Source organism: Protomyctophum bolini (genome assembly GCF_963924005.1).
Source record: "Protomyctophum bolini genome assembly, chromosome: 8".
Classification (NCBI taxonomy): Eukaryota; Metazoa; Chordata; class Actinopteri; order Myctophiformes; family Myctophidae; genus Protomyctophum; species Protomyctophum bolini.
This window is the reverse complement of record NC_137869.1, coordinates 30401953-30524201: the sequence shown is the minus strand read 5'-3', so window position 1 is coordinate 30524201 and position 122249 is coordinate 30401953. Positions and strand designations below refer to the sequence as shown.

The 122249-nt window shown below is 42.1% G+C and overlaps 4 protein-coding genes across 8 annotated transcripts in view; 2 read left to right on the top strand and 2 right to left on the bottom strand.

Moving 5' to 3' along the window:
- Positions 1-743: 743 nt before the first annotated feature.
- Positions 744-75103, bottom strand: sbno2b (strawberry notch homolog 2b). 4 transcript variants are annotated; one of them, XM_080771320.1, is made up of 32 exons: positions 74970-75103; positions 56714-56938; positions 54129-54220; positions 46655-46781; positions 26365-26544; positions 24460-24546; positions 23736-23841; positions 22753-22913; positions 22488-22621; positions 21724-21814; positions 21227-21370; positions 20685-20802; positions 20422-20527; positions 20099-20252; positions 19075-19251; positions 18089-18186; positions 16877-16959; positions 16171-16353; positions 15754-15875; positions 15379-15510; positions 14992-15127; positions 14116-14228; positions 11360-11431; positions 10335-10443; positions 10132-10203; positions 9523-9666; positions 8830-8924; positions 7708-7800; positions 7135-7266; positions 6393-6469; positions 5878-6068; positions 744-5416 (listed from the first exon to the last, which is right to left on the bottom strand). In XM_080771320.1, the coding sequence occupies exons 2-32, from the start codon at positions 56819-56821 to the stop codon at positions 4305-4307; spliced, it is 4749 nt and encodes a 1582-aa protein (XP_080627446.1). In that variant the 5' UTR covers positions 56822-56938; positions 74970-75103; the 3' UTR covers positions 744-4304. The 4 variants fall into 4 exon arrangements, with proteins under 4 accessions (XP_080627446.1, XP_080627447.1, XP_080627448.1 ...); XM_080771321.1 differs by lacking the exon at positions 24460-24546; XM_080771322.1 differs by lacking the exons at positions 54129-54220; positions 56714-56938; positions 74970-75103 and adding an exon at positions 53850-53878.
- A 5061-nt stretch (positions 75104-80164) lies between these two features.
- On the top strand, positions 80165-94153 carry tm6sf2b (transmembrane 6 superfamily member 2b; the record flags this gene model as incomplete). The annotated part of the gene is made up of 10 exons (XM_080770199.1): positions 80165-80244; positions 82243-82346; positions 85065-85162; positions 85460-85563; positions 87151-87233; positions 87618-87742; positions 88488-88589; positions 89012-89104; positions 91031-91150; positions 93914-94153. The coding sequence occupies 10 exons, from the start codon at positions 80165-80167 to the stop codon at positions 94151-94153; spliced, it is 1149 nt and encodes a 382-aa protein (XP_080626325.1).
- Positions 94154-98951: 4798 nt separating this feature from the next.
- hapln4 (hyaluronan and proteoglycan link protein 4) lies at positions 98952-107713 on the top strand. Of its 2 annotated transcripts, XM_080770185.1 has the most exons (8): positions 98952-99500; positions 100527-100665; positions 101817-102006; positions 102109-102281; positions 103298-103413; positions 103844-104030; positions 106366-106776; positions 106883-107713. In XM_080770185.1, the coding sequence occupies exons 1-7, from the start codon at positions 99492-99494 to the stop codon at positions 106752-106754; spliced, it is 1203 nt and encodes a 400-aa protein (XP_080626311.1). In that variant the 5' UTR covers positions 98952-99491; the 3' UTR covers positions 106755-106776; positions 106883-107713. The 2 variants fall into 2 exon arrangements, with proteins under 2 accessions (XP_080626311.1, XP_080626310.1); XM_080770184.1 differs by having other exon boundaries at positions 106366-107713.
- Positions 107714-120438: 12725 nt separating this feature from the next.
- Positions 120439-122249, bottom strand: part of ncanb (neurocan b) — a 133576-nt gene continuing 131765 nt past the window's right edge. Inside the window, exon 15 of the mRNA XM_080770516.1 lies at positions 120439-121579. Within this exon, the coding sequence (XP_080626642.1) occupies positions 121449-121579 (131 nt within the window). The 3' untranslated portion in view covers positions 120439-121448. The remainder of the gene's footprint in view (positions 121580-122249) is intronic.

Genomic DNA, 122249 nt, shown 5'->3' with positions numbered 1-122249 from the left:
ACAGCAAAAGGTTGCAGCACAGAATGAAGAAATAAAATCGCAATCAAATGTACTGGTTAGTCTCTCCGCTGTCATAAGGGAAAACCATATTATAACATGTCTTATAACTCTTCGACCAATACATTTCTTAAAGGTTTCTTCCTGAGATTGATAAAAAAGATCTGATATCTTTAGAGCCAGTAACTTCAGGAGTGTCTGTCTGTGGAATACTTTGGTATGTCTGCCAACTAAAGCCCTGGCATAATATGTAGAAGTTGGAAAAAATAAAATAAAACAAATTATACTTGAGAGAAGCAAAATCAAAATGAGTAGAAACTAAACCCAGACACTGTACAGCAGTACAGAACAGTGCAATATTATTTGGTGGCAGGTTATAATAGACTTTTCTTGCTTTTTTGTTTTATAGTAATCTTGAAAACTAGAAACTTCCCTGACCAAACGTTTTGATAACTAACATAATAATCAGGATAACATTATATCTAAAATCTAAATATCCCTTAAATATAAATATCAACAATGATAAATTTCATAATAACTATGATGACAAAAACACCAAGACCACATTGCTTTCATCCCAGTACAATGTTCTATACAAAGGTCACATACATAGTATTTCAGCTGTTTGACTACTAGAATACGGAGCGGAACAGAAATAAGATTTCAATTCATACCATGCACAGGTATTCACAAACCATTGCTTGCTTTTCAACGTAAACAGTACTGAGACTTTTCAAAAATCTGGGTTGGTTTGTTTTTCCTTTTATTGCTTTTGGATTGGTTGATCTTGCCCAGGCATTTTGTCGTGAACCAACTACAGTGCATTCATTTCACGCAAAGACAGTTGGATCTTACAGGTTTCCATATACAATATATATAAACCCCCCAAAAATATTGAAAATGTGTCTTTTTTTCGTTCCGTTTTGACTGTACTAGTACAGTAGCATTGTATCTTATATAACTGGAAAACTGTCCATTTCCTTTTACAATAATGTCCAATGTTATGACTGGCCGATTGTGTGAAATGTGCCAAACCTGTATACTTTGTTATTGACTAGATTGGCACTTTATTGGCAACACTTGGAGCATGGTGCTGACTATACTTTATGTGCTTAAACGGGGCCTGTTGTGTATTGCTCTCTGTCTTACAAGCATGCACAGGTGGTTGACTGAACAAAATGCAGTGAGAGTCCTTGATACTGCTCATTTGACCAAACTGGTCATTTGGTGTCTGCTACATCAATTGGCAACACTGATAATGGAACCTGAATGGCAGGTTCTACATATGGAGACAACATGGAGAATGTTGTTTGTTGCATTGATCCAGTAACAGTTTTTGGTGGGGGCAGTATTTGCATCACTGGTATAACGAGGCTTGTCACCAGACTCGTGAGTCGCCACTGAAGGTGATCTTAATGCACTAAGATATCAGGACGAGATTCTGCAGCCATTGCCGATCCCATATCTTCACAATCTAGGACCTAACAATATCCTTCATGATGACAACACTCGCCCAGACAGAGGCAGGGTTATCACAGAAGTACCTCCATAATGTGGAAGTAGAGAGGATGGAATGACCTGCCAACAGCCCAGATCTCAATCTAGTTGAAACACTAGCACGATCAGCTCAGTCATTACTCTGTACCTGACAGTGTAAAGAAGCTGACCTGCAACAAATCCTTGAGGAATGGAATGCCACCCCACAGCAACGCATGACCAGGCTGGTGACAAGCATGAGTTGGTGGTGCACTGTGAGGCTGTCCTTGTATGGTTCTTCCACCCACAACTAAGGCCCCTGGCTGTTTGTTCAGTGAACAAACCATACAATTGCCAATATGTTGCGTTTATTCCTTGTTGCTGATGTCAATTTTGGCACATTTTACTTGGGATTCCCCAACATAATCAGCAATGCCTTATCGCACAAATCATTAATAAAGGGAAATGGTCAGATTTTCCCAATAACATGAGATACAGCTAATACAGTAAAAGAGAGATTATTGACCAAACACATTTCCAAACATCTTTCAGTGGTTTATACATATGCTAATTTCTCTTCTTCTCCATATCAACATTGGTCAAAAATTATTAAAAAAACCAAACACAAACAAAAAGCACTCGAGTCAAGACTTTCCTGAGAACTTCAAATCAAAGCAAACCAGGAGTCACATCACTAGATGTAGTCACCATTTGTTTTTGGAGGGGGGGGGGGGGGGGTAGGTAAGTGGGTAATAATTTCTTTGACACAATTTCAACTCATTCTCCGCTTAATAGAGTTATCCTTGTAGCATCCGTCTCATATAGACTACCAAGTACACCGCCCTACGAGTTGGGGAAAACAAGAGGGGTCGGGGAAGAGGTCTGCTGCTATGGGTTCCACAGATAAACATAAAAACACATAGGCAAATGGAGATGGGAGCTTTAATCCAGAAGTCCACCACCAACATTTTGTAACACCAACGACGACTGACTTAGGGGCTAATAGTTAAATACAAATATATCACAATAAATTAAGATTAAAACCAACAAATCCTTATGAAGTACAAATCTATACATCAGGCCTATACGGGTTCATTTTTAAAGACTGCATTTTTAGTAGATTTCTCCAAAGGCACTGTTTGCAACTGCAGACTGACCTCCCTCTCCCTTCTTCATCACGCTAGACACAGACAAGTGTTCACACAAGCAGGGAGAGAAACAAGAGCGGGCAAGTAGAGGCAGATTAAAACCGAGGCAGCTCATAGCTCACTGGCCAATTGATCTGATCCGGGTTTTTTTGTTGTCACTTTGTTTCCAGTTCAACTATTTATCTTCGCTGAAATTACAGCCAAGCCTGGCATAAAGCTGTGTCCCATTTGGAGCTGTATAGTTACAGATAAAAAAGTTTATACCTCAATGAATAAACCCAATTCGTACGGTATGTATATATATATATATATATATTTTTTTTTTTAACATACACATTTACCACAATATTTGTTTTCCAAATATCAAAAGACAAAATTCTTACTTTGTTACAGCTGCCGTAGACTGTTTGAGGGAACAATTTGGTACAAGGTATTACACTCTTATCAGTAGCCCCTTTTATACAGAGATCCTGCAACATAGCTGAAAAGAAGATCCGTCATCACGCAGGCTTTGCTTTTTTATACAGAACCAGAAAGCCAGTGAAATGCTTGCCGAGTGTGCTTATCCATGGCAATGCCAGCGTTCCGGAATCAGAGGTGTGACGTGTAACACAAAACAGCATAAGTGTCTATTTCAACGTTTAACATGCACGTCTGTCAGGCAGCAACGTTGCTTTCTAATCAATAATGGCAGGTGCTTTTGCTAACTGTACAAATGTGTACGAGTCATTTAGCGCCAAGTTATTCACAAACATGAGTGAGCATCCAGAGGGTGGTAGCCATCATCTGGCTACCCCCCCCAGACCATCACAGTCACAAAAGAGCCTCTACACTGGGCAGACATCTGGCAAAGTCAGGCCAGCTGAGAGACCTTGGCGCCCATATAATGCTACTTTTCCGTCTAGGCAGGATTCTGACTTTGAGGCGTTCAGTCTGCAGATGGTAGCATCACCCCAGTGGCTCCTAAACCAAGCACATGCACCAAATATCTGAACCTGCGGTTCCTCTCGTACTGAGCAGGATTACTATTGCAAAACATCCTCAGTAGAGTAAAACTAACATGTCTCATGACGGTTTAAAAATGCCTTCAGAGATTTTTCTTTAATCCTCTAGTGGCAGGTCGCACACAATTTTCAATGTAGGCCTTTAGCAGGGCGACTCAACACACAACACATAATCAAAATGTCACACCCCTGTCCCCACCATGTTGGCTATCCCTATTACAAGAACATCGAGTCGGCTGTGTGACCACATCCGCTGCTGGTTTAACGGCAGATCGACAATGAACACGCCTCCATTTAATCTCTAAACCTTTATAAACAGCGAGGTGGAATAACAGAATTCCACCTTGCACACACTGTGTAAAAGGGGCTAGTGACTCTACCAATTAAAAATACAATAGATTAGATAATACAAGTCTCCCAACATTTATCAGGTGGTCAGATTATAAAAAAATGTAGCAACCTAGCGAATGTGACCCAAGCAGTTGAATGTCAACTTTGGATGAGATATGGGTGAGCTGAGCACGGGACAGGACAGGCAGTGATGTGACTATAGGCCCTGAGGGGGGGGGGGGGGGTTTGGGGGGGTCGGAGCAGGATCAAGGGGTACGTTCACAGACAGCAGCTAACAACAAGACACAATCTGCTAAAACAAAAATAAAATAGTCCAGATGAGTTGCCGTTAAGCAGTGTCCCATTCTTGTCCATACTGTATGACAGACTTACGATCCAATCCGGCCTGTAGCATGCTGTTCAGAACCTCGCGCACATTGAGAGCATCGGAACTGCAGTGGCCATTGGGTAAAGAGTCCGACGGAGATGGGAGGACAGAGGGGGACGAAGAGGAGAAGAGAGAGGAGGGGGAGGAGTTTGTGTTGGAGAAAAGAGAGGATGAGGAAGACGAGGGGAGGAGGGTGGACGTGGAAAGGAGCCCGGTGCTGATGTGAGACACTGTGTTTGAGATGGACGAGCTGGCAGGAGACGAGGAAGGGTTGGACGTCTGTGTGGACAGTGGGTAAGGCGGCGGGGGCAAGTCTAAGAAGTCCATAAAGTCTGGTGGGACGTTGTTGACCAGTAAACCATGGTTGCCCTGCTGCTGCTGCTGCTGCTGTCTGGCCTGCAGATGCGGCTGCTGCTGTATTTGTGCGTTCTGAGTGTTCCGAGCAAACAGAGACTCAAGACTAAAGTCATCCGAGAAGCTTCCAAGACTCAGCATACCCTCTGTGCTGTCTGGGGAGGGCGACGGTGAGCTGACTGTCAGGTCCAAGATGTCCTCCAGAGGGCTCTTGGAGGACGACGGGGCCTGCGAAGGGGGCAGGGAGGGGTTCTTGAGCTGCGCAAAAGGGGATAAGAAGGACTGCTGATAGTGGGAGAAGTGGGAGCTGAGGCTCGCCATACTGGGCAGAGTGCCCTGCGTTGGGCCGGCGCCATGGGTGGTCCGGCTGAGCATGGTCCTTTGAGGAATTTGGCGTGAGTTCCTCTGTAACGACGAGAGGGTCAAGTTTTGGGCGGCTTGCAGACTGGACTGGATGTGTAGTGGGATGTGGTTCAGTTTCTGGTTCAGGGACGGGAGTGGGGTCAGGGACTGGTTCCGAATGTGATTCTGATTGATCAGCTTGGCCAGGAGGTGTTTGTTCTGCTCCAGCTTGCGCTCTTCCGCCAGCTTGCGCTTCTCAGCCAGCTGTTGCTGCACAGCCTGCTGATCCCTCTCTTTTCGCCTCCTCTTCACCTCCTCGTCCATCGACACGAGCTCCTCGCGCACACGGGCTATGCAGTTCTCTGGGATCTTAATGCCTGGAGAAGATGTAATGCATTATTACTTTTTAAATAAACTCAGTATTCAGAGTTAACGATATATCTGCCGTGTTGTGTAGGAACTAATTTGTTACTCTTTTAACAGTGTTACTTTGTGCCCCATCTGGCAGCGCTGTAGGGAAAACCTTCTTTGTTGTTGACAACAAGCAACATGTCAAAACAACGAGGTCAGCATCATGACCTGAATTTTTGACATCTTGAGATCATGTTTTAAAGGACCATGCCATTTTCTTACACCAAAACATTTTTATATAGACAAATGTGCATTAATTTTCTAATGTATGCATGTTTTTAATAATATAGATGGATGCAAATGTATTTCTTTGGCTTAGAGTGAGTAATTTTACTCTACACAGCGCAGGTTCCAATGCCATGAAAAGACATTCCACAAGTCTGAGCCAACGGCGCAAGGTGTAATGGTCTAAGAGGGCGATACTGACCAACTTGCTTATTGTGATTTTTCGTTTTGAGGCGAACTATCTGCAGGATGCTGGAGCTGGTGATGTCAGAGACCAAGTCAGCGACACGTTTCCACACGCGCAGCAGAGCGCCGCACAGCATGTGGTACTGACGAATGCGCATGCCCTGCAGACACTCCTGACCCTCTTCAATCTTCTTACATTTCCCATTCCTGGAGATGGTAGAGAGAGGTAGAGAGAGAAAATCCCATTAATGCTCATATGACCCTTTTCAAATTGTATCACATTTGTGTCGCTTTTAAAAGCCAACCCCCATTGTATAACAAAAAAGAAAAAATAACAAACTCTACAAACAAAAAACAAAACATACAGTACATATATTCCCACCCTACAACCCAACCATCCCACCAATCAACAAAGGCCATGTGAGAGTAAGGGAGAAAGAAATAAAATAATAAAGGGGGGAGTCATCATCTTTAGGTTGCATTGAGACAGTTGCGCCATCAATCCTACAAGGACTTTGTTACTATACTCACCAGTTGGCATGGCTACACTTCCTGAAGGAGAAGGTGAACTGGGTCTCCCAGCTCGCCTTTGCCTCGTCTGAAGTCACCTGGAGGGAAGGAGCACATAGCATGGCCATCAGTATGGTGCGTAGTACCACCATCAGTATGGAACGGACAACAGGTGGAAAAAGGAGGAATCACACTCGATATAAAAACATTGGTGTGATCCCAGTCATACTAGGTGGCAGATTGTGGTCGCATCACATTCACATCACAATCCTTCACTGTGTTCAGTAAGCGCATGGTGAGGGGGGGGATCATTAATCATCAGCCACTTAAGTCATGTGGGAAAGTGAACGAGGCACGGCTTATTTCAACAGCAGCAACGTACCGGTATACAAGTGGGATTTGCAACAACCTCTTGAGCCATACGTTTAATCCTGCATTAGGTTGCTCATGCATTCGCTAATGAGTTTAGTAGTCTATGCAATATTGCAACACATACGTTCTACAAATGCCAATTGCATTTGTATAGCATAACCTCTAAGTCACTACTCCTTTTCGTCCACAAGGTGGCAGTTGACTCCATGAAACAGTGATGCACCATGCTTTACAATACCTTCCCAGTTCCCACAGCCTTTTTATTACATTCAACTCGCAATTTCCTTGCTAGTGGAACATGATAGACAAATCACCACCAGACAGATACGTAATACATAAGCCAACTGACATTTTGACCAGACGACTGACGGACAGAGAAACAGGCTCTCACCTTGCGATAGCGTTGCAGCAGGTTGTCCAGGCTCTCAGGGTGCTGCTGCTTGCCAATGTTGGGCTTGTACACAACAAAGTTCTTGCCTCGTCCCTGCTCAGCTAACAGTACACATGGATTGTTACCTCGCAGCTGTGAGGAGGAAGCAAACGTTAGTACTATGTAGGTAGGTAATCACGTGGTTGCTGTTTTTTAGTCATGCAATGTCCTTCCTTAGGCCAAACATTGTAACATGGAAATATTTTATCATGTACAAACTTAAATAATGCCTATTTTCCACACAGCTGTGTGTGATGCGCAATATTATTTCCAGCTACTGTATGCAGAAGGAAAATGCAAGCAACTAAAATGAATAAATTAGCATATTCTGCTTATTTCCTGGTACATCCGTGAAAATCTGAGTTTCGCACATATCGGGGAAAGGGGTTACAGACTTACGAACAGAACACAGCTGTGTGGAAACGAGGCACCTGGACCGCATAAATATCCTCCGGACTTAGCGACATTTAACAGTACTGCCCACATTTGGTTTGTTTGTTGTGACATACAGTATACTGTTGTATATATATTCACCTTATGAGATAAGTAGAATCCCTCATCAGTGCGGCTGAGTTTCAGTGCCTTTTCACAGGCCTCTTCCCAGGGCATACCTCTGTCCACACTGATCTATAGGGGGGAGAAGTACAGGGGAAGAGAATAAGAATAAATGACTCATTAAGAGAGGAAAACTAGGCAGCCACATAACCTATTGTAAGGGAGCTGATGGAGAGAGAAACGCCTGTGAAGAAATACAAGATCAAAATGACTGGTGTAGTGATTTATGCATGCAGATTTGAACCAAAGACTATACCGCCACGCACAGTATGTCCATATGCACCCACTCTTTCTATACTTGCTAAACCAGTCCTGATTGTGCAGCACACTGCTTTCTACTGAGGTTTAAAATGTCAGCGTAGGTTAGCCTGCAGCAACGGCACAAAAAGCCAGATACGATTAATCATCTTTTTCGCAAGTCCTACCGGTGGCTCCACAGACTCCTCTGCCTTGGGCTCACAGACTGATTTGAATCAAAGCTTTCATACAAAGCCACTATCTCTAAAACTCAGAGTTTGTTTTATTATAATAACTCATAGCTAGCTGGAGCCAGATTCATGGTTCAATCCGTTGCATGGAAGAAATGTCATGTTTCGGGCAAACCTTGTCTAAAGGCAATCTATAGTTAATTAAGAGTTATTTAATCTGGGGATAGAGCTCTACGGACATAAAATACATGCGTTTGTGATGTTCCTGGTTTGGACCCTATTGCCTAGTAAGCCTACTCTGAACAACTGAGAAAGAGGAGACAGACACACACAATATGTAACAACAAGTGGTAAAAGGGGAATACTATCACACATCTGGAGTGAGGTTCATGCTATTGTCTTTTATAGGTCAACAGAGCCTCTGCTTCAGTTCCAACACAACGTACTGTATAGTAAGTATAAGGGTATATCTCACTACAAGAACATTATGTAAACTAAAGGTTAAAAAATAACGTAAATCTTGTAAATGTCCATGGCTGTCTGACTGCACCCATTACCTACAAAGCAGGTACAGCAGTTCAACAGGTCTATACAGGTCTAGAACTCATTTGTAGTGCTATATGAGATAGTGCCCACATTACAGCGTTATGTAAGATGATAGGAGTGTGCCTACCTTATACAAAACAACCTGTCCATCCTGAGGGTTTCCTGCCGTCAGGAAATTCTCCTGTTTCTCTTCGTAGATCTCATCATTACCTGGGGCAAGGTCTGAGAGAGACACAGCAGAATATCAGAGGAGAACACGACTGATTGGTACTGGTGATACATTGGGAGCAGAATAGTCAGAACAGTTGTAGCAGTCAGAGACAGAATAGCCTGCAAGCATGACAGAGTAGAACAGAAAAGAATAGTCCAAAAATATTAAGTATCTTAAGACAAAAGTCTAATTTATGCTTTGCAAATATCTTTGTACGAGTGAAAGTTTTTATTTGCTAGAATATTAGTTTTCTTCTCTTTTTTCACAGAATAATAGGCTGAAGCCATTGAACCAACAGAGTTCAATGTAAGTGGTGGTGAGCTATTTGGATAAATGGCATTGAAGAAAACAGACAGTGAGTGATGTTTGCAGGCCTACCACTTGTTCCAGTGCCTTTCATAAGTAAATATGTAGTCTTGGGAATGTGGCCCATAGGTCAGGTTAATATCACCCGTTTATCCTGTTTTTCAGGTTGCATATTATCAATTGTTTAACTATTTAAGCCCCAATGTCAGACTATGAATAGTTTTAGAAAAATGCACTGATACAGAGTTGTGCTAAGCAGATTTGCCCAGCACCTCCAATAGTGATGTTGAGTGAGCTTCATACCTAGGATTCCCATGTCGTATTTTCCCTCCTTCTTGTCCTTCTCGATTAGGTAGTCAAAGTTGTCAGTAAAGTACTGGAAGAGATAGTTCTGCTTGTGGACCTCCAGGCCCAGGATGCGGTTCAGGAACTTTGTGATGCTGCAGTCTGAGATGGGGGCGAAATTCATGAGGGTTCAGCAAAATGTTATGCAAGATCCTAAATGCAATGAGGCCTGGTCCAGGTCCTCCACGGAGACCATTAAAGTGTGACCATGGACCCCGCCCCCTCACAGTGCACGACCATGGACTGCTATCATATTATTACACCACTACACTATATCCTAATATTATCATACCTTATATATTATTATTATCCGACAACATTGCTATACCATATTATATTATCTTACACTATTTCATTAATTATATTATCCTACTCCATTTCATTCATTATTATTGTTATTGCTACTACTTATTTGCCTGTAAGTCTTTCCCTGTCTATCTCTCTTCTCTTTCTTCCTATTCCCTATTCATTGAATTTCATCTATTCATTCAATGAATGTATTCATCAGTTTCTGTGGATCTACATGTTTTTAAATCTGTTTGTGCCTCTCCTCTAGCAGTGTTTTACCTTTCTCAGTGTTGATCCCAAATCGAGACTCCCTACAAAAGATGCCCACATCCATCATACCAATCTTCATGTCTGGAACAAAATAAATTAGTTTTTTAGAGCTGCAAATATCTGAATGAGAACCTTCTTTATTGTCACATCAAGTTCAAGCAAGTAACAAGTTATCTTATTCAAACTATCCTGAGAGTAACAGGAGAACATACCTCTGAAGAACATGCCATCTCCCCCGGGGTAGCCTTTGGGTGAGGGAACCTTGTTCTCTATATGACCCAGGATCGCTTTGGTTATTTTATCCAGAGCCTTGGTACCATACTGCAGAGTTACAGAGAATACATCAGGTATAAAAAACATTGTCAACGCTCTATTTCAAACAACAGCTTCAAGCATAGATCCCTGCGGAACCTCTGTCACTCAAATGAGGTGCAAGTAATTTAGTCAAGGTAATTCACAGGGCCTTATCACAACCCCTTTGCAGCGTTTATGGTAAATGACACAAACATCATTAGGGAATCCTACGTCACAGCCTCACAGGTGACCTCAGAGCTGTCTGATGCCCTTGGCTTCGGTATTGCAGCCTCACCCACCGCATTCCTTTTAAATGTTTTTTGTTGCAGCTATGAGAAACAAAACTTTATAGAATGAATGCATCATGTCTAATTTGCTGCCGTTTTATACTTCAGCACTTGTAAAAAAATAAATTGTAAAATAAAGTGCGCAGTACTAAGTTCCAACACGTGTTTCGGTCTGACGGTCATTAGACCGACAACCTACCTAACCTACCCATAACCGCAAGCAAGGGAGCAGCACTTGTTTGAGCGGTAGTCCGACCGTTGTTCCCGCATGTCGGACTAATGCTCCGTCAGAATTGTGTCCGGATCCCAAAATAAATACAATTTACTATTATTAGATGTAGATGATTGTGTAGGACTACAGTACATGGAGTGATGGCTAAAACGAGTAAGGAATATACAAGTAATATTGATGTTGTAAGAGAATGTCTTTAAAGGTTTCTTGCATCTGAAACATTTTGTCTTCTGCTCATCGTTTGATTGTGTATAATGTATTTTGCTTTGTGCCATATTTTGACATCTGTCCCACTGTAAAAAATATGTCCATAAAATAATTTCTCAAGGTTTAATTGAAAGCTTAAAAAGCAAAGCAACAATCCATAACTTGTGGGTATTGTCAGACTTGCAGGCCTGGTCCAGAGTTTTCTGCATCGACCTACCTTGTTCTCAAAGTTGTATTTACTTAGATCTCTGGACTCAGTGGCTCTTCGATCCCCATGGGTTAACGCACCCTGAAAAGTAGAGCAGAGCCAACATTAGCATTATAGCCTTCTGAAAATCTCACACACACACACACACACACACACACAATAAAGTGGTACTATTGGCAAAGGTGACTTTCATATTACAGCCCAAAGTCTTCCAGATTGAAACATTGATGCTCATTAAGCCTCATTTTAATTTATACTTTCTGGCGCCATTTGCGGGAAATATCAGATTTTTTAATTAAAAACAGTACGCAGAGTATATACCGGTACAGAGTATATACCGGTACAGAGTATATACCGGTACAGAGTATATACCGGTACAGAGTATATACCGGTACAGAGTATATACCGGTACAGAGTATATACCGGTACAGAGTATATACCGGTACACACATAGATAGAGACAGAGTATATACTGGTACAGAGTATATACCGGTACAGAGTATATACCGGTACACACATAGTACAGAGTATATACCGGTACAGAGTATATACCGGTACAGAGTATATACCGGTACACACATAGTACAGAGTATATACCGGTACAGAGTATATACCGGTACAGAGTATATACCGGTACAGAGTATATACCGGTACAGAGTATATACCGGTACACACATAGATAGAGACAGAGTATATACCGGTACACACATAGATAGGAATCTAAAGCCAGAGTATATACCGGTACACACATAGATAGGAATCTAAAACAGTACGCAGAGTATATACCGGTACACACTACACACAGATAGGAATCTAAAACAGTACGCAGAGTATATACCGGTACACACATAGATAGGAATCTAAAACAGTACGCAGAGTATATACCGGTACACACATAGATAGGAATCTAAAACAGTACGCAGAGTATATACCGGTACACACATAGATAGGAATCTAAAACAGTACGCAGAGTATATACCGGTACACACATAGATAGGATAGAGTATATACCGGTACACACATAGATAGGAATCTAAAACAGTACGCAGAGTATATACCGGTACACACATAGATAGAGTATATACCGGTACACACATAGATAGGAATCTAAAACAGTACGCAGAGTATATACCGGTACACACATAGATAGGAATCTAAAACAGTACGCAGAGTATATACCGGTACACACATAGATAGGAATCTAAAACAGTACGCAGAGTATATACCGGTACACACATAGATAGGATAGAGTATATACCGGTACACACATAGATAGGAATCTAAAACAGTACGCAGAGTATATACCGGTACACACATAGATAGAGTATATACCGGTACACACATAGATAGAGTATATACCGGTACACACATAGATAGGAATCTAAAACAGTACGCAGAGTATATACCGGTACACACATAGATAGAGTATATACCGGTACACACATAGATAGAGTATATACCGGTACACACATAGATAGAGTATATACCGGTACACACATAGATAGGAATCTAAATTAAAAACAGTACGCAGAGTATATACCGGTACACACATAGATAGGAATCTAAAGCCAAATTCAAGAACAAACAAATGCACTATAAAACAATAACAAAACTGCCCTTTAATATAATTACTTTACATTGACCTTTCGGGTAAACTTTGTGCCTGCGGTGGTCATGAATGGTTTTGAGGGAACGGGGTGACGTTAATGAGCTACTGGCACTGCTGCCCACACACAGGAATGTCTGGAAACACCAAATCAAACGGGATGTCTGAGCCAAATATGACATCACTGCTCATCTGGAGACAGACAGTCACACAAGTATTTGGCCCTCTGGTGCAAGAGCATGTGCACGCACCCATGTTCGTGCGTTTTGGTGTATCAAATTCAGCCAGGACTCAGGAGGATACGATGTGACCTATTCTCAAGGCGAATGAACAAACACAGCTGGCAAAGACGGGAAGGACTTTCTGGAACTGCTAGCCACCCCCCTCCCCACTCGCAAAAAAAGCTCCCCCTACTCCTCCTCCTCCTATTCTCTCCCAATAGAAATAAGGAGGAAAAAATAGAACAGGGGGGGGGGGGAGATTAGGAAAATAAATGGCTGGTGGTTCTGAAACGCAATAATAAATATGGAAAAGCGTGGTAGGCTCATAAAATTAACCATGCGTCTTCCCTTTCTTCTGCTAACTTAGTTTTTCCATTATTAAGACGGAGAGGGAAAGAACCTCCGAGAATCTCCTGAGGGTTTGCGATGTGGTGAGAAATTGTTTATGTGACCTTGAATGAACCAGCCAGAGGAGGGTCTTACATGCCAGGGAATGCCCCAGAACACGAGGAGGACAAAGGGTGAGAGAACAAATGGAGGAGTTTGGGAAGTTAGAAAACAGGCAGACAGGTCGGTTTTGGTTAACAGTGCAACTGGTTTCCTCAGTATGCAGGTTTCACATGACAAATAAGGGTGATTTATGTCTTGCACTGAGAATAGCCATTCTACAAGCTCACAACAAGTTTGTAGATCGACTATTTTAAGTCTAAGTCACGCCGAACTTGAACTCTGCGGCGGATTCTGCCAATGCTTTTCAATGGGAGTGGAGCGATTTATCACCATTAGTGGATTTCAGCAAAACAAAGCGCTCCGTTACTATTGACAAGGCAGAATCAAAGTTCAGTGTGACTGCACCCTAAAAGTCAAAAATATATGGAATCCAGATGAAACAAGACAAAAGAACATCACTGAGAATAGCTTTAGAATATGAGACATACCAGGCTCTCCAATCTCTTGGCCACAATGGACGCAAAGCGTCTCTCCCCAGCCAGCTCAGAGATGAGGAAGATGTACTCTGGGGCCGTCACCTGATTGGATCGATGTGTGCGACCTGCAATGTCAGTGAGAAGAGCGAGTCAGGATTAGGAACTGGATGGACATGGAAACCATTTGCAGAACAAAAACACCCTCTCTACGGAAATGGCATAAAAATATAGCTCATGATGGTGTAAAAGCAGGATGTTTACTTCAAAACACTTGATATAAAATATCCTATTTGACATATCACAAAGCAGCTATGTTAACTGGTTCAGAGTAAAAGCGGCCATATCTTCACGGCACCCCGAGCTTCTATTTTGAAGAAATCCCAATAATAATTAATTTAGGTACACCCCTGGAGAATGCTCTAGCAAGCAATGTACTCATTGTACTGTTAAACTGCTTAGTAGTTACAGAATATAAATATAATAGGATAATAATAACACGAAAACAACATGACAGATGATTTTAAAGTGTAAGTGTATTATATTTTTTGATTTACTGGCTAGCTGATTAATTTTGTTTCCATTAGCATTGCTACAGAATAGTAACAAGCTTCCATGTGGACATTGCTCAATAACTGTAAGGCCAATTTAAAATGTTTCTCAATAAATAAATAAATCAACAATTGGCAAGAACATTAAAATAAAATAAACTAAAAAAACAACGTTGGCTTACATGAAGATAAAGGCAAAGAACGAACGATACTTGACACAATCCCTCCGGATTAAAACCTTCTCCTTCAAGACTCCATACATTATTTTGACCCCAGGCAGACTCATTCAGGACTCATTCACTGTAACCTTTTAGCCCATGGTTTCCAGCTCAAGACTCACCAAACTGCTGTATGGCTCTATCTGCACTCCAGGGCAGCTCCAAGGTCATGTGGACCCTGCGGCACTGGTTCTTTATCCTCTTATCTGCCTGCAGGGAGATGCCAGAGCTGGCCGCCTCAGAGATGATGGCCACCAACTGGAGGAGAGGGAAGACGTTGAGTTGCTGGAAAACAGCGCTTAAGGAATAGCTAGTTTTAGTTGCATAACTCTTTGAGAAAGCTACAAGATGATGATGAACCACTGGATCTCAAACAGTGTAATACAGATTTAGTTTTAGCTGTGATAAGGGACCTAACATTATACTATTGAATAGTCATTGTTTATATTTGATTGTGTATCTTCAAGGATAGTTCAATTAGATATGTCTAATGCCCTCCTATGTCTGACCTTCTCTCCGCCCATGAAGCGGTCTTTCTCCTTGACGTTGATGTGGTCAATGGTGTGGCCCTGTTCAGCCCGTGACTCGTAGCGGACGGTGCCATCAGGCCGTCGCACCACGCGGCCCTTACGACCCGTCATCTAAAAAAAAAAAACACACACTTAACTCGTTTGACAAAAACATGAAAACTACAGCATTGGTGTCTCAACTTTCATTTGGAGACAAGATTAGAGGAAGTGTACACAATAGCAATGAACAGGAAGTGGAAAACCCTGCCTCTACACATCACTTTTCCAGCTTAACGGATTCTTCTGCACTTGAACTCATTAAACTGAAAATTTTAATGAGTAAAGCCAGTATGACTGGCTTCACGCAGCACGTACCTCCGAGACTTTCTCTGGCCCTCCGAACTTGTCGATGAGCTCGTCTAGCGTGTTGAGAGGTAGTTCTTTTCCCAGTACGGATATCTTGCAGAGAAGGGCCTGCTTCATCTCCTCTATCCTGGCTGTGAAAACATCAAGAAGACCAAGGAACATTAAATGGAGTAACACTAGCTAGCAGAGCATAAAATCATGAACCCCAACAGGACACAGCAGACTACAGTGTCATGCTAGTGTCAAGAGGGTCAACAGGGACAGAATACAACAGCATGACAGAATAAAAAAATTAATCATTCTGCTGCTTATCATTAATTCCTTCATTAAGTGCCGGCAGCATGAGCCAACTTGCAGGAGTGCAACTGTCATTATTTGCAATCAGTAATACAGCTTGGGTAAAAGAGGTCAGACCAGCTTGCCTACCTGTGTGGAGGCTAGTTTGGTTGACGAAGATGACGTCATCGTTATCTAGCAGGGAGTCCGGGGAGGAGTTGGAGTCTGTGTCCATGCCATCCGAGTCACTGCTACTGTCGTCACTGATGTTGATGACACCAATGTGCTCCATCATGTGCTTAGCCAGCTTGGTCTGACGGCCCCGTGGCTTACCTATTCAATAGTGACATGTTTTAGAACCAGTCTTTAAAAAAAAAACTACAATATTTTTCCCTTTCAACAAATTCTGCTAGATGAAAAGTATTCTATTTAAACTCAATACATTGTTGCCAGGACACCTTCTTGTCCAGCTGTAAATATGTAATTTGTCATGCGATGCGACAGTATAAATTAGCCTTAAGCAACACTGGACAGAGACCAATTCATTGAAATGTCAGCATTATAAATTATAATATAATGCTGACATTTCAATGAATTGGTCTCTGTCCAGTATTATCAGCCTCTAAAGTAATTAGGGAGCAGATAAGACATGAATGGTAACAGAACAGAGCGTCAGTATCCGGCAATAAAAAAACAAAACAAAGCTAGAGCGGGGTGGAGTTGTCTGCCACCTCAGTTCACATATACCATGGCTGTTATAGTAAAATAAAACAGCAAGGCTTCGGTACAGTATTGTGCTAGGGTGGTGCTGTTCACCCAGTGTGAGATGCGTGTCTCAAAAGCTCAGTTGACTTACGTTTTCTTTTGTTTCCTGGGCCCTTCTCTCTCCTCTGTTTCTCTGAGGGAAAATGTTTCATGACCAGGGAATGGAAAACACCCCTTTAAGTTAAAAAGAGAGGGAGACAGGGAGAAGGTAGTCATTACTCTGACAGGGGCCTGCATTCCCGACACCCAGCAGTCGCAGCATTGATGGGCCTCATTACAGCTGCCATGTCTCAGCACATATGACAGCTAAATACCTCCCAGACACATTGACACTTTGTCTTCCACCTGGGTGACCCAGGCATTCCGGTATGTTTGAGCACAAAATAGTCAGAAAGATGAAGCTTCAATTCTTTATGGAAACCCTTTCTTGCCCTATTAACTTCTTTTAGGCAACTATAAGGAATGAAAATACACTCGCACACTGTATCTGCTTGGTACATGAGTATTTTCTTTTAATAAGGCAACGTTTCTACTCATGTACCGAGCAGAAACACAGTGTGCGGGTGTATTTTCATTCCTTTCATTGATGTCCACTGGCCTATGCACCTGTGCATACACCTGATTTCTAGGTGTGCGAAAGCTTTTTCCTACAGGCAACTATTAAACAAATGCTTATAAATAAAGACAGACGACCTCTTGGGGTTACGGATGAATGGAACTGCTTGAAATGTTATCTGAAGAGGTGGAAGGAGAGAGGTAAGGAAGACGGGAAGGAAAGCTCGAGGGGAAAGGATACATTCTGCAATGAAAAACATAAATACAAAAATATGGTTTTGTCTGGGCTTGGCAGAACATTTGTCTGTCTGCTGAAGGTAAGAAAATTGAATGTGTGACAACCACAGACGGCTCCAAGTAACAAGCGAATAATTAATCCTCAACGTCAGGCGAGGACGAGGACGACGACGACAATGGATATTCCAGATACAAGTTGTGATGCTGCAACGTGGTGTGCGCCATAGCTATGCACATACAGTACATGTACTGTATAAGGGCTGCTATAGTCAATCTGCTTATTACCCCTCATCAGCTAATATTCCACATATCAGACATCAGTAATCGGCCCACCCTTCGTTTGTCTAATGTGAGAGTTCAATATGTTACGTGAAGCGGAAATATGATCTGTTATATGATCTGTTCAGCAAACTGCAGGAGAGGTACATTTCCATTAAACAATTTCAGCAATAAACGCACCTAGTGTTACACACACACACACACACACACACACACACACAGTTCCACTCACTCTGCAGCTGAAACAAATCTGTCGAGATGGCCGTCATTCTCATCTAGGACTTCTCTGGTGCGGGCCTCCCCTGTGGACTGCAGTCCAACGACAATGCACTGAGCAGGAGATGGGGGTACAGAGCAGAACAGTTAAACACAGTCCAATGACAATGCACTGAGCAGGAGATGGGGGTACAGAGCAGAACAGTTAAACACAGTCCAATGACAATGCACTGAGCAGGAGATGGGGTACAGAGCAGAACAGTTAAACACAGTCCAACGACAATGCACTGAGCAGGAGATGGGGGTACAGACTAGAGCAGAACAGTTAAACACAGTCCAATGACAATGCACTGAGCAGGAGATGGGGGTACAGACTAGAGCAGAACAGTTAAACAGAACATCCAAACAGAAATTATCTGGGTCAATCAAACCAATACCCTCAGCTGATTATCAACTAAAAAGGTAGATAATTAACCCTAGTATTCTTGACAAATGTGCCACATTTTTGAAAACACTGAAAATGGCAGATTTACATAAAAAAGCAGAACTACGATGTGTTGTGACTCGGGAGGTGGCACGTTGTGAGCTTGCTTTTCTGCTATTTCCGCCATCAGTCGTATGATAACGTTTTATGTTCCGACAACTCTCCACTTAAAAATGTACTAGGACAATGTATTAAGAATGAATCAAGGTGATACCTCTAAAACTCTGCTGTGCTCCAATTTAATGCACAGAAAAGTATGCATAACCCATAATGGCCTGCTCCAAAAATGCCTTTCAACTGATGCAATGTTTCTGCTCCACAAACCAAGTAGGCAGAGCTCTGAGTCCTACTTGGATCCAAATCAAGCCATTTTTAGTCCTCCAGTGTGAACTGCAGTGGATTAGTGTGTGTGTGTGTGTGTGTGTGTGTGTGTGTGTGTGTGTGTGTGTGTGTGTGTGTGTGTGTGTGTGTGTGTGTGTGTGTGTGTGTGTGTGTGCACGTGTGTGTGTTGCGCTGACCTTCCCAGCCGCCAGCTCTTTCTGGGCCAGTTCCACCAGACAGCGAACCTTCGCTGCGATGCAGAGGTATTTGAAGAAGCGTTGGTGGGACGACCAGAACTGTCCCCAGAGGGACTTCCTGCTCACCAGACCCAGCTCGTCTGCAGCACGCATGAACACCTGCAGAGCCTCCGCCCACTGGAGAGAAGTGACAACGAGGAAGGACGGTTAGGAGGGAGGAAGGAGGGTTTAGACGAGAACAGCATTTTCGGGGGGTGAAACTTCAGTCCGGTACCCTCATATATATATATTATATATATCTTTACAGATATTTGTGATTGTGATTTACAGATAATTGTGATTATTAACCACTTAAACCATTGGCTCAAGCTGCCCAACTGTACTTGGCACTCTCTTTTTCCCCCCCACTTATTATCTTTGTGCTGTAACGTTCCCCTCAGAATCGGGAAAGTAGCCTTTCTGAGCCATGAGGCCCATAGGGCAGGAGCCTATCTCCTGTTTCTGTAGCATGAGGCAGCTTGATGTACAAGTACACACCCTGGACATGATGCTAGTACGTCACAGGGACTTACACCCAATCCAACCCTTGATGCAGAGTGCCAGGGAGGCACTGGGTATGTAAGAGTCTTTGGTATGACCCGGCTGGGGATTGAACCCCAGCACCTTAAAGGTAGCGCAAGTGATATTTTTGGTTGAAACAGGTTTAAGTTCTAAGCCAAGTCTCCTGAGGAGGCGCGTCTGAAACCTGTCCTGGACGGGGTATCCGGATGTAAAAACAAATCCATTTTAATAGTCATCATTGCTAGAGTGTTCAGTAACGGGGTCTCCCCATCTCTTCAATAAAGAGAAAATGCATTTTCAGGTTGGTTGCCAATTTCATCCTATCAGGAGAGAGTACCAGACAAAAATGTATCTGCTTACGTATTAACGCACCTGAAAAAAGTTACAGTGCAAATATGTTCTGCCACTGACTCCATCACACACACCAGATAGCTAAACCTTATTTTTGACAGACGAGATTTACCAATTTGGCAGCTTTGTTGTAGACCAGTTTAAAGTCATTGTCCAGGCCGATCTCCTCGATGCGGAACGACACCCCTGAGAAGCTCAGCTGCCTGGCGATGTACATCCCACTCACTTTCATATCCATGGCAACAATCTCCATAGCACCGACACCTCTGTATGGAAATGGCAAATCAATTATTCAACATCATTCAATCAAGGGTCAACCGGCGTTAACCACAGGCGGATAGCAACTTGGAACATCACTGAAAACACAGCAGTGTCCAGATATGTATCTACGGGTAGAAATAGCTGAGGGGAGACTTTCCCAGTGAGATTACACACCTCTTCTCGATGGCGTGCAGGAAGTCATCAAAGGTTTTGAAGGGCGTGCCCTCTCCCCAGATCCCCAGGCGGCTCATATAGATCATGTTCTTTGGCTCAGAGGCACCTGGGACAGACAGGGAGAAGTGCAGAGGGCTTGTTAAGGTGGGGAATTCAAGAGTGACATAGTGTTCAATGTCCTTACATTGTGTGTGTGTGTGTGTGTGTGTGTGTGTGTGTGTGTGTGTGTGTGTGTGTGTGTGTGTGTGTGTGTGTGTATATACCTGTGGCACTGGCATAGACCACTCTGGCCCGTGGCAGTTTGTTCTGCAGGTCCAGCACAGCCTTGCCCATCTTAGTGGACGTGGCATTCTTGGCTTTGTGGCATTCATCAAAAACAATCTGCAGGAGGCATAGGGTCAAGGGCAAACACAGCAAACATGGTATGACGTCTATCATGTTATCCAATTGATCCGGAGTGCCTAATTTGGTACAATGCAGAATATAAGCGATTGGGAGAAAAGCTTAATAAGGGATTTGTTTGGTGCATGTTTTTTTGTTTCTGTGACTGAAACAATGATGACAGAATTGGGTGTTTTTATCTCCCTACCAATCTGAGGTACTATTTGACATTACACAGTAAAGTCCTCAGTTAATTTATCCATTTGTAACTCTGAGCATTTGCAAATGTAACCAAATGGATCCTTACGAGTCCAATCTGAATTAACACATTTGTACACACTCAGAGTTACATGATCACCGTTCATTTTACTGTGTACATCCTGCACGGGACTGTGAGGTAGTGAGGCAGCAAATCAAAGGATACAACTCCATCAAAATCCGCCTTGCACCAGTCCAGGATCTGTTTGATTCTGGTCCGGTGCTGTCCTCCTGCCTGGCTCTCTCCAATCAGCGCAGAGTAGGTTGCAAACAGGACTCCTTCTGAGGTAGCTGTGTCTCCATACTTAATCTACAAAGAGAAAAAAGAACCACCACACAAACACACATTGGGTAGAAAGACAGGGGGAAGCATTGACTGTCGGTATTCATTTTTTGTGTATAGAAATATACAGAACAACGGAAGCGACCAATAGTCTGTTTTATATTTCTCGCGGATCCCAAAGAAAACAATGCAAATTATGCTTTCATTTATACTAAGTTTTAAGACGGTGTTGCATGCCAGAAATTGCTGATTTAACAGCTCACTTAGATTGGTAATTTTTGTCACATGTCACCATCATACAATGAAATATCAGGTTGCAGGCAAACGGCAGCCAATATGAAACTTAATTTCCACCTGTGATGTCTTCCTTTCGGACTCACCTTGTTTAAGGCGTGCACAGGAATATTGGGTGAGTCTATGTCTTTGAGATCTCTCTCTGCGTCAAATTTCAGGTCATTGGATATGCTGAACCTGAGGATGGGAAACAGAATCAATCTCATTAAACCACAACTAACCTCTTGGTACAAACTAGTTCGAACATGCACACTATATCCTGACAAACAATGAGAGACATTGAGAGACATCCTTTCGTTACAATCAAATCAATCAATCACACAGGCATCACACGTTAACCGTGTAGCTTTAAGCCCAGCCCCACCAATGATTTGCAATGCAAATGGTTACAACTGCAACCACTTGCAACATTATCCCAAAATAGCGGGTCAATTCAGACCGGGCCAATTCAAATGGTTGCAAGTTGCAAGTAGTTGCATTGCGAACCATTGGTGTTGAGGCTTAGGGTGGAACTTTAAATCGGTTATTGCACACCTCCCGTCTTTCACTAAAGCATATTGGTATCCATAATGTATGCCCAGCTGCCCAAAGTTATACTGCTCAATCCCTGCTTGGCCTAGGGAAATATGCTTTATGAGCTTCAGGTAGTACAGGTAGTAGTAATTAGCAACCAGTAAAATAGAGTCCACTTCCAACCACTACAAGATGTGCTCGTTATATTGTATTAACATACTCTACTGGCTGCAATCCAGAAAGGTTTAAAGTTTTTCCCTGTATTAATGTATGCCTGGCCAGAGAAATATGAGACTTGCAGATTTGGATGGACTGGCTGTGATGATAATAGTCTTACCATAATGCCTTCTTCCTTCCCTTCAGGTAGTTTTCCAGGATTATTCCGGCCACGGTGCGTCCTTTACCCACTCCCGCCCCGTCTCCGATTAGGAAGCCGGCTCTCTGGTTATTCTGGAGGATCACCTCGTGTTGCTGAGAACGCAGAGAGTGTGAACATTGGTATGAGAGTGCACATGGATGGATTATGAATAACTCAAGTGAATTTCTTTTTATACACACACTCAGAGTTAAACTAGCACACAGGATTTTATTTCGCAGTGTACCTGGCAGGCATAGATGATGGCTTCAAGCTGCAGTGCTGATAGCAGGCCAAGGTTGATGATGTTCTCTGGGATGGAGAGAGTGTAGGTGATGTCCGGTGGAGGGACACTGGACAGGGTGTTGGTCTCTACTACTATGTCTGGATGGGAGATTCCTATGGTGGCTGTTAAAAAAATGCAACATTCTTCAATCAATAACATATTTTGGATTCAAAACTCTTTTCTCAAAAAACAAGACAGAGGGGCCCTATCTTGCGTAGCACCAGTGGTGTTTTCCACCATTATGCGCTATATGGTAGTATGCTGTGCCGACGTTTTGGAAAAAGCATATACCGTCTGCTAATCATTTCATCCATTGACCACGCACAAGTGTATACGTGCGCATGTCGCGCAGGGAATACTGTAATTATCGTATACCATCTGAAAAAACCTAGGCAAGAGCACTGCGTGGCACCATATACATTATGCCTAATTAATTAGGTATTTTTTGTTATTTGTTAAAATGTTAAAAAGAAAAAGCAGCGTGACCCCCATGTACAATTTTTAGCTAGTAGGTTACTATATATATACTGTACAGCTTTTGAATGAAGCCGATCTACACAAGCTGGGTACTTGTGGCATGTCCTGTGGTGACGGTCTCATTTGACCAAACAAAAATATCTATCTTTAAATACCATATTAATAACAAAAGTTCTTCAAAAGAACAATGTTCAAAATGGTTTTTTTTTTTAAGTTTTTTTTACATGAATTGCATAGCTATTCGATTATCTATTGTACACACCAACATGAACCCAACATAACTGTCACTTCACCAGGCATTTTAGGCCATCATGGTCAAAGGTGGTTGCACATAGCAGCTTGACTTGTTATTCACCGACAGATATACATCCTGTACACACTACACAGCATTAAACACGCATACAGACCAAATGTAGGTCTATGGATGGCATGTCACCCTGTAGAGAGTACAGAGTCAAGTGGCTTACATTTAGAAGGCTTGTAGTCTGCATACGTTTCTACATGTCCCAGCTCCTCCGTCTCCTCTTCGTCTGCATCTTCTTCCTCCTCGGGCGGCGACTGCGTTCTCTGAGCCTGGCAACAGCAAAGACGTGTGTGTAAATATAATTCCCCTCATTACCAGGCGTTTGGCGGCATAGCCCAGGTGTGTAGCATGGAGATAAGTAGGAGAGAGACCGGAACCAAGAGTCAGAAGTGGATGAGTTAAATGAAGCCCCAAGAGCAGATCTACGGCAGCAGCTTAATGTCCAGAAATATGTATTTCCCCCGCAGGAAAGTAGAAAGAAATGTGATACCAGTGAAATGATGTACCAAACCAAGCAGACGGATAATGATTCTGGAAATAAGGTGTTAAATTGCAGATAGAATCATCATTAGCATCAGCAGTAATTACGAGCCAGGATTTCACTCCTCCACAGTGTCATACAGGAATACGTATATCAGCGACAAAGCATCTTATTAACCATTTCATGGTCAATGTGTGACTGGATTTGGAATGCATCCAAGCCGTTAGAAACAATGGCCAGTTGCCACTCATGCCGCATCAGAGACGTACATGTTGAACACAAACTGCCATTTCCCCTGTGTACAGCCAAGTATATTTAGCGGAGGATTGCATGATGATTAGGCTCGTGTTACATTTGGGAGCTCGGTTCCCTTCCTGCCTCGCACTGAGGAGGTTAGTGTGGCTACCTGGAATCCTGCTAGAGGTGGGGTGCTGATAATGGCAGATATATCCTCCAAACTCGCCAAACCCTGAAACCTGCTGCCGCCATTTAGCTGCAAACAAACAAAAACATACAAAGAAATGCAAACTGAAAAAAAGAAATCAGAAAACAAAAGCATGGGGGCATTGGAGGGTGGGTGGGATGACAGAATGTATTATAATTGTGTGTGCGTGTGTGTGCGCGCGTGTGTGTGTGTGTGTGTGTGTGCTGTGTGGTATGTGCATATGTAGGCACACAAGTGTGCCTGTGCACTGTGGATATCTGATTGAGCAGCACTCAAACAAAATGCAATTTGTCTTCTGGTGGTGAAATGCCAGCAACAACAAAGGGCAGATAAAGCTAGCATGTGTCTTGGCAATATAATGGATGAAATGATAACAGAATGAAGAGGAAAACATTAAAAGGCTTTCAAAAAGGAAGCGGAAGAAAATGTACCCTCTTTGGGTCATATGGGGAGGATGCATGCTTGGGCAAACCATAACAACAGCAATTGATGCGAATGAGGATGCATTTCTTAAGCATCTAGCTTTGCAGCCAGTCACCATCTATGTATGCCTTTGAATTTCTCTTTTACCTAAACCACAGTTGACCTCACACCCGTTTTGAAAAGACTTCATACATACAGTATGGCTTCGTCGTGGACTCGTGGTATACGAGCACACACCAGGTCACATCTCGTCACAGAACATCAATAGAGCCGAACCATACATTTCAAACTCGGCTTCAGTTCAGTTTTGTGTATTTGGATGGAATATATAATCCATGAATCAAACACATTGGTTGGAAGCAATGAATAGAGGATAAAACACAATTAAATTGAGCATAAAAAAAAGAGCACCAGATATGATTGGGTGAGAATCTGAATCTGTATTACGTTTGACTACTCTTTTTTTGTAGGGGAGGGGGCTTTCATTGATAGTCAAAGGGTACTCCCAGGAATCTAACCAGGGACTTGCAGTTAGGCATCGGAGCCTATGCGATATGCGCCTTAACCACCAGTGGGCTATCAGAGCTCCCTTGATGAATCAAGTTGCTTGTGCGCGTCTGTTTGAGTTCCCTTCATTTGTTCCAATTTACAATTTGTTTTGCTTGCAGCATAGTACAACAATCAATCACAAGACAAAGACAAGATAATTGCGACTGAAGGTCGCAGTTAACTATGAAATTGCGCATTTCCCGTCAGAGAGTGTGTGTGTGTGTGTGTGTGTGTGTGTGTGTGTTTTTGTCACACCTCCATATATGGTCACGTCTCCTGACATCGCACCTCCATATATGGTCACACCTCATGACATCATGCCTCCATATGGTCACGCCTTGTGACATCACACCTACATTTATGGTCACGACTCATGACATGTCACGCCATCATATATGGCCATCTCCATATATGAAGATCACGACACTAACCTCATCTAAGCCTAAATAACCATACATGGAGAAGACTGGATCATCACCTAGATCTCCATATATGGAGCCAGCCAGCAACTCTATATCTGACCTCAAACCCTTAGATCTCCATATATGGCGTTTACCCGTTTTGACATTCCATTATGTTGATCCCTCCCCACCCCTCCTTCCTGTTCTGACATTCCATATGTTGATCTGACCTCACCAAACCCTGTACACTCAAGACACGTTCCATTTATGGCCAGTACAGAATTCACTCCATATCTGTTCTGACCCCGCATGCCAAAGCGCCAGTGTTCACCCAGCAGTCTACCGTCATTCAGGTGGCTGCGTGGCTTCTCGCCCTCAGGTCACCTTACTGGTAAATACACACAATGTGTGTGTGTGTGTGTGTGTGTGTGTGTGTGTGTGTGTGTGTGCGTGCGTGTAAGAGAGTTTGTGAGTGCGTGTGTGCTCTTCTAACCTCTAGCTGGCTCTGTGCTGGTGGTGTGCTGGTGGTACTAGTGTTTACATCCCAGAGGGTGGGCACCGTGGCCAGGCTGTCTGTGCTGATGAAGGCCTGGGCATCCGCGTACTCCGACAGGGAGTCGGCCGGAGACGAGAACAGAGAGTTGTTGGAGAGGTCATCGATGCAGGACAGGTCCTGTTGGGGGGAGGCACAGAGAGAGAGGGGGGGGGGGATGTGTCAATTGTCTCTGTTTCGGTGGAGTGACGGTGGATTCTGCAGATAGCACATTGAGTCACCGTTTAAATTGCACAGTTTTAGTTTCCGACGCTTTATTTACCACATGCAAAGCGAAGTGAGTGAACTTTGTATAGTCTTTCCAAATACTCCCCTTAACCACTTGCAAAGAAAAATATGGAATAGGAGCACAACATATTCCATCAGCGGGATGTAGTATAGAGCTAGCCTGAATTATACAGTAGATGCTATCATGAACAGTAAGAGGACGAAGGAAATGTCACAAACTCAAGATGACACACAGACCTAGTATAAGGTCCTGAGACGATACTGCACGCTCTCTGGGTAACGGCGAAACAACACACAGAGGAGTGTGAGAACACATGAAAAAAGACAGGGTGAAAAGGGCATGAAGAGAGAGAACGTGCGGTACTGTGTGCATGTGTACGCGAATTTCAGGCATGGCTGCCTTCCAGTCGCCTCTCCATTCATATCCTCTCCATCCCATTTGCATGCCATGTTCTTTAACTAGCCTCCCACAGGCAGTCATGTTCCCCTGAGACTTATAAACATGGATGTAGGGAGAGAGGTGGTGACGGGTGGGGGGCGCTGAGAGAGAGGAAGAACATGGTCAAGAAAGACAGGGTTGTTTGTGTGTGTGTGTGTGTGTGTGTGTGTGTACACTCCTTAGGACATGTGTGTCGATTCACACACCCCCGATTGCAGCTGAACAGGGTGGGGGACCATGAATCAGCATTAATGAATACCAAGGGCGTACTGACTAAACAAAAGCAAATACACCACAAGCATTTTACTCAACGTCAACACTATACTACTTCTCATTTTAATGCCGTCTACAAAACAAATGTTTTCAGTAGGCAATACAGTGTTTATTCATTATTGTAGTGACCTTATGGTAGTAGTAAGTAAGTAAATAGCCTTGGGAAACAACGGTTCAAGAGCCATGTGGCCCATCAGCCTATCTCCTGTTTTCGTAGCATGAGTTAGCTTGATGTACAAGTACTCTTGACATGATGCAAGGGACATGTATCCCCAACCCAACCCTTAAAGCAGACAGGCATTGGGAAGAATGGGTACCATAATTGTAGTCTTTTGTATGACTCGGCCAGGGTTAGAACCCCGACCTCCCAATCTCAGGGCGGATACTAGACTAACCACAAACCTGTGGCATCACAAGGTGGTGACTTTTCTTGTGACCACCACGCTCTGACTTATGGTCCGTGCGTTATCCACTCAAAATAACATCATGAAAAACTGAGGTTTTTCACACGCAGTGGCAATTATTTTTTTATTATCTACATAGCAGAGACGGACGTTTCGGCTATCCAGCATTCAGTGTATCACAAGGTACTAACCATATGAGCCCATTTATTTTTTGTTATAAAGATTTTCCCTTACGCCCCACCCCAAAGATTGAACTGCATAGACAGGAAGGATAAGCAAGCAAATAAATACAAAGTGATAATACAGCAAAGGACCAAATCAAATACAGGTAAAATACCGTTGAACCATATGAGCCTATTTCAATTTAAAAAATGTATGTATCACACTTACATTTCTATAGGAAAGAATAGCAAGAAAGTAAAGCAAATGAACGGAATACTGAAATGAAGGAAAACAGACTGGTGTTCTGTTGTGAAAGGTACAAGATTCACTGTCTGATCAAAAGGATGAATACAGTTGAAGCCAGATGAGATATAAATTATGATGCTGCTGCTTCTGATTCAACCAACCAGATGCCATTAAGTGATTCATGATTTGAAGCCAAATTACGCTGGCTTCTGTCACAGTGACCTGCTGGAAAGTAACACTGGAATGCTTCCCAGAAGAACTACAAGTAGTAGGGCCTATTCATAGTCCAGTTTTCGGTGAAGATGACCACCAAAAACTACAACATGACGTCACGCCATTGTGGTTTTTACTAACCACCGTTTCAGTGGTCACCTCTTCACCGAAAACTGGACTATGAATAGGCCTTTAGTACGGTAGTAGTCTGAAGTGAGAACATGTCTACGGGATTCACACGCAGATTAGACACACCAACGGACAGACTTGACGTGCTTGCGGTTAGGGTTTGTGGTAGGTTGGAACAATACTATGTTGTCTAAACGAGCAAACGGATAGACAGACAGTTAGGACTACTTGTGCTTGGGGGGGGACACATGCGCAGCTCTTTGCTCACAGACTAGAGAAAACACAGAAACGCACTCACCCAAGTGTGTGAAGCTGCAGCACGGTGCTTGTTCAAGGGCAAAGCACTTAGCTAATCAGTGTTTGCTGTAAAATCTGATTATGCTCCTGTGCATATGATATACACAGGATATATCATGTATAATACATATCATTCTGTATAATATATATTTTTAATTTTAATATCCGACCAACGCCTTCTGAGAAGTATGTACCTTATATACACACACACATGCGATGTGTATATATATTGCGATGTGTGCATCACATACGTGACATCCCAACGTTTTGATTGACGAAACTAGGTGACAATTTGGTCACAAGCGTGACATCCAGGATGGGCTGTGATGTTACTTGGTGCAACAAATGGCACAAACGGATCATCATCATCCTGATTTGATTAATCAAGCGTCACGTGACGTAATGCTCTGATCAGCGATTGGGCGTTACTGGATTTTACGTGGCCTTGAAATCTAGTATATATTCCCTATATCTCACTCACTCTCTAAAGGAAAAACCTGTTGTTAAGAAGCCACCACAAACAACCAGAACATATTCAATGCACCTTGGCACAGATTGTAAAAGTCTCTCTGGAACTCTACTGGAAGGATGGAACACTGTTCCAAAATAAATCATAAAAACTCCCCTCATTCAGTGTTTGATGAGGGTGGTGGAGAGTGCAGTTCAGAATCTCCTGTAGGTGTACCACTGGGTTGAGATGTGGTGACTGTGAGGATAGCTTATGACTCACATCATTTTCCTACTCAAACAATTCAGTGAACCCTAGTGCCTTGTGGATGGGGGCATTGTCGTCCAGGAAGAGACAGACCACTCTCGTAAAGGACAGAAATGTTTGTTTCATCATGGAATAAAGGCGATTACTACTCAACATAACTTTATATTGATTTACAATGTCCCTTCCCTTAATTATACACCAGGAGCGACAAAAATGATGATTATTTGACATCAACCATTTGTTTTGGTGAATACCTCATTCATACAGGTTGATGATTGTATTCTCAATGAAGATTCGACCTAGTTTAAAACAGTATTTACGTTGCATCATCGCCTCATAATCGTGCTCAGTGTGCAAACCGCAGTTTAAACTTGCCCACCTGGATGACTCATCTGACCATATCACTTTATTCCCACAGTTCTGTACACCAGTGCCTATGGGTCTAACTAACACCATTGAACTCTCAAATGTGCATTAGTCTTTGAAATAAGAAGCATTATGCACTGAAACTACTATTATTGTTAATGCTGAGTGACGGACTGATATTAACGACAGTGGGATCACATTCACATTATCTTCCGTTTTAGTTTGACCATATCACACCTATATATATGTAAACTAAACTGAAGTATTTATTCATGGTATGGTAAAGCACCAAAATAATCCATTCACTAAATGCTTCATGCCGGTCATTGAATGTATCCCATTTACTAATGGCTTTCCCATGGATCAAAATGCAGATGTCACTTCGACTTTAGTTACTGTTCCTATTGAAACAATATCCAGTTAAGCAGTTGCTGTAACTCAAGCTCCTGCCACCCTTGTCCCAATATTGAACCACCTTTCATAGTCAATTAGATATCTTGCCATATCGATTCAAAATCGAGCTGAACTGGGCCTGCTCAGAATTTTCATACGCATTCCACAGAATAGGATGTCAATTATTTAATGTTACGCAGACCACCTGTACGGAAGCAAATGCATGTTCCTCCAGTAACTTATTCAGGTTTTGATTAAATTTGTTACACATCTGTGTGTGTGTGTGTGTGTGTGTGTGTGTGTGTGTGTGTGTGTGTGTGTGTGTGTGTGTGTGTGTGTGTGTGTGTGTGTGAGTATGAAGACAAAGACAAACTTCTATTGATTCTGAGGTAAATTCAGGCTATGTGTATCTTTCTGTACGTGTGTTTGTTCTACAAGGGCAGGACCAGACATGAGCTCTGAAAGCAGGCTCTCCCAGTTGCATGCCCTGCAGAAAGATGTGTGACTGCCTTTTATAATGTGGTGACAAAGTGGGAGAAATACATGAACACAGTCCCTCCCACACTCTCCCCCTCTCTCTTTTGTAAGTCCTCTGTTTCCACTTTCCTGTCTTGGTCTGTCTGCTTCTCCTCCATGCCCTCCTTCCTTCCTTTCTCTCTCCTCCCTGTTAAGAATCTTGACTGTTCTGGCTGAGGGGCGATGAGAAACAAGAGGGCCAGGGAAAGGGACGTTGTGTAACCAGAGGCTCCATTCCACACAAGCACAGCACACAAGCCCGCATTCACACAGACATGCACGCACACAGAAAACAGAGTCAACTGTTCTGTGCTGCCAACAGCGGAACTATTAAAATGGCTTTTCCGTCACACCTCAGAGTGGCAGGACCAAAAGCATTCTTCATTCTTCAACGACGCATACACAAATTACCAAGTATTTCGCTTTGGTACTGCTGAGCTAATGACAATTATGGTTCTTGGAGAAAACAATGGCTTATCAGCAACGCCATGGAAATTCAAGCTGAGTCTGGGGGAGCATCACATTCTGTGGACCAGTATTCATGGTTTTCTCATTAAATATGTGGAATAAAAGGCATGGGGAACAGAGCGTAACAGAGGCTGTGGCTTTTGTACCCTAAGCTAGTTCTGCTGTTCCTGCTAAGACGGGTTCTGCTAGGCAGAGATAAGGCCTGAATTCAGACCGCTCTGATGGTAATCAGGGTCCTTCCACAGCGAAGAACTGCATTGCCTCCTAATCCTGCCTCCCCCACTCTCCCCTAACACACAAGACGACAAAAGCACAATGTTGTATCTTGTATGTGTGTATTTTCTAATTACTTTCAGGGAACAAAATCCAAGAGGGAGCCTACAATTGTTTTTGTTTTCTTTTACAAATCTAGAATAGATGAAAATGTGACTGAGTGAGAATAAGCAAACATATTTTCCTGTAATTTGAGCACCGTCCCGTTTTTAAACAAGGCAGCCTTTCACATGTTCATCTTCTACTTTTCAGTTTGTCCTGTTTGTACTGCTGACGCTGGCAGTTTATCGTTACTTTCATTGCATGCACCAAACGTAGGGCCCCTTTTAACAACCCTGCTATGACCTGGTATCATCCGAGACCTCCCCCCCACCCCTTGCACTCAACCAAGCCTACTATGCTTTACCCCCCTGCTCCCCCCCATTCACACATAGGTAGATAGATACACATGCATGCAGACACTGCACCACAAATCCAAAGGAGTGTTAAACTGGCACAAAGGCAATTGTCTGCCTAATGGTGAGTAAATATAAACAATGCGGTGAGAACTCCATCTCCATGTTGGCCTGTAGGGGTACTTGATGGCTCTGAAGTTGTTCAGGGTTGTCGGTTCTGAGAAATACAGTTCCGAGAAGAGAGCCACATCTCTACACAAACCACCCACAAACAGCTAGGCTCTGTTATTGTTGATGTATTTACAAGGCCATTAGTCTTTGGAAACACAGTGTCAGAAAATTCAGGAAATGCCTAAGCTGACTGGGAGAATTTGGCCCACACCGTGGCCAAATTCTCCCAGAGTGAAACTGCGGCCACAGAGAGATACCCCTTAAAATAACTATACAAATAAATGAAATAAAACTATGAAATCATGAATCTAGGATTTATCTGCTTTAGCTGTGCACATCAGCCAACTAGAAGCTTAGGGAGGAGAGAGAACAGTCTGTCCTGACATAAGGAAAATAAGTTAACAGTTAAGATAACAGTTATGACACAGGTCCCAGTGATAAGCTTGGCCATTGCCATAGAAGGAAGTGTAGCATGTCTATCTTCTACTTGGCTTTACGGACCATTACTTCCACAGACCTGTGTGAGTCTTCATCATTACAGACTGCCAGCATCCCATTCAGGGAAAAAGCTGTTTGTAAATACAAATGTAATCTTCATCTTCTAGGGAGGAGGTATGCTGATCAGAGGAGTGGGGACAGACTACTGATATGAATTATTATTTCTGATGTCTTTAAAATGTCTGGTGTGTTTAGCTCATCGAACTAATAGGGGCAATACAGGGCTGATGTCGCTCTAAAGGTTTCAGTGAGCATTTCCTCTGCTTGAAAATGTGTACACACAAGACTACATTGATGTTTGCATTCTATCCAAACAGCAGTTATGGGGAATGCGCAACATAGTCCTGGGCTACATCCTGTTAAACTCAATAACCTCTTCTCTCTTCATTTCCTGCATCAGAGAGGCTAACTGTGCGCCCGCACACACACACACACACACACACACGGCCAGGGCGGCATGGCAGCAGGGATTCCCCCTCCTACAGACCGATTGGCTTGGCTGCTTCTCCAAGGCCAGGAAGCAAAGTCACTTTCCCCACCTCAACCCACGCAGACACAAAATGACCCCCGCACCCAATACAGTTTGCATCTCTATTCTCATACCGTCTCCATCCTTTAACATCCCTCTCCCATTTCTCTCTCTTCTCTCCTCCCACCAGTCTCTCATTGTGTGTTTACCCAAGTTTGCTTTCCCACAGACATCTGCAGCAGGAAGAGGCTCTGTTTAACGTAACACTCAGTCATTCCTCACTGAGGTTAGTCTCCTTTTGGCTAAAAAAGCCCCATCTTCGTCAAGGGACCTGGTGCCCCCAGACGTCAGCATATTAGCAAACAGTAGAACGTACGTACACCAGTAAAATGTGGCGCTAGAAAAAAGGGAGACTAAACCTTGATTAATAGCAAACATGCTGCATATAGAGTAGCACTTAAAATAACTAAAATCCACGAGTGTTTTAACACAAGTCCTCTGTGTCCTCTTTATTACTACTTTTTGGTCGCAGAAATACATCCAAGCATTTTTTCCCCCCTCATTAGGCAGTAAGGGGGGTGTTAAAAGCAATAAAACACCCAGGCAAGGGAATCCATTTATTTCTGATACAGTAAAGTAAAATAGCATAGGCTCATCCTGTGAAGAGCTCCAGGCCAGAGACTGCAACTGCACGCGCGTGTGTGTGTGTGTGTGCGCATGTGTGCGTGCACCAAAACACACAGCTGCAGTCAGCTGACAGAGGAAGCCCTACAACAGCCCTTCCAAAAGCAGGGTCAGATGGTGACCCTGCCTTACGGTCACCAGAGCGTGACTGACACTGTGTGTGTGTGTGTGTGTGTGTGTGTGTGTGTGTGTGTGTGTAGCGGAGGTCAGGGTCTGGACGGCCAGTCAGTGGTGTCTGTCTTTCTGTCTGGATTGTGTTCTCCCATGCTGCCTACATTGCCCACATCCCTGACATGTCCACATGTGCTTTGTATAGCTTGTACAGCTTTGACCCCTGTTGTTTGACTACAACTACTAGTCTGATAGACTGATAGCAGTGCCTGCGCTGTCCTGTTATGTTAGAACAGAAAGTCTGCTTAATACACCATAGAAGCAAAGTCACAGCAACTACTCCTCTTGCACAATAAGGTGGAGGTGGATAGATCAAAGAGGACATTTTCCACAAAACCACAGTCTGAATTCCTTTTCAAATCATGAAAGTGCTCTCTGCCTTTATCTTGGCCAACAGAACAGTCAAGCTACACAGCCCCCCCAATCTACACACCATTAGTATGATTAATACTACAACTACAATTTCAAAGAGACTCTCAGTAGGAGAAAGGTCTCCATGCAACAGCTCAGCTGCAAGTCTTCAGCCTGCGCCACAGTCTGGCCAATGCTAATGCAGTGCTGCCTTAGGCTGCAAAGCATCTCTCCTGATCTGGTCTGACCTACAGTTTGCTCGGCAGAGTCCAAAAGACGTGTGCTTACGGTTTGCCCAGGCAGGGGACCTCCTCAAAGGTCCTTCATGTCCTGCCCAAACATGGCAGACCAGGCCAGGAGCAGGGACAACTAGCAAGCTGTTCCGAAGGCCTGGAACTTTCCAGTGTTTTCACATCATATTCTGGAAAATAAAAGGATGCTGTGTGATGTGTCTCTGCTCACAAGAACAGAATAACAAGTCTTCATTTCTAGAGAGCTGCTTGGCTAGTTGTCCGCATATAAAGGCTCCATTAACACTTCAACAGTCAGTCACTTCAACATAGACCAGACTTAAGACTCAAGCGAGGACATAATAGCAATGTCCCCAGATCAATTCCGACTGGAGACTCATATCCTTCCCCCTTTCTGCCCAATGTAAAAACGGAAGGCACACTTAAACGAGTGCTTGGAATTAAGGAACAAGCTAAAAGGAAAGCAAGTAAAACACAAGGAGATGTAACAAAGAGAGCGAAAGAGTGGAGAGACAAAGACAGCAAGTGAGAGAGAGATAAATTGAATTGGAAGAGAGAGAAAGAGATAGGAGAGATTTGATCCCTGCTGTGTCTGAGGTACTGCCAAGAGGAAGTCACTGATGGCTTGGTGCCACAGGAATGAGCATTGACTGGATCACCGAATCACCGGGACACGTCTCAATAGTCTAATCCTCACCGGGACACGTCTCAATAGTCTAATCCTCGCCTTCTTCACCGGGACACGTCTCAATAGTCTAATCCTCGCCTTCTTCCGTCGCACACACTTTTTTCAGCCATCTGAAAACAAGCTCCAGCAAACTCTTGACAAGCCACAGAAGGAAAAGGAAAATAGAAATCACATGATAGCGGGGTCCAATCAGCTTGTGGGAGGGCCGATCAATCTGAGTGTGTGATACGCTGGCAGGGTGTGCCCAAACAGTGTGAGATGCAGAAAACTAAAAACAAGGAAGGCGGTCTTGTGAATTGATTACCGTAAACCAGTGATGTGAGTGGCACCACATTGTGTGTTAGGGGTGTGTGTACTGTGTACGCATGAACAAACTGGGGTCAGGCGTGTGCGTATGCTCCATGCTCTGTGAGAAGGGATGTGATGTGGCTGTTGACGTAAGCTGATGTTTCATTTCTGAAGAAATTACACCATCATCTCTTCTACACAATACTTGCAACATGCTTTGATTAGGCAATTATTATATAGAATTCTAATGAATAGCTTCTTCTGCCTCAGTTTACTAGTAATACATGCAAATACATGACATATATTGAAACTAATTATTAAACAAGCCCTCGATTAAAATTGTATACCAAATTAGGCTTACCTTGTGTTACTTTGCTAAATTACAAAGTAATGAGGTATTTAAAAAAAATACAACTTGTAATAAGGGTCTACTTCACAGCATAATTACAGCCTTAAAGTCTATACTTCTACAAAACATTTTCATAATAAAAACAATACCTTTCACAAACAAGAAAAGACAGACTTCTTTTGTGCACATATCAGGCAACTTAATTCCCCATTACCCCACTCATGGACATAGAAGCAACTAATGAAGATAATACAGGCAATATTTTACAGACAATATTTTGACTCATTTATACATTTAGAGTACAAGTGGATAGTAGATTTCCACAATTAGCATTATACAACCTGTCGTTTCAAGGAAGCAATCCGATTGGTTGAAATAACAATAGCATGATGGAACGCCTAATCAAAACATAAAAATCAGCTGTGATGAGTCTCACTGCTCTCCCAGGCTGGGTTGCTAGACTAGCGATTTTCTTTGTATTTCTAAATTTGTATTTGTTTTTAGTGAATATCTTAGTTGTAATGAAATTGAGTTGACATTTAGGTTTTTTTTTAACTGTTGTATAATTACAATACTACACTCGAGGTTGTGCTTTACCGTCATTAATGGCACTTCTGCGCTGCCTACAGACCTCACCCATCGCTATCGGCGTGACATTAATGCCACAAAGCACACATTCTCGTGTAATATTGCGTAATTTTAACATACCTTTTAAAAGTCTCTGACTGGCAAACTTTCTACTCTATCCACAACACTTGCTCTTTGAAGGCTAGCTCCAAGGGCAGCTCATCACCTCAAATAACCTTCCTTTCTTTGTCTCGTCGGTGGTGCACACGCACGCACGCACGCACACACACACACACCTGTGGTCAGCATGCTGTGCCTGATCTGCGAGACTCAGAAGGGTCATTGCCAGTAAGTGGCTTCCTCTTAGAAGAGAGCCAAATGTGATCCCTCTGAACCTAAAATTCCCGTCTTAAACGATCGTATTGAAAATGTATTGAATATGGTTGCCAAGATGGAGAGCATGAACTTCTCCAAACAAACGTCTTCAAAAGAGCAGCACTTAGCCAACAATATCATTTTCATAGGAATAAGGTGTTCCCATAAATAAGGAGAAATATTACCGACATCATTGAAATATTCATTGAGGAGCTCTGAACAAGGTTCAATTTGGTTTGTGGAAATCAAATTGACACCTTATAAGTCATAAGTGTGTGTACAGTACCTACATAAAATAAACAACCCGTCTCTTTCTTGCGATATCTCGGAATACATATTTCTCTGATCAAGAGATCAACCTTATGAAAGGAAACATTGTGATGGGCTATTGTAATACTAACAGCACCCCTCCTATGCATGCATATTCCCTCATTCTCACAGTTGCTCATCATTCATTCATTCACTGCGCCGTTGCTCATCCACTTCCAGTAAAGGCCACGCCTGGCTCTCTGACATACTGTATACCTTGGTATACGACATGTATGTAACAATCAAATATGTACAACAACAACTGCCTCCCCCCAGCTCTAAACAATGAACTCATGGGGAGCGCTTCAAATGAATGGCTCATTTGCAGAGTGGAAAACCACATCAACGCTGTCATGGTGTGCTGCGTACTTTGGACTATCCATTGAAAAACAGTGTGACACGTTTAGACCACTGACGAAACCAATTCCAGGAAAATGTGTGTGGCGAAGGAATAAATGGCCATATCATGGTTGAAATGGAGAAAGCAGATTATCTATCTGTAATAGATACTGTAGGCCTATCAAATTGACTTAGTAAGCCATGCACCTTTGATGTCATCGGATTAATATAGATTCCGTTCCCATTCTGCTTTGTCTTGTCTTATGAATGGAAGCAATTTAAAACACAACAAAGTAACAGACAATATTCTGCTTATACCAGAGAATATCAACATCACAGCATAATAGCTGAATGCAAGAGACAAAAGCGCCATTATGAAGAGTCCAGCTATCAGGTTCTAGCACTTACTGGAAAACACCAGGCAGTGAGGCAGACAACTATCTGTCATATTTCCTGGGAATGTGAGTCTGGAAGGCACAGTGGATGACAAAGTGATTAGCCTGCTAGCTAGATAGGCTGGCTTACTGGCTAGCAGGCCAGCTGAGAAAATGAACAGGGCCGTTCTGGACACCCAATTCTTAAAATACTGGGCTAAACCCCTTGGAAGAAGAAATATGTTTTTATTGAAATGAGCAGCTTTGTTAAGACATTTTTACAAAATTAAAAGTTTGAATGTATTGTATTGTAATAATAAAGAAGGGACCTGCTCCAGCAAACTAGTTCAGGTCTTACGAGGCCATAAACCAGGTGTGGTGGAAAGCAAGGCATAGGCTATGGAGGAAGATAGTGATGAAAATATAAGGAAGTATTTTCAGAATTCATTCAAGGAAGTAAAACAAATAAATGACACCATAAATTGTGTCAGTGACTCCATTCTAGGGAAACTAATCTAAAGTTATCCTGCGATAAAGAAGATAACCAACCCATTTGAATGAGTATTTTGTTTAAGTCACTGGCATGGCATCTCAAACAAATTACAGTTACATAAAAAGAACAAAAAGTCTTAACAAAATAGACTTTATTAAACGGTTACAATTAATTTTTTCTATTATTTTTTTTATCTTCAAATGACTTAATATAAGAAAATAGTTAGAAAACATTGTCAGTACCTTGGGAAGTGGTCGTCCCAGCTGTGAATATAACTTAGTCCAAAACTGCATGAGAGACATGGGTCCAAACACTGTGGTGTGGTGGGGGCAAATACACACACACACTCGGATATCACCTTGAATCCCTCAAAGCGACAGTTCCTTCCATGTGTCGGTCAAAGTGTTATTATTCACCTGACAGCTGATGTGTTTCCACCCAAACAGCCCTTGCAAAGCTCCTCTTTAGTCCAACACACATCTGCTTCTACCACAGGTAAGGATAGACAACTCACTCTCGTCCTCTCCCTCTCTCTTTCTCTCTCTCCCTCTCTCATGTACACACACACACACACACAACCGGCACCCTAAAACACACTTCCTGCTATGCCAGGAGAGACAGGTATTTGCATAGAAGGTTTAGTCATATTGATTGTGGACCAGTTCCTCAGCGCTCAAAAAAAGGTGCTTGGGAGAGTGAGTGAGCGCAGCAGAGGAGACGAGGGGAGGGGAGGGAGGGAGGGAGGGGGAGGAGCTTTCAGGAAATGATGCTTTTGTTGGTAAGTGACTAGAGTTACTGGCAGTCAGGCCCCTTTTACTGTACATGGTGTAACTCAACCGCATTTATAGTGTAAACAGCAGTGCGCTCTGGAGCTGGACGCTGCTCACACCCAGACGCTTACCGCTCAGTTTAATGACGCTCTATTTAATGATCATTATATTTAGAGACTGACTGCATGTCTTACTTCAGCCCGTGCCTTTTGTCTTTCTGTCTGGTTGTCTGTGCAGTGTCAGTTTTCAAGGCTACCGATCTGGACATTATGACTTGCTTAACTGCTGTTGTAATGGTTCACGGCTCTTATTGATCGACTTGTGTTGAGCTAGCTACCAAAAGTCATCAAAGCTGATTAGAGGGATGGCTAACATGACAGCTAATTAGCTAATTGGGAGAGGAAATCAATGATGAGATTATTATTAATTATTATCAATTACAGCGGTTGACACCTGTCTCCTGGCATGTGGCAACCGTTTATAAAAATAAATAAAAACTGCATCATAAAAAAATTAAACTAGGCCCATTCTTTTAAGGTGTTTCCAGCCGTTGGTTGTCTTCACATACTCGCACAAATGAACAACCTGTCATTCTTCAGAGTTGTAACTAACACCCTGAAGCCCCCCCCCCCCCATTCAACAGCAACGAAGGGAAGAAATACATTCTGGGAATCTAATGGGGAAATGGTTACTTTCAATAAACCCAGGAGGCTATTCTTTCAGACACAGTGATGCAATCATGCAACACTAGCTTTTCAGACAGAGATGGCAAAATGTTAATGGAAAAGAGCCAGAGATAAGTCAGAAAAACATGCAGTTTAATCACAGAGATCACGTGATTTATCAGATTTGGGGGGTGAAGAGGGGTCCATTTGCACAAACCGCTTCCAGGAATATATGATATCAACTCCAGGACGGTAAAGACACTGCAACGTCCATCTCTACTGGACTGATCTCTACTGGACTGAGGAGGAGAGACAGGCGCAGAGACGGAGTGGCGCCTGTCCATGGTGTCATCATGGTATGAGTGGGAATCCTAGGCCAGTATGAGCGGAATTGTGTGGGAGTGTGTGTGTGTGTGTGTGTAAGCGCACGCACACACACGCTCGCTCAAGTCTATGACAAGACTGAATCTACAAAAGCCACACACACACCTTGCATCACAGTTGCGCTTCACTTCAATAGCAAATATTAAACTTTCTGAATTATAGTACCTGCATCCGATCAGAGAAACAAGTCATTACTAGCTCCGTGTTGGTGATAAGTTTCCATCACTTCATGATGAGAGAAACATGTCCCATTGTCCCGTTTGCAAAGCATAGTCTGATTAATGTCACTGTAGTGAACTAGCAAAAATAATTAAGCTTACAACCGCTGGGAGGAGAATCAAATATTTGGTTCCCTGATATAAAGTAAAGTAATATTATGTGGAGACGAGTAATAACCCATCAGGCATGCACAACATACCTGAGGTCTACTACGGTTACCTTTTGAAATGTGGATCTTTGGCTCGCAATATAATCTAAATGTGAGTTTGAAAAAGGTAAAAAGACTCACAAGATAATCTAAACTCATGCTATCAGAGACTCCCTCATTACCAAAGGAAACATTGTACTCATAAGAATCCTTTGCGATAATCTTTTCCTTCCTTGAATAAATGTAGGCCATCTAAATGATTAACCACTACTTCAAACAAGGAAATGGCCTAAAAAAGTTCATAGAGCGAAACAGACCACCATAATGAAGATTGGCTTGCATGAGGCAAGGAGGATAATAAAACAGGACGGCAAGCTTTCATTTATTTTAGATGAAGTGGATTATTGAATCAGGCCACCTCTCACTTTCTGTTGCTACCTGAATGGACTGACCTCAATGGAAAACCCTGAGACAAAAGACCTGGATCAATCTCCTAACATACGCCATTATGTCTGGCGTCCCTATTTTGGTTTGTCATTGGGACCAATAGCATGCCATGCGCTTCATTTATATAATCGAACGCAGTGAAAAGAGGCAATCTACAAACTCACAATCACACGATGCGTCACAATAGCTAATCTACAAACTCACAATGCATCGCAATCACATAGAATGGTTCTTTTCATCATACAAACTGAAACTTGTCAGGCTTAAGTGGTTAAGCAAAAAGAAATAGTGCACTGCTGACTATGAATAGAGCCAGCTCGTGGACTGGGTGTGAGATGAGAGAGAAAGGCGCATGTGAGGTACAGTGCTTGGTGTGTGTGTGTGTGTGTGTGTGTGTGTGTGTGTGTGTGTGTGTGTGTGTGTGTGTGTGTACACATGCAGTCGCTGTTGTTCACTGTGTGGTTAGCCAGAGCGGTTGCATTTTCTCTTCCAGTAAGTCATATTTTCACTATGAGGAAATGAATCAGGTTTCAGGGCACAGGACCATAAGTGACCCAACTCACACATGGACAGGTGGGCATGTGGGTTTGAGCCTGGCAGGTGCATGCATGCAAAATCATGTGTTTTAATGTGGAAATGCCAAACACTGAAAAGAAAACTGCCTATATATATATATATATATATATATATATATATATATATATATAGATATAGATATAGATATAGATATATATATAGTTCACACAGACTTTGGTTACAAATTTGAATAATTCTAATGCAAAAACACAAATGTCTTATCAGAGGGGAACAGGTGCAGTGCTGTGTGTTCCTGGACAATCCAAGGGCATCTCGACAAGGCGTAAAGTGACCTCATAGGTCGCGACGAGCCTATGTCCCGTTTCTACAGCGTGAGGTAGTTTGATGTACTACAAGTACATTCCCAGGCCATGATGTACAAGTACGGTCCCTGGACCAGGGTTTGCGTTAGCCGGTAAATATACTGGCCATTGACAAACTAAAATGTAATTGGCCGATAACATTCATCGACCACGTTGGCCGGCTTCCTTGCTCCACGATATTCTACACATTTTGATTATTCAGGCCTACATCAGTGTTTGCCCTGCCTGGACGGACGTGTGTCAATATGCAATATTATAACAAGGGAGAAATGCATATAAAAAGCAATACAAAGTAGAACTAAACATTAAGTAGGGTAATGCACATTACAAATCCCCAAGAGCAGAGTCTGACTCTGTACTGTACTGTAAAAATAAATTCACCATTAAGAACTTTCAGTTTTTAAAGTGTGGATCCAAGAGCCTCGTATTCAAGATTATTGACCGAGTTTCCAAAAGGACTTGAAGAATTAATGTCAATTAATTGATTTTTAAAGTAAAATGCTTTTAATTTGAGAATTCCTTTGTGTATTACCCTACTTAATGTATAGTTTCTATTCTGTATTGTTGAGGTATTTATGCATTGTTATTATATTGTACATTTGTAAAAAAAAAAAAAAAAAAAAAAAGCTGACCTATTCACATCCACCTAGACAAGGCAAACGCTGATGAAGGCCTGAGTAGCCGAAATGCGGCCGTTTGTCAGGCTGCTGCTGCAGTATATTAAGGGGAAAAAAAGGAAACTTGAATTTAAAAAAAATGTGGTCTCACTTCCTTCCTTCCAAGATCATCGGACTTCCTACACCCACACTTTCCGATATAAACATGGCCATCACACGGCTAGCACTTTCGATATGAAATGACACTGATCATCCCCTGTATCACTTCTTTAACCTCATGCCATCTGGACAAAGATACAGAACCTTGCCATGGAAAAAGGTCTGTTTTAGTAGGAGTTTTGTTCCCTCAGCCATCGCGGCATTAAACAAACTGCCGATAGGATGGTTCTGTACACAGTGGGGACCTCATGTTTCTGTATTGTCTTGGTGTTATGTGCTCTGTGTTGTTTTTGATATGGGTGTTTGAACAGACTGTGAAGACGAATATCCTTCGGGACAATGAAGATTATTATTATTCCTGGACTACAACTCACACCGCCACACAGCATCCCCTCTCCACAAGGAGGGGCAGCGCACCAAAGCATTGTGGTCAGGTCAATGTAGGAATTCAGACAAACCCTAGTCAAACTCACAGACTTCATTCTTTTTTCTGGCCATACGGTGCAGATTTTTAATTGTGCTACTGTTATCTACTAGTATAAATACTATCAACTACTTTAGCGCCATCTAGTGTTAGCATGCACACACCTAAGAAATGCCGCCCGTTCACTCTCACTCTACGGAGCTTGTTATCCTTCCAAGTTATTCAGGAAGATGGGGGCCTTTGTGAGGAGCACATCACCACTCGCATTAGCTCATAGCCCTTAGCTAGCATTACAACCAGTTACATTTGCTCAGCGATGTGGTAAAAAACTCACACATTTCGTCGGGTGTGCAGTGGCCCACCATGGACAGCTCTCGAACCTTTAGAGATACAGCGGTTTGAAAATCCGGAGCTGGATTTAAAAATCCCATAGCCGGTGGGGACGGCTAACCTTAACTAGAGTCAATTAAAATGTGTTGAGGGGGCTGAGGAAGAAAAACTATGGCTAGAGGGCTGAGGAAGAAAAACTATGGCTAGAGGGCTGAGGAAGAAAAACTATGGCTAGAGGGCTGAGGAAGAAAAACTATGGCTAGAGGGCTGAGGAAGAAAAACTATGGCTAGAGGGCTGAGGAAGAAAAGCGTTTGAAGGGAGGGGCTGAGAATGTAGAAGATTAGTCATGGTGACCCTGTGCCTTACATTTTCTCTGCATGCCTGGCATGGTCTGGAGTGAGACCACCAGAACAGCTGAGAAAGCAAAACACACACACACACACGGAGGAAACTGAATACAATCAGGCAGGCAGAGACACAGACATTTTCTCACTCACGTGCGTGCGTGTGCACACACACACACACACACACACACACACACACACACACACACACACACACACACACTACATGTACACTTCATAACATTCCACATATCCATTGCCAGGAAACCAGCGAACCTGCTTCTAATACCCCCACCACTGATGAAAGAGCTAATTTAGACTAAACCACATGAAAAGGACAACTGGCAAGACATGCCAGTCTAAATATGTAAAATGACAAATTGATGCATCATCATGTAACACATAGTCCTGACTTACTTGTAAAGAAGAAGGCTATAGAGTAGACGCACACGCAGGCGCACTGCGCAGGCAGCCAGGCATGCATAAAACTTGAATAAAGACATGGAAAACTAGGGAAACCCCACATGAATCACTTATGCCACAGCAAGAGCACACATGAGATGGGAATGACATCACTGTCCTTGCACGACAACATCTTACTTGTGTATTTGGTCTTAAAACTTCCATCATCTGTAAAGCCTAAAAAAGCTTGCGAGCTTGTTCATTGATTATTTTTGAGGAGCCACACCATCGTAAAACAAAGCATAAATCAGGCTCAAGTCTGATCACACATACAGGAAAAAAAAGCAAACGCCTGTGTGTACCGAGGCTTCACACACGGAAACCTCTGACAGTGCACACCCACAGTCAAGTTCAAACACGGCCCGGCAATAAACGATCACCACTCTCAATATCAGCAAACACCAGAGACATTCACTGGCTGGCTGCTCTGCTCCAATGCAAAATTACTTCACGCTTCAGGACTTCACTTCCTTCCTGACCTACCGGGTAAACGTTAAGAGCAGCACAGAGGTTCACAGGAGGCTACACCATTTATACATTTAGACTTACTTGACCCCAACACGTTCACACGTCTGGACGTGGAATTGCAATGAACATTTTTGTTCAAGTTCATCTCTGTGCAAGTTGTTCTCGTCTTTCTAGTCAAATACAGAATATATGACCAACTAAAATATTCTAAAATACAAAACAATATATAGTCAATATACGGTATGAAAAAATAGAGAGAGAAAGATGAAGACGTGCTACATTTTGGGTAATGTTCCAGGAGAGGGTTTAAACAATGACTTGTAGTAATAATAATAAACTATTTATAGAGCACTTTTAAATAAAACTGAGGAAGAATCAAAAGAACAGAACAAAAACAGGACAAAAAGTGCTCCATGCTACTGTGCAGTGTAAAAATAAATAAATAAATAAATAAAATGCAATATTATGTAAAGGATGCTAAGAGAATAAAGAAGACCAAAGGGTTGCGCTCCCAATAACCTGCCTCGTCTCTTTTTTGAACAGGCACAGCACCATAAATCACAACCTCAGAAACTTGGCCCTGCCTATATTACAGAATCTGTAATCACCCCCTCTTACCAGGTTAGGAAGGCTAAACATGAGAGGAATATTAATGGGCTGCTTAGTAACCCATGACTGCTCTTCTTTTACACTCTTCTATCAGAGTGTGTGCATGTGTTAACCCATTTTGACCTGAGATCAGATTATAAAAATGTCTTCTACATCCTGACAGTTTTCTGAAAAAGCTATGTTTCTATGTCAGTCGTTCTTCGATTTTTCTAAAATAGCAGATCTACAAGCTCATAGCGCCCCACCGAGTGGCGCGCTACGAGCTTGTAGATCTGCTATTTTTCAATAGCTAAAACATAAGATTATTCTAACACCAAAAGGGGTTCCCCCCCAAAATGGGTTAATGTGGTTCTACAACAAGAGGCGATGCCCAGACACTCAACGTCTCATCCCAAAATAAGCTGCAGATGAGAAATGCACTGGTCTGTGACATTAGGATTTAGCTCATTTTCATATGAAGCTCATTATATGCGGAATTGGCTGGGTCGACACAAAAGTGCAGAGAAATGGAAAATGCAAATGACAAGGGGATGACTATCCTAGCTCTTTATAGCTATAGGATAGTCAGCTAAATAAAAACTGAAGAAAGGGGGTGGACATTTCTTTTATCCTTTTTTATTTCAGCAAATGTCCCCATCTAGAAATGTACGTCTTCTCTTAATTCGGTGTCCACATTTAAAACCACACACCTTTAATACAAATGACGGATGGAAATGAATTCACAAGAATAATAAATAAATACTAAAATGAGATTTGTTTCCTGTATCCTATCGTTATGCAAGGGAAGCATAACAAAGAGAGGCCCTGGTGTTAAATAGAATGATCAGCAAAGAAGATGGACAGCTAAATTACAGTGTCTTATTAATGACACGCCTCAACAGAAACAGGGCCGGCACAGTACAGGGAGCTCCTGTCTTTTGTCTAGCGGCTCTAGCCAACACTGGGGCTTTAATCATGGTCGCTCTGTGGTACAGTGATGGGAGCTGAAAACATACAGAGGACAGGATGAAAGAAGAAAAAGAGTGGGCGGGACGGTAACTCCCTTAGCTAAGAGTGTGTGAGAGAGTGTGTGTGTGTGTGTGTGTGTGTGTGTGTGTGTGTGTGTGTGTGTGTATTGGGGGGGGGTCACAGATGTAAAAAAAAAAAAAAAAAGACATGCCCGGGAAGCAAATGCAAACAGCATGAAAGTGCATGGTGTGTGGGTGTACAGTACTGTATCTCACAGAGATTACGGGTGTTTTCACACTCAGTCTACCACTCCCATTCCAGTGAACTCTGACATGATCATTGGAATTCGTTGTGCATGTGTCTACACACACACACACACACACACACACAACTACCCACCAAGCGTTACGCTGAAGGAAACAAAAAAAGAACCTGGCTTTACCTGGGGGAAGTCTCCATTCCTTGCGAGGTTGAGGCCGGAGAAGTCCACATCGGGGAAGCCCGAGTACATGTCCATGTGCACATCCGGAGTGGTGGTGGTGCTGCTGCTGCTGTTCAAGTGGTATTGCCTAGGGAAAGGGCAGAGATACACAGCCAATAAAAAACTACTGCTGGAAGAGGGAGGGCAGTGTTGCAGCCCAGATAGCATGATAGCCATGCATGTTCGCCTTGCAAACATGGCATACAGACAATTTACAATTCAGGCATTTAGCAGACACTCTTGATCCAGAGAGACTTACATTTAAGACGGCATAAAGAGTGTATAACGACCGTTTTAGACCCAGCATTTCACACAAATTGATGGCCAGGCTTACAATGTCACATGACTCATTTCAGGTTTTAGAAATCCAGAAGTTTAGTTAGGACATAGACTACGCAGTGGGGTGTTTGTCATGAGTGAATGATTTTTTCTTCAGAAGTAATTACACAACCTTCTGCAGCTTCAGGCCAAAGAACCATCTGAAATCCTTCAGTCTCATGAAAATCATTTATTACATAAATGATCAAGGAATTTGATTAACGGAAACTCAGACCCCTGATATCCAGCCAAACATCAGAATGAACATGGAGTCTCTGTAAAGCTACAGTGTTTGTAAGTACATGATCAGAGATTCATTCAGAATATGAACATTGGGCAATAAGCAGCAGATACTAAAAGTCGACAGCCCAGTCCAAGGGAGAACATGACTGATAAGACCATTAACTATTTTGGTTAAATCTGTTCTCTGATCACAGTACAAATCTAAACAAAGGGTTACACACACAGTATGTATTAATGCTACGCAGAAAAAAAACGATGTTTTGAATTGTCTCTCAACATGCACACCTTAAGAATGTCCTTCCGGCACAAATGCAAAAGTGTAGCTGTGCTCCACATGGATGTCCTAAAGCCCCAGCCCCTGTTGCAGCCGAGTGCTGAGAACCAAAGTAAAACCCGACCTTCTAGCCCTATCAGCCAATTGATCAAATAATTGATCATCAATACACTAATCAAATGCAAACGAAACAAACAAATCAATTTAGTGATAATGTAACGCTTGAAAATATGTGCAATTTGCTTGTCTTCGTTTCATATTAACAATGTAGATTTTTGTCTAATGGGTAAACATATTAAGCAATTTCAAATTTCTTTACAGGTTCATCTCAATGTGAAGACAATTTGCCACCATGTTTATACCTTATTACCCCATTGTCCTACAATTGTATGGTCATTAATAACATTAATTAATAAAAAAGTACTCTGATTATTCGATTACTAAAAATAATTATTAGTTTGTTGCAGTCCTACAAACAAAAGTCTGACATACTGGAGGAATGAATGGTTAAAAGCCAGGCGCGCGTACAGTGAAAGGGCAAGGGAGAGAGAGAGAGAGAAACCACACAGAAGAGAGGAGTCAAAGTAAACAGGGGTAGCTCCTACCATTCTTGTGATTCCATGATCCAAGTAGACCACATTGCGTCAATATCAGCCATACTCCCTCCTTGGTCCCACCTCTACAAATCCACAGACATTACCTCACATATTCAAGCCACATGCTCTATAATATGGACAGTGGAGAGTGGAGACACACAGCCTTCACTCTACTACCTAGGCTCAAAGTGTCACACTCCCATATCCACACCTTGGCAACACTTGCTTCTTTCACTATCACTTCCAGGAATCCAATTCCTTCCAAATGCTCAAATCCACAACAGAACAAACATTAGCATTTCCTAGGAACCTTGGGACACTTTCACTTACTTCATGAGTAATATACATAACCTGCCGAGTGTGCCATCATAAACTCATGTACTCTGTCTCTGATACAGTCAAAATAAAAGCAAAAGGAAAACTATGCCCAGTATGACATTGACATGTTGGTGGACAGCACACCATCCAACCTCACCTCCCCCACAAATCCTGTGTGATCAAGGCTCAGAAGGATTGAGCTTGGCTGTCAAGGATTTGGCTCAGAGTTCGCTGGCCAGAGATCAGGGGGAGGATGTTATTTAAGTTCAAGATAACCAATAGGGTGAGGGGGGCACCCAGGTTTTATACCACCTCTGATGCTATATAAGACTGGGTGGAGAATGGGATACATATTTACATACAAATTTTATGATAGATACACACATACACAAATGCACGTTAAGGTGAACATGTTGTGCTGACTAATCCAGTCAGAGGATGAAACAAACTGCCGTGCATTCTCACGCAACAGACAAGCAGCAAGGAGGATCAGAAAGGGGAGCATGGCAGCAAGATTACTGTAACTCCTCGTCATTTATTCATTCCAACAAATAAGGAAGTAAAGGAACGCTTATCAGTTAAAAAAGAGACATCTTTCTTTTCCGTATTTCCATATTTCAAGGGTTGTATTTGAAATGGCTTTATTGCTAAACTTTTTGCAAAGTTTAGCTCGGAAACAGGAGTGTGTTTTTCTGTAACCAATCAATCACAGTCAGCGGACGGGTCCCATACCCTCTGGGCTATTAATGGGATCTCTAGACTGCACAGTGCAGTGTAGAGGCAAGCAGCAGAAGCAAGCAGAGAGCGAGAGAGGAAAACTTTTGCACCACTTCTATGTAGTGCATTTCTTATTTCTCTCCTCCAATGTTTTCAGAATGCTACATATTTTAAGTTAACGTACCGTTTGAGTTAAAAATACGTAATGTGCCATCTGGCCATCATCTTCAGTTGGATAAACAGCCCAATATTGTCTCCCTAATTAAAAGCAGGTGCGAGTGGAGGAACATGTATGGGAATGAATCAAACAGGTGAATGAAATAAAGATTAATTTATATTCCCGTAAGGGTCAATCTATGTCATCACAGTACGTTTGCGTTTGCAGGAACAGCAAATAAGATTAGACTTTTAGGGACCTTTTATATAAGAATACACATACTCTCATACTTTTCAAAGGGTGAAAATCGTATCTCTCATTTCTCCACATCTTTAAAATGAGGGACTGCGCAAGAAGGCAAAAAACCTAAAAAGAAATGTATGTATTCATACAAAATGTTGGTTCTTGGATCTTCACGCATGCTTTTCCCAGAAAGGTACGTCGGTTGTTGTGGCCTGCAGAAATCATTTTAATCAGAAATCCCCATCATAGACTCATAACCATTGTTGATAGGACAGTGATTATTACAGCAGCAGACTTGGCACGCACAGGCAACAACACAAAGCTGGTTAGGGCTCCCAGCCATCAGATTTGAATGATGGACTGCTTGCCTATAGCCTGTGCACAGATCATCATGCCAACCATGTTAAAAACAAAAGTACATCGTATTAAAAAAACTAAGTCTGTGTCTGATATTATTTCTGACAGGTAGTATTATTTCTGACAGGAATTTCAAGTGTAGGATACCCAATCTGACAAGAAGTAGGGATTGAATACCAACTATGGCTGTGAATAATGAATTAATGGTTTGTTTTACAATTGTAAAACCAAATATTAATGCTGGGGGGGGACAACAACATATTTCACAAATTAACAAAAGCTTCAGATAGAAAATAACTAATTAATATAATTAATACACTGTCCTTAACAGGGCCAGGCACCGCACTAATTTATTCAATTGGAAATTTACTACACTCAGGTGTTATGTGCCAAACCAACCACAACCAGTATTTATTGTCGGTATTAATGACTAAGTTTCTATAAGAATACGGTGCAATTTCTTTAATCAAACAAGATATTGCAGGGGTGCATGTGGTGCAGCCATGACTCCTGCCAATGCCATGTCTCGCATGCCATGCCTGCCCTGTTCCTTTCTCTTTACACGCTCCTATATACAGTACAAGCTAATTTGCAAAATTAGGCAAAAATATTGGCGAATATCTCAAAAGATTGCGATTAGGCGATTATGTAATAATTGTGATATGTCTAGGTGGGGCGGGCAGGGATACGACCCATGGATGATGCCACTCCCATAGCAAAGCTCTGAAAGAGGGGCAGGCCAGGGGCAACGCCAGCCAGAGAACCAATTTAGCTCCAATTTGAATTTAGGTGGAGTCATGATTGTAGGTCCGCTTTAAACTTTAATGGGGAATTTAGAACGTTCAGGGCCATTGGCAGAGCACTCCACTGTGTTGTGGTTGTAGAATGCATTCCATTCTTACCCTTGATTGACTTGAACTTGGGGGGGTCACGGTCAGAGGAACTCCCTCTGAGTAGCTATGAACATTTTCAAGTAGTTTGGCTACTTGAGAATTGCTCCTCTGAGTATCAAGTAAACTTTATCCTGTTGGATTTATCCAACATATGTACCGTATCAAATATCTATATGGCTGCCGCAAAATCTCTAATGTTAATGTCACACTCTTTTTAGACAACACTAACAACAAAATAGGTGTGACCTGTTACACGCAACGCAAGTAAGGCGCAACGTCACTGACATAGGGTAGACCTGCGGCGGCAACCCGTCAAGGAGTTCTTTAGTTCTCACTTACACCACTTTCATAAAGCATAGTATTTGGACGCACTTCTGCTAAATAGGCATGCAACGATATATCGTATGTTAATATTGATATTAATCCAGGCGATATATATCGATTTAATTTAAAAAAAAAAATATATATATATATATATATATATATATATATATATATATATATATATTGTTTTTTAGGGGGGCTAGTGAATTATGGTGTGTGTGTGTGTGTGTGTGTGATATGAAGTGTGAGCTTTAATCATATTCCATCATATTCAAGTGCTTTTGGAGAGAAATGAGACAGACTCCATACAGTCCTGCAGAGGGGAGCTGTGTGTGTCTGTGCCCAGGTGATGGTCGTTGATGCTCATTAACACATCAAGGAAGGAAATTATGTTTCTGCACTGTCAAATAGGTCTACATCTATCCTAAGATGCCATCAAACTCGAGCTAGGTTCTAAACAAGAAAGCATGTTTACAGTTGTTGCAAAGTCATTTTACATGAAAAATAATGCTACTTTTGCAATGTAGCCTAGTTAAATAAAATAATGTGGAAAAAAGGGCTTGGTGTGTGAAAGTGAGTCTAATGGTCGGTCTCTGTGTGTAAAACGTATGCTGGACACGGGCCCATTCACATTTCCTCCTCACTGGTGTGATCCCATTACTCTCGGCTTGTTCAGACAGGTCACGTGAAGAGTAGCATCTGTGTGGGCTATCTCTAATTTAATTTAATTATTTCTCTAGTGTACAGAGAGCATAGCTCAGCCACAATGAATGGTCGCTGGCTGTGTACTGTGAAAAGATAAGACCAAAGTACAGTCGCGTGGAAAAAGCACCTGACCGAATGTAGAAACCAGAAGACCAAATGAAAAGCGGTTTCTCATCTGCGTAGCGGGATCTCGTCTGCACTGCCTTACTCAAACTTACCTTTTTTTTAAAGAGAGGGTAGAGTTATATGTTTCATTCACGTCTTTCTCATGCTACAGTACAGTTTTTGAGAGACAAGACAAGGGCATGTCAAACATCAAAAAGGCACACACCTGACTGCATTAATTTCATATCCATGCAAAATAGCCTCTATAACTCATCACTAATTATAATGAATAATTAATACTTTCTCATTACTATTTACTAATGTATATATTTTTATATATTTCTAATTTAAGGCATAGTATTTGCCTCTGTATTGGGAATATATTCATATATTACAAAACATATTTTGTATAGGCCTAGTTGTATACATATGCATATTGCAATAATATGCGGTTGTCACAAAATCTACCATATACCTGATGGACTTCATTGCACACCGTTTGGGAACCACTGATGTAGCATCATGGCTGTAGTACATACTGTACTACAGAACCACCACAGATATATATATATTTTAAGAGTAAGAACATCAAAACCACACCTTTGTTGATCAAGGGTCTTGAAAAATAAGCCTGGAGTGAATACCAGTTTATTCCACTCTTGACTAAAACTGAAAGCCACAGAGAGCGTTTCCACGTCATCTGTTGCATGATTTCACTCTGCTATCAAGGAAACCACATACACAATACACAGAATACCTCTAGTGGAACAAACACCATTATACCATGCATTACTTTTAGTTTAACTGATGACTGAACCAAGAAGTCGGTTTTGTCCTATGCATGGGTGGGTGGATTTCCTCTAAGTAAAAGAAAAATGAGAGTGCGTACTAACGTACGTATACAACAGTACACAAAACAAATCCCTAACTCCCACTCACACACACAGTACAGCACGCACAAATATATTGGCCAAACACAATGATACAAAGAGAAACACACACACACAGTGTGGGAGAGAGAGGTTTTAAAAGAGCAAGGTGCACCTCTCATTTCACAGGGAGGCTATGGAACAGAGGCGGGTTGCCAGATGTTCAGATAACGACCCCCCCACCCCAACACTAAGGTTTACGCCAGGCCGCCCACAACAGGAAATGAAGTAGATCAAATAAAGGAAGTGAAGGCCACCCTACGATTTTAAACCCAGGAGGCCAGTACTGGTTTGATGCCACAAGTTGAATGCTAAGAACAAACAGCACAAAGACAATCTGGTTACTATTACAGTCTGTCACCACTAGCGTTGGTTGATGATTTAGTGTCAGTGCAACTTTGATGCATTACCAGCAAACAGCCTGCCTTCATTAGGTTATAGTAGCTGTGAACAGACCAACATTGTAGGTGTAAATTAATTTATTTGTATTAAGATCATTTGAACATTATCCGTCAAAGAACGTTGGCATGTTTACAGTCCACGGTTTAGAAATTCAATCACAATTCAATAGAGCATAAATTACATTAGCTTGAGGAGGTTCAAAAGAACAAGTTATTTCTAGGGCCAGTTGGGCCACTTAGCGATATCAATATGGGAATTGGAGTGTGCATCAATAACCATAGGACCAGAAACAAACTTTCCAGAGATCACTGCAAAAAATCTAAGCTTCAAATAAACCTTGTTAACACTCGCCATTCACATCCTCATTCAAATGTCCATCAACAATGGTTGGCTCTCCTGGACGTGACAGCCATGGTCATGGAGATAATATTGGAGTCGGCAACTGATAGTCACACACTAGCTTGTTATAGGGATCAAACATGTGACCAAACAAGTCAATATCAGCAATACTTAATTTCTATTTGGAACAATGTAGTTTAAAGTCAATGTGTGGATGTCACTGGGTATAAACTTACTGGTTTCCAGATTGCATAGGGCAGTGTACGCTGTTGTATCAATGTGTGGATGTCACTGGGTATAAACTTACTGGTTTCCAGATTGCATAGGGCAGTGTACGCTGTTGTATCCACTGGGTATAAACGTACTGGTTTCCAGATTGCATAGGGCAGTGTACGCTGTTGTATCCAGTGGATGTCACTGGGTATAAACTTACTGGTTTCCAGATTGCATAGGGTAGTGTACGCCGTTGTATCCAGTTTAAAGTCAGTGTGTGGATGTCACTGGGTATAACTTACTGGTTTCCAGATTGCATAGGGCAGTGTACGCTGTTGTATCCAGCCTGCTGTGAGAAGGATCCCCAGGAATCAGACGAGGTGTATATGGAACTCTGGAACACAGGGAAAAAATGAAAAAACATGTTGGAGTGTGAACGTAATAAGTGCTTCATAACCAACCCATGAAGATATTCATAATAAATAAAAACAATATGGTTCCCAATGCTGCTCATTCCTTTAGAGATGCACGTCTTGAAAACCTACAAGATGGAATTTGCCTTTCAAATGAGATATTATTCCATTCATTCCAAAGGGATGTCCCCAGATAGACTATCACTACACCAGTGCATTTTTACTACCAGCACAGTGATAATAGAAAGCACAATTCTTACATTGTGTTGACCACAAAACCATATCAGATATTTGTGCTAAACAGCGGTGCACATTGTGTCTGAGCGATGATGCAGCTCACAACCAATAACCATCACCTGAGAAACTTATCAGGGTGAGAGATCTCTACACTTACGCATACGTGATTAAAATCGAGAACAGTGTTGCCGCAAAGACGTCAAAAGTTAGACGGCAAACGCTGCATGCATGAGGACCTTTGCGAATGCGTTCCAGGTTTTACTCAGGTCGAAGGGTCATTAAACATTGTGACAGTCATGAGACGGGAGGCCAGAGGCACCTGATCAGATCATACAAACCACACAGTAAGCACTGCATGAACACTGTGCAATATGAACATATCTGTTGAGGGTAGGGCTGTTCTCAACTAAACACATTCTTAGTAGACCAAGGACTTTTTTTATATTTATGGCAGAACAATATTGAATTCAGTCACTTCAGTCCAACAAGCATCTCAATAATTAGGTGACCAGATTTTTTGAAATAAGGGTTTGACAGGGTAATTTTCTCCAAATGCAGCACTCCTCCCAGCTCCTTTAGCCACATGTCACCTGTCGGAGGTTTTTCCGACTTCCAGGCCTGAAGAATTCACTTCCTAGCTAGTAGTGTCGAGAGCGCGATGGCCTGGACTTCATATTTATTTTGAACCTGATCTAAACTGTACAATGTTTGCATCATACAATCATGTAGAGACCATCAGCCATTTCAGGTTTGGTGAGGTTGAGAACGCCAGTCACAATTGTTACTTGTTTGAATGTTTTGTATCCTGTTTTTGGATCCTTCAATTTGTCAAACAAAACACTATTTTTTTGTCATCCAAACCCTGCCCATAGTAACTACATTTTAGAGGATAACATTTATTTTCTCAGCTTAGGCCTACTAGGTGACTTGAATGCTATAATGGTGCAATGTTGACTCAGTACAGGGCTACAGGCCTACCAAAGTGTGCCTGCATTATTGGTATTGATGGTAATGGACTGGTATCTGTTATCATTAGCCTGATTGAGGCAACATTTATGAGAATGGATAATAATATAGTTTTGTTTCTCCACAGTTGATTCTTTTTTTATTGGTTTATTGACACCCGCCCCCTTTGACTATTGATTGTTCATAAAGATTATATATATATTTATGAATGTTGAAAAATAGTAAATCGCTTTTTTGGACAGTTACACAGCCCTACTGTGTGTATTCAAGCTTTCACAGGTTGAGAAATTGATGAAAGTCATTTTGGGGTTGAAGTATTCCTTTAATCCACTATCAAAGGACAACCATATTTGGGGGTCTGCCAAGCTGCTGACATGTTTCATCATTCAACCAAAGTCTTGGACTACTTTCCTTTTCAATCCAATGAGTCTGAAACTAAATCACATGCAAGATCTTGCCAAGCCAAAGTAAACATTGCAATTTGCAACACATTTGATTCACACATACCAAAAAGTTAACTTGGGTGAATTCCAGCTATTTAAAGAAGTGTCTCCCAAACTTTTTAGCCCGTGGCCCAGAAGAGAAATTAGACTGACATTCCCCCGGGCCGGGACCAGGGTGGAGGAGCAGATCAGTCACAACGTGTCACATTTTCTTTTAAATGAATTAAATTTAGAATAAATTCATGAAAACTGTAGCTTTGAATGTTTTTTGAAAATGTTTTGAATAGTTGAGCAGCTTAGGGATAATTTGCGCTAATTCGTCTAACTCTAAAAGCACAACATTTTGCACAGATGTAGCCCAGGGCATGCTTTAATGATTTGACGCCCGAGCCGGCGACCTTCAGGGTTATATTAACAACCAATATATAAAAGGCATATTTTTTAAATTTACATTATGCATTTTAAGTAGCATGTGACATGTCAAACTAGCGGGTTCTCACTTCATGATTCTGAATCAATTCCAAGCATTAGTTTTGCACGAAAAACACTCCTTGGGCTAAAAATTGCATCACAAATTTGCCCACATAGAGGTCATCACATTTGGCCAAGTGACTATGGTCAAATTTAGCAGTGTTTTTTGTAAAAATGTGTCCATGGCCCACTGTTTGGGGAAACAGTGATTTAAAGGACTGTTTGGCTCTAGTCAAAGGATGGGATGTGAAGAGGAGCTAAATTCTTCGACATTATTGCCCTTTTTGAATGCCCAAACCATTTCCTATGAAGTGCGTTTAATGATGCAGGGTTAAAAATGAAATGAGCCAAACATACCTCCATGTTGGAGGTGCTCACTGGGAACAGGCTGCTCTCCAGCTGAGGTCCCTCTGGATGCAGGTAGTTCTCCCCGTCCATGGCCAGCGCTGAGGGGAGGGTGGGCATCAGACCACAGCTTGGCACATGACCACCAGCAGACTGAGGCTACACACCTTCACTCACACACACCCGCTGGCTGTGTCTGAGAGAGTACTCCTAACAATGGCAAACGCCCTCCATGACCTGAAAGAGGGGAACAGAGAAGTACAGACAAGACAAGATTGGATGAGTTCCATGCAGGTATTCCAAGAAAGAAATATGAATCGCTTTAGCAAAGTGAAATCTTGGGATGAGGTGCCACAAACATGGAAGAAAGATAAAGCATAAGCTAGACTTCAAAAGCATGTCATTCATCTGGAGTGCATTTATCCAAAATCAGTAAGTGAAACTGTGTGGGAGACATGTCAGAGAGCGCTTTTATATGTCACTTCCTATATTGCAGATTCAATCAAGGTATATTTGAATTGATCAGTATCAGCTATATTAAGTCCAAACTAATTCCAATGCGTGACATTTCCATTTCCGATCCCTTAAAAAGGGGGTCTCAGGCCCCCTATCAGGGTACAGATGCGCACCCAAGGCCCTGGGGTGGGCACACAAAAGGTCAAGTAATGATACAAATAAAAGGTGATCAAATTGGATCGGTACCGAAAATAGAATATATTGTTATCTGTGCTGGACTGGCAACAGTGGCCTCTGGGTGAGACAAGCTTTTCTCAACTCATGAAATCTTACTAGCGGTCAACTATGTCTCTGAAGACCGTCTGAATGGACTGGCTGAAATTGCAATCGAGCACAAAATCTCTCACTGATTGGATTACTCCAAGAAAACTGTTTGCTGAAGGCAGCCAAATCAAGAAAGATCCACTTCTATAGGGGTGACTCGGGTGAGTTACCCTATTACTTGATTATGGCTGTGATAGGCTAGCCGCACCTGTGCCCATGTCTGTGTATTCTGTTACTACAAGAGCCAAATGTGAAATAATGTAAAAATATGGCATTTGTTCATTAAACTTATATTGTGTACCACTTTGACAAATAAATAAACATTTGAATTATGAAAAAAGATGTACAGCTCACATGTTTTTATATTGGAATCAATACTTTAATTTGGCAAATGACTAGTGTGTTCATTGTTAATCAAACTATTTCCAATGATGACAATAGCTAGTTTCTGCCACCAAATTCTAACCAGTAGTGTGCACTGGACAGCAGCATGCACCTACCGTGCATGTTCTTTGATCATTATAGACTAGAGCAGTCGTTCTCAACCTGTGGAGGAGTAGCTCAAAAAAAGAAGAAAAAAAGACAAAAGTGGAATGAAATATGTATATTACTACAGGTAGTTCTTATGACCAAGCAATTGGTTGAAATAGGCTCTCCAGACGTGCTGAAATGAGCGTGACGGCACACACAAGATTTGAAAACGGATGAATCACGTTAGAAATCATCAGTTGAGCTGATTGTCAGAGCAGCAGCATTATTGGCTAAGTGCATGGTGGTACTTGGAGAGTCAGATATTTTCTGAGGTGGTACTTGGTATAAAAAAGGTTGAGAACCACTGGACTAGAGCATGTAACCTCAACCTTCAATCAACATGCTCGCCACATGTGGCATTGTTGCAATGATCTACTTAATTGACTGTAATTTGAATGAAAAAAGCAACATTTCAACCACAATATAGCTTATTTCTTGTTCAAATACATTTGTAATGCTGAGTGGAAGCTCATACATAGTACTTGACTGACAACCCTCATTAGCTGGATGACAGACATCACTAAAGATTTTTCATCCATCAGAGACCTCATTACACGCGGGGGGGGGGGGGGGAATGAGATGAGATGAATATTCCCAAACCTAAAAAAAAAGGAAGCTTGCATAGATATATTTGTTCATCATACCCGTCTGTAATTTACTGCTATATTTAATTTTGGGGAGTTCAGGGAACTGGACTGTTATCTCACCTCAGCACATGAGTGTGATGAAACGTCTGTTAACCAATACCGTCATGACAGTTCTTCATGACAGAGAGAAATAAAGCATGCGTGTGCGCGCGTGCGTGCTAGATATGCAACCTGAGCGGATTTAAATTTTAAATGAGCCAGTTTGGGGGCTCCCACTGGCCTAGTATAGGCTCTGGCCGGACAGCGTGTGACCTTTGCTGCATGCCTCTTCCCTTCTCGCTCTCCCTCTTTCCTGTCCATCTTCATTGTAACTATCAATAAAAGGCACAAAAGCCTAAAACACAGCGGGCGGGGGGGGGGGGGCTGGTGCTTGGATGGAACGGACGTTCGTATCCTGCCACAACGTTATGCTGCATTCACACAGGCAGATGCAAAGCTACACTAGTACAACTAGTCACACAGACAGTGTCGTTAAGCAGCAGTATATCCCACTGGTAGCACCTGTCCGTTTATCACTAGCACAACCACAAACGTCCAACACATATACCAGTAAGACGCGCAAACGCGGGAAGCAAACGCAGCTCGTACATATTTGGATTTTTTAAAGATTTATTTTTAAGTTATTATTTTTTTAAGTTAAGTTTTTAACTTAGCCATAACCATATAAGTAGTCCCCAAAGCAGCTATACGTCCAAATATGGAGTGTGTTGCATCAATCACAAACAAATCACTCAGCTCCATATATGGGCACAAAGGGGGGGGACACAGACACACAGACGCACGGACAGACATGATCTGCTAGGTCTCATAGTAATTACTCACCTAATGCTGCACCTATTAATGCAGGTTCCATGTTTAATTCTGCTTAAGTGACAGATAGTTTTCATATTATGGTCGCTACTCGCTAACGTGGTTTACAGCTGAGCTCACAATAACTCTCCCTTTCCGTTGTCATTGTAGCTCGTCAACGTAGCTTGTTTACAACTGTAACGGACTTCCTATTTCTAAGTCTACTTACAGGATGTTAAGTTATGAAAGTGTAATAACTGAATATCTGAAATGAATAATTTTAACTGTATGAAAAGGTGTCATATAATCCCATGAGGGATGGGCCACACGGTGGCATGACAATTAAATAAAATCCTTAATTAATTATTTCAAAACATAAGTCTCACTATCACACCTGGTCTGGACTCAGACATCAGTAATGAAAAAAATGAAAGAATAGTCTGGGTAATTGCAAATTGCACTTACAATGAACAATCAACTATTAGCTCACTATAACTTTTAACAAATAAAATGATCAAAGCCCAACCAAGAAAAGTCTCCGGTTTTTCATTTCGGTTTTTACCACTGAATCAATCCAACACCCTGCAATGCATGGCTGTGTAACACTATTTATTTGAGTGGAAGTTGCTCAGTGGCGTTTTGAAGCACCCGGAAGACTTCCGGAAGTATAATTATAACTCAATGGATCGAGCGAGCAGAAGTTTAGCCTAGCATAGCCCCGGACCTCAATTTTGAGGTCCGGGCTTACACGTGTGACGTCATGAACGTCCGTCCACTGCCATTAAAGTGCTGCAATTCCACATTTCGCCAGTAGGTAGTGGCATCTTCAACGTTGGATAGCCTTACTGGGGGCTTGAGCCCAATACTAGACATAAGGATGGAGGAAGCCATTTTATTCCCTCAGGCTACCAGTGTGATATTGTCTGGGAGGGGTGTGTGCGTGCACGTGTGTGTGTGTGGTGTGTGTGTGTGTGTGTGTGTGTGTGTGTGTGTGTGTGTGTGTGTGTGTGTGTGTGCACTGTGCATGGCGCGTGCACAAGCCCGCGCACCATGGAAAGGTGGGGCTAGCCAACAAGCCACCCAGTAAAACAAGGCAGGTGTCGACTGCTCCTCAGACAGTCTATATTGGGAGACGGCAGCCAGTAGAGTTGGATATTGGATATTCAGAGTATGTATGGACAGCCCATTAGCCTCTGAAGCTCAGCTTAGGGGCAGGCAGAAACGGCCAAACGTAGGGTACCTGGGGGCTGGGAGTGACTTGTTTGAATAGTGGCCTTTCTCTGTGTGTGTCATCTAAACGAACACCACCTGCAGCAACACCATGAGGACACTGCAGAATTGGTTAGCATGACGGGAGGTTATCAAATATCTTGCCGTGCCGAGTTCATCACTGGTCAAAGACAAAGTTTACAAAAGAAGAAATCAAACCACAGTGGCCTTGGAAGTTAGGAAATCTTAAAATTGGGAATTTGGGACTGTAGTGTATTCATGGCCACCGGAGCCACTGATAATTTCTATTTACAAGTATTTCTTAGAAGTGGGACATCACTGAGATAATCCCACCAGGCAAGAGGTGGATCTAGCAGTGCTGATGATGACAGGCTAATATGGACTAGTCCTTCAGCGGGAAGTGCTTGTGTGTACATTGTGTAGTTATGGGTTTTGTGTTTGTGTGTGTTACAGTGGAATGAGTGGATGCTGTGTGTGTGGGTGGCCTGGTGTGAAGTAGATTATGATTTCCTCAGTTGGGCATGCAGGTGGGAGTAAGTGAGATGACTGACAAATGCAACAAGACCCACAAATCAATCAATCAATCCAGGCTGTCCCCTGGTATGGTCTATTATGGGCCAACCCCCTCCCACACACATGGAGGGCACGCAAATGGGAAACAACTAGATTAATAATGTAAGGTACTTCTACATGCTGTAAAAAAATATCGTTTTAAACTATGGTGTGCAATGTATATTTGGAGACCCATTTTAACATACTGAGAAAACTATCCAATCTGTGTGATCAATTAACCCCCCCTAAGAAACTGACATGGACTGGCGTTTTTACAAGCACAGACAAGGTGAAGCGTTCTCACTTTCTGCTCATTGTAAACGTATTCTATTCTCTGTACTTTAGTAGCTTTGAATTATATGAGAATTTGCAACAATGATAAATCTACAAAGGTCAATTGAATGTTGCTGTTCTGTTAATCTGAAAATGTTGTATTATGTTATGTTGTATCTCGACAACACTGCAAAATAGGGTAACCTCAATGTCTTTCGATGAATTAATGAATAAAGGTTTGAATGAATGGTCTTTCATCATCTCAAATGGAATATCTCTCTCGATCCATAAAGCTTAATCCATCCATCCAACCCACCCTCCAGCCACTGCATCTTCTCTCGTCTCTGGTGCCACTGGGATTAGTTCCCAACATCCCCCAGTCCCTTTCCCGCTCCTCCAACATGACCCCTGCGACAGCCCACCCACCCACCATTGCTGTGCCAACAGCTCACACGTGTGGCACGTTAGCGTCTCCTAGCAACGGAGAGGTGTCCGTTGTTACAGGCTCCCCACGCCATGCCCCACCTTCCTTCGTCTCTGAGGACAATCGATACTGATCACTAGAACAGAAGCCCTTTCCTGTAAGGCCTCCTTATCATTACTGGAAAACAGGAAAAAACTCTGGGCCCGCCTGCTCTAGTGCTGCTAACCTCCAGAGAGGGGCAGCAACAGAGGGAGGGATGTGGGTGAGGTAAGGAGTGTGTGGAAGCCTGGAAGGCATGGGCAAAATGCAATGCTGGTAGATGGAAAATGTAAGGAGAGAATGAGCAAGCAAGTGGATTCCCTTTTTTACCAATGTTTTAAACAATTTTTGTTTTCTCCCAATTTAGTCGTTGTGACAATTAATCGTTCCCACACATTTCTGTTTTGTGTCACATTTATGTGGTTTCCCGTTCAGCACCGTCCACTGACAGGCGCTGCCCAAGGCTTTAGACGCTAGCACAGCAACAAAGATTGCCCACCCTGCCCGGCTTCCCTCCGTTGAATACGAGCAATTGCATTCATGTAGACACTCGCCATGCCTAGTGTCACTCTCCAAGCCTAGAGGCAGAGAATCACATACAGTATATGGCCAATAAACAAGCCATTTTACATCCTGTGTAGTGTGAGTGTGGTGACTCAAAAGTCCAAAAGCAACATACTGTATATCACAATATCTGTGTAGTGTCACAACTTGATCAATGTGGGTATGGCCATTATTCTGGGGTGGAATTTGTGTCATTAATCTAAAAAAGCTGTTAAAAGCTTACATTATTGGCGAGTGGGTATAGGAGCAACACAGGCCAAAGTTAAGAGACAGAACCAGGGAGAGCAACAAGGGTATTTAAATAAGGATACACACTACACAGCGTATCTGTTAATTGGATCTGAGGCTGCCGTCGGTTTTGGTAGACCCCTTCCATGTGTATTTGTTCCTCTCATGTCTCCCCCGCTCTCGCTCTCTGGGTGGCCTGACACAGAAGCTGAGAGGGCTGAAAGACTAGGCTATATCACATAATCCCGGAGTAAAAAAGAATAAGAGAAGTTAAAAGAAATGAAAAGCATTCATATACAAAGATACAAATCAAATAGTGTACAATTAAAACTTGTTGCGGCTATAAGGTGTGCGTGCGTTCCTTTAGAAATACATACTGTAGCCGTGTTGTAGCAGAGTTTCGAAGCCAGTTCCTTTCCGCAGGGCAGTATGAGTCACCCTCCATGCCAGTCTACCAGACATAGGTTAGTTAACAAGCAGCAGAGCAAACCTCCGTCACATGCAAGGTTTATGGTGTTCGTGGTTGCAGCAGTCACCATGTCCTACAGCACCCTGGGTAAGGGTAGATGGGTGCCATGTGGCGGGATTGGATAGGCAATGGCATAGTCACCCAGGTGGTTCTGACTTGCACATGGAAGTCATCCAGGGAAGTGTGACACCCATAAGCTGCTAAGCCCTCACGAGGACCACCATCCTGCCTCTCACACGGACCGCCTTGCTCAGAGCCAGACATGCACACCTATGACTGCACAGAAATGTGTACCGCTTGGCTTGTATGCCATCGTTTGGGCAGTTTGCTGCTCATGTTTTTCATTTAAATTCGATTCACCTAGTATTCTATGAACAAAACTAAGCCAATGCCCATTGCCCAACGGGCACCGCCATAGAGGCACCACAGGCACCTCTCTAGTTTGTCTCAGTGTATATATATATATATACGTATATACGTCTGTAATCCATGTAACTCTAAAGCAGCTTGCCCCACCGACTTCAAAGTCAACACACGTGTTTCACGCCACCACAGGGAGTGCAGTGCAGTGCCCGGTGTTGAGTCCGTCGCATAGCCGGTTGTCCAGAACCAGCTTCCATCATTACCTACTCTGTGCTCTACAGCCGGGCACCAGTCCAGTATTTATAAGCATAGATAGATCATCAACGACAGTGTAACTATTTCCTTACACAGAAAAGAAAAAATAATACTTAGCTTTGTGTTTCGTCAGTGAAAGTGGCTCTCGGTGCATCGTCATTTCTCTGCAGAGATAACAATCTCACCACAAAGAGTCTTGATTTGATTCATTATTGGATTTTTTTTGTTGTCTTGTAAAATGCACAATACCAACTAAAGCAAAAATGTAATAAAAAAAAGTATTTGTGGCAGCCCGGAATAGAATGGATGTACCTCAGAACCTGGAATTATCTTACAATAGAGTCTAAATAAAATAAACCAGAGAGAAAAGGACAAAAAGGGGCCATTTCTTTCATGATCGAGAAGGAAGCTTGGTTACGTTCTTCCTTTGCCTTTATTTAGCCATTTCCTTTGCTAATATCTTGGAAGGACAGCTTCTGAGGAAGGCTCTGTGCTAGTTGGTTATAGAGCGCTCAACTAGCTCTCACATACATTCCCTCAGACTCTCGCCTCCTCAAACCTCTCTCCTTGGGCCTGGCATTAATCCTTCTTAAGGCACAGGGAAAAGCCTTTAATGCACCAGCTTTTTTCATCTTCATTAACCGGCTTCTCACAATCAGCACGTGGTTGTAAATGGGAGAGGTCCGAGAGGAGAGAAACACACACACACACACACACACACACACACACACACACACACACGACAGGACAAACCTCTGCCGTCTGTTCCTGTTGTCTAGTAGTCAGCATCTGTCTTCAATACTAGAAGTAGGCAAACACGCACAACTGACAACACTCATTCAGGTCAGTCCGGCACACCATGGCACGGAGTCACTCATAACCAATCTCAGCCCATCAAAGTCTACTCTCCTAGTCTCCTCATCGGTAATCAGGTTAGAAATGATCTAGGCAACAATGCTACATTATAGCCAAGCAGCAGGGGGGTTATTAGTTGATTATGATGGCCTAAACTGGCCGGCTTCATTAGCCACAGTGATGAAATATTCATAAAAGGAACAAGTTACTTCTCAGGGAAACACGCAGAGCTCCGTCATTCAGAAACAACCTGCATTATTAATCAGGACCTTTCTCAACACAAAGGCCCACCCGCCCACCCACCCACACACACACCATTGACATGCGGATGTACTCGACATGAACAAAAAATGGCACAAGTCACACTTTCCATTCGGGGCTACAGAAGACGCAGAAGGTACCATAGAGAATCTGTGTGAACCACTGAGTGACAGTAGACACTGGAGGGAGAATGATGATCATATGACTGTAACCAAATCATCTGTCTTATCAAAAGCCGGGAAATGGAAACAAATTGGGTTTTAAGAGCCCGTTATTGCTTTTTGACCATTCAAATCAGACAGGGGTCTCTCTCGCCTGGCTGGGACGGCACACAGGAACAAAGCGGGCAGCCATCTGAATGATTAGGCCTCGCACGAATAAGCTATATGGCTCAAAGCTGTATTTGTAAGAGATAATGATTCATCTTGACTAGGCCCTCACCACCCTCACTCCAAGCGAAACGCACTGAAGGGGAGTATTCAGTAGTGCACAGACCTTGATGATGAATATCATTGTGGGCACAATCACCAGCTGAATGAGGCTTTAAAGTGATTTATCAACAGAGAAGACAACTAATAGAGCCCTCGTGTTTCATAGGGTGTCTTTGTTGTGGTGAAGAGAGAAGCATGGGGGAGAGAGGGGGGGGGGGGGTCAGTGAAGAGAAAATCAAGGCACAGAAAAACAGCTGAAAAAAAAGAACCAACAATGGTTTGCAGTTACTTGATAACACTCACTTATCTAGCATTATATACCCCAACTCACTTATCTAGGAATATATACCCCAATCAACTCCCAGTTCTAATTCAACCTCCACCATCATCATCATCATGCACCAGGAATAGATCAAAGGCCAGTTAGATCAAAGGGACGGAACTATACTCTCTAGTTCCGCTTCTGTTTACCTCTGTCATCTTTGCTCAGGACAAAATAGGGAGTCAGCGCAGGCTGATGTGGTAGTTCTAATGCCCCCATTGGTCTGCTTCAACCAGTAGTTAGGTGAACACACAATGAAAGCCAGGAAAACTCTGGCGTCCGCCGAGCGCAGATACCCAAGAAATATTCTCACTTCATTTTGTATGTAGCATCCACAAAATGTTCACTCAGGTCATTATTATGGGAATAATAATGATGGATATCCTAATAAATAAAAGCACCATTTAAATTACATGGAATTTATCCGCTTAACCCATTTAGACCTGAGGAGTGAGGACGATTACAAATGCCATCTAAATACGTATTTTCAAAGATTTCTAAAATAAATATGTTGCTATATATATATATATATATATATACATAAAAATATTTCTTTTAGAAATCTTTGAAAATATGAAGTTTTTCTGAATATGATGTTACAAAAAGCGGTTCCTGGATTGAAATAACTAATAGGTGTTCCTATTCCTAATAGTGTTGACATCATGCCAGAAGCACCACAATAAGTTCGCTAACCCCCTACTTCTCTCTTTCTGCCCTCACCTTCTGTTTGTTACTCTCTCTCCATCAACTACAGCAGCGGTTCCCAAATTGTTTTTGCCATGCACCCCCTCTTACCTCCTCTTGACCGAGCTGACGTGCACCCTATTTTCCATATTCCATCCCCATTGGCAAAGATTGGTTTCCAAAGTTTGCAGGATTGGTCCATTTGAAACAACATGTCTAAACTCATGAACACAGCTTGCGATTTTGTACGATTTTGCAAGCACATTCCCACTGGGCAGAGGACAAATGTCTCTTGATTAAATTGTTTTTATCAGCTTCATGGTGGTGCTATAACAGGGCAATTGGCGTTTTTACCTATAACTGCACCAATCTGCACAAAACTTTACAAACAAACTCCCTAAAGGCCCAGGAAAAAAACATTTTTCACAACAGCAGGTTGATTTTTGAAATACCGGTACACATCTTGGAACAAAATGCCTCAAATCATGAATGCACTCAATGCAGTGTCTGATTGCCATGAAAGGCCCAAGAAGACATGGTACCCTTTTCACATTGGTCTTATTATAGCTGCCGTTGCCTCTCTCTTTCTCCATTACTATTCTCCACATTATTCTGCCGTTGATAGCGCACCATTTCCTTCTTTGCATGCCCTCTATATAATGTATTTTTTTCCTCTCCTTTCAGTTTTGACAGTCTAAATGTCTACAGCCCAATCTATTCCCTGGCCCAGTAATGGCATTTTGCTATCATTCTTATTCCTTACAGACTACAGTATATCTCTATCCATATACCCAGACAGTCCTGGCCTATATACGCTCGCTCTACTTTCCCTGTGTGTCTTGCTCCCTCCTATCGAACCGAGGCTAGCCTGTGGCATCTGCTGCTGCCTCTCACCCAGCCTGACCCTGAAAGAAATTGTTTTGATTCCGTTTGATTTTGAGGCTGCTGGCTTGCAGCATCCCAGAACCTAAAAAAATCCCAGTCATTATTCTGTGAGTCAGTCTGTTACAACCACATTTCAGCAACACAAAATGGCATAGTCACAGGACTGTTTAACCCATTTAGGCCTGACTTCGAAAATTAATAAATATATATATTCAAAGATTTGTGCCGCATTTTTACGATTTTTACATTTAATAAGAAAGAATACATGGGAAATTGGAACAGTGAAAAACACAGAACAGAGTAATCTTAGGATTTTAAAACGTGTTGACTTATTGACCACACTATTACACAATCCTAAAGCATATAGGATAGTGAGGTCAACTACCAGTTTGTTGAACACCTCTGATCTAAACTGTTCTGGCCTACACTGCAAGATTGTGAGTATCCATTTGATTTAAATACAATAAAAATGGCCCCGTAAGGAAGGATTTTGCAGTGGACTCGGTTTGACCTCACGAGTCACCACACGCGCTCAGAGTCTCTGTCTGTGCCAGCTTGACTCTGTTCGGCTGTGGGCTTTGCTTCAGCTGGTGGGCGTCTGACTGACTGGGCCAACTCAGGTAATGGTTGCTGTCGTACTCCCCAGCAACAATCACAAGCAATTGTTCAGATGGACAGCTTTCAAAGTCTACCTATATCAACGGATGGCTAGATGAAGTCCATAAAATGTGTCTGAGAAATATTCAGTGTGACTGCACAAAATCATTGGCGATAAAGGTCCAGCACTGTCATTTTGACTTCCTGGGGTGTCATCATCCTCTGTGAACAATACAGTACTTTAAAACCAATGTAGCATTGTGTGTGTGCGCACGCGTGTGTGTGTGTGCGTGTGTGTGTCTCTCAAAAAGACAGGGAGAGAGGGAGAGAGGCAGAAGATGAGAGATGGACAGAAACCTGGCCTACAGTTAATATTGATTTTAAAGATAAGTAGAATGGTCTATGCATTTGTTACTCTATGTTCTGTTCACTACTCCTGGAAAGTCAGAATACACAAGGGACAAAGATGCAAAGAGTAATTTACTAATTTACACTTCACAGAACAGAGATAATATATAGGAACTAAATAACAAGACAGAGAAACTATGGGGGTGCAGACTATGGGTTAAAAATCAGACCAGTTTGAAGTGAGTAGTGCAACAGCGCCCCCTGTTGGTACTCTAAACATAGGGACATGGACATGGACATGGTCATTGCTGTTCCTTGGAGTGGTTGTACCACTAAAGAAAAATCACCCATGGTGTCCGTGTGGTTAGGGACGGTTAGGTTAGTATTTGGGTAGGGTGTCGGACTAATTATTGGTATGTCGGATCAAAAGCCTGGACCCAACGCTATGTGGAAGAGGGAAGAATAATAGAATCTCATCAGAAAGATTTGGACAAGAGTCAAGAAAAGTAGAGATGTTTGTGCCAGTATTCTGCTGTTTTTTTTACAGAGCGCGATTCCCTTACGATGCTGAATTTAAAATTTACGCCCGATTTATATTTTGCTGTGTACAACAGCTTTGTGTAACTAAGCGCAAAGTTATTGTCCTAAATATGAAGCGATACTATTCTGTAAATAATCAAAATAGACTAGGATCTTGCTCTGGGGGACCTGTGATCGTACTGGAAACCTTTCGGTTACCAAGCGGCCAGTCTACCCCTGAGCCACTGCCGCCCAATTAAGGCTGTCTGCAAGCACCTTTTTGATGGTATAAAAGCCCTTTCAAATACATTTATGTCTATGAAAACTGTTGGTGGTTGCGGGTTGTTAAAGTGGTGCCGGGCAGGCTGGGACGAGTCAAATTATTAATACACGCGACACCTGCAAATCATAAAAACCCTAGCCTGCGCATGATAGTGTTCATGCCTCCATGCATCCTACATTACCATGCTAATGATCAACAACAACTGCATTGAAATTATCTTAGAAAAACTATACAAACAAAAAGCAACTAGCTTTTCACCAGAGGAAATTAGTTAATGGCACAGGCAGACTCTTCACATACTAGAGCATGTCTGGAATAAGTGTCAGAGCTGAAATCGACATGTAAATATGAAATAAATGCTTAAACATGTAGCTAGGTGTAATGTTAGAGACCACAGAAGTGCACCTTTCAAGCCTGTTTTCTCAACTCGCTGTTTTCTCAACATTACTCTATAAGCCATATCTCTAAAACTGGTGGGTCAAACTGAACAACCAATATGTCAATTTGAAGCTATGATTTCCTGCTTCCACATGACATGAAAAAACGAAAATTCAAAGAAATCCAATGGCAGTCCCTCAATCAAATTTAGTCACAGATGGCTCTCAACTGTTATATCAAAACATGTAACCCATAGAAATGAGTTACCCTAGGAGGAGTCGTCTCGCAGGAGACCATGGAGAATAAAGCCCAGTTGACACTTGGTTGCACGGCAGTGTCGCACACCTAAAATATCAGAGCCACAAGCTCATGACATGTTGTGTAAATTAATAATTTACAAACATTCAGCAGATATTCTGCAGTGGTGGTGTGCCACTGTTATGCATATAGAGGAAACACTGGTTGGCCATCCAGCCTGGGGCATATACAAGAAGACAGAGCAATCCCTTTTAGTTTCTGCTCCATCTACTCATTGAGGGTTCATGTTTAATACATGACCTATTACCTAATGGGGTACAGGTTCCAGGAAAGCAGAACCAAGACGGTCAAACCATCCCTGACTGCCCCCCCATTCACTACTATAACCACCATCCTCCTCCACTTCACATTTTTCACTCTCACTTCAATCAGCCCACAGGCAATAAATTAGATTTATCACTAGCACTGACTGAAGAAGGGGTGGGGAGAAATGGAAAAAAGCAAAGGCAAATAGAGAGGAAGAATGTCGCTGTAGAAAGAAACGTGTCATTGATAGGATGTTAAAATAAAGTGTTAAGAACATGTGAAGTGGAAGGGAACCCTGAAGAAGCCCAAATGCAATAATGCATATTACACCAGAACAGACAAAATGTGTTCAGTTGGCTACAGATGATGACGTAATGCAGTGGTTTGGGTGGGCAGTCTTCGATTTTGGTAGACTTCAGAGTGTTGTGACTCCCCAAAATAATTTGGCTACTGTGATTGGTCAGAAGTTCTGCATTCAGCCCAGCTTCATGTTCATTCTGTCAGCAGTGAAGTGAGTGAAAAGCTAAAGAAAAAAAAGTTTGGAAGAGATACAAGCCAATGTCCAGGGGGTAAACCTCTGTAATAATCGTTCATAAACACTGAACCTATCGCTTGAAAGGGCAAAACCTCCATACCTGTAAGAAATTCTGCATAGCATCAGAATATCCAGGTAATTTAACCATCTGTTCCAGGCTTCCAGCAGTGATGGCAGTAGAGTTGCCACCAACAGCGCCAGCTGTATTGGGAAGGGCCTGGCTAGTGGCTATTACAACAGAACTTACTAGTGTTCTGTGGCAATATGATGTGATTATAATCAGAATCATCTTATATTCGGCACAATACGGTATGCTTATGTTTAAAACGGATCATATATATTGATATGTTCAGATGTTCTTTGCTTACATACTAGGCTCTGTACCACTCTAAGTCTATATTGAGGTTCAACCATTTAATCCACAACCATCCAAGAGGCTCTGTGCCAGCCAACTTGCTAATGAATTAAAAAGAAGCATTATCTAGTATGTTGTAGATCTGCTATTTTTGGTGTGTGGGGCTCAAGATTCAACTCACCCAGGTCAGTTCAGGTTGGATTTTAATTAGGTACAGTACAGTACACACACCAGTCGTCACCCAGTCGTCACCCACTAGGCCACTACCTAGTCTCGTGTTGCCAGACTGCCTCTCGCAATTTTCAAATGCTTCCATCATACAGTCTGGACTGACTCTGGAGCAAAGGAAGTTCTATCAGGAGTAAAATATAAAGCGAAAGTGGAGCCTCCTCCCCACTTCCGTTTAGTCTATAGTCGTGCACATTTATCCTATTAAATATAAATAGAAATCATCTAAGAAGATATATAGCTTGTTGCTTAGCAGAAAAGGAAATAAAAAAATAAGACATGTCTGAAGTGAGTGGTGCAACAGCACCCCCTGTTGGTACCCTAAACATACGAACAGACTTAGGGACAGACTTAGGGACAGACGGTTATAGGAGTGGTTGCACCACTCAAGAAAATAAGCTCTAAAGATATTTAAAAATATATAAGCTTCCTTACTCGGATTTCGGGAGGTTTTGTTACAGTCTCTATATAGCATTCGGAGATTGTGGAATCGTTGTCTGGATACGTGAGACTAGCCACTACCAGGCAGGTACAACCCCAATTTGTCCCCCCCCATCCTTTTCAAGGTGTAAAGGTGCGTTCAGACTTGGATGGTTAGAGCGGCACGATTACATGCAAAGACGAGAAGTTGCTCAAACGCTGCGAACGGGCGCGGCACGACCTGGGCAGCACAAACAGAGGTGAATATTTAAATTCAAGTCTGAACGCACCTTTAGGAGTTGCGCATTCAAAGATACCCTCCTGCACACCAATGTTTAACTGGGTTATTATTGTGCATATGTGGCCTTCCTGTTAGCCTTCAGTGAGACTGACAGTTGTCTTTTCTGATATGCATTATTAGGCTACTGACTGACATCCATTTAATATGTTTGTCATTTCTGGGGCCCCAATCTATATTGTAAAATCTCCCAGCAACAATATGCATGGCCCTTATGGCTCAGGCACATACAAAACAGGAGCATTGCCGGCAAACCAGGTAGAAGTTGGCTGTCTGAAACTAGTAGGAGAGGAGGGTAAAAGAGGAAAGTAGGACACAATACAAACACCAGGACGATTCTCAATTTTAGTTTTGCCATTCATTAGGCTAATTTGTCTTGTTTGTGATGGACTATATATTCCTTGCCTGAACTTAACTACATATACTTTTTGTCCATTCTCTTCTCATGAGGCCCTATTACTTAAGTTAAGCAAATTCACACAGGACAAGACAAAAGAACAGTGTAAGCTGAAGCCTTTTTTCCTCCATATGTTGCCACAGAGAGAACAAGCATCTATTGATCCAGCAACTCTGGTGCTTTTGAGCTGCAACTGGCCAGGAGAGAGACCGCCTGTGGGGTTGTGGTGGTGGGGAGGGTTGTGGTTTTTTCACCCTGCATTTCGCCTTTGACACAGTAGTTACAGTGTGTGTGGTGATACGAGTGTGTTGCACATCAAGCTGCAAAGACAGCAAGCTAATGCAAGCACGATTCTTGCTCAAATGTGAATCTCGATTATCCTCCACAAGAATTGAGGCGATTCTCATTTTTCCATGAAAATATTTATCAAAAAACTAAAATATAAGAGTAACTCAAATGAATTGGACAGCCAACTAGTGCTGCTCGATTCACAAAATTCACAAAATTAGATTGCATTATTACACAGATTGGTGTCTGAATATATCTTGATCTTTTTTTATTCATTGTGCAGCACTACAGCAAGCTGCAACATGGTAAACACCAAATGATACAAAGGCCATTGACCATCATATTACCAGTAATAGTACTCGACAGGAATTTGGGGGAGAAGCATAACATGTCATTCACTTCAATATTGGAAAATGGCATCACTCAACAAGTAGGAAATGACATAATTGGAAAAATAGCCAGCGACCATGGCAACCTATATGTCAAGGCTTAAGGATTGACTGACAAGCCCTGCCTGCAGGCAATGGAGACATGGGAAACCAAACAGTGGAATTGTAGAAGTGGGGGTAGCTTTGTGAGAGCTTGAATTCATGTCTTAAATTCTTACTGGTCAAATATTCCATTCTACACCTGGCTGATATATCCACTGAGAGTATGGGGCTTTTGTGTATGAAAAACAGTGCTTGGTTTACACACATATATACATACCGGTATACACATTGTAATTGTAAACTACATTTCAGTTGAGCATCTGCCTTCCTCTCATAACAACGCATGTAACACATGTAACTCAGTACAATGCTTAAGTAAACTTTGGTCCACAAGTCCAGACAGGCCTATAAAAGCACTACCAGACTGACTACATGTCACTAAACTAAACCAATGTATTAATATGAAAGCCAACCAAGTTACTGATCGCAGACAAAGTGACAGAGATTAAACTGCCATTTCAATATAAGCAGGCATTCAGAGACTGCTTGCTTTTACGATGTTAAACATGGAGACCACCGCTGTAAGAAGAGTACCATACCATCTACTAGCTAGCTGTAGGCCTACTTTCCAGTACTTTACCGACTGGTGATTGAATACTTTGCAGAAGTACAGTTCAATACAAGGTCGGCTAAGAGGATTTAAAAACCAATAAAGCCTATGGCTTGTTTCCATTCGGGTCCTTCATATGCAATTCATCAGAAGACTTATTTTTACTTGTGAATTTTATGCCCCACTGCTAACTCCGAAGACGCCAGCCATCGCCTCACATTGATAGTTGTGGACATGAGCAAAGGCAGTACATAGTACATACAGTTTATTAACGTCAGTTTCAAGCCGTGCTCTTTGAACTGAATCAAACTATTAATAAACTTCACGTTGATTAAATTAAACTAATCTAGTGTAATGAAAAGCACGCATTTCATATTGATGATATACCGTTTAAATGCCGAAACTCCAGCGCAATCACAGATGCTGTACGTGTACGTTTTTTTAGACTGTCGCCTCAGAAAGGTTGAAAATCAAGCTCCCTTGGCAGCACAAAGAAAAGCAGAGGTACTAGTAGCATTGGTGCTATTGTGGCTAATTTACACTCCGTCGACCGTTTCGCTGGACAAAATGACACATTTTTAAATAGTGAAAGTGTTGACTTGAGCCGCGTCGACACTTTAGTCACATGAAAATACCCGATTTTTAATAGGAAAACACGTCATATTCGTCCAGCGACACGGTCGTGCGACGAGGAATAAATTAGTATTAGCTCGCTAGACGACAAAAGGATAACGTTTGCTGACGTCGACGGGAAACCTATAGTCCCTTTCGACCGAATTCCAAACCCAACAAGTCCATCTCGGAGGTGTACTGTACACAATACAACAGAGGCGATTGGAATCTACATGCCCACACGTTTAATAAGAACAACGCAGTGTACTTCTGATCGCCAGTTGAGCTAGCTAGGTTAGCATAGCAGATAGCTGTTGGCTTAATGACTTGGGGTACGCTCGTTCTGGTCGCCCAGCTCTGCCAAGGATATTGGCTTTACATGAATGCCAGGCAGGGCATCCGATTCAAACAAAACAACGTGAACTCAAGGTAATCCGATTCCCATACCGTGGAAACAAAAACATCAGATTAAGTTGCAACTACCGTTTGTACAGACAAGACGAGTGATTGTGTTCACAACAACAACCGTATAGGCAGTTGTGGCATTTCTTTAAACGTCGCTGCCATTTCTAAACATCTCTATGAGTCTCTTTAAACGAGGTCACGAATGTAGATCTCAAATGCACGCCAGCAGACTGGGGTTAACTGCGGATACAGTAGCATACAATTCTGTCGGCGCTAGACCAACAACCGGGGTACAAAGTTCCCGAAAACGTACGCTCCTCTAGGAGAGGCTGCCTAGAGCAACATCCACTTAATGATCACTGCCGATGTGTCGGTTGCGCACGGCTGGACCCGTGTAATAACCCCGAATTACACTTACCACTTATATGTTACTTATTCGTAATCCAGGCTCCTCTCAAACGCGCGACTCGACTCCAATATTCGGCGTGAAATGGCGACAAACACCGAAATGTATCCAACTTATTCTTCTCAGTTGTTTTCTTCACTTCCTGATTGAGACGCTGCCATTTTGAATAGACGAAAGCAGATATTTCCGCTGGTGTCGTCACGAAGTACCCCCCGATTCCCCCCTGTTGCTCTCCCGGACCTTGGAAAACGAAGAGCCAAAAATAGTAAACTGACGATAATATATGCACATGATGGAAATTATTGCAGAAAATCAATCTGCACTTATGACAGAAAGTCACTTTCAGTCCAAGACATCTGTACTTGATAGACAGGTTGTCAGGTACTATAGTCACATTTTTCTTTTCTTTTTTTACTGGCCTCTATTTAACGTGTTACATTTATAAAACCCATTCTAATCACTCGTGAACAACGAGGTGAGCATTTATTGTGCAACATAATTACATTTACAGCAGATGCAGACCAGTCCAGGACCAAATGGTTCCTAAAACATAAGACGCTAAACTATAGGACTTGCACAATTTGTCAAAATACATGATTGATTGATTGATTGATTGAAATATTTATTAACAGTTTGTAGAATTACAGTACATTTTAAGCACAAACTCAATACAGAGACTGTTAACTGTGAGTGGACGACCCAATTAAGCATTACACTTGTTTACAACAGGGTCCACATTGTTCAATTCATCAAAACATTTAGAGACATACAAATAGACATGTAGGCTACAAATAGACACATACAATTGTGGAGGAAAAAAATGCTTGATATGTTAATTTAATACTTCACTAATTAAACTTTTAGTCTTGTACACATAACAGTATTGTGTTGGAACAAAAACTACTGGGACTTCATAGCGATTTCAGGCATATTATGGGACATAAGGGAACAGTGGCCCCCCCCCCGTCTATTCTTTTTATTTCATTTTATAGCGTATCTACATTTATTTTACGAAGGAGGGGCCAAATACGTGTAATAATTTGTTTTTTATTAACCTACATTTAAGGCCAATATTTCAATATAATCATGTGGTGGTAAAAGAAACAAAAGAAAAACAGTGAAGTGGTCCATTCCACAATTCAGAAAAACATACTTTCCCAGAATGTGTAGTGCCTACGTTTTCAGCAATGATTTTTAACATATGACATGTAATATATTGTAATAACATGTAGCCTAATGGGTTTAGAAATCTGATCTGATTAGATTTTACTTTTCTGTTTTATATCTTCTTATGCTGCTGCGCTTTTAATCTTGTTCTGTAAAGTAACCTTGCTTAGAAAAGCACTATGCAAATATATTCATTATCATTATGAGTTATGACATCACCACTGGCCTCCATGTAGGCTACTGCACTGACTCCACTGAGTAGGCCTGTACTCTGACAATGGGTTCAATGGGTAGGCCTATAACCGAAGGGGCTTTCGTTCCCAACGGGCATCACCCTATAGTTTATTATGATCAATGCTTAAGACCAGTCAAGGCCAGAAAGTTTTTTGCCACTCAGTAGGCGTTCTTGCAAAACGTCTAGGTATGATGATGATGCCATGCAAGTGACTATTCACCTGTACCCACACAAACCAGTGATTTTCAACCTTTTTATACCAAGACCCACCACAGAAAATATGTCTCTCCGTACCACCATAATAACTGATGTTAAAGTATAGGAGCGTAGACCTTCCCCATCCTATTCAGCTATTTACACAGGGGGAAATGTAATTCAATATTTGAATTGTTCTGTTTTTGTTCCATTCCTAAGCCAATTCTGCTGCTGCTCTGATGAAACTCTATCTAATCAGCACAACTAATAATATTTCTAATGCGATTAATCCGTTCTCACGGCTATCGGCTATGCTCATTCCAGCATGGCTGGAGAGCCTATTTCAACCAATTGCTTGGTCAGAACTACCAACCTAACACTGCACTACAGAAAAATGTTTGTCTAACTATGTAAAGTAGAAGTAGTCATAACACAAACACATCAGCAATGTTATTTTGTTTGAAAGTTGAGTATCGGTAAATGCATTTGAATGTGTCCTGAAGGCTGAAGTTGATGTCAGATATTATATTAACCTATAGCCAACTGACTTCATTTTTAAGTATAACAATTTTAATAAGAATTTGCACCTCACAGATGATAAATCATGCACCTGCAGACTGCAACATTCTGTCAGGTGTCTACCAGAATCAAAGCAATGAAATAAAGTTTGTTCCTTCTGCTCATTTGCTGACATATATTATGCATATTCAGCTTCACACTTGCCTAATTTGTTTATACTGCAAGATAAAAAAATGTCCTCATAAATTAGTATGCTCAGGCTCAATGGGCTATGATTCATTACATAAAAACAAATATCAATGGCCCTGCACAAGATGGGATTGATTTATAACTAGCCTAATAAACAGTTATCAGCATAGGCAAACTAATTTAATTATGTCTTTAATGAAGAGTTTGGAGCCGTTTCCTAGTTTAAACAATGACGTTTACATCCACACATTCCCTACTCTCAATGGAGGTATGGTATGGCTTAGGACAGGGTGAGCACTATCTGATATAACTATGTTGATAGCATGACACCCCTGCATGTGCTGCATTATCCAATAACCAGGACTACTTAGAAATGTATATTTACTGTGCAATTAAGCTTTGGTTTGCTTTTATTTTGATTCTCATGTTAAATAAGTAGTCTACTGTAGACAGATATGTGTAGAGTCTACAGTATCTGTTTATCCTCTTCCTGGTTGTTGTTCTCTTTTTGGCATCAATCCGTGAGTTATTGAGCGATAGCTACTATTGGAAGAGCTCCAGTTGTTTCCAGTAAACACAGTCGGACACTGCTTTCCTGGTATAACAGTCCCCCTTTCCCCCACAAAGGGGGTGGTAGGAGCAGGGTATTGGCACAGAGTGTGTCAGGGCATAATGAATTACAAGGTGGGGCTCATGAAATAATTTGATAATGTATAAGACATATACGGACACTGCTTTGTCTGCCCCCTGTGTATTTATTGTATTGTTCTTCTACAGTTATGGGGTTGAGTATAAAAAAGGACACACCTTTGGAATAGATGCATGTATGTGCTCTTGTGCTGACAAATCATGCAGGATCTGGGTGCAAAAGTGCAAATCACTTCTCTTATTAAGCTAAGTCAGATAAATCTGTGGATCAATTCAACTATATCATATGCTACCTGTCTCACATGTTTGCATGTATGTTTGCATTTTGATTCGTAACATTATTTGTAACATGATGGGTATAACAGTTATAGACATTAACTGTTAAACTGTACAGTAGGGCAGGCCGCTCTCCAGACTGAGCCCACCAGCAGTGTTAGTGTGGCTGTAGTATAAAAGTTTGAATTTGGCGCACTCTACAGGAAGAGGTTCACTACAGGCTTCAATTTGTTTCATAACTACAGCTGATGAAATGTAACAATGTTCAACCTGGCTTTTAGGATTGCATGGCTGATAAGCCAGACTCAAATCACACTGTCGTGTGATTTATTTTGCCAACGGCTGATTCGGTCTGGCTTATTAGCCAGGCTAATTTTAGTCATTAAAGGCAAAACCTCCACCAGGCCGAAGGCATGGGGAGAGAGTATGTTTTGCACTCCGTCCATGTGTGTGTGTGTGTGTGTGTGTGTGTGTGTGTGTCCGTCTGTGTACAGCTAATCTCCGGCACCGTTAACCTGGTCGATGCCAAATTTTGCACACACTCCCTGGATGCCAAGATGAACCTCTGCCAAATCTTCCAGAACGGCCTGTTATAGCGCCACCAGGAGGCCAACTTTTGAAAAACTTTTTTTTAAATATTAATCCTTCATATTCTGTCCAAATATCCCGCAAACTTATAGTCATGTGTTCAAGACGGATCTGTCCGATATTTTATATTCCATCCTAATTGGCTAACATTGGCTTTCAAAGTTTGCAGGATTGGCCTGTTTTGAACAAAAAGCCTCAAATCATGAACGCAGTGTGCAATTTTACGTGAAATCTTTCACGCACTTTCCTATAGGCTTTCACATTGGCCTGTTATAGCGCCACCAACAGGTGGATTTTTGCAAAACAAATTTTTGGAACAAAATGCTTCAAATCATCCAATTGCCATCAAAGGCATAAGAACAAATGGCACCCTTTTCACATTGGCCTATTATAGCGCCACCAGGAGGCCACAACCTGACCTGCCCTGGTGGAGACTGGAGACCTGTGCCCCGAGGGGCACTTTTTCTAGTGTTTTCAATGGTGAAATTAGCCAAACCACCAGCTAAAAAACAATGCAATGTGTTGCTGTGAGCTTATAGATCTGTAGGCCTATCTGTAGCCTATTTAAAATAAAAAATTAATCATGCATAATAATAGGCCTACTCATGTTATATTATAGCCCTATCAGTTCTATGTTCCCTCAAAACTAACAATATACAGTGTATATTATAGTGTTAGTTTTGAGGGAACATAGAACTGTATAGTATACACTAATCCTAAACCAAGCCTATAACCCTAACCTGAGGGAACATAGGGCTGAGGGAACAAGTCCCATAGTACTGAATGAGTACTGAATTAATTAAATATTGCGATTATTTCCCTGCATATTGTGTGTAAATCCATTGACTGAAAATAGAACATGCAATAATACCTGTTTTTGTAACCATCCAGTGTTGTAATCCTATACTTAGCCACACACATTGCCAAATAGAAGAATGTGACTTTAAAGTGAGATTCTTCATGAACTGGAACACACTGTAATAGGCTACGACTTATGTAAATCTCTGACAAATTGCACAACTTGCACCAAAAAGCTTCTTTGTCTTTGGTTTATATCCCCCCTGTTAAGTCTGTGTCTGCCTCCGACCTGCCATATGTGATTAGACCACCAAAAGACTAGCCAGACGGTAAGGGCATGTTCTGTTTTACTTTTTCATCCATCAGATAATTGTTGCACTTGGCACTAAATTAAATCATATAATTATACATTTTCTCTTACAGTGCTGAGAATGATCATGAAATCAAGTTGTTTTTATTTGATGCTTTGTTAGTCCTAAATCCTACGTTATATTGTTGTTGATATCAAATCACATGGACATAAAATTATGTATTGTGTTTTCAGTTGTGCTTGGAGTTCAACTGGGAAAGGGTGAAGAAACGTTTTTAAGAAATGGAGACCTTAGTATTCTTATTTTCATTCTCTGCACTTGGCATACTTTATGCAATGAATACCAATCCAGAACTCCAAGAGTAAGTTACATTTTTATGTTCCTATTGCTTTTTCATAAATCAGCTCTGCATGCAAGGGGAACAAAATAAATCGATAAAACGTAACTGAAACGTATTGTGTACATTAAATGTAATAATGTGTTGGTGCAGGTGATGCTCTTATAGTATCATTTCATAATAGACCGTATATTCTTCCACCACTTGAGGACACTATAAGCTCAAAATGTAAGTATTAATATCAATTAATTTCCACATGCGTGTGTCAGCATGTGAATAAATCCCTGGCCATGTTGAAACAGCTAATGTTCTCAGTTCAAACTGCAGATGTGGCGTTTACAAATTCCTTCTTTCGCTGTGTGTAAATCCTGGTAGCGAGAAAAGGTGTGTCAAAGAGCCCATGGGAATCGAATAGTTTCAGTTCATACAATGCGGTTTATGGGGGGGTTATCCGAAAGCTTTCATTTATCATAAAAATATGCTGTACATTCAATGTAATCAATTAAATTATGTCTTAAACCTTGCAACTGATGGGCAGTGTGTAGCAGTAGTTAAAAGGTAAGGTTCTCCCTGTAGACAAACCTCTAGTCTATAATGTTGCTGACACTTTTTTGACTTGACAATCAATAGACAGCACAGAAGAGTTTTATAAATTGCTCCTGACAATGCCTTGAATTACATTATGCCTGGTGCTCTTCCGCTCTGCAAACAAACAGAATTGAGTTCATAAATCTTACTGTGGTGTTGAATTGGAGATTGACTGAGGAGCTTCCCTTTGGCCTCACAACATTTGCTTGGCTTTTGTGTGCATAGATTGTACATTTCTGCTAAAGTGATTTTGTTTACATGGGGAGGCCTTGAGCACATTAATCTTTTCCATTGTACGGCAGTGGTACTTTTGACTGATAAACATGGAGGGCACAGTTGTACTAACATGGCCATAGCTTGCTGCTTTCCACACCTTGGCATGATGGATTATGCCTTCATCACAGATCTGGAGCAACACAATAGTAATGGAAGGTTCTTGGTGTAAGGATTTCTTTCCCATTTGCTGGGGTTCTGAAAGAATTATAGCCTACCTCCGTTATTTGCCAGTATTGATAACCATGTACAATTAGAATGATAAAGGCTCCATTCAGGCTAGTTAGTTAACTGACCGTTTTAAAATATTACATAGACTTGCATCTTTGGCAGAGATATCTCAAATTCTAAAGCTTATATTACGTACGTATGATTGTTTGCTTTGTCAGGGCAGTGCAAGCCTGCAGCTCTGTGATATGCACAAGGACATTAAGCAGACATGATATGGTTCGAACCAACAAGACACACCTGACATTGTGGAGAATTTGTCCTTGGAATATATTGAAGTTAATATTTCACCTCTGTATTAAAAAAAAGCAACCTTAGATTTCTTGGTTGGATGAATCCAATTTGAGACCACTGTCTTTCTAGGATCCCTGTGGACCAGAAAAACTTACAAAACTAGCATGCTCACAGCCGTCACTGGAGACCGGCGTCTGTCACCGTCTTTTCCCTCACACCTCTGCTGCATTCCCCCCACTGATACACACTTGGAGTGTTGGCATAATTATCTCTCTCTCTCTGTATTCCCATTCATCATTGTTCAGTAATTTACTACCACAGAGGAGACTGCCACAACTTCCCAGGGAGAAACTAATTAGAAAAGAGAATGAGGCAGAAAATCAGTGGGAGATGGGTCCTCTAAAAAGTATAAAATGCAAGTGCTAATGCTTTATTAAAACATTTAAGCCCTATTTAAAAAAGAAAACTGGAATATCTTATCTACAAGCTATGAGTTTGTAAATTCTCTATTTTTGCAATTTGTGAAGAGTTTTGAAAATATTTGGAATTATTTGAAAAATGTTGAACATTGAGAAAATGTTTAACATTTTTTAAATCAAAATAAGGATGTCAGATTCAAAGTGGTAGCACTGGTGAATGTCTGTGGATAAAGTGCTATTACACATAGATAACATTTTGTTCTCTCTCCTTCCCATGCAGGCCTTATATGATCTTGCACGTTGGAATTGCTGTGTTGGTTGTGGTGTTTCTGTTCTACTTCATCATCACTCGAGGAAACCCACCTAAGGATGTTTTATTCTTTGGTATTGTATACAATAGATTTAGTTTTATAGTGGCTATTTTTAAATTCTGCAACGTTCTTGGGCTGATTCCAGTGCCAAATAAAGGTTTCGAGAACTTTCTCTTACTCGTCGTGTTGGAACGAGAGCATGAATAGTTTTCATTGTCTATTCATCACGTAGTAGAAAGAGGCTTACACTGATCAGGCTCAGAGAGAAGCTAAACCCAGACTGGTATTTCTGTGGCATATTTCTGAAATTTGCTCCACCCTCTCAACATAACCACTTAAGTAAACACCAGATCTGTATTATGGGGAAAACCTTTAAAATAAATGTGCAGATCTACAAGCTCACAACAGAACGTGTTCTGAACTTGTAGCTACTTTCAGAGAAGATATTTAAAGTTGAGTGAAAACAGAGAAGTTACTAGTATAGAGCCCAGAGGGACTCCAATCAACCAAGTAGGGGTTAAAGTGGTTAAGTTTCCTCTTACATCACCGCCACCACCACCAGTGAGTTTCTGAGAGTCTACATATTTGGCACAGTGTGCCTAAGCCATGTGAACTCCTGATAACTGTACAACACTTATTGTAATAGTGCACAAGAGCTGTGATGTATTGTATACTAGAATTGTATGTATGTATTGTATACTAGATCTACATCTTGATCATGAGCCCAGAGAGAATGTGTACTGACTTGCGTGAGTTTCTGACCAAATCTGTAGGCGCAGTAATAGCAGAAAGTGTGTTTAGAAGAAAACGCTAAATTATGGAAAATCTTGTTAGGCAGAAATGGGTGGGACGGATCTATATGGGCAGTTGCATGATTCAAGTAATCCACGGAAAGAAACGGATTGAAACTTCTTGGTCACATGACTCCAGAGAGAATGTGTACCGATTTGCTTGAGTTTCTGAGTGTCGTTTGCCATTTGTGCGTAAACGCCATCCAGGGCACACCTACACAACTTTCTGTGTAGGTGTGTTTGTAGCACAGAATGTATTTGTAGCACGGAATGTGATGATTTGATTGGCTGGGCACGGTATATGATGTATGATGATGTACGATGATGTACAAGTGTGATTTTTTAATTAATTGAATGTTAGTGTCTAAGGATGATGGACTGGACAGAGTGTAGTGGCACACCTACAAATATTCCCATTTTGATGACATAAAATATTTTAATGTCATCCTATGCTCTCTTTTGCATAGTAAAAGAATAAAGTTCACACACTTGGAACACTATGCATGCACACCTCTTATAATGGGAACAATGATTCATCCATACCATGCCTTGACATATCGTACGTACATGTATGACTACTTGTCAAACTATTATCTCCATTTCTAGCCAAGGGCACCCTTGCAAACATGCAGACGTGTGGCCAATGCCAGTGGCTATGCCAATGGACCAAAAACTGGTGCCTGAGGCCATGACAGTGATGTTATAGACTGGAGAACCAGAGGGATGAGGTCAGCGATTTGTCTGGCTTTTCTGTATGAACATGTACAGAACCATAATTCCCCTCCTGTCTCCATTGTTAGTCCAGATAAATAGGACAGACAGTGACCAGCGCGATACTATAATGTGACACTATCCTGCCATGTTCAGACCACAGATCAGACTTTTACAGCCTTTCCTACATTATTAAACCCATTTCTCATATTGTATATGTGTAAGACACATTTCAAACTATGGAAGTAAATTGTCTGACTGTCTGGTTCTCCAGCAGAATACGCATTATAAGGTTTCACTTTGTGTACCAATAAATATTAAAAGAGATGCTGTTAGATATATTCTATTAATAAAATTAGACTCAAGGACAAAAACGCAAGCATTACAGTGATGTGGTCTGCCCATTTTACATGTGCCATTTGTAGCATACTTGTGTAGACATCATCCAAGGCCTTTTCCTGCTGTACTGTGTTGCCAGCACAAAAGCTCTCAGGGAATGTAATGGTTGAGAAATGAGAACAGTACATACTAGCATATTACCAGCTGTTGTCTGGGTTTAGTCTTGGCTATCAGCAGATCCACCCTGTTCTACCTACACTGTAGCAGTCTTTGCAATTTCCACACCTTTGTGAACTATAAAGCTATGGTACAGGGATGTGAAATTCTAGCTCAGCTGGGCACTGAACCTGCGGAAAAGTCTATTCTCCTCCAACCCACCTCACTGCTAGAGAAGACATCATTATCTCCCGACACTAGCCCTTGAAGCCGCTTTGTTAGAGGGAAATGTTTTAAACTAAACAGTATTTAGTTAGTAGAGCAAGCAAATAAGACGATGAGGTTGAGAGGGAGGTGAGGTGAAGGGTGATTTATATTTCTGAGTCAGTGTTGCACACCAGAAATGTTGATCTAAAAGCTCATCCAGCTTGTAGAGCTGCTATTTGTTGTGCGTGACACCACACACAACAAAGTATATCAAGGCCTTGAGAGAGCAATATCGCAGTAAGCTCATTGGACAGATGTAATTCTTTATTGTTAAGGCAGACAAAGCAGATTGAGACCTTAAATTAAAGAGAAATTATCTAAAATCATCACACTCTGAAATATATTTTGTTCAAACCATCTGTAAGCTGCTTTAACACAGCTTACAGATGAGATGTGATGTACAATATTGAGATGTGATGTACAATATTTTACAATATTTTACACCCAAGGATACTGAAAGACATTAATCCTGTTTTGTTAGTGATTTAAAAACAATATTTATTTCTGATGTCTATCTTTCTTTCCAGTGTTTGCAGAGTTCTCGTTTACATGTATCATTGACTTGGTGAGTGCTTTGGAGTATGATGGCATTATTTCCGGGTTCATGGAATTCTACCGGAAAACGGTGAGTTTCGTCAAAGCTACACTTACAATATATTGATCCAAACGAGTATGTTTTTCCTGGACTTACAATAGCCCATTGCAACAATCATAGAAATAGCGTTATCTATTTTATTCTTCCATTAACCATCTGATGTTTACTTTGTTTAGAGCTTATTGGGAATTTAGGCCAGAAAATTGGGTTTTAGCTAGGCAACCCCAATAGCGTATGGTGCTCAAAGTAAAACAAAACACATTATATTACAAATATTTAACCTCAGGTTTGTAACTACAGTCTGAACAATGTATGTCAATGTTTTAGGGAGAACCCTATCTGGGCACATCCTATGCCATCATGATGTGTTACTGGGATGGAATAGTCCATTTCACCATGTACCTGATGATGATCAGTAAGATATCAGACAGGTGAGTGCCACTCATTCTGCAGTCTCAGATGTATCGGAGACCTCCGACTTCCAATACGTTTGGTGACATAGAAATTCAATGTAGGACCAGAACCGACACAGGATCAGAACTGACACAGACTTGCATGGGCAGAACTGCATATCAGAAAACCCCCCATTCCTTTACATACTTATTTGCCCAAGCAACTGGGAGTCATTAAACTGACTCCACCAGATGGTGGCAGTAGTGAGTTCCTCCTCCAGGGAACTTGTGAACTCAATACTGCCGCAATCTGGCGGAGTCAGGTTAGGGAGTCATGGGAGCTAGGGGGCCTAAAAGAGCCACATTCTGGAGCAGCAGGTTGCCTACCCCTGGCCTATAGACAAATTCAGAAACGGGTCTCATGGTCTCGACATAGCTGCGGGGTTTAAACCCTCACCAGGCGCACCTCTTCTACTACAGTGAACGGTAGAGTGACTGATGTTAGTGCGCCTCAAACGTTACTCTATTACCTGCTTTTTACTAACACTAACATTACAAAGATGCCCAGAACATCGAGATGAACCGGTTTAGTTTATGGCTGCTCCAACAGTAGTGGCAACATTCCAAAACAAAACGGAATGTCAAAAAATCCACCGCGGGGTCCGAGACCAGAGCCATGGACTGGTTGAGATGAAGCAGTGAAAGGTCCTGAAAGATACATAACATCAGTCTTACCCAATACCCAATCTTTCTGTTTTATGAACACAAGGCTGCTGTACTTTATACCTCATACTTTAAATGCTCAAACTAGGGGGTTTTCATGATTCTGAATCCATTCCAAGCATTAGTTTTGCACAACAAAACACTCCTTGGGCTAAAAACGGTCATAGATGTCATGACAAATGTGATGAGGGCAGCACAAATGTGATGAGGTCAGGTCAGCACATTTATGGCTGTTTTTAGACCACAACAATGGTGATGTTATATGAAACAACAAGTAAAACAAAGTAAACAGGAGACTTCACAATTCCAGGCCTCCAGGGTTGGTTTTCTCAGGTGTTGATTCGAGCAGGCAAATCCTATCAAATAATGCATAAGTATCCACTTCTTTCACATTGTTTATGCTATTTGACTATAACAGAATATGCAGTGAAGTGAACAAAGACTTTTTGTGGAAGGATTTGTCAGTTTCCTTCATCCCAGACAATATATACTCAGCTGTGATGAGAAGGAAAAGGGAAAATAAATACAGTACATATTTCCCTAGCTACTGTAGCTAGTCGCAAAAACTGACATCAGTTTGTTAAGTTCAGAGAGAGAAATGCCTGAGGGCTGATACTGTGATGGAAATAAGATCTTGTTTAAATCACCCTCAACCCTTTCCCAGAGGGAGAACAAACAGTAGGCCTCATCTCTCAGGAAGTTATCCTTTGATCCCATACAGATTGTATGCACATTAAGTCCTTGAGCACCACGTTTGTGCCATGTGTTGTCTGTGAAGCATGGGCTGGAGAATTACGGTATAAACTGCAAATGATTATTATTACTGTATTCAGAATAAAAGCTGTTAGTGTGTTGTATCTAAAAGAAAAGTCATCATGTACGTCCATCTGTTTTACTCCATAGAAAGTCCTATCGTACCCTTGGCTTGTTCTGGGCTGGCTCTTTGTGTGCCAACATGAGTGTCTTTATTGCTGGGATCGTCGCAGGTGAGCCTCATTTTATATTCCCCACCAACAATCCCAGGGTGAAGGCTTTAATCAACAGAACATCTGCACCGCCTTGTAACATCACTGTCAGCTTGGAAACACAATAGGCCTACAGACATATAGCCCTGCTTGGCATTGCAACCCCAGAACATGAAGTTGAAAACAGACTACAGCTTCTGTTGTTTCAAGCTGCATGTAATGTGCAAGTGTCAGAAGATCAAACTTGCCCATCGGCAAAGTGTCTCTCTCTTTATTTTGTTATTTTAGACACAAGCATTTTCTCCAGAGACTTAACAGGAAACAAATTAATGTGTGTGTGTGTGTGTGTGTGTGTGTGTGTGTGTGTGTGTGTGTGTGTGTGTGTGTGTGTGTTATTTCTGGCAGGTAAATACGGGTCAGAAATCCGTCCAGCATTCTGGATCAACTTTCTCTTCCTGTTGATGCCTGTTTTGGGCGCCATCCTGATTTTTACACGGTCCCAGGAAAAACAACTTACTGGTGGATACAATGTGTGTAAAGGATATCATCAGTGGAACGAAATTAGATGTAAAGAAAATTGCTAGCTTAAGAATGTGTGCCAAGGTCACTGGCACAGGTACATTTAGCAAGCTCACAATTATCAACAATCAGATGCTGATATCATGTTGTTAAACATGTTGATAACCTTGTGCACAGTGAATACACATTTTGTTATTACAAGGCTTGGTTGAATGCCTGATTATGATTTTGGTCAATCACTGAATTCAGCAGTCAATAACAGACAACAGATGGCGGAGACAACAATCCGCATGCAGTGCTTTCTTTGTTCATGGTAGCCACGTAAACAAATACACAATGTAATTTTACAGCTAAATGTTAGTAAACTAAAGAATGTTTTTGAAAACATTTGAGGCAACAAATAAGCAATGCAGTAACATGTAAATTTTACCGGAGCCATTGACTCCATATATACTGCAATATACAGACATTGCTTTCTTTTTCTATTTTAGTTTAATGCTGCTACAATGTCAGAGAAGTCGAACAAAAAATATGTTTTACTAGATGTACAATGCCTGCATGCATACAAGATTTAACAACCTTGAACCTTGTGTGTAGCTAGACTAGAGCATATTTAACCTCAAGTTTAAATACCCACAAGCCAAATCGACTTATTCCAAACTCCCTCCATCTTCATCATCTGCCTATATATCTTAAGATATATAATGAAACAAGCACAATGTTGGAGTTTGACCTTATGTTGGCGTCTCCCTTCAGGCCCAGCAAGCACAGTGCATGAAACTAATCTGGAGGCCCATGGATCTAGCACTGGTAGTGCTATTGATAGGTGCCATGGCTTTCACCATTCTCAGGGGTTTGGTGAGTGAGACCGACAGAATCAATACGTGTCAGTAAAATGAATTCATGCCTGGACCATTTAATTGTAGACAGATATTCATCTATGTGTAATACATACTGTGGGTATAGTTAATTTGAGCTGTATTAGTATTTGCTGCAGGTTTATCCATGGAGTCGTTTAAAGATTAAGATCAACATTCTATGGCCAATTAATTGAGCCACACGCATTATGTGTTTTTTTGTACTATTACTATTATTATTATTATTATTATTATTATTAGTAGTAGTAGTAGTAGTAGTAGACAGTAGTAGTATTTAAAGGATTGTGCAATGATGTGTAGATGATTAAGTATTTTTTGTCATTACTATGATTTGTTGGGCATTCAATCATGTAAAAAAAGAAAAATCTTAATTCCAAAACATCCATATGTGCATGTATGCAGGTGGCTCTTGACTCCCCTCTAGAGGCCTGTTCCATGTACCTGAAGCAATATGAACCCTACCTGCAGGATCCTGTGGGCTTCCCCAGAGTTATGGTGGGGTTTTCTTCTCTCTCTATCTGTAAATCTCTCTTTTTACTGTATCACACTTTCAATTTCCGAATTACAATTTGGGCGTGCGTGTGTGCATGTGTGCGTGCAAAATGTGAAAGGAGGACGTCTGTTTTGCAAGACTAACCCTTTTCATCACTGATGACGATAAACCACATGCCGTGACGTGATGATTGACTTGCAGCACTGGAACACTCCCACAAGACTGACACAAGCTGGGTTCAACGCAGCTCATTAGAATTCTTCTGGACTACAAGCCTAGGATGAAAAGACATAATTTGGAGCCATTATATGGCAGCAAGAAAGGCTTTCATGCACCAAATATTTAAATTGAAGTCCAAGCCAGTAATGACCCTTATGCATAACTTGCTGTTCGTGTTTAGTGTGCAAATGTTTGTAGTGAATCTTTTGAATGTGGGGCTGTGAGTAATATGGGAGATAGATAAAGAGACAGGAGAGAACGTGGTTGAGGCCAGGGTAGCCTGGTGACGCGAGGTTAGGTTGAGAATAAGAATAAGAATCTTAAATGGTAAGACCACTTTTGCAGAGGTTTGGGTTGTGTAGTTACCTTGCCATGATGTAACTCCAAAAGTGGACAAAACATTTGTGCATTACAGTGATGATCAAACATGCAGTGATGAAGAAGCAAATCAGGGTTGAGGATGTCTATGCACTTTTTAGACATTTTGTACAAAAAAATCAGACCTGTCTGAAGTGAGTGGTGCTGTAATCAGTGTAATGTACTTGTGCTGTACGTACTGTACAAGCCCTCATCCCTGGCCTGTGTGTGTGTGTGTGTGTGTGTGTGTGTGTGTGTGTGTGTGTGTGTGTGTGTGTGTTAGGCTGTGCAACAGTGACACTTGGTGGTGAACAAACGCTATAACGCTATTTTCGTGCTCGGTCAGACCCAGCCACCCAGCCAGGGACAGACCCAGGGACAAATAGCTGTCTATAGGAGTGGTTGCGACACTCAAAAATCACTTAAAGCGCCTAAAACAAACTAAAAAGGAACATGGCCGGGTTCAATAATAATGTCATTGCACAGCACGTATTCCTTATTCCACAACTGGGTCCAATAATCCTTACGTCCCAAAGGCACTAAGCACTGCTGTGCCTCTCCGTGCATGACCGCGTTCCTGCGTGTCTCTGTCAATCTATGAATGACTCTGAACCATATGATCCCCCAGGTAAAACTCATCAGCATCAGTTCTCCTCATAGTCAAACTCACGACATCACAGGCTGCTCACCCAACCTGCTTTTGAAATGCCAAAAGCAACCACCTCTGGATGGGAATTTGAATAACTCAGCTGTGACATAGGCTATAGGCTAATATAGTTACATACAAATTAGAATGTAACACTCTCTCTCCCTCTCTCTGTGTGTGGTCATCGGGCATGTCCAGTCCATATAATATGGGCAGATCATACGCTCATTTGAGCTGATGACAGTCATGCCCAACATTGTCCAATTCTTAGATGCCGGTGAACAGTAAAGGCGACAGCACAGTTCCTTAGGGTACACCAACACTATTGTTGCATACAGCACATCTGACAGGCTGGCCTGCAGTCCTGACGTTTTGTGACCTGCTGGTGTAGTGTAGTAGTCTCTAGTCTGTAATGCAGGCCAGCAGCAGGTTGGTTGGTGTTGGAGGTACTGAAAAAGTAAAAGAACAGGACTACCGCAGTGCTACACTGTCTCTACATTGTGTGTAGTTGTAGCATCTGTGGAGCAGGTAGATGATGGCAGATGTTGATGGCTGAAGGCACACAACATGTCCTATATCTGACTAGAAGTAGCCCTTAGTAAAAGTACAGGAGATACTGTGGCTGACTGATGTTAGAGCAAGTGTAATATGGAAATATTTGATTAATACAAACCATCTCTTCATGATGTCAATCCTGTTCTTTTAGATGCTGCACCTTTTCTTCTATGGTCTTCCCATGTTGGGTGCATTTGTTTATGGTCTCCTCAAGCCTCGATGCACATGGATGTCAGACTGGACCCTTTTCTTCGCTGGAGCCGTGACCCAGGTATGAACTTTAGGAAAAAGAGATAATGGATGAAAAAGGATCAGGACACAACATTTTAGTTTACAGTAAATGTGTTTAATACACACCTGTAATGGGGCCATTTGGAACCCCCTCAAGGAACCATGAGGGCAGAGGGTACCTGGACCACACTTTGTAGCAGTGTTTCCAGTGAGCCAACATGCACAATATCAGCACCCATACTCTGTTTACAATTTACCATTTAGGCATTTAGCAGTCGCTCTTAATCCAGAGCAATTTACAGTAAGCAAGAACAACACAAGGCAATACATCAAGTACATAGGAATTGTCATCAAGAATCATAAGCAAGCTAATAACCTAATATCTGTCTAACAGTAGATTATCTGTACAGTGAAGCTCTGAGAAAATGCATAACATGCAAATACATATACATTACACAAGTTTAGCCTTATGTAATGAGATTAATAATTTAGCATATCTGTTTGACCAGAATGGAGCAGAGGCTTAATCATCATACTATAATTCAGCGAATGTCTGAATGTCTGTCTGAATGTCACTGACAGCGCGTTATCTCATCATTGCCTGCACCAATCACTCCCACTTCACACAGGCATTGACCATATGAATATGGAGGTCTTAACGGGGACACATTAATGATTATTAATGAATTTATTAGTGAATAAAAACAGCCGTTTACAGCCGTTTATCCGTGGTCTATCTCCGACCGAGCCACACTATTAGCACACATCTCTCCATGCCAAAAGAAATCTGCACGCTCCCAGAATCCGGCTAGGCTACATTTTACCGACGGAACTGTCATATTTACTGTACAAATATTGTTTTTACATCACCACACGATCCCATGGGCAATGCGCCTGGGCGCAGTACCCCCCGCGGCCACAAGATGGGGCAAATATCTCACAACGGGTAAGGGCTAGTTAGTATAATTGGTAAGACGGAAACAAGGAAGAAAGAGGCTCAATTTCTTTCCAATATGGCTGCTGTGCAGAGCCTATATCTGCATCTCCATCAGTTGTTCTCACTGACTCGGATGTAAGTATTGATACATTAACAACTGTCTCCTTTTCCTAATCCAGTTCCTGGAGCCAATGATGACTATAATTGATCGAATTCAAACCTTTATTCTGGAAAAAGCATTGCGGTTCACCCTCAAAAATTAAGACAGATATGAAACACAAAAACAAATCTACGAGTAAGGCATAAAGATATAACACACAAGCAGTGAAATAATAAATTGTCCATAGGATATTTTAGTGTTTGTTGTAGACTCTACAACAAACACTAGAGTAGTGTTCCATGAAGTAGGGGCATCGAAGCAGAAAGCAAATTTTCCCAGTTCAGACTGCAGATGGGACCTCTAGTGCAAGCCTGCATTCACTTGAACGGATCTGACGAGTAATTATTTTCCAGTCTAGCAGCAATGTGATGTAGGGTGGTAACTTCCCAGATCCTAGCCTAAATCTCGTCTTAGAGAGGGAAGACCAACCTGGTGAGTGCTGTAGCTTTCACCAGTGATTGCGAACGCAGTGATTGCAAATGCAATGAGCATTAACTATGAGACCTAGCAGAACATGTCTGTCTGTGTCTGTGTCACGCTGTAACACCACCCGCCCGCCACCAGAGGGTGCAGCTGTATAACACAAAAAACACACCCACGCACACACACACACACACACACACACACACACACACACACACACACACACACACACACACACACACACACACACACACACACACACACACACACACACACACACACACACACACACACACGCACACGCACACACAAAACGTAACTTAACTAAGAAAAAACTTTAAAAAAACAAAAACACATGCACGCACACATACACACACTAAAAAAATTACTTCAAAAAAAGTAACTTAAAAAACACTTAAATTACAATTACACGTAATTTATTCGAATTGTTGTTATTGCAATTCACGAGCCGCGTTCGCGCGGCTTACTTGTAAAGTAAGTGCTGAGTGAGAACTGTATCTAGGGGTAAAAGAGTGGTAAAGGCAGCATTTCTATAGATTACATCACCGTAATCCAAAACCGACAGCTTCAACAACCCTTTCCCTACAGATCATTTGGAAGTTATAGCGTTGTCCGTATACTACTTTGTCTGTCTTACTGTATTGCTTATATCAAACAGACAGGTGGCCTTTCCTCTCTCTGAAGTATTGATCTGGTGTAAGAAATGGAGAGAACAGGACACCCATGATCAAAGCTGAATATACAGGCTGCAGTGTTCAGCCTTACGATTTATGCTTGGTTAATCAAAAGACTCCGGTGAACAGCCAGCTGCTCTGTGCCCTGTACTGTATACCGCTAACTTTAGACTTTATATAATGACTGCAGAAGAATGGCTCAAAGTATGTATTCTTCTGGGGGAGGATATGAAAAGTAAAGCCAACAAATGAGCTAACATTTGCGCGAATACAGAACATGACCAAACAGCAGACTGCAAGTTAGTGATGCCAGTTACAATATGACATTAGTTATTACAGCTCTGGGTTTAAAAGTCTGCTCTCCCTCATTTTTACTAGATTCTCTAACAAGTAAAATATAGATGCCTTTTTCATGCTTTGTTTTTTATTACTCACTGGAGAAATGTGAGACATCAAAAGCTGTATCTCACATTTTTCTGTATTTCTCTTTGTGAAAAAACTAGAAAACAAAACACCCCTTGAGTTCTGCTGTTATGAACCAGCCTCATATCTCTCTCTCTCTCTCTCTCTCTCTCTCTCTCTCTCCAGTGTCAGTGGGCCCATATTGGAGGATCACTCCATTCTCATACTACAGCTCCATTCCGTATTCCAGATGATGCCTTTTGGTGTGTGATGGCAGCTAACCTAATCTATGCAGTTATCCCCAGCTTGTTAGCTCTGCGAGTTCAAAGTGATCCCTACTTCTTCCTGAAGGTTGCTTACTTCCCTGGGCAGACAGGTCTGCCAAACAGCGAGGAGAAAGACACCTTAATCACGAAGAACAAATAATTATTATTTCATGCATTGACGCTGTTTCAAATTAGTTGTTTGAAAATTGAAATGTTAAAATATACTATTATTTTTGCTCAACAGCTATGGGTTTTTGTTGTCATTGAAATGTTGGTCTCCAAGTTCCAACTATTTGCTGAAAGCGTGTATTGTGGGCTTGTATACCAGAATTTCTTCCCTGGAACTTCCAGACCCACAGGAGTGAGACCAGTGTGCCGGCCCAGTTCCGGCGAAACGGTTGAGAAATGAAATGACAGAATTACCGTGTGGGGGTCCCTCTACTGTACTGTGCTGTACGTCACTGTACTGTACTGTCACACCCAAAATCATCATATATACAGTTAATGTGTGTGTGTATTAGGCTGCACAACAGTGACACTTGGTGATGAAAACCAACCAAATGCTATTTTCGTGCTCGGACACAGCCAGGGACAGACATAGCCAGGGACACAGGGACACACAAAGCTCTGTATAGGAGTGGTTGCACCACTCAAAAACACCAGAAGAGGGGCAGCAAGTTAAATAAAGGCATCAAATAGGCCTACAATAACAATTAAGGCATCAGATAAAAAAGTTTAAAATAAAGAGTCCAACCAATTTCCAGGTAAGGATTTAAAAGGCCTGGGAGAATAGGTGTGTTTTCAGTCTGCTTTTAAAAGTGTCCAATGAGGGAGCAGACCTAATAGTTAGGGGTAAATGGTCACCTTTTGACTTTAGCTTGGTGCGTGGAACCTTGAGGAGCCCCTGATCAGTTGAAGTGGCTTAGGATTGTGGGGAGGAAGCAGCTCACAGATGTAGGGTGGTGAAATTGATTCTAAATTTCACTGGGAGCCAGTGGAGGGAGGCCAGGGCGGGAGTAATGTGCTCCCACCTTCTGGTCCCAGTCAGGAGTCTACAGTATCTGCAGCGTTCTGGACAAGCTGCAGTCTAGATGTGGGTTCATTTCCCATTTAAATCTGCAGATAAGGAACAACTGTTTCTGATTTCTGTTTCTTTGTTTGAGGGGCGCCAGCCCCTCCTATACACAGGTTTAATGTTTGTCTTTAGTTCAATGTTTGTTTTGTAAACGCCATTGACAATGAAGGGAAAAATTATGTCATAATGTCTCTTTATTCTTAAGGGCGTTTAATGTTTGTGTTTGCACCGTTTGTTTTACATCACCATTACATCACCTAATCAACATGAGTTAGACTTTAATATATTAGCGCCACTCACTTCACACGGGTGTGATTTTTTACTCAGTGATGCTGCTATGCATCACTTACTTAGTAGATCTGTGTTGAACTTTCTCTCACAAAAATACACAAAACACATTTTTGGGATGGATAGTGCCTTTTTTTCTTCTCGTTTTAACAAATAATTGGACACAAAGGCAAAATACAAAGCTTAATGTTGTTTTAGACAGACAAATGCTTGTAGGGATGTGGGGTTTCTTGCATCTCAGCATGAATCAAATAAACAAATAATATATCATCATGAAAGGGGGTTGGCAAATGTTGAAACTGTTGTCAGCATGATGGTTTGGAATTGGATGCTGTTATTTGCATAAATGCACATGCACTATAGGCTGATAATATGCTTTAGAAACTGTCTTAAGCCTTTTTAGCGTGATTCCATCAAAAAGAGAATAGAGCGAGAGAGAGTGACTGAGACACAGAGACAGACAGGTTCTTTCATGCTGAAGTGTGGCATTGGCCTAGCTTGCACATGCTAGAAATGCATTGTGTGTGTGAATAAATCTCTAAATCAAATCTGCCCTTTCCAAACAGCTCTGTAATTCCATGAAGGAATTCACAAGGGATCCTGCATGCAGCTGTCTGCTCAGCTATGCTGTCAGTCAGCCCTGGAGAGCTGAAGCTGACCCAGCATCCATTATTCTGAGGGGAACGTTAGCCAAAAATAGCAGATATACAGGCTCACAATCTAATGTGGCTCACGAACCAACTCAGGTCCAGTTTAATAAGTCTAGAGCAGGGAGTTGGAGTCTCAAACTGGGGTACCGGTACGCAAGCTGCCTCGAGTCTAGGGGGTGCGTGACATTGTGTAATGGAGGTGCAGGTGTTAACAATTAACAATATTAACACACCATTTCTCTGAACTGTGATCTTTCACCAAACAAATAGCCTATGTCGGGTATGGAATAGAGGGTATGCGCATGCATAAAGTAGGCTGATTGGCAAATCGTCTGGCAAAGTTAGTTTAACGTTGATTAATGCAATCATCAACACGATGATGATAATAGCTTGGGGGGGGGGACTTTCTCATACGAAACGTAAACTCTATTCATGTTTGACATCACTGTCTATATCCAAATAAGGGCCGCTGTAACAATTATAAACTTCTTGAAGAAAATAATAACTGGAGGATACAGGCATCGATCCCGCTACCTCTCGCATGCTAAGCGAGCGCTCTACCATTTGAGCTAATCCCCCAACGAAGGTGCACTGGCAGCGTGGCGCTATATAAAGACTACAAAAGTAAGACAATCAGGGGGGGGGCGACTTTCTCATACGAAACGTAAACTCTATTCATGTGTGACGTCACTGTCTATATCCAAATAAGGGCCGCCGTAACAATTATAAACTTCTTGAAGAAAATAATAACTGGAGGATACAGGCATCGATCCTGCTACCTCTCGCATGCTAAGCGAGCGCTCTACCATTTGAGCTAATCCCCCAACGAAGGTGCACTGGAAGCGTGGCGCTATATAAAGACTACAAAAATAAAACGACAATCAGGTCACTTCGTCGTGATTTCAGTCCAATCAATCAGATAGGACTTTTCTGTTTGGATGTATGGGCTGTCATAAGGCCAGAAGGTTTTTTTGCCACACAGTAGGCGTTCCCGCATTACTTCTGGATATGATGATGATGATGATGATGACTATAGAGCAGTCTATGCTATAGAGTTACTGCGTGATTTGTGAACAAATCTGTAGGAGTAATATTAAAAAAATGTGTTTGGCAAAAGTCAACCTCCTGGTGGCGCTATAAAAAGGAGATGTTTTTCTTTTGCCTCTAGGGAGTCTGTGTGCAAGTTTCACACAGATCGGCGCAGTTAAACACAAATCCGCCTGTTATGCTCTACCATGGCTGACTTATCTTAGCCTACACCATAGCGATGATTTGATTGGCTGCAGCACCCCATAGCTATGATTTGATTGGAGCACCCCATAGCTATGATTTGATTGGCTGAGCAACGTGTATTGAGGATAAAAAGTGAGGACAGAAAAGTGAAGAAGGAAAAGTGAGGACGGAAATTGTGACTGGCCGGAATGAGATGATGATGTATGATGGTAAGAGCACCCCTCACTTCACACAGGTCACAGGTGTGATTTTTAAGGGGCGCTAGCCCCTTCTATAAATGTCCCCGCCCGTCTCAATATTTGCCATTGACAATGAACGAAGAAATGACGTCAGAATTCCGCTAAATATTATGTAAATTAAACATCAAAACATTAAACGCCATTGACATTGAAGGGAAAACGTACGTCATATGTAAATGAGTAAATCGTCTAACCAATCACATGTTGGTGGAAGCACTTGGCCAATAAGGTACCACCTTATGTATACCTTATGTAGCAATGTCAAATGTCCACTAACATAAATAAATTGATGTACGAATCGATGACAAGAGCGCCCCTCATTTCACCACATGGGTGTGATTTTCCCCTCTGCCTATAGTGGGAATGTGTCGCGTGAAACATTACATGGAAATTGCAAGCTGCGTTCATGATCATGACAACTTTGGAAGTCAATCTTAGCCATCAGGATGGAATATGGAAAATCAGACAGATTCGTATTGATGACTATAAGAGAAGAAGAGATGCTGTGTACCGATTTGCGTGATTTTTGGACAAAATCTGTAGGAGCAGAAAATGTGTTTAGCCAAAAATGGCCCTCATGGTGGCTCTATGACAGGTTCGCTGGAAACGGAGTTGCACCACTCAGTTCACACGGGTGTGATTTTCCTATGTTTTGACGATGGGTTCTCAGATTGGCTGATCACAGACAGACTGATCTGGACAGACGCTCGGACAGGGTTTTGATTGATTGATATTTTTATTTCACAGAATAGAATGGACCCTACATTTCAAAGAAAGCATAAGTCAATACAAAAACGGAAACTGCTATAGGCCTGCATGAAAAGCACAAGACTTGTTTGTTTAGAATGTTTACATCATCAGAGTCCATCATTTTCAATTCATCAAAACAATTGAAGATACAAATATAGGCTACAGGGTGCAATTGCAAAATCTCCCCAGTCCCCATGCCATGCCTTCGGCCGGCCGGGTGGAGACAAAAATATGTAGCCCGATATGAATACCAGTAAGACGCGCAAACGCGGGAAGCGAACGCAGCTCGTACATATTTAAGTTAAGTTATTTTTAAGTTAAGTTTTTAACTCAGCCATAACCATATAAGGAGTCCCCAAAGCAGCTCCATATATGGGCACAAGTTGGACCACGCCATCACACTCATGTCACCATGACTCAGCCATAACCATATAAGGAGTCCCCAAAGCAGCTCCATATATGGGCACAAAAGTGTGACACACGGACAGACAGACAGACATGATCTGCTAGGTCTCATAGTAAGTGCTCAATGCATTCGCAATGAAGAGATGACCTCAAGTACGAAACGTAAATGAATGTGTGACGTCACCGTCTATATCCAAATAAGGGCCGCCGTAACAATTATAAACTTCTTGAAGAAAATAATAACTGGAGGATGCGGGCATCGATCCCGCTACCTCTCGCATGCTAAGCGAGCGCTCTACCATTTGAGCTAATCCCCCATCGAAGGTGCACTGGCAGCGTGGCGCTATATAAAGACTACAAAAATAAGGAATCAGGTCACCGTCAGGATTCCAGTCCAATCAATCTTCTTTTGAAGTATTTGTTGTTTTTACGCGATCGCGGTCCTACATATAGACCAGCTGAAAAGCAAGAATTGATTTAACTAAAGGGGACTGATGTGCAGTGCTGCTGAGCTGCTGCGCGGTCGGAATGATACTCAGCACCAGCAGACAGTGAGTGAGCTGTTAAAAACGACGTGTTTCTGATCAAACATGTCACCGTGTGTGCGATCGATCACTTGTTCAATCGAAGCAACGTCATCATGACTCACTGACTACTGGGATCTACCAAGTCCGCTGTGATTCCCCTGCATTGCGAGGGATCTGTAATGGGACAAGAAAAAGCCCAAGTGAGAGGAGGAGGAGATGAGCTGAGGTCTGACTCTGCAGCAGCAGCAGCATCACAGCGTCATTAACCTGTCTGGAAGTGAACGACGCACCGCGGCACAACTACTACATTCAGGCAACAACAATCCTTGTGATGAGAATGGTAAGTTGACTTGTGCGGTCGAATGGTTTGGCTCACATGATATCTACGGCGCATTATGCAGTTTTTATACTGCGTTGAAAACTGTATGGAATTGAATGCACCAACCTTGAAAATATTAGGCCATGATAATAAGATTATGCAGCAGGATTGTTGTTTGACTGTGGTATGTGAACACATGCAGTGTATCCTATTAGGGTTGTTTTAGTTGTAATTGTGCGTTATATGTTTGGTGGTCAAAATGGTCAACTATACACTACTGCATGTTTTATTTAGGCTAGCCTCTACGCAAACAATGACATGTCTACTAATCATAAACAATAATGTAAGCAAATTTGCCTCCAGAGTCCAGATTGTGCTGCCTCAGCTCAGACTGTGACGTTATCTAGGCCTACACTATACTAGCCCACAAACAGTCAGTGTTGTGTCCTATATAGGAGGGTAGGCTAGGTGTGTGTGTGTGTGTGTGTGTGTGTGTGTGTGTGTGTGTGTGTGTGTGTGTGTAGACAGAGGTAGTTCTCTCTGTGGGGGGGTTCATGCAGCATTGCCAAATGCTGCTAAATTATAGGTCAAAACTCTCCCACACACACACACACACACACTCATGCTTGGCGCACTTGCATGGTATAAAAATAATAATCCCCATCCATAACACACTGTCACTGTCCAGATATAAATGGGAGCTGGCCAGGATTAGTGCCCTCAAATTTCACATTTACCTGTGTCTACTCTGTTCTAGTCATTACAATGTCTGGTTAATAACAACATACCCAGATGTGAAACTAGATAATAGGGACAAACATTTATGATGATTGGTTATAGGCCGAATACATTATTTTAGGGCCAAATTGTGAGGTCCTGTCCAAAATTGTCATTCTTCATCTTCATACAACACTGTCATTTTAACAATATAAGTAATCATTTAATCAAGAAGAACCCCCTAACCTACTTAATTGATTCAATACCCACATTCGGTAACCAATAACCATATATGATTCACATCATTCTCTGATGTTTCCCTTTCTGCAGCACTCCCGTCAGCCTCTTCCACTGTCCTTCGGGGCAACATCCTTGACCTTCATGCTTATCACCCTGACCTTTGCCCTCTCAGTGACCTCCCTACCAGCTAACACAGAAAAGGGAAGGAGGAGAGTGGTGCACGTGCTCGGTAAAATCTCTTTTTTCCTCTTTCTTATAGATGGCAAACAGCAAGGATTTGTTTTGTATCGTTTACTTAACCACTTAAACCCTATACTTCCTTGACCATACCCTCAGGTATCAATACTAGGCCCACTAACTTATCCTATGCTACACCAAATCTCTACAAGCTCACAATGAGACATGTTGTGACACCTAAGCTTGTAGATCTGCTATTTTTGCAGAATGTTAATTCCAGCATAGAGATGTTAGGGTTCATGTGTTTACCGTAATTTCTTTCTATTGTATTTATGTCACCATATAATACCATATAAATAGCATTTCTACAGTGGGTGGAGGTGGTGGTCTCCCTGCACTTCTATTGAGAAATGTAGACCCTGTGTTCAGCTAGAAACTATAGGAACTCTACTGGTCGACAAGTGGTAGGCCTACTGCCTGAAGCTCAAATGCTCAAATAATGTAAGAAGGATTTCTTTAAACAGCCTTCGTGGTTAGTTAGTGCTTCTCAAAGTGGGGCCCAGGGCCCATCAGGGTTCATTAACTCTGAGTGTACAAATGGAACCATATGGATCTAAACGTTTTGAAAACCACTGGGTTAGTGAGAAAACCACAAACTGAAAACGAATCGCACCATGCTTGCAGTATCACTCACACACATCTGTCTGCACACACAAAGCAATTTGGTCTCTTCAGAGGGCAGGTTACAATTTCAGATGGGGAAACGTAATCTTACAGTACGTGCATCCAGCCAAAATGTTGGACTTCATTTGGTTTCTCTCCTATTGATTTAGCTACCGGCTAGACAGTGCTAATGTGACAAAACTAGATTAGACATCTTTATAGCTAATCCAATTTCAGGTATAGTGCTAGTATCAATTAAGACGTTACATAGAGATTCCATAGGCATTCTGTCTTTGATCACAATTCACAAACAATTCAAACATGTCCAGCAATTAATGCCATTGGCATGCACTCTCAAAACTCTCGTATACTGACAAATCACACAAGTCCACCACAAGTCATTTATTAATCATGATATCAAGTATTGTGACAGTAAATCAAAAGTGTTAATTTAAGAGTGTGTACAAATGGGTCCATTCGGTTACATTGTACACTGACTTACATTAACACTGAGGATTGTACTGTGTAACCTGTTTAAAGAGGATGATACAGGGGAGGTGATCGTGCAGACAGCCCCCGGTAAGGTTCTCACTCACCGTGGAGGCTCCATCACTTTGCCCTGCCGGTACCGCCATGAACCAGAGAACACAGATCCTGACCGCATCCGCATCAAGTGGACAAAGGTGACAGACTCTTTGCAGTTTGAGGACGTCTTTGTGGCACTAGGAAGGTAAAGATTCTATTTTAATTTGGCTTATTTTTCCTATACGAAAAGTTTAGATTTGTAGAATTTAAACAAACGCGGTCAATAAGGTGATGCTGTGCTGTGCAGGCAGCAACGTGTATATGGAACGTACAAAGGACGTCTGTCTCTGGAGGAGGCAGGGCCTGGCGATGCCTCTGTGATCATCCACAACGTTACCCTAGAAGACTATGGACGCTATGAGTGTGAAATCACTAATGATATGGAGGATGACACAGGATTTGTCAATCTTGACCTGGAAGGTGAGGATTAGGGCTGTCACGATTACAGATTTAAGTTGGCCATTAATGTATTTTCTGGTATACATTTGGAACATATGAAAATTTCTATTTGCATTTATGCTTGTAATCAAAAATATGGAAAATCCTATATTAGAATTGCCTAGAGGGGCCCAGGCGGTGGCGTAACCGTCTGGGCACCCAACTGGTAATCCAGCCGCGGGTTCGACTCCCGAGCCCGACACGGCCTTTACTGCATGTCTTCCCCCATCTCTCTCCCGTTTCCTGTCAGCCTACTGTCTGTCCCTTCAAAAAACCAATAAAAGAAAAATAAATCTTAAAAAAAAAAAAAATTGCCTAGAGGGTCAACCGACGGCGGGCGGGCGGGCGGGCGCTGGGCGGTGGGGTGGATGTCACAAACATAACATGCAGACCTGCGAGGCGCACCAACACTCTGATCTGCATCAAACTCGGCACTAACACTGCTCAGGGGTCAGCTGCCATCAGAATCACTCCCTGCAGTGTCACTAACACACACAAACTCACAAAGCAATTTGGTCACTTCAGAGGGAAGGTTACAATTTCAGAGTTTTCAGAGCCAAGTTATTGGCCAAAATGCAAAACAGCCTGGTGTAGCACCACTGTGGAGTGTCTTCCTTGACTGGGGTCCACTTATAATTCCTCCCATTATTCAAAATAGACTGACAAACGTTAGGTTAGTGTGAGGTTAGGGTTAGGTAATGGGACCGGTCAGACCAACGGGACGTCTGAATAATGGGCTGTCTGAATAATGACATGGCATCCCTTGACCTACTGGGAGAGTATGCAAAGTTTGATGCTGACCAGTGTGTGAGATTACCTGCGCACACACACACACACACACACACACACACACACACACACACACACACACACACACACACACACACACCTATTGGCCGGGCGAATACATTGAGGACTGTTAAACATGATGCTGTCAAATAAAAGGGTGTAGTTTTCCTTCTCCCACGTACTATCAGCCTTTCTTTTTGCTCCTGCAGGAGTGGTGTTCCCTTACTACCCCCGCGTGGGGCGCTATAAACTCAACTATCACGAGGCTGAAGAGGCCTGTAAACAGCAGGATGCCATCTTGGCCTCTCATTCTCAGCTGCACAAGGTGAGTTAATGCTTAACCAAATTGTTAACATTTGGAGATAATGACAAAGTGAGATATGTTGAAGTGAGACTAGTATCAATACAAGATTGAGAAACCTATTTTCTGAAATCCATCTGCCATGCTTGTAGTTAGGGTTAGGTTAGTGTTTGAGGTAGGTTGTCAATGACAGTCGGACCAATAGTATGTCTAAACTAAAGCCTGTACCCGTATCAATACAAGATTAAGAAACCTATTTTATGAAAACCATCTGTAAAACAACAACTAAGTATCTACTCATCAGCTTGTAAAGTAACATTCTCTAATATTTACTAATATGCCATAATCCTCAACCTAGCAGCTGTCTAACTGGCTGCTGCATTATTGGACCACTTGGACTTAGATGAATGGAGTTCTTTTGCCCCTTTCCATGTCCATATTAACCTTCCCACAGGCCTGGCTAGAAGGTCTGGACTGGTGTAATGCTGGCTGGCTGGAAGATGGCTCAGTCCAATACCCCATCTCACACCCCAGAGAGCAGTGTGGGCGCAAGGACTCCCCAGCTGGTGTACGGAACTATGGCTACAGGCACAAGGAGGACGAACGCTATGATGCTTTCTGTTTCACATCCAATGTCAATGGTGAGAGGCATAAAGGACAGTGTGGGTGCGTGTGTGTGCGTACGTGCATGCGTGTGCGAGTGCGCCGGGCACTGTACTCCCTTTCAAGTGAAAAGATCTGAAACGAGCTATGTCCACAGGAAGTGTTTTTTGATTGTTGCAGCTGAGCCCTTTGGATATCATGTGCTACACATGCTACACATGCACTGAATGAGATGCCTCTGCTCTATCACTGTAGTTGTGTCTCTCCAACCCTCTGCATAATTAGGCAAGTGACATTGATTAGCGGCACTCATCGTCCAAAAGTTGAACAATTTTCAGCTTGAGGCGCCCAGAGCACTCCGGCAAAAAAACTAAAAAAAACACTGGATGCTGAGAACGCTGAAATGCGATGAGAGGCACAAGGAAGAGGTGCGCTCAAGCACATCTTTACCATAGAAATGCATGGCTGAAATGTGCTGGCAGATGGAAAAATTCAGCTTTCTGTCGACACGGCCCCTAACACTTTCAGTGCTTCTATCAAATACTTGAATGAAGTTTCTCCTGAACACATATCCTGCCCCGCATTCAGCATTTCCAGCTCAAAGTTTATGAGGGTGGAGGAGATGAGACAACAGTTGGGCATAAATGTTGCATTATAGATCATATAATAATCTATGGGAATATGATCTCTGAATGCCTTGATCTCCGTATGTGATGTAACAGGCCCTGGGCCATTGGATTTACATCAGGCGGTGTTGATTTTGCCCTGCTAGGGGAGCCACGATGTCCTCTGGGTGCAGAACTGCAGACCATAGCCTTTTATCTTACAGGCCTTTGATTTACATTGTATTCACACAACAGCTACGAGCGTTTTATTCAGACATTCTACCTTAGCTAAAAGTGGAGAAAATAGGAGGCTGTCTAATTTAGTTTTTGGAGCAATGAAAGTTACAGTAGCTGAAGTTCTGGGGGCTGTTCACTTTAAGGTAGTATACATTCACAAAGTCTCTGGACAGAATGATCCATTTGTTGCCGGGGAATTTCAAACATTCAATTTGGAAAAGAACAACATGATTTATAACTTCAAGCTTCTTGCGTGCTCTCCTAAAGCGAAACCATTTTTGTATTCCAAGACGAAGACGGAAAAACTATATTATTCCTTTTTGTACCACAAAACAATATTTTGTAAAGCAAATTAAGCTGGAGAAGAGAAATAGCACCATTATGTTTTCTTTCTATCCTAAGAAAAAAGGTATTGTGCTGGAGACCCTATAAGTATACAAGCATTCATACTTCCCTTGTGTGTTAATTATTGTAGACAGTCTGCTGTGCTTCCAGAGTGGACGTGATAGACACTATAGTTTGGTCCAGCTGGAAGATATTTACTGAATGGCCCCAGGGGAAATATGAGACAATATTCTGCTTCTCTAACAGCCACCAGTCACATACAAGCAAAAATCAATAGTGGAGGAGCGGTGCAACGCTGAGGCTGCAGGCACATTTTCATGATTTATTTTTGTTGGTAAAGACCAGGTGCTTTTTGTTCTTGGATAGTTTACTTTAGTCTTTGCCCATCTCTGGAGAAAGTATGCTGAAGTACAGTACAGTCCAGTTAAAACAACAATGTCACACGTATAGGCCTAAGGCCGATTCTAAAAACGCCTCTAAATCCTGACCTAAGGTTTCTGAAAAACTTAAAATATTTATATAGCAGCATCAAAAAAAACAATAGGGGTTCCCGCCCAGAATGGGTTAACAGCCAGGTGAAACAGTCTCCGTTGTGCATCTGTCCCCCTTTTCTTTTTTTTTAATGTTTGTTTGTGGCCTTTTTATTTTATATTTTTTATAGAGGGACAGACAGTAGGCTGACAGGAAATGGGGAGAGAGATGGGGGGGTGACATGCAGTAAAGGCCGTCAGGATCGGGAGTCGAACCCGCGGCACACTGCCAGACTTGGGCTACCGGCCAAGGTGCCTGGATCGCTGAGCCACGGCCCAGGCCCTGTCCCCCTTTTCTGTGGTGTTACAGACTCTGGGTTGAGACCAATAGAGTTATAATATATCTAGAGAGCGGATGAGGAGCGACAGGCCCGCCCCCGCTATTCACTTCAGTGGAAGTCTGGGGGCTTGGTTGAGACTTCCACGCAGCATTTCAGAGTATGGGGTCAGACTCACATACTACTTAGTACTACATAGTACTCTATCAGTGTCTCTCTTTCAGTTGCTCTCTCTCACTTGCCTTAATTGTCTTTCCTCACCCTGTCTTGCTGTACAACATACTTTCCTCTGTCAACTTTGTTTGTCATCTCAGAACCAATCTAAATAGATTTTTGTTCATAATCTCTCCATACCTCTCCCTAAACCCCTCTTCTCAGGCAAAGTGTACTTCCTGAAACGTTTCAAGAAGGTGAACTATGCAGAGGCTGTGAAGGCATGCGTCCGTGATGGTTCAGTGGTGGCCAAAGTAGGCCACCTGTATGCTGCCTGGAAGATACAACTTTTTGACCGCTGTGAAGCCGGCTGGTTGGAAGATGGCAGCATTCGCTATCCAATAGTCAACCCTCGCGCTCGCTGTGGAGGGCCCCAACCCGGCGTCCGACACCTGGGATTCCCCGATAAGAAGTTCAGACTCTATGGAGTTTACTGCTTCCGCAAGACCAAACAGGAGGCCGCAGGTGGTTTCCCAGCAACAAGGCCCCCCACAGAGATCTCCACAATGAGGAAGAGCAGCAACAGCATCCCCATGAATGCCACCAGTGTGTGATTTGAGGGACGGGGAGCAGGAGGTGGAGAGAATTTTTGATTTTACTGCAGCAACTGTCGCCTAGCAGCCAGTCTCCATTCATCGCTTTTAAAATAAAATACTCACTGACAAGATGTGCTCATTTGCAGATTTGCCAGAGAGGAGAAGCAAGGCCTTGTGAAATGAATGGTGACGTCTGTATCGTGGGTGATTTGCCTTTTGTCTCCATTCGGTCAATCGTCTTAAGGAGTCAGTGAGTTCACAAAACCGGTGGTGGAAAATGGAAGATTGAACAGCAGCTGGATATTAGGCCCAGTACACATAAGATTATATAAAGACTGATATTTGAAGGCGTTGTTTACAGTACATGTAGATGTCTACATGTAAGGTAGTTGTCTGTGCAGCTACATAATAAGTATGTGTGTGCATATTTGAATTTGTGATTGTATGGCAAAGCTCTGATGTTCTACATGTTTTGACCATGCCGAGTTATGTTGCCTATACCTAGAAGCCATGTTTTGTTAACAGCCCTCTGGCACTGTGGCACAATGCAATGATCCTTTTTTTCATTCACATTCATTCAAGACTTGGCAAACACAATATCATAGCTTTACAGGCTAAGTAACAAAAACAATACGCTGCACTTGCTCAGATATTTGCACATATTTATAGATAGTTATATTTTATGATAATGTAGTATCCTAATAAAAGGTGTCATTTAAGGATAAGCAAGCATGTTCTAGTTTGAGAATTAGCTGGGGCTGAAATAGCAGAAATACTTAGCTGCAATTGCCGCTTTTTTACCTCATCTACTGAATTGCCTTTGCTGCCTTGGCCATCAGTTGCACTACACTGCTTGTATTGTCAAATAGAACAAGTACAATTAAATTAATGCATTGCTATGACCTATATTCCTGAATGTGTTGAGGGCTATAGAAAATGAATGAATGTTTATTGTAGAATAAATAAAGTCTCCATTATTTGTTGATTTAATCGATGTTGGATTATGGGATACTGTCCTTTTCCTGTAATTAGTGTTTTGCTGTATCTGATCTCCCAAGTGTATTTGCCCATGAGTAAAACTGTTGAGCAGGGCACAGCCACCAGTGGGCGAATTCTGGTTCTGCAGCAACAGTGGCAGAAGTGACCATGGTCATCACTCGTCATCATAGCAACTGGCAGCCTGTAATCAGCCAAGTCGAGGCAAAACCTTCAACATGAAATAATAATTATATTCTGTAAGTGATTACATTAATGATTTTATTTGCATTGAATCAGATGCCTTGAACAGTTTGATTTCAATATGTCCTCTCTGGGGGGGATGGGGGGGGGGGGTACTACCTGTCAGTGGGGAGTGTTGGCTGGGAGGAGGAGTAGGACTAAGGCCCTATATGTCCTCTCTGGGAGGGGGGGGGGGTACTACCTGTCAGTGGGGAGTGTTGGCTGATGAATGAATAGCAACATCCTAATACATCCTAATATGACCCCCCCCCAGTCAAAAAACACTTTGTTTGAAATAGACACTCATGCTTTCCAAGGTGTGATTTGGGGTCCTAAGGATAAATACAAAATAAATATCAACATCTTACAACCAAAATGTTGAATTGTGGGTTTGAGCTCACATGCCCTTTTGATGTAAATCAAAATACCCGTCAGTGGCGACTGGGGAGTGTTGGCTAAATGAATATCAACATCCTAATACTGGGGGGTCGAATTATGACAGGCAATTCCTGCTGTCAAAATATGATCCCCCCCCAGCCAAGTTCAGTAACATTTGAATGACTGGAAATATGTAAACAAATGCAAAATCTAAAAATAATATAGGCATATATTGTATACATATTAACGGGAAAATAGTCAATGTTTATGTATGATATGGCTGAAGCTGTGAAGACATATTGATGCTGTATTGGTCCTTTAACAAAAGGACAGCAAACCTAGAGTCTCTATTTTGGGGGTGAAGGGTGAACATTCGACAAAAGATTGGCTATTTATGACAAAGATTTTTGACTAAGGGTAAAGGGAGGATATACAGATGCATAGCCCTGGGGGACCCCAGTCAACTAAGTACAGTTTAATTAAGTGGTTAAGAAACAAGCAGAACAATCTCCACAGTTTCTATCTTGCATCAGTCCGCCTCATTATGACGTAATACAGTGACATTCATGTAACATTAGTTCTGCATGGGAAATGACTTCTGTTATTATGCCAAGCTCTGCGATCTATAATGTTTTATACATTCTCTGGAGCCCTCCGTGTAATTCAACTAGAGGATGCTTATGGTGCTGCACATGATACATTACAGCATTTGGTTAGCTGAGATGAGTAATTAGCCAAATTGTGAGGACGTTTTCCCCCAAAGACGGTTTAAGCAGGCGATGGCGTCAAGTTAATTGAAAGTGCTAACTGTTAACAAATCTAATAGAGTACTGAGTCTATGAATGGGACTGGCCCTATCGTGTGCTACTCACTTAAGGCTCCCATCTGTTATACGGTCGTTTCTTCAGCTGGCTGACAACCGGAGGCACTGAGGCAGTCACACTCACTGATCCAAGGTATTAAGTATATTGTGCTGGTTTTACGGAACTGTTTTGACCATCCCAGATTGGTTTGAAATTTTATATTGAGAGGTTAAAAAGCTACAGGCCATAACTGTATGTTTTATGGTCATTGTAATTGTCTCAATCAATCGCTCAAAGCAAATGGCCGGTTGCAATTGCAAAGATTTTTTTAACTACAAAGATGGCTGTGTATATCTGCTTCAAATAGCTGAGGTGTATTGACACCTCACTCCTTTTCTCTTCGCAGATGAGTAAGCCTGGGACCAAGGCTACCTCAGTCCTAATGGTGCATTTTGTACTATAGTGATTTATCCCTATAGCCTACCTAAGTTTTGACCTCTGAGGTCAAAACGTAGGTAGGCTATAGGGATAAATCACTATAGTATAACACGTGCCATTTATCCTATTTTGACCTGAGGCCGATTCTAAAAATGCCTCTTAAAACCTAACCTAAGGTTTTCTGAAAATCTATTTAAAAAACAAAAAAATTATGTTGCTACAAAAGATTGTAGAAATTCAAACCTTTTTGCAGAGGAAGTGTGTGTGTGTGTGTGTGTGTGTGTGTGTGTGTGTGTGTGTGTGTGTGTGTCCATGTTGGATGGTGGATGAAGGGGAAGACGGCGTCAGCAGGAACACCAGAGTGCAGTGAAGGACAGCAGAGAGGCTGGAGGGAGAGGAAGTCAGAGAATGAGGAAAGAAAGCCTGTGAAGGAGAGATAGTTGGAGGAAACCGGGATGGGAGTGGGAATGAAGGAGAGATAGTTGGAGGGAACAGGGATGGGAGTGGGAATGAAGAAGGGGAGTGAGATAAGAGAGTATGAAGCGAGCCGAGAAGTTGAAAAGAGAGACGAATGCAATGCAGGGTGTCGGGGACGTGCAGTCACTGCAGGCATGGTCAAGGCCACCAGAACCATCCCTTGGAAAATAGCTGATGAAATCCATTGTTAATAATGGGGGGAGGGGGGGAATTGAGTTTCTACTGCAGGTACGCATGGACCTAGCTCTGGTCCATAGCTCTAATAACGCATCAGAGCTATGGACCAGAGCTAGCATGGACCATGGTCCATTGGTCCAAATCCCAAAGCACCTGCAAATACAATAGGCCGCTGTCTACATTTTAACCACATGAACCCTGTGTCCTTATTTTGGGCATGTCATACATGCATGTAACATAATTACCGCCTACAAGCTCACAATGCTTTGAATCTCACAAGTAACACTTAAATCCTCAGACTTCTTTTGAATTAATCTGAACCACTTAAACACGAAAACGTTATCAATTATTTTGAAGTATATGGTTTAAGTGGTTACTCATTTACTCCCCATTTATTTATGGAATGCTGATGGACGACATTGGTCTGAAATACTGAAGAGAACAGAGCACACTTTTATTAAAATGTTACTGTATCTAGTTAAGGCCTCGACAGAGTCCGTTTTTGCCTTGCGGAGGGGTGAGTTAAATGCACACAAAAACGCAAGATTATTTACATTTACATTGTTCAGGGGACTGCCATTAAATATCCACACCAGGAGATGTGGCCCCCAGAGGCCCCATGCACACTGTTGTTCCAATCTGCATCCATTTTGCCACAAACACTGTTCAGGGGTCTGCCATGACAATAGTCACTCACACCAAGGCTGTTGACAAACTGTAGGTATGCTCAGCTGTGGTTGCAACAATTATGCTGCCTGTGTGATAGTATTGAATTGAAATACAATGGCTTAATAACATCACAGATCTCTCTGATTGAATATGTCATATGATCATTATCATGCCTTGCATGCATGCACAAGAGGTCATTAGTCAGCTTCTGCCATATTTACCCCATACAGGGTGGTGGGTCCAAGGCACAGTGTGGAGCCTGTCTTAGAAGTGGGAGAAATCTAAAAATAACTACAGCAGCCAAATAAAGTCGTCTCGCATTCATCCACCCACTTGCCTTCCAGCCATCCCATGCTGCTTTGATTCCAAGATGTGAAAATCCGGTTGTGGAGTGATGCTTGGTAAACTGCTTAATGAAGCCAGAATTCCAGATAATCTGTTGTACTAGTCACACAACAAAACATTGCACTGTGTAGCTACGGTGCCAGTAGCAGAGTGATTGAGTGTATGAAGGACCATGAAGGCTCAAGGTGTTGTTTTGCCATCTTTGCCTCGGTCCAGGGTCGTTCACATACAGTACACACACAGCTTTAAAATAAACTATGCTCTTCCATCTGCGCTAACATCATTAGAATGGGTGTGAATGCAGATCCAGATAAGGAAGATAAATGTGTTGAAGATATAAATACAAAAACATATCAGGATAAGCAACTAATGTGTATACACGAGCAGCACGTGTACGACGTGTGTGCGAGAGAGTCAGATAGAGAAAGATTAGGGAATTAAAAAACAAGTGATAAGAGTAAAATAATCAAAGAAGATGCAATGTTGTTGAAGGTACACAGTAAAAATAATCAGTAAGATGCCCTTAGGGCGAGGTCGCTGAAACAACAGGTCTGGAAATTCCCATAGAGGAAGGACAGGTGGGGAAAGGATCAACATATGCAATGCTCCATATATGGAGATCTAAGGGTTTGAGGTCAGATGTAGAGTTGCTGGCCGGCTCCATATACAGATCTAGGCGATGATCCAGTCTCCATGTACAGTATATGGCTATCCAAGGTTTGATGAGGTCACAGTGATCTTTATAGACACAGCCATATATGGAGCGTGCCATGAGGCAGGATGGACTAACGAATGAACGGACTGACAGGTTTTGCAGGTTTTCATAGTAATCTGCGACCTACAGTCGCAATCATAGTGTTAATTATGGGTACAAATTAGGGATGTCCCGATCACGTTTTTTTGCTCCCGATCTGATTCCGATAGAGTATCTGAGTATCTGCCCGATACCGATTTCTCCCGATCCGATATTTATATTTTATAGAACACCCTTTATGCCATATCACAATAGTACAATATTCCAAATCAGAGACAATATCCAGTCTAATATCATGATATGGATATAATATTGAAACTAGGGATGAAAATGACGTGATCGGCCCCTATTTCCGATCACCCGATCGGGACAACCCTAGCACAAATGGACCCTTACTTCTTTCAATTTCTGAATCGAATGGACGCTAGAAATGTTACTGTGAATAAACTGTCAGGTCTAAGAGCAAAGCAGCTTATGCTAAACCCCTTGTTGCTTTTGACATAATCTTTCTGAACTTTGGCAGAGTCATTAGGTTTCAGGAGATAACGCAGGGTGGTGTTAAAGATCCCCATTGATTGGCCAAGGTTGCCAGATGAGCTTGCCACTGAATGAAGAACATGGTATTAAGCAGACAGCTTTTCATGTCTCTAATTTATCCACTGATCTCCACGGCAACGTTTATCTTAAGTATGGTAATCAGGCGGGAAATGGACAATCAATAGCTTTCTCACAGCTCATTGTGAGGAAAAGTCTTGATGAAAGATTGTGTGCTAAGCATGGAATACTGTAAATTACTAAGTTGTAGTAACTTATCACACACACACACACACACACACACACACACACACACACACACACACACACACACACACACACACACACACACACACACACACACACACACACACACACACACACACACACACACAATTCATAATGTCTATGTTGGCACAGTTGCTGTAACAAATCCATCACTGCTCCAGGCAGAATTACATTTACAGAAGAGGGCTGAAGGTCATTCTCGAGAACATGGCATTTAAGAGACTTAGTGAACATTGTCCCTAAACTCCCAAAGCCTGGGAAAACATTACTCAGCTAGCAAGCAACAAGGAAGAGAATGTAAGGCAGGAGAAACAACAACTTGTGTATGATCGAGTGTCAACACAATAACACAGTTAGACAGTGTGCTGTCTCAGTAGGCTATTCTGGTAGAATAATGTGACTGAGTGAGACTGTTGGGGCAGGGAGGAGGAGGACAGTGTTTGCATGCACTACAGAGTAAAGGCCATTGTCTGTCTGGCAGAGGAAGCTCAGGTTAACTGAAGGGCGGAAGGTCAGTGCACTGACAACAGAAAAGGTGTATTCACCAACGACTCACTCCCAAACACAATCTCTTATTTATTTGATCCCTTGCTTTGCTCCCTTCTTCCCCTCTCGATTTATCACTTCTGCATCCCTCCCTCCCTATCTACCCCCCACCCCGCCTATCTATTTATTCTGTAGCAGTGTGGAAGAGATTTTCCTTGGCTGACCTACTCTTTTAGATTGACACTGAGCAGCAAGTAGAGCAGAGCAAATGCCACAGTACCATAGAAAAAACGTCTTCAAAATAGCTTAGCTGATATCTCTGCAGCAAACAAATCATTTTACTTAATTAGACATTGGGCCCATGACCCCACATTTGTTGGTCAATATTTGTATTGAATTTTCAAGCATACGCACATTTCGAACAGTTCAAGCATCCAAAGAACATTATTTACATTACCCATCCGTAAAATACAACCACATGACATTCTCTCTCTCACTCACGCACGTTTTGAAGTGTTTCAAGAGCACAGAATAAGGTTGCTGCTCGGCTCAGCTCCACTAGGGGGGATATTCTAGGCCAGCCTTTTTATTTTATATCCCAGGGTTTAAACTGGACTATCCCAAAATTTACACTGGGATATAAAACTAAAACAGGCCAGCACACTTTAATCCTGCATGGGTACAATTTGGCCAGGGGTATATTTGGGCGTGTTACACCTGTCCCTGCATCCAAGGTTTTAAAATGACTCAGGGGTACCAATGTGGTCAATTTTAATGTAGTTTGCAATTGCAGGTCATTCCATGTATTAGGGCCACAGAAGCCAAAAGATCTATACCAAGTTCAGAGTTAACTTTTGGTACCTTGAATTTGGGGAAATTACTTGATCTGGTAGATCAAGTAGAAAAGATCTGGTAGAAAAGTCCTATCTGATTGTATTAAACAACGTCAAACTCACCAACATTGTAGCTGTACAAAAAGCTTGAATTATCCTCTTTCAATCTGTAAAGTTTGTGTTTCATAAAAATCCACCGTAGAAATGTTATGAGCTACTTCCTGTAAAGAAATTCCTTGCAGGTGATTTTTCCCCCTTAGTGTCAGACAGTCAGAGTTTGGGAGTGCTCGTTGGATATCACTCAACAGCCCTGCGTATCACCTGTTTTAAATGTGCACATAATGCAGGAGGTTGCTTTACTAAAAACGAGTGCTTCCAAACTCCAATACTTTCTAATACTTGTCTGTCTATGGGAAGTTTCACCTAGTTAGCACCTTGCTGGCCATTATATCTTGAGCTGGCTTGCAACATTAATGGGTGTTGTCATGTGAGACCTAAAGTTAGTAGCTTAATTTATCCAACAACTGGTGTGAAAAGTTAACCACCACATTAACAAACACAAAATTGTTTATTTATTTAAATGTAGAGTTGTGAACATACAGGTCTTGTACCATCCACCAGGGGGTGCAGCACCCTCTGCCTGAATGATGGACCATGGCCTCTACCATCTCTTAGCCCAGAATGTCTCTAATGTTACATACATTTGCAAGTATCTCACAATACAGAGCCTAGATCGATGCTGCGCGACATGCGTGGCATAAATGCTCGGTGCTCCGTTTGTACTCACCCAATAAATAATTCCAAAGACTTGGAGTCAGATCCTCTAGTTTCACATCCATGTGAAAGTTCTGGCAGAAAACGTTTGTTTAGTCAAATATCTCCACTTTTTCACGAGCTGCACACGGACACCATTCTGTCCGGGCGAGGGGGCCCGGAATTCCAGCTGGACTTCATTTATCAAAACTTTCTCTGATCATCACACACGTCATCACCAAGTGACGAGGGAAACAAATGTATGGGGCACACAATTGGGGCGTGGTGATTAATGCACCCACCGAGCACATTTATGCCACACATGTCGCGCAGCTAACCTGGAGCAGAATAGCAGATACGGGTGTGTATTAGGAATATATTAAATATATGTATGATCACAGACATTCTAGGCCTAGGGCTACTACCATCTGGCAGTAGAACTATAAGGCCCAGTAGGCCAGCAGGGAGCAGGCTGGGACAGCTTTTTACACAGCAAAAGCAGACAGGCTTGAAAGCGAAAACAAACTATACGTTTAACACTCCAACTCATTTTGCATGGTCTGCATGTGCCACGCATCGAGGCTCCAAAATAGCTGGATTCATCACAGCCTTTGACAAGTTTATTTCATGAGCTATATGAAGTATAGTCTCCTGTTCCAGGTCAGTTTCTCATAGCTTCATTTGATTGGCCCAGCAGGCAAAAGGGTGAAATCAGCCGCCAACGGCTTCTGCCAGAAATTGGGGAAGGGATGGAGGGCGATCGAGGCTTCCCTACCGAGCAGGGTTTTGTGTGTTTGTATCACGGAATGTGGTGATTTGATTGGCTGATGTATGATAATAAGACTGCCCCTCACTTCACACAAGTGTGATTTTTATTTACATGAGATGGGCATTGTCATATTCTACAACAGCCTGAAAACCCATTCTGAATGGCTTGTTAGTCAATAGACTTGCAATCCACACCTCCTGGGTTTGAATCCTGCTTGTGCCCCTAGTATTTTTGTGTCAACCGCAAACAAGGGTTAGTGATGTGATGTCCGATATTAATTCATACATCAGAAATGCATTAATCAGATGGTATTTCTGTCAGAAAGGCAGTTACCAGACTGGTAATTAGTGTCACACCCGTGGCTTCCGCGTCTGCCAGATATAGTTGGTACACTTGGCGTCTGATTTCACCCGCATGCACTCAGCAGCAGGTGTGAACCGAACCAGAAACATATGACAGTGTTGTGATGGAAACAAAAAACAGCTCCAATCAAAGGTTTTTAATGATCATTGTCTTGTAAAGAATATAATACAAGGACAGGACTGGAATTCATAATAACATACATCAATAAATACGCATAAATACTTGAGGACCAGATTCACACAGCTTCGCAATGTCTAGGCTAACTCAGATCGTATCTGAGTTCATAGTCCAGGTGAAGGAGCAAAAGTAGCAAATTGACATGTGTACCGTTTCTTTGAAGCATAGGCCTCCTATTTTGTGATGCTTCAGTATAAAATGTGTGTGTGTGTGTGTGTGTGTGTGTGTGTGTGTGTGTGTGTGTGTGTGCGTGTGCGTGTGCGTGTGTGTGTGCGCGTGCGCTGAGGATGAATGAGAGAGAGAGAGAGAGAGAGAGAGAGATGGAGAGAGAAAGGAGAAGATGAGTTTTGGATGTATTGAGGCTGTATGAATATGGTCCAGTGAGCCGAAACAACAAACACAACCAGAGTTTAAAAGGCTAACAAAAAAACAAAACAAAACAAAACAGAGTATTTACATCACAAAGAGGAGAGGAGAAAGAGGAACGTTTGTCGCTAGAGTGTCGGTCTTTGTCATTTTTCATCGACTCAGTATAACTTTTCTCCAATCATCCATTCATTCGTGGATATATTATTCAACCATCCCAGGCCCAGCAGAGTTAAACTCACTGTTTTCTTGGTAGGAACAAAATGTCAACTCAATATCACATAGAATTGTAACGATATGCAGTCTCTCATCACCAGGGGTTTACAGTACATGAGGTGCATGGCAATGAGAAACGTGAGCCTATATTGCCAGGAAATGATTCAGTAGTACAGGGGTTTTCAACCAGTGGTCCCCAGCTGAATAACAGAGAGTTGGTAACCAAATGGACCCTTATAGATCTCTAACTGTGGAGAGTTACATTATTGTTAAACATCTGCATTACTTAATTTACAAGAAGTCTACACAATTAAAGAATGGCGCAATAATGTTATTTTGATCAACGTTTGTCAACAGCATTGAATTGTGGACAAAATATTTGAAGTTGTCATCAAATGGTGGTCCGTGGCTCAAATGCTGAATAAATAATGGGCGTTGATGTGAAAAGGGTTGAAAACCACTGCAGTACATGAGCAAATGAAAGCAATTCTGCAAAGGTCTGTATGCACGTGACATGTGAGTAAAACGCATATAATTACATTTACTGATTTGCATCAACCCAAACAGAAATAAAGAAATCATTGTCAACACAAAGGTTCAGACAGTGTGTGTATGCAGAGGATGACAGATGCTGCCGCACATGTGGTCGTTCAGCAGATATTCATTATCCATTCATGCTGTTGTACCTTCAATGTCATAGACAGAGTTAATAGGAACCCAAGACAGATAGCCTAATCATGTAATCAATAGACTCTTTGTGTGGTGCTAAGAACAGATCCAACAGCCTTGAGCTCCATTCTTATCAGTTTGTCATTGCCAGAAGGTTAAAATAATGTCGTTTACATTTAAGTATTTTAAAATGTGTTATTTTTTTCCCAGACGTCTTTTGGATGAAAATACAGGTATATGCACATATACCAATTCCAATTCCAAATTCAGACACACGCGCATGCACATACATCCAGTCGTTTTAAACATTGTTTATTTTACTATTGTCTGAATACTTACAATGCATGTATATCAAATCTAAATGAGTTCTCCCTTGTCAGCATTTACTTATACTGACCATAATGAACACAGACATTCACAATGTTATTCGCAATACAACGATGCAATCATATTCTCTCCAACTCACGTCTCATTCTGGCTAAGCTCAAAAGACTCACGCATGCAGCGTGTGTGGTGCAAATGGCTTGGTGGCATATTAGGACGGGTGACTTAGCTTGAGCCTGAGGAGAGACCAGGCACTATTGGCTGTGTGAGTGACCATGCTCCATGGTTTGCCCAATGGCCGGCTGCTCCCCTGCAGGCACAAGACTCTGCTGTTCCACTCTGTGTTGAGCCAAGAGACAGCTGGAAGCAACCTCTGTTTAGCCACTCTTCATAATTATGACTCACAATTATAGATGGCTCTGTCTCTGGCTGTCTGCCTAGCCTAAGGGCTCTGACTGCAGACAGGAAATATTGAGAAATCTCCTGCTCCAATAGTAGCCTGCTGTCAGAAACTAATGAGAATCTATTAACACCAAATGACCAGATACGCATAGTCTATTTTCATGAGATTATCAAGGACAATAAGGTTGAGCAATTATTGATAGCAGAATAGCACCTCTATTCTTGACGGCTCCATAACAAAAGTTGGGTTCTTTGCTCTACTTGTCTTAATCTTGCCAGTTGCCACACACTGATGATGGATTGAAACAAACCCATATTTTGTATTTCACCCCTTTGTTAGCCAGACAATGCCAGCAGAGACATTTAAGTTGGCTCTGTTGCTATCTTTGTTTTCGTCTCTACATTATTTGGATTCTCCTGTAAAAAGGGACTCCCACAACTCCCCCCACTGTTAACCACTTAACCACAAAGAACTAAATGATATATAAAATTGTCAATCTACAAGTACCGTGATGCGACACATAATTTAAAGGCATGCATCCAGGTTTAAAGTGGTTAACAGAGACAGACAACTGGACAAGGAATCATACTGTCATACTGCACACCACAGTAATCACTTCCAATTTGACTTGCCTGAGGCTGTCTGTCTGTCTGTCTGTCTGTCTGTCTGTCTGTCTGTCTGTCAGTCAGTCAGTCCAGCTCAGTCAGTCCATCTTGTGGGACAGACTGACACTAGTCCGCAGCAGCCTGATGTCTTAGAGACATCAGGGTTTGACGGCTATTACATCATGTGTCAGGGTCTGCTTGTCCATCAACCTAAAGCTAACCTCCCCTGTCACCATGGAGCCTGCATGCCTTCAATGTTGTGTGGACAACCTAGCTTATTAATTGAGTCTATCTAGTACGGCATACTATGGCACGCCGTTTTTCATAATTTTTGAAGATTTGGAAAAAATGAAAAAAACGATGGGTTATAGCCCATGTTTTTTGAAATTTTGAAAAAAAAAGTTATCCTCGTTTCTCATCATTTTGGACCATGGGCTATAGCCCATATCGTACGGCATACTATAGTATATTATATACTATTATTATAGTATAATATATTCGAGTTCTTCTAGGTCGAAGGGTTTGGTTTGAGGGTTGGCTGATTGTGGTTGGTCTGATACCACTGTGCGATGGTATTCTCCTGTGGGTCGGCGGCGGTGTTGGTTACGACTGTTGGCCACCAGTTGTGATGCAACAGAGTTCGCTGTGACCGTTGTGAATTATGGGTGGCTCCCAGAGGTCCTTGATCCCCATGGGGTCCAACAGTGGTCATTGAAGCGTGCACACACAAATGCACATATGCACCTACACACGCACAGGCGCACATGCGTATGCACACCTGGACCTGTAAATTAACAACACAAAAACTAAGGCACTGGTGTCGGACTTCTGGTTTACCGGAACGGGGTTCAACTCCCTGCAGTGCCCTGCTCAATGTGTTGTATTTACATGGTTGTAATTGCGGAAATTGGAAATTGCGGAAATTACGAAAATTGCAGAAATTGGAAATTTTGGAAATTGCGGAAATTACAGAAATTACGGAAATTGGAAATTGCGGAAATTGTGGAAATTACGGAAATTGTTAGCCTCGTTTCTCATCATTTTGGACCGTGGGCTATAGCCCATATCGTACGTCTAGCAGAACGGTGGTGGACCAGTGTTGATTTTGTCAACTAAAACTATGATGAAAAATGTCCGTTGAGTGACTCGAGTCCCGTCGACTACCTTCATTTTATGTTTGGTTGCGCTCGGGTGTTGCTCTTTGAAAATCTCCATCAAGGCATGCCAAAATAGAATCAACTGGAGATTTAGTAGACTAAAATCACATGATATTTAGTCGACTAAAACGGCCAAGTGGTCCAGGCGCATGCCACATATAGGCTTTGGCCTGTAGCCAGAGGCTGCACATATACAGTATAGAGTCATGTCATATCACCGCTCCATACGCCATATGTAATGTGCGTGGCGCAGAAATTAAGGATCTAGATAAATACCCTCTTTTTCCTTTTGGCTGACAGCACAATTTCTCATTATCAGTCCAGACAAGCAATAATAAGAAGTGACTGGTGTGACTGTGAGTATGAGAATGAGAAACAGTATAAATACAGTGAGTGGAACTTCCCAAGCCACTTAGTCTTTATTTGATCATTTATACAATGTCAGTCCACAACCAGATACAGTATACTGTATGCTAAAGTGAATGTAGAACTCATGACTGCTGTGCTGGGCAAGAGGAAACACCCAATACTATTACTGTATGACAAACTGTCAACCAATGTTCAGCATAACCCCTGGCAATAACAGCTGTATGGAGGTCTGACACAAATAGAGGGTTTTGGATTCCTACAAGTCTATCATAAAGTGACTTTAATATGTAGTAATGATGTAGTCGTGGTATGGTGTGATGGGATGGGATGGGTTATGTTCTTTATCTTCCTCTGGGGCCATGCACCCAAAATAAACTGTCTTACACTGACAAGATACAACGCTAAACATAAAAATTATTCACAATGCCTCTGATCCAAAGTAAAGTATTTAAATCTGTTTCAGAATAACTTGGGAGTTATTGTAGGTCAGGTAAAATGTCTTACAAAGAGCACTTCAAAAACCGCAGAGTCAAGGAATACACTTGTGTGTTGAGGACTCAAAAGTCCAAAACATGGACCCTGTGCATTCCCTGACTCCACTGGATTTGATACAGCATTTTCAATGGAAGTCATCACTATTTACAAGTTTGTATTAAACCACTTCTCGAATGTTAAAATAAACTAAAAGGTTCCCAAAACAGGTCAGAGAGAATCCACATTTCAGGTCATCTTTGAACTCTGAGTTAAAGACCAAAACAAAAAAGGTAACCTGGTCGACGATAAACAAGTGCAAAGTAAAGCCATGGAAAGGAAAAGTGTAAAGAGTACAAAGGGATTGTTATTGTCCCCATGAGGCCTGGAAACACACCAGCAGACCTCAGAGTTGACTATATGATAAAGGCTCACTCAAAGAGCCAGGAGCTGAGCTGGGAGCAAGGAAGGACAAGGCAGGGAAAGAGAGGGGAGAACACGAGTTCTGTGCTGGAGGCTTGAGGAGAAAGAGTTTCGGGCGACCAGGTTGACTTAAGGAAGGAGAGGAGAACAGGCGAACTGCATGGAGCAGCCACGGAACAGAGGGAAGGGAGGTGGTGGAGGAGGAGGAGGAGGAGGAGGTGGGGGGAAGTGAAGAGGCGTTTTTGGTTCAGAAGTGGCCATGGTTGTGGCCCTGGTCTGCTCCGTGGTGGCTGCCGTCCCGGTGGCCGTGCTTCTTGTGCTTCCTGCGCTCTCTCCTGCCCTTGTGGTGGTGACGCCGATAACGATGGGACCTCCGGGCTGTGGGAAGGAGCGACAGGAGGAGAGAGAAAGAGAGAAGTCCACTATAGATTATGCTTGTTGATTGTATATTGCTTTATTTATTTATAAAATATATATTTATACACACACACACACACACACACACACACACACACACACACACACACACACACACACACACACACACACACACACACACACACACACACAGTACATATATATACATACACCAGTCCTACCAGAGATTCATCAAATGATTGGCTTAGGAATGCGACAAATACAAAAACATCTCCATGATGGGGTGTGTAAACTGTAAATGATAGACAATAAGTATTTTGGGGTGAACTGCTCCTTTAAAGAGTGAGTAAAGGTGAACGATGATCAAGTGGGTGTTAAGAGTTGAGAGGAAGGTGACAGCGAGGGAGGTAAAACCAGGTAAAATACCAGAAAAACTGTAACAAAAACAACAGAGAGCACAGAGAAGGGCTTGGATCACAGTCCTTTGGTTTATTTATACCCCTCTATGGCAGGAGCCACTGCAGGCTACAGAGAGTGTTTTTATCATGCTGAATAGACTGGCTGCCTTTAGCAGTGCCAGTGCAACACATCACTGATCTCAATACCCACTTAAAAGCCTGAGTGTAAGCTTGTTCCTGGGGTGTACTGCCAAATTGGATCTACTGGTACT

Excerpts from the sequence above, each read along its gene's own strand:
- sbno2b (XM_080771320.1), bottom strand. The coding sequence starts at position 56,821 with ATGCCCACCCTCCCCTCAGCGCTGGCCATGGACGGGGAGAACTACCTG. Across the intron at positions 21,371-21,723 it reads CTGTGCACGCCTTAAACAAG|ATTAAGTATGGAGACACAGC; the intron begins GTGAGTCCGAAA and ends TTCTCTTTGTAG. Across the intron at positions 20,528-20,684 it reads GGTCTATGCCAGTGCCACAG|GTGCCTCTGAGCCAAAGAAC; the intron begins GTATATACACAC and ends TGTCTGTCCCAG.
- hapln4 (XM_080770185.1), top strand. Across the intron at positions 102,007-102,108 it reads GTCTTTGTGGCACTAGGAAG|GCAGCAACGTGTATATGGAA; the intron begins GTAAAGATTCTA and ends TGTGCTGTGCAG. Across the intron at positions 102,282-103,297 it reads TGTCAATCTTGACCTGGAAG|GAGTGGTGTTCCCTTACTAC; the intron begins GTGAGGATTAGG and ends TTGCTCCTGCAG.